The sequence below is a fragment of the Podarcis cretensis genome, assembly GCF_951804945.1.
Source record: "Podarcis cretensis genome assembly, chromosome: 10".
Classification (NCBI taxonomy): domain Eukaryota; kingdom Metazoa; phylum Chordata; class Lepidosauria; order Squamata; family Lacertidae; genus Podarcis; species Podarcis cretensis.
Window position 1 is genome coordinate 40,209,135 of NC_137179.1, and position 144,179 is coordinate 40,353,313.

The following is a 144,179-nucleotide window of genomic DNA, read 5'->3' on the forward strand; positions in this document are numbered from 1 at the left end:
CCGTAACCAGGGTGCTACAACTGAAAAGGATCTCCTCTCCCTGGTGGTTCAAACATAATATGACTTCTTAATCCAAAAGGTTTTTCTTGCAGAAACCCTCTGCTGAATCTCTGGCATAATATTGCCCCAATAGCAATATCCTTGGCTAGTGGAGCGGTATATTCAACAGGCAGTCCTGTTTAGGGAAGTTTTTAATGACTGATATTTTAATGTATTTTTAACCTTTTGTTGGAAGCCGTCCAGAGTGGCTGGGGAAACCCAGCCAGATGAGAGGGGTAGAAATAAATTATTATTATTATTATTATTATTATTATTATTATTATTATTACTACTACTACTATTACTATTATTATTAGTTCTGCTCATAGTAGACCAAGAGCCACTGCAATTTGCTAAATGAGCTGTCACATTTTCAGGCTGCAATGATTTGTTCCTCTCTACATGTGCTTTGCAAAACGGAAGCATGACATGCATTTTTGGAGGTCAAAGGGCAAGACATTAAGGCAGGTACCAGGCCTGAGGTGCCCAAGTTGCAATGATACCGTTAGTTGTGTTGAAAATCAGAGAGAAGGAAGACTGAATGGCATGTCTGGCAGATCAGAAGTCCCTTTCCCTCTACTGATGGCTTCTGAGCCCAGTCTCTGAGCTTAGTGACTCTTTGGAACCAGGGGCTCAGAAAGTATACAAAGTTATGAGGAAGATGTGAGAGGCTGTAGCTTGCTCAGGATGTATTTAAAAAGCAAGCTCTTTGTGCTTACTTTTTAAAAAAAATAAAAATAAAAAGCTGTTCTTAAAATAATGCCAGGCACATTTCAAATAATCCAACTCTGCAAGCTTTCAATTTGCCATTTCCTGATTCCCCTCCCCCTGCCCCACATGTTTTGAAATAGAGTTTAATAAATAATCTATTTAAATGTGTGTGTCTCTTTCCCAAGGGGATGAAAAGCCTTTCTGAAGTTTAAGTAGATACTTTCAGTAGTAATTAGTAACATTTTCCCAGCAATTATCTTCTCCTTCTCTTACAGTAGTACTGTTAATTGAAATCTGTGGGACTCCACGCAGACTGAAGTACCACTTCCTGGGAGTTACGGCAGCACATTCTGACTCTGGGGAAATAGGAACTCACTGTGTTCTCCTGCACTTCGTGGCAGAGGTTTCATGCTTCTGCTTTGTTGCTTAGATTTAACGCGAGGAGGCATGACACATACTACTTGGCACTGTACATTCAAGCAGAGAAAGTCTGCACCAAGGAAACCCAAATTCTTTGAAATTATGCATGGCAGCACAGCAAGCCCCTTTCAGATAATCAATTTGGGTTTAGCAAATGCACGTTGTGTGGTCAGGGATTGAGGGAGGAGGTTCTGTTACACGTGCCCACTAGAATGTGTGGGGGAAAACCTGTGTGTTTATGTCTTGTACATACATAGGCCCTGTAGGCAGCTGTAAAGCCTGCAAAAGACACCAGTTCACCACAAAATCAGATTTGCTTCTTCCTGGCTTAGCTGAATAGGTTGATCTCAGTCAATTAGGGATCATTCCATGAATAGAACCAGATGGCTATGCTATGTAGCCAATCAGTTTTAACTGTGTGGTGACTTCACTGAGGGCAACATTAATTGCAGTGGTACCTCGGGTTACATACGCTTCAGGTTACATACGCTTCAGGTTACACACTCTGCTAAACCAGAAATAGTGCTTCAGGTTAAGAACTTTGCTTCAGGATAAGAACAGAAATCGGTCTCTGGCGGCGAAGTGGCAGCAGGAGGCCCCATTAGCTGAAGTGGTGCTTCAGGTTAAGAACAGTTTCAGGTTAAGAATGGACCTCCAGAACGAATTAAATACTTAACCCGAGGTACCACTGTACTTGAGCGACAGAACAAGGCAGCATAATGTGAATGAGCAGGTCAATTTTATTTATTTATTTACCGGTATTTATTGCAGAAATTGCCTAACCACAACAACAATGTTGATAAAGGAAAGTGTTGTTGTTTTTGTTTCTGCATTGTTAGAAGTGTTTCCAAAAACAGTGACTAGGTTTATGCCTAAATAAATTGACAGTGTTAATGTAATGTGTAATTAGGCCCAGGACCAGTTCTAGACGTTTTGTTGCCTGAGATGAAGGCTCGGAAGGTGTTTCCCCCACCCCATTCCCCATGCATGGAGTCTGGCTAGAGTAGCAGTTGACTCTTACTTCAACACTGGTGATGGGACAACATCTCCATCATACCTGAGGCTTAGGAGACTCTGGTTGGTACCTCCTTCCATCTCCACCACCTGTTAGATGTGTGGCTTTAAAGGAGATAGGGCAAATAAAGGTTTCGGTTTCAGAGGCACTATGCCTCTCTGCATACCAGCCACCAAGAGATGATAGCAGAATAGTTCTACTGCCTTCCTATTCTATGGGTGGACTTTGTAGGAGCAATTGGCTGGCACTGTGAGAACAGCATTCTGGAGTAGATGGACTGTTGATCTGGTCCAACAGAGCTCTCTTATCTTCTTAAGTTGTCACACTGAATTTAACAGGCGTTAAGTGCAACTAACTTTCTTTGGATTATGGCTTTTTACTAAGGAAAATCACCAAGGATATTTGATCTTTCTTCAAGAAACTGACAATATAAATTGGTCAGTTTAAGTCCTTTGTGCCATACAATTTCCTTTACCATCACCATTGGAAAATCTGTCTTGTCTTAAAATTGTCTTACCCTTTATGTTCCATACAAGAAGGGATAAGTTATAAAGTAGCCACAGGATTAAACTTGTAAAATTGTACCTTTGCTGGGAACATAAATTAGAGGCCTGAATTTACTAGATCATGGTATTCTTTTTAAACATACAGTTTGCAGTTCGTTTCACTCCTCCTTCTGTTGCCCAGAAGCCTTTGGCAATAACATAAAAATAATAATACATGTCTAATTATTATCATCTGAAACTATCCAGAATTACAGTTGCCCCCATAAATAAAAATTACTGTAGGACTTAATTATTTTGGCCAGAATGTTAAGATTCCTATGTTATGAGAAATATAAACAAATTTTATATTTTATGTCTGGGCATGCCGAGCTAACAGTAAGTCTTTTCATTATGATTATTATTTCACAACAATAAAACTCAACATGTGAACTTTTAATAATAACTTTAGTTCCACTTTCAACAATCTGAGGTGTTGTTTCTTTGTTTGTGACTTATTTGAGCTGCTTCTCAGTAATATATATATTTATTTGGGCAACTAGCTGAATAGCTACGAACAAAAGGTGGTTCTAGACTGACACCGTTTAGGGTGGGATTCAGTCACACATCAGCAAACTCAGGCTGTGCAACTAAAGTAGTTTGCCACTTTTGTGCACCAAACCTGTCCTCCCAATTGACTTTTCATGATAAGGAGAGTGTAGCAAAAATGCACTAGAAACTGTAGGATGACAATTAATGCAACATCAAATAACTTCCCCGCAAACAAATCAAAATGAATTCTGAATAAAGAACCAACATCATCTAACTTTCCAGCAAAGTTTTGGGCAAACAAATCAGAATGAGTGCCCAATAAACAGATTGGCTGGGAGTGACCAAATCCCCATGTTATTTTAAATTTATGCTTATCTGGAGAATTTATGTTTCTCACTCACCTGGCATTTGTGGGCAGGGGATTTCATTGCTTTATGTAATTACTGTGTGCCCAAACCTCTGACAGCTGTTTTTTCCTAAATAATAGTAATAATAATAATAATAATAATAATAATAATAATAATAATAATAATTTATTTATACCCTGCCCATCTGGCTGAGTTTCCCCAGCCACTCTGGGTGGCTCCCAATCAAGTGTTAAAAACAATACAGCATTAAATATTAAAAAACTTCCCCAAACATTCCCTAAATGGAAATGGAAGGCACATTTCACTCTTTTAGGGTGTTCAAGAATAAGAACTACTCACCCCCAGAGAAGCCCATCAGTTCTATTTCTGTGTGAATCGGTGATCTGATTAAAACGAAGCAAGATCTGAGCAGTGGCTCTTGAAGATGCACAAGAGGCAGCCCCCCCCCCCCCCGGTTGTAGGGGAAGGGGGCATTACCACCAAGCTATGCTTTGGATGAAGAAGATCACTTGTTCATTTCTCAGTGTCTCCAGTTAAAAGCTTCAAGGGGTAGGTGATGAGAAAGCCACTGCTAAACTAGATCAGGGTGGGGAACTTTTTCAGACTCAGGGTCTCATCCCCTTCTGTGGAACCATCTGAGGACCAGGGCTGGGCAGAGGCCAAAGTGGGCAGGGCAATGAGTGCAAAATTTACCTTTGTATAGCAGCCTAGTTTTACACATGTTCACATGCTCTGTGACCCATTCAGGCAAGTAAGAAGGATTATCAGAATTAAATGGCACATTCTAGTCAGGCCAAGATGCTCAAGGGGAGTCCCAAAGGCCAGGGGAAAATGTGCACAATTCAACTCCCATAAACAGAATATGTATGCATTCTCCATGAGGTCTGGTGAATGTGCAGTAGCTGGTTGTTATGCACATGAAACCTTCAGCACAAATCATGTAATATAGCAGAATGTGTGTAAGTATGTCACCTAATATGCATGCTATCTCTTCTCTTTGTTAGGTTGTTAAATGATATGCCTAGACTATGTTTCTGACACTACTTGAATGTGTGGAAGCACTCAGTTTGCTACCTCTCTAGGCACCTCACACTTTCCTAGTCAGCTGTTTCACGGGGAAATGCTTCTTACTAAAAAAGTGATAATAATTAATTCTTTTTTAAAAAAACAACACCAAAAACACTGAATCAGCTAAACAAAACTTAGAAACACCCAGATTGCAGGTGTAGGGTTAAAGCTCAAAGCTAGGATTCTGTTCTGGGTTATATGTCTCTAGAGGCCCCTCTACACTGGTATGTGGTTTTTTGGAGGGTGGGCAGCTTGCATTTAAGTGCAACCTGTTTGTTGAGCATTCATCCTGATTTGTTTGCTCCACATTTGTAGGGAGGATATACACCATCCAGTGTTGATGGAACATCTATTTTGATTTGCTTAAAGTGTCACATCAATCATTATCCCACCCTTTCCAAAGCATTACCCCCCACTCACATTTCCTTGCGGCAAGATGTCTAGGTTTTTGTTTTTGGGAATTCCTTAAAAAACAAAAACAAAAAACAGGTTTGTTGCACAAGGACACAAAATCCACTTCCATTACACAACTTAAATGTGTTGTATCTAACCAAATCCCAATTGCAAAATAGTGACTGTCTTGAAGTGGCCTGCATGATAAATAAACAAATAAAAAGGTAAATGACCCCTGGATGGTTAGGTCCAGTCAAAGGCGACTATGGGGTGTGGTGCTTGTCTCGCTTCAGGCTGAGGGAGCTGGTGTTGTCCACAGACAGCTTTCCGGGTCATGTGGCCAGCATGACTAAACCACTTCTGGTGCAACAGAACACCGTGATGGAAGCCAGAGCACACGGAAATGCCATTTACCTTCCTGCCGCAGCAGTACCGCATGCACTGGTATTCTTTTGAACCGCATGATAAATATCACATGTAATTTAGGCTCAAAAATGAGGCTGCGTTGGGCTGCAAATTTCATTGGAGCAGCAGGTGTGTGTGTGTGTGTGTGTGTGTGTGTGTGTGTGTGTAAAAGTGTAAGTATTTTCCCCAGATTGAAATAGCCTCTCACATCCTGTACTACCCTCAAGGGGAAAAATATAGACAATGTCTCATCAGACTGGTTGAAACTGAATGAAGATACAGTATTCTTCTCCACTGACATTATTCCTTCCTTCTGAAAACAAAGTAGCATTTCAGTTAGCTATACCACTTGGCATGGATCCCATCTCAACAGAAACATACTGCTTGCTACATTATTGCCAGACTTATTTCCAACTGTAATGCAACCTACCGGTATGTAAATGTAACTTGGAGCTGTCTTGGGTGATTGGGGTGTGTGTGTGTTAAGAAATGCTACATCACAATCTGAACCGATGGTATGGCATAAATAAACCAACCTTCTCCAACCTGATGTCCTCCAGATATTTGGAATTATGACCCCCATCAGCCCCAGACAACACAGACAGCGGTCCAGGACTATGGGAGTTGTAGTCCCAAACATATGATTGGCATCAGCTTAGAGCTTCTATCCTCCAACCCAAAGTTCATGTCTTCCATGATACGGACATGTTCTGCTACTGTATATACTAATTTTAAGGGCTTCTCTTTACCACAAATGCAAGTTTCATCAGTCAGCTCTGTTGCATTCCCAATTTGTGCTTTTTTGCTAAGGCTGTGTGCACCCTAAATTGTTTGTGGCACAAAAATGTCGAGGTTGGTTGTTGTTTTTTCAATCTGGGATCATTCATACTCATCCTAAACATGTAGCTTTCAATCTAGATTGATTCTAGAAGCTGCCATCCACAAGTGTGGGTGTGATTACTTGATAAGTGTTTGAAAACTATCCAATTGGTTAGGTTATGCATGCCTTTTCCTCCCTCCTCTAGATGAGTAAAGAAGGAAGTGGTGATTGTGATCCTGGTATACACCCACCCGCAGCATCGTTGGGCAGGTGTGTCTTCTCCCCCCTCCCTCAACACACACATTCGCTGGGACTGCTTGTATCTGTTTTCAAATGGGCACATTGTGGGGTAATGCAGAATTGCAATGGGCTTTTATATTTTTGGAATAAAACCAGTTTCTCCAGAAGCACTTTTCACCGGCAGAAAATATGCAACACATCTAGACTGTGTGTTAGCTATATAGGAAAAAGCAGCTGCCACCTCTCTTTTGATTCTAGAATGAAATGTTTTGTGTATGCAGTCTAAGTCACAAGTGTGCAGTTTTCATGATGCAGTGAATGGATGACATGATACCTTTTTGTTGCTTAATGCATGCTGCCATGAACCACTAACAGAAGCAGGCTACTCTCAACCCATCCTATGTAGTCATTTACTTCTCTCTTGAACTCTCAAGCTGCATTATTTCTTATTGCAGAGTCTCATCTTTTGTCCATACATTGGCACAGAAGCCATATTCCCCTGGCAATATGGGCAACTATTTTCTAATTTTTATTTTTGTCTTGGAAGGATAATTAAGGACCCGAATCACCCATGCACTGCACAGGGAAATTCCAAGAACTCTAATCAATATTTCTCTCCATTTCATTGTGCTTAAAGCTTTGCGCAGCCGATCGCATGGCACCTAGACCACATAAGGAGCATCACATGCTTTTCTGTTGCTAGGGGTAACTGAGAAGAGAGTGAGAACTGGCTACCGCCTGTCACATGACATCCTGCAAAATGTAATGCATTCGGTCAGCTTGTCCTTAGATTGTTTAAGCCTAGTTATGATCACATGATTACATCACTCAAGTAATATATGACTGCCAGTTAGAAATAAAGTGATTTACTCCATGTTACTGGAACCAAACTGACTAACGTTGTTGCAAATGTAACCATGCCTGAATGCCCATCTCTATTAAACAGAATTGCCAAAGTCAAGGAATTGTCTCCATACTATTTATTCCTAATAGATTCAACACCTGCTTTATTTTGTAGATTTTTTTAGAAGCAGTATTTTTTCAAATAAATAAATAAATAAGAAAGAAAGAAAGATCCACCAGCTTGAATACAAAGCCAGGACATATTAGGATTTAGGCAAGCTAGCAAGTCATTATCACTTTCTTCTCAGCCACCTTCTTCAGAGAACAAGTGGAAATGACACTGATAACCTTATTCTAGCTTCTGATAAATTTGAGTCCCCATTTCTGTCATTCAGTTTGTGTCTCTGCATGTGCATGACAGAGTTTGCTTAAAAGAGGCTTAGGGGCTAATATAGCAGGGCCATTGCAGGTCAAGCTTCACAGGCATTGGCAGAAATACAGAATACCTCTGGCCTCAAATGAACTTGGGAAGCTCCTATTGAAGTAATGGGATCAGGGGGGAAATGAATTTAATGAGACTTTAAGAACATAGGAATTGCCATGCTACAGAAGTCCTTGGTGGTTCTTATCTAGTCTCCCCCCCCCCCCAACCCAGTTCCCTGCAGATAGTTTTGGGCTATGATTCCCATCAGTCTCCACAAGCATGGCTAATGGTCAGGTTTCATGGTCCAAGAACATCTTGGGGACATTAGGTGGTGGTGGTGGTTATAGGTTGTATACTGCCTATCCCTTCTACACATCCCTGCAGCTATTCATACACCTCCCTCCCCATATGTTGAAGGCTGAACTTAAAGTGGACTCTGCACATGATTTAGACCCTGGAAGATCAGGATTCTAAATTGCAGAGGGAACTTGAATACAACAGTTCAGAAGCTCAGTCCACAATATATGGAGTGTGGTGGAAATGACATTAGTTATCTGCAGGGGGATGAAGACAACAGGCCACCCCTACCTCCTCTGTTGCATGGTGGCAATTGTGCGTGTGTGTGTGTGTGTGTAAGAGAGAGAGAGAGAGAGAGAGAGAGAGAGAGAGAGAGAGAGAAGACAGAGAGAGAGAAGACAGAGAGAGACAGAGATGAGGACACAAATGAGCAATACAAGTGCATATAGAAGATCCTAGATTTGATCCTTGGTGTCTTCAGGTAGGGTTGGGAAAGATTGTCTGCCTGAAAGCCTGGAAAGCCACTGCTGGCCAGTGTGGAGTACTGAGCTAGGTGGGCTAACTGCACCTAGGCAGTTTCCCATGTTTCTGTAGTTCCCAAGTTTGGAAACAGATATGTGGATTAATTGCTAAAGGAACCGGCAGTAGACCTTATACCCCCTCTTATGTGAATAAATTAAAGGGGCAGCTCTGTTATAAGAATGGCCTAGAGTGTCTGAGTGTGACACTGCTAGCCCATCTGCACTTCTAAAAATTTCACCTTGCCAGGCTTATGAACATCCATTAAAAAAGAGTTGATGAAGATAGACGTAATTATGGTTCATGCTCTCAGAAGCCTGAGCTAATGAGATCATGGGGAAATGTGGCCAAGGTCCAGTTGGCAATGCTGCCAGTGTCGAGGGCAGGGCTGTAGATCAAAAGAAACAGGCTCGGTTTCTAGTCTCAGCATCAAAGGATCATGAAATGTGAGCATACTGGCAGTTTCTGCTTAGATGTATCATTTATTTTATTTAGGCTCCTGATGCTTGCTGAAACATAAATACTGATAGATACATATGCACAATTTTGGAGCAGACTATGGATTTCAGCAACTGCAAATGAGTCTTTATATGAAGACAATTGGCTATAATATCGGCAAACATACCACATACATATTTCTGAAGGGGACATGTGTATTCTCCAGGGATAGGCTGGCAGACTTTGGAAAGGTCCGCCTGCAAGTAGTGAGGATAATTATCCTCCACTTCAACTAAAACATAGTGCAATTAGTGTGTGAACGCTAGTTTCAAGGCAGCCACAATAACAGTTCTGGCTATCATGGCTAGTCTACATATATGGGGAAGGCTCAGAGTTCAGTGGTAGAGCATTGCCTTTGCATGCAGAAGATCTCCAGGTAGCACTGGGAATGAACCCTGCCTGAAGCCCTGGAAAGCTGCTGCCAGTCAGTGTAGACCAGGGTTTCCCAAACTTGGGTCTCCAACTATTTTTGGACTACAGTTCCCATTATCCCTGACCACTGGTCCTGCGAGCTCAGGATGGTGGGAGTTGTAGTCCAAAAACAGCTGAAGACCTAAGTTTGGGAAACTGTGGTGTAGACAATACTGAGTTAGATGAACCAATGATCTCAGTATAAGATTGCTCACTATGTTCCTAATGGAATTTATTGGTTTAGTTTTACATTTTAAAAAAATCACGGTTGTTGCAATGAGCCCTTTTGACACTGAACAGGCACATCAGGGAAAGCACGATCCTAACAGAAGGACAGGTTCTCCAACTACAAATTCTCTTTTCAAGGCTGGGAAGGAGCCTCTATGGCAGGCATAGGCAAACTCCAGCCCTCCAGATATTTGGGACTACAGTTCCCTTCATCCCTGACCACTGGTCCTGTTAGCTAGGGATGGTGGGAACTGTAGTCCCAAACATCTGAAGGGCCAGAGTTTGCCTATGCCTGCTCTATGGCTACACTTGCCTACATAACACCACTATCACAGCATGCACTATCTCCATTGCAGATTCTAGGCACATTCAGCTGAACATGGTGAGACTCTTCCTTCTGACTTTTGCACCCAATGCAGGAAGGACAGAAGTGGAGCTAAAACTATGCATGAATTCTGGGGTGGAGGCATGGCGCTTCCATGTGCTTCCTTGCCCACCCCCACCCCCCACATGTTCCCCTGAATGCACAGACAGGGCTTTACGATGCATTTTTTATTTATTTATTGCATTTATAACCCACCTTTCCCCCCAAGGAGTTCAAGGTGGAGGACATGTTTCTCCCTCTCCTCAGTTAATCCCCACCACAACTCCATGAGGTAAGTTAGGTTGGGGAGCAGTGACTGGCCCCAGAGGCATCCCATGAACTTTATAGCTGGGTGGGGATTTGAACCCTGAACTCTCAGGTGCTAGTCCAGCACTCTAACCACTGCACCACAAGGGCTTTCATTCTTACAGTCATCAAATGAGGGATATATATATGTACCAACCTATAGTCAAGTGGCAAAGATGTGACAGTGACAAATAATATTAAATTCTAATAGAAAATAATAAAATAAGACTTTATCGGGACATACCTGTAACTACAGAAAGCATGCTAACTGTGTATCATAGACTAGACATCAGAGCTATTAATAAGTAAGATGGATAATGCTAGCCTATTGACAAACATAAATGGAAAAAATAGTATTTTAGCATAGCAGTAAAGCAAGTGAAAGTACTAATATAAAGGAATAGTTATGGAGCACTGTCTCTATCTTCAGGGACTGTTCCTAAATCAAAGTTCAAAGCATCCACAGCAATTGGGAACACACCAGAGCATCATTATGACAAAGACACTGAGAATTCTAAGCATGCCATTCCCCCCTTCTCAGTTAGCAGTAGCAAGCCGAAGAAAGAAAGACTGCCCATTAACTGAAGCACCTGCTTTGTCTAGCTGCTTCATAATCCTTGATTAATAATGCAAGAACAGAAAGGCAATGAATGGGTCCAACCCAAAGATGCTTATGTACATCCTCTCCTATCACTGCACACTTGAATCAGCTCTCACCATGCTGATGATCTGTTTGGGGAGTGGGGGAAGAAAGGGGTGCACTCATATTCCATCCACTGATCAATGGTACTAGAGATGCCAGTGTCAAATTCTTGTATGCAGTGAAGAAGATTGTATTGCTTCCTGCTGTCCCCTACTTCAGGCAGCTGATTTTGAATGCTGTGCAAGGGCAGCAAATTATTAGTTATTTACAGTGCAATCCTATGCATGTCTACTCAGAGATGAACCCCAGATAAGTGTGTAAGGGGATCCAGCTTTCATTTATTATGAAGATAATAAGAATCTATATTGTAGTTCTAAGGTCAATGTGATCACAGCACATCTGAATTAGTGGTATTCCTGTGCAGTGTCTGGATACAATGTTGTGATTAGTGGAGAAGTTGTGGTCTCTGCATGCAAAATTTGTGTTCTGTATCCCTAAGATTACACTGGCTGTGCACTGGATTTTACTACTTTGTACAAGAGGGCAAGGGTGGCTGTCATAGGGGGACCTACATACAGGGCTACCTGGTGAGTAATAAAGCAATACATTTCCCCTTCCTCCAACAATTTCTCTTAATCCTTTCATTGTGTGCCTCCTTGATTACAGCTTTGCGCATTTGTAAAAATTTACCTGGCAAGCCAACCTTCCATTATAAGAAAAAAGAAATCCCATTGTGCGCTAGATGCCTAAGCTCAAGGCAGAACTTAATTAAAGTTCAAACGAGCATGTAAGGTGTTTAAAATGTGTGGCATACTTTTTTTAAAAAAAATGCATAAAGAAAATGTTGCTCATTCATCCCCTCACATAATTTCTCTTCAGTCAAATGATGTCCCTCCACTTCTAGGTAGTTTCCCCCCAATATGCTCCAAGTAGATTAGCACCGGCACACATAATTACATTTAATTTTTGCACTTATTGTGCAGTTTTCTTTGCATGTGACAATTATGCTTGCTGATTAGGAAATTAATTCATGACTGACTTGCATGTTGTTTCAAATAGTGTTTGCAGCTGCTAAAGAATCTGGCAGGAGGTACATAAAACAAGCTCCTTTATTTTTTTTTTAAAAAATGCCTATGCTAAACTCCTCACATTTTGTGTCGCTTCAGCTATGTCTTTTTGCTGCTTGCTGAGTTAATTCATGATGCAGTAGCTGCCCACTCAACCTGTGCCTTCCATCTGGGTTACTAGGTTACTTTCTCTGCCTGCTGCTACCCCATCTCTGCTGCCTAGTTCCTACACTGATACAGTGGTACCTCGGGTTACATACACTTCAGGTTACAGACGCTTCATGTTACAGACTCCGCTAACCCAGAAATAGTACCTCGGGTTAAGAACTTTGCTTCAGGATGAGAACAGAAATCATGCAGCGGCGGCGCAGTGGCAGCGGGAGGCCCCATTAGCTAAAGTGGTGCTTCAGGTTAAGAACAGTTTCAGGTTAAGAACGGACCTCCAGAACAATTAACTTCTTAACCTGAGGTACCACTGTACACCTTTCCTTTAACAACTTTAACAAAGAGTACTATTTTAAAACTGGCAACATGGGGACCAGACCCACATATACTTAAAAGAGTTTAAACATAGAGAACACCCATTTAAATCAAGTCCACTGGTTTCAGTTGGTTTCTACATGGAGTATGATTTAGTCGGCTATCACTCATAGTCTTACAGATGTCGGGATTTCTGCAATCAAGCTACCCATGTGTTAATCTGTTTTCTGGCAGATTATCTCCTGGTGATAGATGGCACCTGTGGAATCTAAAGGAGGCCGAGATTTGCTGGGAGTCTCTTGTGTGAGACAGTGTGAGAGCCAGTGTGGTGTAGTGGTTAAGAGCGGTAGTCTCGTAATCTGGGGAACCGGGTTCGTGTCTCCGCTCCTCCACCTGCAGCTGCTGGGTGACCTTGGGCCAGTCACACTTCTCTGAAGTCTCTCAGCCCCACTCACCTCACAGAGTGTTTGTTGTGGGGGAGGAAGGGAAAGGAGAATGTTAGCCACTTTGAGACTCCTTAAAGGGAGTGAAAGGCGGGATATCAAATCCAAACTCTTCTTCTTCTTCTTCTTGTTCACTTGGGCAAGATAATCTGGGCTCGCTCCAGTTCATGGGTATAGCAAGGGGACAGAGAGGGGCTGCTGCTCTCCCAAATCAAGTGAATCAATACAAAATACTTAACTAACTGAGGTTCTGTCCCCCTAACACAAAGCCTGCCCCCCACATAAATCCTAGCTACATCCGTGCTCCAGTCTGAGGATGAGCTATGGCATCTTCTCTCTCCTGAAGTTGGCTCCCTGCAGCTGAGTTTCCTGAGTGTGCAATGGAAGGCTGCTGCTGCACAGGTTCCTTTGATTCTTTCTCATGGCTTGTTCTCTCCTTGGATCAGTGTATGTTCACATGGCTTTGGACGTCAGCTTTCCTCTACTCTTTATTCTGTAATTCTCTTTGCTGTATCCAAACTTGCTCACCCATATCCCACTTAGTTTGGGTAGGTGCCTTAATTTGTGTTCTGCTATAAATTCAACTTATCCGTTGTGTCCTTGTTGGCTGTTGAAAGTTGACTCACGTGGGCACCAAAGTGTTGACCCATCAGTCCCTGTGCTTGACTACAAACTTTGCGAAGGTGCATCCAGGATGGCTAGATATAGATCAGGTGTGTCCATGATATGCTGGTTCATGGGATGACTTAGATATGGACCACTCCTTCCTCTCCTGGCTTTCTTCAAAATTTTCTTAGCCATATATTGTTGCACATATGTGAAGATGTTTCTGTGTCAGAGTGTGCTGCATGTTCATTACAGTTTTCTAATTCATATAACAACAATTGTGTAGTAGATCAAGCTGGAGGAGCGAATCAGAATGAAAAGTGTACTCATCCATGAAACTCACTGGACATTCTAAATACTGTAAGACTATAAAGCCTTGTTGGATCAGATCAAAGGCATGTCTAGTTCAGAATCTTGTTTTCACAGTGGCCAACCAGATGCACATGGGAAGCCTGCAAGTAGCACTTGAGTGCAATAGCACTCTCCCTACTTGTGATTCCCAGCAACTGGTATATAAAGACATACTGTACTGCTTTCAACGGGGGAGACAGAACATAGCCATCATGGATAGTAGCCATTGACAGCCTTATTACCCATGATTTCGTCTAATTCCATTTCAGAACCATCCAACTTGGTGGTTCTGGAAGAACATTCCACAATTTACCCATGTGGTGTGTGAAGAAGTATTTCCTTTCATCTTTCAACATTCAGGATGGCCTTGACTTCTAATAGTATGAGAACTATGGTTATCCCCACAACCATTATTTGAGGAAAACAATGTAAGCCCCTTGCTTTGCCAGGACGCCCCGTCTAACTTAGAGAAAATTTGATGAAGCTTCTAAATTGGCCAAGTCATGTATATAAATACCAGGAAACTGGTTTCATCTCTTGCCTGATCAATAGCACAGTATCCTCTACCTGTTGCACTTCAGTTCTGAGTTTGAGTTATAGGTTGTAGAAATAACCTGGACTGAAAATACCCATCCCATATTGGGATTTGGATATGATTGTCATCCAAATCCCAAACCTGGCCCCAACACCACTAAACAAATCTGCACTGATTTTAAAATACTGATTCACACACACTGAGAGGTGTAATAGCAGGGTTATTCAATGGATGATAAGTCCATATAGCAACCAGTGGTCAAATCCACAGTGTTTTCCATCTGTAAGATTTTCTGAAATATATTCACACATTTGCCTATGACTAATTGATTTACTTGTGCTGGTGAAAAAGGGCCGGTAAATTATTTCAAATAATTTTCAATTAGGAAGCCTTGGGAAATCTAAACAATATTTTTGACCATCACTTTGTTTTGCTACAACAAACCCTCTTCCTTTCATTAAGCCTGCTTTTAAAACCAAGTGTACACTTATAAAGCAGATAAGGTTTTATGATGGCAATTTACCATATCCACATAGAGGGTTGCATTTGGTAGATAAGGTGCCAGAAAATCAACAGATGTTCACACTAATTGAACTGCCTTCCTGCTGGTGATCTCAGTCGAATCCCATACTAATTATCTCTTTATACATATTCTAAATAGGATCTATTCTTCTGCATGTGAAATGGCTTCAGAACACAATAGGGATTTACAGTCTAGTGTTGCCTGGTTTCTCAGTTTTTGCCTTGCTAAGTGATAAGACTGGTTCTGCCAGAAGGGGATGGGAGGCCACTAGCCTCTAGGTAGGGATGGATCCTCCACAAATCAGCCTCTCCAGACCAATGTATTATTGATATCATTCCTATATGCTGTATACTTCCCTGACATATTTGCATGGAAGTGTGGATTACAGTGGTACCTCGGGTTAAGTACTTAATTTGTTCTGGAGGTCCATTCTTAACCTGAAACTGTTCTTAACCTGAAGCACCACTTTAGCTAATGGGGCATCCAGCTGCTGCCGTGCAGCTGGAGCACAATTTCTGTTATCATCCTGAATCAAATTTCTTGACCCAAGGTACTATTTCTGGGTTAGCGGAGTCTGTAACCTGAAGCATCTGTAACCTGAAGTGTATGTAACTCGAGGTACCACTGTATATACTACTTGGAATGAAGGACAAGATGGCAACTTCACCATGTCCTAAAGCCAACAGAACTAGTAGTTGACTCATACATGCCAACACCTTCCACCACCCTTGAGCAGCAGTTCAGATTGGAGGCTACAGAGCAGGCTGAGCAGCACACACAGTGTGTTCTCCAACAGCTCACCACCGCTGCCTCAGTCATCAGCTGCCTCAGTCTCCCCAGTGGAAGAGCTGGTCCTGACCTAGCTCAAGGAAAGTTCTCAAAGGTGATAGCTGCACAAGAGCAAATTCATTCATGCAGATGCAGCACTTTTCAGTGACTCCCTACAAATTTGCTACACTTTCTTGCTATTAATTCCACAGCGCCCCTTCTGTTGAATCAACACTTAATGCCCGCTCTGGTTTGTTGTGTTCATTTCTCCCCATCAAGAAACAGGCATTCGAGAACTGACCAACGATGACCTGCCATTATCAGATCTATTGTTCCTGAATATTAAGGGATGAAACACATTCCGGTACACACACTCCACTTGGGAGAATCGGGAAACGAAGAAGCGCCAGCAATGGGCCGATAGGCGTAAAAGGCCCTTCCGAGGAAACCCTGAATGTCAACCTTCCGTTTATCTTCCTCGGCTCCTATCCCCTTTGCGCGCAGGGCTGCCTTCACACACACACGGCTCTCCAGTCTCTCTCTCGTCCAAAGCCCGAGAGCCGGCCTGGGCGCGCATGCGCACTGTGAGGGAGCAGCGGCCGCCGCATCTCCTCCACGAGCACATGGCCCTCTTGGAAAGGCTGAATGTGCCGCAACGTCCCGCTGGAAGATCTACCTACGAGGGTGGGGTGCGGCTGAGGGAACCGGCGGCCGGGAAGTCTTGGCGGCGGGGCGGGAAGGCGCTGCGCTTTGTTCTGGAACAAAAGCCTCCGGGCTGGGTTGCGCGCTACCGGGGGGTGGGGGGCACCTCCGAGCGGCGGCGGCGGCGGAGAGCCTCCCTCCGGCGGGAGAGAAGGCGCGCGCTCCGCACAGGCTGAGGGAAGAGCGGGAGGGGGAGGAGATGCCCGCCGCGCTCTGGCGTGCTGCTGCTGCTGCTGCTGCTGCAGACTGCGCTGCGCCAAGGGAGGGGCGGCTCTTCTCGCCCTGCCTTTCCCGCCCCTCCCCCCTCCGAGTCTTTAAACGCCCCTGCATAGGAAGAGCCGCGCACATGTCCGTTCTCCCTCGCGCAGAAATAGATATTGAAATAGCTCGATACCATACACACACAAGCGCGCGCGCGCGCGTCCGACCACCTGCCGGCTCAGCCAGTCGCTGATTCCTCTCGCCGACGTTGCAGGGGCTGCCGCTTGTCGAGTCGCCGAAGCAGGCGGGGCACCCCGGGCGCGGAAGGAGGTAAGGCGAGGCGGGGGTGCTGTCAGGGGAGCCCCCGGCCCTGGGTGAGAGGGGCAAAGGGGGGGGGGCAGAAATGGCTGGGCTGGAGAGCCTCGTGGTCGCCGAGGAAAAGCTGAGCCGCGCGCGCATAGCGCCACAGACCGCTTTCTTTGATGGGAAGGAGGAGGGATCTTTGCCATCCGTTGACTCTGGATCGAGCGAATGGGGAATAATAATCTTCACCCCCCCCCCAAAGGAAATCTCGTTGGTTTCTGAAGAAGGGGCATGGTGTATATTGAGCTAGAGAGATTCGTGGTTTGACTCGGTCGATGGCAGTTTCCTCAATGGGTAGTGGCCGGTGCCACGCGCCATCATATGCAGAAGAAGCCCCCGTGTGTCTGCCTGCAAGGCCGGGCTAAGTAAGGCAACAGGGATGGCGGGATGAATCCCTGACCAGGCAATAGTCTGGATCCATGCCTGTCGCCCTCGCTTCTTCCAGCACCGTCTCGTACAAGGGATTCTAGGCATGAGATTCCCCCCCCCCCCCTCCCTTGTCTCGATCCCTAGTGGCATAGAAAGGCGCAATGATGGCCTCGGCGAAGACGCTATGGGGAAGTAGACGCGCAGGCTACGTAGCTGGACCCTGGGACCATCACCAGCAGACAGAAAGATGAGCAGCGCATCCTGGGCTCCGGGTACCCAGCATGAACTGAGCATCCTTCTTGGGCGAGGCGTGGCGAGGCAGCGGGCTGGAAGCTGGCCAGAGGGAAAGAGGAAAAGAAGAGCCATGTAGGTTAGTAGGATTTTGAGGTAGCGCTGCTGTCTGTGTTGTGCCCCCCCCCCGCCCTCAATATATCCATCTGCCCAATGCAAATCGATTTCGTTCCTATCTGGCGATCCCGCTGTAAGAAAGTAGCATCTCCATATCCTCTCACCCTCTTGGCAGTCTTGCCAAGCGTGGCCCGAAATCCTCGTGCTCGTTTATTTTCCTTTTGTGGGAGGAGGTGAAGGTGTGTGTTTGGATCGCCCGTAGAAGGAATCCGGCATTTTACGCAATGACGCGTGGCGGGCATTTTACTTCCTTTCATTGCCATCGGGTGGGAAAGCGGGCCATTTCAAGCCCCCCCCCCATCAGGCTGAACTTAATGCCTGATGAACTTGCGCCCCCCCCCACCCCCAATCCACACCGCCTGTGGATCTGTGATGGTTAAGGAGAGGTGCACCCCCGCGCTTGGCTCGCTCGGAGGAACGGGCTCGCACGCAGAGCTATTTGGGTGTCTCCGGAGCTTATTACGAGGAAACGGGTGTGAATTGGACAGGCGATCCTTGTCGATCCCAGAAGATGAGGCACGCCTCTCCAAGGACGCCTGCATCGCTTCCCAGAGCTTTCATTTAATAGCAGGTGGAAAGTGGGAGAGGGAGGATAACTAGGCACAAAGGGACGGGGTTTGCTTTGTTTTTGTTTTTTTTCTGGAATCGGGAAGAGGAAGAGGAATAAAGACCAACCCTTTCCGAGGTGTCTGAAGGGGAAGAGCTCCAGTGGCTGATGCTCTGCTCTCCATGACATGTAACCGGTGACAATTCGCTACAAGGACACGCTCTGCTTTCCTAGTGCGTCCCTAATCCCAGCCTGCTTGGAGTAATTGTGGGCGGGCGCAAGCCTGGCACGGGGTGACGTCACCATGTTTGGGTGGGTATGTTAATGAGGAGCCCTGCTCGCTGTCTACAGAGCTTGCTTTTTCCTTTTTTGCGGTATTGTGAACCTCACCCCTTTTATAGTTCCCAAATAAAGGGAATATATTTTTCTTTCTTTCTGCAATTACCATGTTGCTATAGACCCCGTTTCTTTACAGTGATGCCTGTTGTCTACTTAGGGGTATTCCAAAACAGGCTTGTGTTGCTATTGTTTGGCATGACTTGTAAGCCTTCAGAACGACCCAGTATGTATTTGCTACGAGCTGTGCCTGTCTAGGAATTATATATATATATAATTTATATATATTTATTACTGAAGGAAATTTACAATACAAAACCACACACATATGCATTATCTTATGTTAGAATGCAATTATATAAATCAATTTAATATATAACCACACAATATATATTATTTCTCGCTTTCTCTTTCTCTCTCTCTGCATACATATTTGCCACCAATAAGATGGGAAAGACTTGACTTGAATCCTTACTGTGCAGTCCTGTGAATGTTAGAAGTTCCATTGTGCTCAATGAACCTTACTTCCTAGTAAATACATTTACCTGTAAGTCTCAATAAGGTCAGCTGGGCTTACTGTTGAGTAGAGGTGTGCAGGACTGTGTTGTTAGTTGTTTCTCCATTCACACAAGGAAGGGGGCAATTTCTGCTCAACAGCTGCACTATATCATACACCATTCCGAAGGGCTCCCCAGTCTGCAGGAGCAGATTTTCAGGGAACACAGGTTGCTCCAGGGGGGATGTGGGCAATAAGAAAGCCACATCCTTGGTGGTGAACTGTGTACCATTCACAGAAGGGAGGCTACAATTAAAGCTGTTATAAACAGACCCACCTCTCACTGATAAGATGTAAAATGGTTCAGTTTATTAAAGAGTTTTGATTTTCCTGGGCAACATTAATGTCTTGTTTTTAAGTTATTGCATTCAATGGCAGTCAGTGAGGGACAAATGAGCCATTTTAGATAGTATTTAGCATTGATAAATACTTATCATAGTGGGTATATTTAGATGGGGTTATAAGATGTATATGTTGAAGAAAATTGACTTGAAATTAAGAAGGTACTTGCTATGTCCATCTGAAGACACGGAAGTTAAATTTTGCCTCTCTTGTGAGGTGTTTAAAGTAGAAAATTGATGACATGAGTCTAAGATATTTCATCAGATCTTATGCTATGCTGTGACAATGCACTAAGATTTGTTGGGGATTTCCCTTACTCTGTAATGGAAGGAAATTGAAAGAGAAAGATTTTACTTCCTATGAAAAAGCAGATTATTCTGCAAACATAGCATGAAATTGCATCAGCAGTTTGCTTTCATCAGCTTATATACTTGCTTTTGCAGATCTGTTCACTAGAATTATAGCATCAATATTCTTGGTATCAGCAAGAATATATGGTTACTAATTGTTAAGCGTGATCCTGCCAAAATCTGTCACTTTGCTCTTCCCTTGTAATTACAGGTAATTCAGATAATAGTTGTTAGGCACTATTATTATCTGGAATACCAGGAAGCGTTGTGGTTTTTTTTTTAAATACACACCCACATTCCTTTGAGCCTGAACAGTTGCAAATTCAGGAAGCAATTTCAACTGATTTTAACCTAGGAGACAAAACTGCAAGCTACTGTATGCATGAACTAGTGAGCAACTGATGCAACATCACATCTCCTCTCCACCTCAAAGTTACCGTATTTTTCGCTCTATGAAATGCACCAGACCACAAGACGCACCTAGTTTTTGGAGGAGGAAAACAAGAAAAAAAATAATTCTGAATCTCAGAAGCCAGAACAGCAAGAGGGATCGCTGCGCAGTGAGAGCAGCAATCCCTCTTGCTGTTCTGGCTTCTGTGATAGCTGTGCAGCCTGCATTCGCTCCATAAGACGCACACATTTCCACTTACTTTTTAGGAGGGAAAAAGTGAGTCTTATAGAGCAAAAAATACGGTATCTGTCTTCTTTTCTTATACAGAATCTAAACTGTTCCTTTCAGATTTCTTTTCCCCCAAACTTTTAAAAGTTAGAAACATACCAAGAAAGATGAATATGGCCTGGTATAAGTAGTGATTTGAGTTGGACCCTTCTACAATGCTTTTGCAAATGTTAGTTTTATTAAAATACAGTGGCTCAATAATTCCCTCTCCCCCTGCAAAAAGGAAGAGAAGAACAGAAGCTAAGAGGATCTAGGGGAGACTTGACCCTTGTGATAGGTGTGTTCTCCATCCTATTGGATCACTGAACCACTGCCTCTCTGGCAGAAGCCAAGTCACCTAAGCTGATTCTTTTCTAACTCCATCATCAAATTGATATGATGGAGTATCTCAAATTACTACCATGCGCTTCCAGGCACCTTTCTCAGCAGGCTTCTGGAACAGGGGCAGGGAACCATTTTCAACCTGAGGGCTGTGTTACCTATTGGGCAACCTTCAGGGCATGGGTGAGGCAAACCATGACAGTGGAAGGCTCCAGATGCAGAAAATGGGTGGTGACATCGGTTAAATGTGGGCAGGACCAGAAGCAAAAAGTGGGTGGAGCAACAGATATAACTCTTAACTATGTGTTGTAAGCTACATTCCAGCCATGCAGAAGTCATACATTTCTACACACACCACCACCACCCATCTCTCCACCCATCCAAGCAAGAAGCATTATCCTAGTTCAAGGATGCATCCCAGCCAGGCCAAAGCTGTTGAGTGTTGACCAGTGCCTTTAAGGGGCATGGCTTGGGAAGAGTTTGAAGGTCATTTGACCTCTGAGCCTGGGAATCCCTTCCTCTTCCCTAGAGTATAGGCATGAATATCAACTTTTTTTAAGAACTAAAAATGGGCACTTTTAATCAGGAAATAGGTTTTTTTATCCTGTAAAAATACATATTTCACAATAAAGCAATGCTGTGGTAATAGTTTATTCTTATACTCAAATAATGTCAGTTATGGGTTGTTGTTTTTTTAAGTTTAGGCATTACTTGTCTCCTTTTTCATTGATTGCTTCTTTCTTTTGTTTCATTCTCTGATGATTGGATTCTAATTGTCATGGGAACTGTGTTTTGTCCACATTTTGATTAGGTCGTCTTTGCTTTGTTGGTGTTGTACTTCTCACCCCAATTTTATAATACCTGAATTCTTTCCCCTGAAACAGCAGGTATAGCAACAGTATGCTTGGGGGAGAGGCACAACATGCTTCTTAATTAAATATATTTTGCAGCAGTGTCTTTATGATCTAATTTTAGAATTTGGTATTGTGTGCACCACTCACATGAGCTGCTTTGCTGCAGACTTGATATCTTGACTCAGATTTAAAGCTGGCCTCTGACTCTACCCTATGCCTTCCCACCTCTCACATGCAGCAAAAGCGGGCATAGAGTGGCTTGCTTGCACTCTGATTGGCTCTCCCAAGTTCTTCTGTATTGGACTTTGAGTTACCAGTGTATTCCAGGATATGGGGCAAGACCAATTTGTGGAGGGAGGGGAGTTATGTACATATCGGACCACTCCATAATCTGTAGACTAGGAGGAAAGGGGTATTGGTAAATGGTGCAATATATTAGCATCCCTATAGTAGATGAAAACATGCAGACTCCCTCTTTTCCACTTGACCTCCAAGATAACATCTATAAATAATGTACAGTCATACCTTGGTTTTCAAATGCCTTGTGAGTTGAACGTTTTGGCTCCTGAACGCCACAAACCCGGAAGTGACTGTTCCAGTTTGCGAACTATTTTTGGAAGCTGAACGTCTGACGGTGCTTCCGCGGTTTCTGGTTGGCTGCAGGAGCTTCCACTTTGGTTTTCAAACTTTTTGGAAGTCGAACGGACTTCCGGAACGGATTCCATTCAACTTCCAAAGTACGACTGTATCACAGAAGAAATCTTCAGCAAGGCACCCTTTAGCACCAGGGTAGAAAAGCCTGATTGCCTGAGGGAATTGGGGAGCCATTTAGCTGCTGCCATCCCAGACTCTTTTCTGTCCACTTCCTAGTCTAAGATAGTTATTCAAGTAGGCAGTTAGCATCGCATCTAGTTCCCATCACATCTAGCGTTCAAGAATCAAGACAGGGCAAAGGAGCAAAGGGGCCTTGCTCAGAACTAGGAAAGATGCAATGGAAACTAGAACAGCAGCTTAATTTCTATCCATCTCCCCAGTTATCATGGCCTTTGGAGGAGACAGAGTTAGAGTTCCCTGAGAAAAGGCACTGGATGGGACCCAAATGATGGGCAGGGGACCCATGTTCTCAAAGGCACTTTGCTGCTGGGGAATTCCGATGATGGATGTGGATGATGGGATGGAATTTCCTTATTATTTTATATGTGCTTTTTAAAATGCCTTCACAGAATTGGCTGCATTTGCTTTACTCTGCTTAGATTTGTGGGTATGGAGACCCTTCTTGGCTGCTGTGCTGCTGCCATGCTTTTGAAAGGAGGAGGCAATAGCTCCTAACGGTGCTGGCAGCAGTTTTGTGGAGCTGTTGTTGGCTGTGGTATCCATGTTCTTCATTGTCCTTCAGAAGAAAAAAAAACTAATTCAGAAGTCTCCAGAGAACCTCAAGCTGCATTCAAAGCTAAATTACAGAACCACAACCCATGATGCTGAAATCAACATATGTGTGCCTTTTTGCATGCAAATGTTGTGGGCATCTGTCAGAACTGTTACATTCACCCAGCTTCGTGCCAGAGGCAATTTTGAAACTACACTTACTGAAATTATTAACTATGTGATAGCTACCTATGTACTCATAGAAGTGTTCACAAAGCATGTAAGAAGAAAACAAAACAGTATGAGACTACTTTTCTTTCTCACCGTTCAAGAAAAGGTTTCTTTCTTTGTTTCTCCTAGAACTGAAACTGACATAGATTAGAAGCTGTGTATGGGATTAGTCACTAGGGGGGCTGGCAACCTTTTTAGGGCCCTGTGGTACATTTGCAAACCAGCAAATCTTTCATGTGCAGCTTGCGCACACCACCACACCACACACCTGCATGTGCAGATACCACCACACTCACTCTCCCCACCATAAATGAAGCTTGAAAAATGTGTTTTCACTTTTTTCAAAGCATCATGGGGCCAAACTATCTGGAGGCTGCTGCAGCAGTTAACCTTCTCTTCCCAGCTGTAATCTTCAGGAAGTTTGCCCCACACTGCAACAAATAGGCTCACTGGAAAGCTTTCTCTTGGGATGAATAGAAGGCTTTTCCAAGTCTCATTAAAGCAGGGGAGGGGTGATTTGGTCACAGCTGGGGACATAAGGGCTCCCTGTCCCCTCCCATGCCACAATTGGGTCTGAAGGCCTCTTTCAGTCCCCATTTCAGCAGGTGGTGGGCTGGGAGCAGGATCCTGCAGGCACTAGGGCAGGCTGATGTGAAAGCTAATGCAAGAGAGTCACCAAGTTTCTTCGCAGTTGTGAGGCAGCTATGACCGGTGCTATTAGGAGAGGAATCAGTAGCATGAGCAATGGGGATTATTCTTAGCCAAGGTTGTCTCACTTCCCCTTGCGTTAGACCAAAAGAAAAAAACAAAAACGTTCGTCCTGGACCTAAAGAATCGTGCCCACACACTGAGAGAAACGTGGGAAGCACCAGATCCAGCAATTTCATCCAAGTGCTGGATGAAGTGAATGAGTGCTGATGACAGAAGGAACTCTGCTCTTCCAAACTGGAATGATGGGCATGGAATTTGTATGCTTGCTGTCTCATTCCCAAGGAAAACCCTTGTAAGTGGAGATCCTGCAGCCTCTTAAGAAACCAGCTTGATTTGCTTCCTGTCTTGACAGTTTCTTTTTTAAAAAAATATAATTTTTATTAACAGGCCAATCAAATCACATTATTTCCAAATCACATTAGTTCCAAATTATACAGCCAGATTTTAAATTTTTTGTTGGGGGTACCCATACTTCAAGCTCCGAACAGGGGTCCAAACATCACTTATATTGCTGCTTTAATTAGACAGTTCTATCCAGTTCTGGCCAGATAGTCTCTTTGTTACTTTCCTCATCTTCTTGTTGTTATCATATATTCCTTTCTTTGCGATCTCTGATAATCTTCACAAGCCGGTGGAAAACAAACATCCTCAGTGTGCGTTTTACACTCTCCAAAAATCGTATCACATAAGGACAGACACCATTTCCACACCTCCGTAAAAAACTTTCCCTCAGTCTGTCCGTTGATTTTCCAAGGCTTGCCAAGCATATCTCAGAGGGCTCTGCCAGGTCTAGGTCACATTCTGATCACCATTAACATTCCGATGACCCTGGTCCTCCTCTCCCTGTCCTTCTTAGGCAAGCCCGTCTTGGCGAGACGCCATTTAAAACTGCGTCATAAAACTTTCCTCCGTTCTCCGATGTTTACCAATCCTCTCTTTGATCAATAATTCACTCCACACAGTTCTTGAATTCCTGCTTGTGATTAATAAATTGCAACGGTTCTTCCCTCTGGGGTGGAGGGTTATTAATACTCACATAAGGCAAAAAAAGAAAAGTTTTTTCCTCCACCCCCTTTCTGTTACACTCCAAACATACCAGTCTTTTAATGGTGATTCATCACTTGATTTACTTGTCCCGCCCGTCGCTCCGCTCACAGAGATCCATTAATCAGCAGTCTTAACTCCCAATCTTCGCTTGATGTATGTGCTTTAGCTTCTTTCCAATTATATATTTCCAATTAGATATTTCGAGCTAAAGCAAACCAGTGTGCTGATTGGAGACAGTGTCAGGAAGAGCCGACTTCACCCGAGGGCTTGTGCCAAGTGTCCACACCCCCTTCTTTCGAATCCGGGGGTGAATTATGGACACCGCTGGCAAGGAAGTCCCCCCCATCTCCTTGGGAGGGCCGGGAAGGCTGCATACTTCCCATAGCAGCCTCTTAATTACCGTATTTTTCGCCCAATAGGACGCACTTTTTCCCCTCCAAAAATGAAGGGGAAATGTGTGTGCGTCCTATGGGGCGAATGCAGGCTTTCGCTGAAGCTTAGAGAGCGAGAGCGGTCGGTGCGCACCGACCCCTCTCACTCTCCAGGCTTCAGGAGAGCCCCGCCACCAGCCCCACAAGCTCGGGGGACAGCGGGGAGGTGCAGCGCGCCTTTCCCGCTGTCCCCCGACTTGGTTAGAAGGCTGGCGGGGGGGGGGGGAGAAGCCTGCTCCTCCCCGTCGCCAGCCCTGCAAACTCAGGGGACAGCGGGAGGCGCAGCGCGCCTTTCCCGCTATCCCCCGACTTGGTTAGAAGGCTGGCGGAGGGCTTCCCCCTCCCCCAGCCCCGCAAGCTCCCAGAGCGATGCCAAAGCTGCACGCAGCTTCGGCATCGCTCTGGGTCCCGTTCTGGGGGCTGGCGTCGGGGGAAGCTCGGGCTTCCCCCGCCCCAGCCCCGCGCCTGGAGGGGGGAAAATATTTTTTCCCCTTTATTCCCCCCCCCAAATCTAGGTGCGTCCTATGGGCTGGTGCGTCCTATAGGGTGAAAAATACGCTACCTTGTGTGGGTCGGAGAGATGTTATTGTCGGCCATCTTCCAATGCGCCACCAGGTGCCCCCCCATCTTGACAGTTTCATGGGTTTATGCTCTCGTCTGAGTGTCCTAACCTGGTTCTGACAAGGGTCCATGATCTATGATGGAATAACCCTGGTGGTTTCAGCACCACAGAGAGCTCTGAGTGAGCAACTTGCTCTGGCAATGGCTGGAGCCAGGGTGAGGTCTTGAGCCTGTTTCCCAGTTTATTGCCCAAAGGTTTGCTTTCCTTGCAGAAACACTGGAGCTTCTTAAAGGGTCAAATGTTTGACCTGGAGAAGTGTGCTGCTTTTGTGCTCTGTGGCCTGCTACCTGTACCACTACCTGCACAACTGTCAAGTGCAGGCATTTGGTTTCTCAGGCTAAGAGAAGGATGTTTGGTGACTTCGATTCAGTGGGCTCTGGTTCAGTAGGCTGAGGTTCAATGTCAGGAGCTTGCGCTAGCTCTTTAGCCAGTGGCACTGCAGCCATAGACTTGGCTGGCTCTATCTCCTCTGCCTCTGAGGACAAAACCATGATACCTAAAGGCTTGACAGGGTTGATGGAGACCATTGTTGCTCAAGCTGCAAATGCAATGGCTGGTATTCCTCAAAACATACCAAACCCCTGTTTGCTTTTGAGAGGTCTGAGACTGGGGCCAGGATCTGGCTGAGTAGGATCCCTCACATAAGCCTCCAGTGATGCAATTCTGTTATATATGGAAACATCAAAATTCTGTGTGGAGCAGAAATGAACAGCTGCAGTTTAAACAAATAATTAGTGCGCGCACACACTATGGTTTTCGTTTTCTGATTAAAAGTTTTGATACTTTGATTTGTTTTTGCCATAAAAGTATTGGGATAAAATTACTATTAGTAGGAGCAGGTTTCTTTTCTTTTCTTTTCTTTTCTTTTCTTTTCTTTTCTTGCAAATGCACTGGCAGTTATGTAGCTCCCTGGAGGTCTTTCATGTGACTAAACTATTTATGGTTATTAATGTAGAGTGATTTGACTTTGCCTACTGCATTTTCCATTTTAATCTCTTTTAAAGTATGAGAACATAAACTGTTCCTTTAAAAAAATAGAATACTATAGTTGATTCTGTACATTTTTTAAAAAAAACTTGAGTATTAATGTGTATGAAAGTTACTAGGACATTGGCTACATGTGAGACTATTAAGATGACTGTCAACTGAAGCACATCAACCTTCCATTGATGATAGAAGGCTATTTTTTTAAAAAGGGGTCTATTTAATATATTTTGATCTTTCCTCCCACCTAACAAAATCTGTTATACTTTATTAAAATTTTCATATGATCTTTGTAAGGTCTTGACACACTTGTAAGGTGATTGGGGGGAAAGAAGAAACCCTTCTGAATTATCATGGCAGTAAAGTAGGAAACTTGATTCAAAACCATTTCACATTCATCAATACTTCTTAATATCTGGTTCAGTTACTAACTTTTAAAAGCGTCTGAGAACACATGAAACAATAAATGAGACGGTTCAGACATGTTTCATGAAGATGAATGTCATGATGTGTCCAGGTTCTTGATAGAAATATTTTCAGAAAATTCCCATTTCTTAAAAATGCATTGCTTAATAAAAATTATATTCACAAATGAGTAAAACAAACAGGGTTTTCAAATAATTCCATTCACATTCACACAAGGCAGGTAATTTAAACAAGCAGGCCAATTAAATTAAAACAAAATAACATATTCAGACATGCTAAACCACATTTAAACTAATTTAGGACCTTTCCAAAGTTTTCCAGAAAACTCACGTTGAAAGGGTTGATGGTTTAGTTTAATTGTATTTATGATAACAGTTTTGATGCACTAATATAAAGGGGTTAATTTTGCTTCAAAGTAGAAGCATGTCAGAGTGAGGTTATATAAGAAATAGACTTTTATCTGGATCATTTGCCATCTTTCATTAGTCAAAGTTCACATCACTTGCAGCTTGAGTCTTCATCTGTTTCTAGCAGATTGGGGGACAATATGTTTTGGAGCGTAGCCTTGGAGACACTATGATACGACTATATCAGGTTTCCATAGCAGATTTTAGATAGTAGTGTAAGTGGAAATTTTAATACAATGAAGAAAAGGTCTACAACATTCTGTGCTTCAGAAAAAGAATATTCTAGAGCAGTCGCACTCCAGAACTGCATTAAAGTTTGTTTGAGGTATCCGCATACAAACATAATTCAGAAGACAAACTGAAAGTTTGGAGCTGACATAAGTGGACTATGTATTATTCCTTAACAGTGTGAACATATCCAGAAGAAATACTCATTGCCTAGGTAATAATTTCTCCTAAATCCTCTAGCACTGGTAGAACACGATTCTACATTGGTGGAAATACTGACAGCTGGTGAAGTGTAGTGGCTAAAGTCTTGGGCAAGGACCAGGGAGACTAAGATGCAAACCTTCCCTCAACCATAAAGCTCATTGGGTGACCTTGGGCCAGTCGTTGGTAGGAGGCTATCTCCTGCGTAGCCTCGATGCTGGAGGAACAACACTGGTATTGGGGGGGGGGGAGGACTTGGTAGATTCTTGTATTTCTGCAGGACATTATTTCAACCACCAATGATGGCTAAAAATTTCACTCTCTATGCAGTTATTGGAGAGCCCAAGATGACAGTCACAACAGAAGATAAGATTCTGACTAACACTGCAGCCAGTTCCTGTACATGACCAGGACAATATAAGACCCCCCCCCCCCAAGAAAACAAAGATCTCATATATCAGGATAAGTGGCATGGGCCTACATTATTCTGCTTGCACGCCTAAAGAATTATGTGTTCATGCATAAGGTGATGGGGCACTTTCCCCAAAGAGCACTTTGACCAAAAACAAACACTCAGCAGACACTGTCAGACAGATAAAAAAGAAATGAATGGCAGTTGGATAACATGTGTCATCTAAGAAACTTAACAGGTACCTTGGCTCTGGGAGCAAACACACATTGGGAAACTTAACTGCTACAGCTGAGTTGCAAAGACAAAGTATACTACACAGGTAAGCCATATAGGAGGGCTCAATCCAGAAAGGGATAATCAATACTGCAAGGCAGGAACTTTCCCTAGTTGTCACTACTGCTGGAGAAACACCATAATTATTTCCTTACAGAACGTTAGCCAGGATGCAGGGGGCAAACAGTGCAATTCCTTACAGTGGGTGGGTGGTTGCATTGATCAATGCTTTCCATTGTTATTGCAATGACAAGATTGTCCTCTCCAAGTGGTGAACCTCCAGATGTAGACACCAGGAGAATTAATGGTGGAGGAATTGTAAGCTAGATTGAGGCATGTTTAATGAAAGCGCTTCCAGGCGATAGTACCCTTTTTCTCACACTTTCTCATGAAGACTGAAACCACTAGTGACTGTTGCAGCTTCTACCAATTACTAATCACCAGCCCCATATTTCTGTCGTCTTTTCACAGGCAGCTAGTCAGCCATTCAGTATGCACAGAGGAGACAATGTTCACTCACCACCATTTTGTCATGCAGACCATAAGTGAAGCTCACAGCAGCACCAGCAGTGATCAACAGAAAGCCAACTATTCCTATCTGGAGCATGAATCTTTTCACTCTATCACAGTTTTTTTGTTTTTCCATAATGCAGAATAGACAGTAGCATAGCTCTGAGAGAGGCAGTGATGGGAACAGCTATACCTGTTGTTGTTGTTGTTGTTGTTGTTGTTGTTGTTGTTGTTCTAGTTGTTCTACCTGCAATGCATTTTTGGAATGGCTCAGAGCCTTTCTGAAACAAAATAAAACAAAAAATTTGGCAAGCCCATTCTTTTGTGATGCTGTCAAAATTTACTCAAAATGCTCTTAAATAACAAGCTGTGAGTGTTCCACTCTTCTGATTGTTAGCAGGTAGGGAATGTCTGTACTGCAGAACTCAGCTCAGCTGCCTCTGTGATGTGGCACACCCACAGAGAAAGTGTCAGATTGTGGGTTCTCCATCACAGACTGCAAAATGCTGTTCGCTAGACTATTGAAGCAGACAAATGCATGGCTGGTAACTTCTCAAAGTTGTACATTCAGTCTCATGGGCTCAAGTCTGTGGAATTCATTCCCAGCCGAGGTTAGTCATATACCTTCCTGCTAAATTTCAGGTGCATGACCAAGACTTTCTTGCTCCAGCAGGCATATACAAGTAGTTTTCAGTCTTATAATAAATATTTATTATTTTATTGTCCCATTTTCTGTGGATCGTTTTTATGTACACTGCTTAGAAATGCAAATGATTAAGCAGGATACACATGTCTTAAATAAATAAACAAACCATCATGTTGTAATAAGTAGCTTATTTTATTGTAAAATAGCTTATTTAATGGATGTCTGCTCCATTAAAATATCAGAACTAGATCTTGGGATAGGGATATTCAAGTGGGAGGGGGCCTGATTCTCACTGCCCAGTGTCATGGGGTAGAAAGGAGGTTTAGCTTCCATGCTAACAATATCCTTTACTTTCTTCCATAGCTGAATGATTGCCATTTCCTTTTACAGGGAAAAAGTAAAGAGCTCCAACTGGAGATGCTGCAGTGATAAAGAAAAACAAATAAACCCACCCCTACAACCCTGACGTGGGGAGAACACACTTTAAAAAATGTATCACCAGCATCAAATAGCAGGTTTCTATAGAAACATAGAACACTGCCTTATTCTGAGTCAAACCATTGGCCTATTTAGTTTAGTATTGTTTACACTGACTGGCAGCAGCTCTCCAAAGTTTTCCCCCAGGTCCTACATGGAGATGATGTGAACTGAACCTGGTACCTGTTGCAATCAAAGCAGGTGCTTTACCAGTGATCTACAGCTTCTCCCCTAAATTATTAGCATACCAATTGACATTAAATAATTTATATTTATATAATTTATATTTAATTGACATTAAATAATTTATATTAAAATGGTACTTTCTGTGCTTTTATTTATTTATTTATTTTCATGATTATTTTACACTTGTGTTGTTATAATTACTCCTTGTGTAATGTGTGTTTTTACAATCCTGAGTCACTGGAGAAGGTAGTGTTCGGTTTTCACTTTCTTTTTCTTTTCTTTTGAATAGATGGGCAAATTGACCGAGGAAACTATTTTACCGTTCCTATAGAGAGGCATGCTAATTCTGTTTTGGCAGCAGAGTGCAAATCAGCTCTGCTCCAAGTGTGGGCAACTGGGATTAGCATGCCTTTGACTTGCCTGTGTGAGAGAGAAAAATAGTTGATCCCCTGTATAGCTATCTATTAATATTTATTTAAATAAGCTACTTCTGTTTCCTTGCCATATAGTAAATTGCGAAATATCTATGCTCTTCTAATATTTCATCATGCACATGACATGCCTTTACCTCCCATCTCAGAACAGACATTTTAAAAAGAAAAGGTATGCATATTCAGCTTGGGGAGGGGAAGGAAGGGAAAGGAGATTGTTAGCCGCTTTGAGACTCCTTAGGGTAGTGATAAAGTGGGATATCAAATCCAAAATTCTTATTCCCTTCTCTTGGCAAAGCTGCTCTATAGAAGTTGGCTGGTAAATAGCTCTACTTTCTATTATTTTTCCATTATTAGGCTTTATTGCCAGCTTTTAGTTGGTTCATCCAAGTTATCTTGAGACCACATTGATCTAAATGTACCAGGATCTAGCATTTATCAGTGTTTCTGAAATGAGATCTTGTTTTCATCCTTGTTTTTGATCATCTCCCGTGTTATGAAAATGCCTGATTGGTTTGGTACATTTGGTACATTTCCCATTTATATTAATCAGGCAGGTTTTATTCATTCTCCCTTGGCTGATGTAATTCAGACTAAAAACTACTTTATCTACTATAGAGATTTATTACTTGAAATAGTCAAATAATGGAATCAGGATTTTCATTTTAGAGGGGCAGGTGCTGGTGAAATGTTGTTGCTAACCGCTTCTGAAACTTGCCAGACTTTTCAGTTATTATTAAGGTCTGGAAGCCAGAAGATAAATGGAATGACCTTGGAACAGCCTAATTTGCTTTTTCCTGTCATTATAGTAGAAATGATGAAGAAGCCTGAAAACATTCAGCTCTTCAGAAATCCAAGGAGCTAAAATTTCAAAGCCAAGATTGGGTGAATCTTATAGTTCAAAACACTTGCAAAACCATTCCTGTAGATCACATCATATGAAATAACTTCCATCGTTTCAGGACTGTATCTTGAAGGGCACGACACCTGCTTAGTAAAACTGCAAAGTTACCCTGGGAAATTTGATTACCCATATGCATTATCTTGTTCTTAATGCAAGGCAGACCTGCATTAAGAATTTAAATGAGGCAGAGTCAAGAATCTTACGACCAATTCACATGATCAAACTGATAATAGAATCATAGAATTGGAGAGTTGGCAAGGACCATGTGGGTTATCTAGTACAACTCCCTGCATTGCAGGAATCTTTTGTCCAAGATGGGGCTTGACTCCACGAGCCTGAGATTAACAGTCTCATGCTCTAGTGACTGAGCTGTTATAATGTTGTCAGCATGTAAGTTGGATTCAGCTGAGCGGATTCAGGTAGCTTTCTTCCTCAGTCCCTTTGCAAGCTGACCCACATTCTCTACAATACACTCTGTGAACTACTTCAAATCTACTCAAAGTGGGTTAAACTATGCCATTATTCATTTGGACTGTTTTGATTTCTTTGTAGCACATGCTGAAGCAGTTATTTGAGTATACCTCTTCTTGCCAAACACAGACCTCTGAATCTACTCCGGCCACTGGTGGAGGAAGGGGTGTGTGTGGCTTGCCTGGGGGTTATCCTTGAGGTGGGGTGACATCGCCGCCCTGACCCCCAGGATGCTTGCCATGGGCGGCGCCCCCTGGAATACTTGCCACGGGTGGCTCCTCCCCGGGATGCTCTCCATGGGTGGCTTGCCCCTTGGACGCTCGCTGCAGGCAGTGCCCCTGGGATACTTGCTCTGTCCCCATAGGCAGCTAGCCCCACCCCCAGGTGCACGGCATGTGTGCCGCTCCGGGTGCCGTAGCAGCTAGCTCCGCCTCTGACACGGACAACATATAAACATTGCCAATTTGGTTTTTTGCAAAGTACCATTTCTGAACAGTGAAAGATAATAATAATAAAAAAGTCAGATCCTTCATAAAGGATGGGATGCGGGTGGCGCTGTGGGTTAAACCACAGAGCCTAGGATTTGCCGATCAGAAGGCTGACGGTTCGAATCCCCGCGATGGGGTGAGCTGCTGTTGCTTGGTCCCTGCTCCTGCCAACCTAGCAGTTCGAAAGCACGTCCAAGTGCAAGTAGATAAATAGGTACTGCTCCGGCGGGAAGGTAAACGGCATTTCCGTGTGCTGCTCTGGTTCACCAGAAGCGGCTTAGTCACGCTGGCCACATGAACCGGAAGCTGTATGCCGGCTCCCACGGCCAGTAAAGCGAGATGAGTGCCGCAACCCCAGAGTCGTCGGCGACTGGACCTAACGGTCAGGGGTCCCTTTACCTTTACTCATGAAGGGTGATAAAGCTATAACCAGTCAATTCTACCATGGGTTTTGAATGCCTCTATGCCTGCAGGAATATACTTGTAGTAAAGATGCAGTTTCTCACGACATGACATATAGTAAATAATTTTGCTAAAGCACATTACATATACGACCTATCTAAAAAATGGGGCATTTGCACAATTGACATCAAATATTCACACATTTCCCATTCTGTCACAGAAATGTAAATCTTACATTGTCTTGTGATTAAAAATTATTCATGTACACGTTAATAATATTCACACATGGTACAAATGCCAGGAGAGATACATTAAAGGTATACCAAATATGGTCTTACTTGTGACACATTTCAATTAACATTCATATAGGAATCACCATATGGCTTTCTAGAAGTTGAAAGCAATATGTTTCAACTTTAAATGACATTTCCACGGTTAAGAATGCTCCATTAAAATGCATTTATCCGAACATGCAAGGCCCCACCATAAGCCCCCTCACATGCAAGAGCTCTTCTTGCACACATCGTAGGACAATTATGTGATCACACAATCTAGTTGGCTCATTTGTTTCTCAGATTTATCACAGAATGTTTTATTTTTTTAAATATATTTTTATTAATTTTTAGTGATGAGTAGCAATAGAATATATATATATAGAGAGAGAGAGAAAGAGAGTCAATGTTTTAATCATAGAACCATTCAAACAAATCAGTCATATTCAGAGTGAGACATTACTGTTGTAGGAAATATAGAGTTGAGGGGAAGAAAGAGGGAAGGAACTGGGGAACAATGAAATTTCATTCTTTTACATGTTTTGTTTTGCAGTCTTGGGAGATTTTCATGGAATAATGCAGCCAAGAAATATTAGCAATGGGTATTTTAGCCATCATTTGGGTAAAGAAAAGGACTAAAAAGAGAACTATAATTTTTTTAACAGAATGAGATAAGTACCCTTTTCTACTGTCATCTGATTACTTGTTTTTTCACAGGTATTTATGTTAACAACAAGCAATTACAAACATCTTGATTACATTTCACAAGGGACATTGTTGACACTTCCTTCACTCAACCAGTTCAAGCAAACATTCAGATATTTTTGACTTGGCAGAACAGAGATAGTCACTGAGGCTGGATAGCCTGTCTGAAGAGAACGTGATCTGACATTATTCCTTATTGCAAATGCCTAAGAACAGCAAAGTGGTTAAACGAGAAATAGATGATGATGTCATCGAGTCAGTTAAGGATCTCCTATCAAACGAAGACTCTGTGGAAGACGCTTTCAAGAAAAGCGAGCTGTCGGTTAATGACTCGGACGACAAAGATGTAGATGTGGAAGAGGGATCTGACGTGGAAGATGAGAGACCAGCTTGGAACAGCAAACTTCAGTATATTCTGGCACAAGTTGGATTTTCTGTAGGTTTGGGGAATGTGTGGCGATTTCCTTATCTGTGCCAAAAAAATGGCGGAGGTAAGGCTCTATATTTGCTCGTTGACTTTGGTTATGTAAAGATTGTGACTGTTGGTCCCTGTAGTCTGTGAATCCCATTTTTACTCTTATAGTAATCTATGCTGTCTCCCAGACACAAACCAGGTGTAACATCAGCAGAACAATCCTTCTGGACATATATGGTGGGGGTAAAGTTACTACCACCACTGTTGCCCTACAGGTTTGCTATGAGCAGGGCAGGAATGGGGGAGCTTATTCCTTTCCATTGGCTATAATTGGAGGGCATTAACTATGCCAGCGCCAGATAGAGGGTTGGGCTATTTCTGTGGGCCAAGGGACTTACCCATTGGCATACATACTTTTTTTGCTGGTGGGGAACCACTAATTTCACTTCCAATGGCTCCTCAATGGGTTTTCTAGTGGAACTTGGATTATATGCTAACCTCATATTTGAAGCTTGTTTTTTTAAAATCCGCACTCTAAATATTTGCATTTAGGGCACACTTAAAAAAAAAAAAGCAAATAGCAGCAATGGGGGGCTGATAAATATCAGGATCACAGCAGGTATCATGTAAGTATCAGGATCTCTTTCTAGACACTGGATACATCTCTTTCAAGGAAAAATCTTTTCTGTTCTTGTTTAAATTATTCCTAAAAGTAATAATTCATTTGATAACTTTTTTCTAGACCACAGATTGGCACTGTTAACATGCTTTTTGCGTCAGTTAAGTAAAATAATCAATTCATCAGCTGAGGGCAAAGGATTGATCACAGGTTGAGCCTTCCAAGTTTCTTGAATTAAGTGATTTTATACTGGAGCACACAAATCTATCATTCTGGATTATGACTAGATTAAAGGGTGTCCCCGTTGCCATGTGGGATCTGGAGTAAAAGAGCTAACAGCAACTGCTACAAATCCATAGCACAAGTAAAGAACGGACAAAGTTACTTATTGAACAAATTCAGCACTAATCAGAATTGCATTTATTCAGAAACAAGCTGCATTGCAGGATTGCAGCCTTAATTTTAGTGCTGCTGCCATGGATATGCTACAATTGATTCTAAATCTGCACACTGTCCACAACAATTTGTGGCCACCAAAGAACAAATTGGGGTTGCCCCCAGCCCTGAATTAGCTCCCAGAGTTGTAGGGTGGGGAGAGAAAGTTAAAAACACACACGTTAGGATATGCCGCTAAAATTATTTCAATAATTGATTCTCCCCCCCAGTGTATTTCCAAAGCTTTACAATTGATTTGGCATTTCTTTTCTTTGCCAATATATGAACTTCAGTTTGTCCTGCAAATTACTGGCAATTATTCTTCCTGTAGCTGCAAAACAGGCCTCCGAAACTTCCTGTTTCTCTTCAGAGTTATTGGATTTCTCATAATTACTGGCTTGCCCTGTCATTTCTTCAAATGGGGACATTTGCAGATCATGTTGCTTGGTTTGCAATGTGAATATGTGGAAAAAAATAAATGTGCCTGGATATCGGAGCAATGCATGCAGGCATGTAGAAAGAAAGCACATTTATTTTTACACTACAAATACTGGAATATAGCAACTAAATATCTAATCCATAGGAAGTATTGTGTCAATTCCAGCTTTAGAGTAGATCCATTGAAATTAATCAACATGACTAACTTAGGTCCATTAATTTTAGTGAGTATGGCTAGGATTGGGTACAACCAACCACGTTTTTATTAGAGAGTTGATCCTAGAACATTTTGATCATTCTCACTTCATGTTTGAAGCAGTCCATTTTCAGCAGCAGAAGAAAGGACAAGCTCTCTTAAGTTTGACCCTGCTTACTTCTGTTACTCTGGCACATGCTGCAGTTCAGCAGCACAGGAACTGTAATGAAACAGCACAGGAATTGCGAGCAAATGCATCACAGCGTTACTTACTCACAAGAAGATCCAGGAAAGGCTATGCTGCTGCTTGAGTTAACAAACTGCAATGATTCCTCAATATAAGACTGATATGGGAGTCTGAAAATCGAAAGCAAAAGCTTCAAATTAGTGTATTTTACTCCATGGTGGTAGGGAAGGTGGCAGACTACTACAATCAGCCTTCCACTGAGGAAGCATCACAGCTTTTTATGTAATGCAACATGAAGTCCTTTACTGCCAAAGTGATTTCCCCTACATTATCTCAGCAAGCAGGTTGGCACCATTATTTCCATACGATGCAGTTGTCAAAGGGTGAGTGCATGTGCATGCACAAGATAGTCACTTGTCAAAACATCCACAGCTAAGCTTGTCTCCCCAGCAGTGATTGCTTTGCATGGTTAGCAGTGAACAGCGGCTAAAACTACATAAAAAGCAAGATCTATTGAAACAACAGCAATCAAGAGTTCCATATGAAAAGCAGTATCTGAAAATAACAGCTGAAATAGATAACTGTCGGCTACCTACCAAAGGAAGCAGTGATGGTGCCTGGTGCATTTCCATTTAGCAGGGAATCCCATAAAATCAACACCGTGACAAAAATAGCTGTGTGCCCTATACTCAACATATTTGGGATCAACCTTCCCTAATTTAGTGCCCTGCAGATGTTGGAATCCCAACTTCCATCAGATGCAGCCACCATGGCCATTGGTCAAAGATGATGGAAGGTGTAGACTAGTGATGGCCAAACTTGGCCCTCCAGCTGTTTTGGGACTACAATTCCCATCATCCCTGACCACTGGTCCTGTTAGCTAGGGATAATGGGAGTTGTAGTCCCAAAATAGCTGGAGGGCCAAGTTTGGCCATGACTGGTGTAGACCAGCAACCTCTGGAGGGCACCAGGGTTGCAGACCTTTGCTTTAGGTAGTCAGGGATATGGAACAAGAAGATATAGAATGTTGGGGGAGCTGATTAAATAATCACTTCCCTTTCAGATTCTGAATTCACATGGAAAATGTAGCACCATCAGGCTTTCTTTGGCAAAATTTAGACAAAGGTCACATGCACACACAACAGAGTGCTTTAAAATACACGAATTTGTGGCTTAATTTCCAAATATCTCCAAACTGTGCGGTTGTTAATCAAAAATGAATCTTGAGTCTTTGAGTGGAAATAAAATCTTGAAAGCGTAAGATATAGATTGACATGAAAAGAGTTGCTTTCCCATATAAAAAGTGGGTAGATTATGGGTAAGGTGGCATCTTCTTGTCCTGCAGACCCAGAGCAGTAGCTATTCTTGATCAGAGTCCATACAGACAATATTATAGCCAGGCATGTCTCTGGAGTGCTGATTGGTCACCTGGACAAGGATGCACCTGATCCTGAAAGGATACACGACGGTCTGCTTTGAGGAACTCAAGATGAAGATTATACTGCAGGGCCTTGTTTACAAGCCTTTTCCATCAGTAATTTGTCCACATACCTCACTCATTAATTATATGTACTTCTTTCTATGCCAAGTCCACCACACTACAATATTCTACATATTTCCTCGATATCTCTGAGCTACACTGACTCCTAAAGTGATTTTGATTTTCAGGCCTTGATACTGGAGATAGCTTATTGCATCCACCTATTAGTTTGTACAGCCTTTGTTCCAGCCTTTGCAACTCTGCTTGATGGTTATACGCAAACACCACCATAACAGATATTTATGCAAATTGTTCTGCACTCCTTTCTAAAATACATTTCTGTATTCTCAATATTTCTCAACATCTTCTTGGTTTGACAGGTGCCTATCTTGTGCCATATTTAATTTTGCTGCTGGTCATCGGCATACCGCTTTTCTTCTTGGAGCTTTCAGTGGGTCAGAGAATTCGGCGTGGAAGCATTGGAGTATGGAATTATATCAGCCCCAAGCTTGGTGGAATTGGATTTGCAAGCTGTGTAGTAAGTACTGCTTGCGTAGTAGGTAACGTGACCTGTTTCCCAAGCCTTAGTGCATACCGTGAGCTTTCCAAATACCTTTTTATTTTAAAAAGGAGCTAATATGCTGAAGGATTAACTTTGTGATTTGCAGAGTTCCTAAGATTTATATATTAAAACTAAGGAAGGGATCTGTCTCAGTGCCCACATACGGTAACTATGAAACTAATTAGCTGGCATGCCACTTGTTTAGACTGCAGAAGCCTCCCTGAATTTGTGCCCTTCAGATGTTTTAGGCTATGACTCTCATAATTCTTGGACATTGTCAAAGTTGCATGTGGTTGATGGGAAAGGTAGTCCAAAACAAATGGAAGCAACAGGTTGGGGAAGGCTGGGTTAAGCAGGTAAGGTGCTAAAGAATTTATCTATTTATATACCGCTTACATGCCCAAATGGCTTCTAAAGTGGTTTACAAGTATAACACCAATTATAAATTCCATACATAACTAAAATACACAGTAAAAAAAGCCAGTTAAAAAGAATACCATTAAAACAGTTTTAAAAATACTAAAACAGTTAGATCAGGAAGCTCAAGTTCAGGGGAAGGCTTGCCTAAACGTGTGTGTTTTCAGGAGCTGGTGGAATGCCAATGCTGATGGCATCTCTCAGCAAGAAGGGAATATAACTTTAAAACAGAGGAAATGCACATAAAATGTTTGGAATCTGCAGATGCCGTCTATCTTTTAAAGTGTATTACCTGGTCATATAGATTGAAAATCTCTTTTAGCTCCTTGGTTTGTGCTGAGGCAAAAAGCCAGTGGCAGAGTGGAGACAAAGGCAGAGTAACAACTGTAATTTTACTTTTGTATCATAGGCTAGTATGTATACATTTCCATGTACCCCTTCCTGTCCTCAATCTAGGCAAGCAAGGATATCCAGCTATGAAGGGGGGGGGGGACACTTAGGGTTTGAAGCAGGGCCAGTGAGGTTCATTGTTGGGGGAGTTTGTTTTGTCATGAGGAGAGTTCTGACTGCCAGACAGAGTGGTTTGGAGGCTACATTTAGCTCCTGGGCCTGCGGCTTCCCACCCTTGTGGTACACTGTAAGCTCATGACTTAGGCCTGGTCCTGCCGCAAGATGTGATGAAGCGACTTGCTTCAGGCATCACCATAGCAGGAGAGTGTGTTTAAATCAGTCACCCCCAAACTCAGCCCTCCAGATGTTTTGGGCCTACAACTCCCATCATCCCTAGCTAACAGGACCAGTGGTCAGGGATGATGGGAATTGTAGTCCCAAAACAGCTGGAGGGCTGAGTTTGGGGATGCCTGGTCTAAATGATGCATCAAGACTTCAACATGTTTTTTCCGAAGCTGGTGTTTGTTTTTGCATCAGATAATAGAACTTGGCCATTAGAGAGCCATGTTAAAAATGTTATTTTCTATGCTAATATTAGGAAAATTGCTTCTGAAAATATTTTACTTTCCCCACAGGTATGCTTTTTTGTGGCCCTATACTACAATGTCATCATTGGATGGAGTTTGTTTTACTTTTCTCAGTCCTTTCAGCACCCGTTGCCATGGGACCAATGTCCTTTGGTGAAAAATTCTTCACATACTTGTAAGCATCCAGTGTATTAACCAACCTTCCTTCCTTCCTTCCTTCCTTCCTTCCTTCCTTCCTTCTACCCTCTGTTAGAAAACATTTTAGAAGTATTAAAAATGCTACAGAGTACAAAAACCAAGCAAACTAAAGAGGAAATATTTCGGTCCAAAACCCAGTGAATTGTTTGCTGACTCTCTAGCATTTAGATTAAGAATATTTGAGCACCGTAGCACTTATGTTTTGTATAACCATGCTGAACTGGAATGTTTCATATTGTTAAATTAAGTTATTGATCCTTCCCCAAAATACTGCTTTTCCAGTATGATTCTTAGCAATAACACTTGATAGCTAGAATAAACAATGTTCTAATTTAGAAAGGGGGGAAAATCCATAATATTTCCAGAGTTTTTTTTAGTTGGTGGTCTAACTCTTTATTTTGACATATCGACACTTTAATTGATTTCCTTGTGCATTTAGTTGCTCCTTGATTCAATTTCCCCTTATTGGGAGTTTTAAAACTCATAGTACTGGAAATGAAACATTTCCATTTGTTTAGTTTGGCAGAGATACTTATGGTAGATTTTGTATGTTATTGTAACACAGTATTGTGCCATATATATATATATATATATATATATATATACATACATACATACATACATATATATATATATTATTAGTATCTGGCATGCCAGAAAAGCAAAATCAAAGAATTACGATATAGTAGAGTTTGTCTTAAAGATGACACTTTCTGAACATCCACAATGGTCTCTTTTGACTTGGCCTGACACCAGCATCTTGACTGCCCATACTTGGTAACCACCTTCAAATGCCACTTTGAACTAAATCCAGGGAATGTTATCACACATTTATGAATGTTGTAAGAACATGACAGTTTTGATCTGAGAAAAGTACTGTGGATCTTGAAGGTGACAGTCCCAGATCTTGCCTCTGGCAGGTCACATCAACCAATTATGTTGACAGGAATCAAATGACGTGGAAAGATATAAACTTTTCTTAGTATTATACAGAAGTCTGTTTGACTTCCGAAAACGTTTGAAAACCAAGGCACGGCTTCCGATCGGCTGCAGGAGCTTCCTGCACTCAATCGGAAGCCACAGAAGCCGAGTTGGACGTTCGGCTTCCAAAAAACATTCGCAAACCAGAACACTCACTTCTGGGTTTGCAGTGCTTGGGAGCCAAAACGTTCGAGTTACAAGGCATTCGAGAACCAAGGTACGACTGTACTTGTGATTATGTTTTTCATATTTTAAACATTATTAAAATTGTTTTAAATATGGAAAGATGCTATGGATTTTGAATTGTGGCTAAAAGGGAGGATTCAACTAGTGAATTCTATTAGTGGCAGCCCTGAGCAAGAGCTTCTGCTTTTGCAATGGGGCTTCCACTGCACCCCCAAAATCGGCTTGGGGGGCAGGAGAACCCCAAAACATAATGTGAGGGGGAAAGAGGAGGATCATTCCATCTGACAAGCCAAAACGCTTGTCCTTATCACCTTATTGTGACATTGAATTCCAGCCAATGATTTTATTAAGTAAGTAAATAAATAAAAATATGGATCTGACTCAGAAATACAGTACATGTTTTGCAAAACATGATTTTAACTCAGGGGTCACTTGATAGCCCACCACTGATCAGGGGATGACCCAACTGCCACATGTCCCGGTTACATAGGCCTGCATCATTGGTTTACAGAATGATGAGCCTGAGATACCTGTCAGTCTCAGCTACATTATCCCAGCATATAGGCTGGGATTTTGATCTCAGGCTTCCTGAGGACTGGTTTCTTTTACCTATGTTACACCAAATGTTAAGAGCTGTAACACTCAAGCATCTCTTCTCGGCTCTTGGTCATCTGCTGCATCAACATTTATTGCTCACGCTAATGGTTTGTTTGTTTTTAAGGTTTTAGTGCAGTAAACAGGAATAGAGATAGTCACATCTGTTCAGAATAGTCTCTACATAAATCCACTATGAATGTAAGCCCATGCAGAAACCTAACAGGAATTTCCAAGCTGGAGTCAAAGTCCTTAAAAGTTCAAAATTCTGAAAGCAGAAACAGATGAATTGATTAATTTTTTATTTAAAGTTTCTCCAGGGGCAGGGTTAAAAGATACATTCTAAATTTACTTAGCTAATTTTAATAGTAGCATTTGCATTGTTTTTGCTCAAAACAGAAAGGTGCAGGTTCTGAAACGTTTTTGTGTAATGTGCTACACATTTCCTGTTGCTCTATCAACATTTACACTAAACACATAAATAAGGGTAATTGAATGTCACACTAATTATTTCCTTATTCTATTTTTTCAATTTTCCTAAACATTAAGCAAAAAACAAAACACACAAAAACACACACAAAAACCCCAAGAGGACAATTGAAATACCTGTGAATAATCAGACTATATTATGTCTACTTTTATATCTACGGGAATTAGGCAATAACTCATGACCATAATGAAATAATTCCATTCTGGCATATCATGAAGCATAATAGAATGCAATCTATCTCTAGGCTTTAATTATCTCCTGGTGACCACATGCCTTGATCTCCAAATAATAAGAGAAACAAATCTTAATTGCATTTCTAATAATATTTTTTCCTTTGCCTGAAGCCAGTATACCAGCAACCTTGAAAGTTGCCTTGACAGTTTGTTGCACAAATTTTCGTTAAGAGATACATGATACTTGCTAGCTTGGTGTTATGTCTCAGTACTCAAATGTTCCCAGTGCAAACAGAGATTATAGTTACGGTAAAGTAACAGACTTTCCTTCTCTAAATAACTTGACATTCAATACATAGTTTCAGGAAGAGGTTTTAAAAATTGGCTGCACTCTCCCCTCTGCTTAATTCAGTGGCAAAGCTCACATTTATGTGATCATAGCAGGATCACAGCCCTTGGCTAAGTTCCTTATTCCAGAGGATCTCAACTGAGGTCTCGCTGAATGGGAATTCCCTGCAGGAACAGAGTTCAAGAATATAGTACTAAAAGAATAAATACATTTTAAGAACCATTTACATTTATATAAACACTGTATCAAGTTTCCGATGTACAGGATTTTCATATTCTTGACAAAAGTTGCATTGTGGAATTTTTAAGTCTGCAGTATCTATGCACAGTTGCTTGGGACACAGTCTCATTGAACCCAATTGAACTTATTCCTAAATAAACATTTATAGGGTTGGACTTTGACAATGTCTGATATAGTTCTTGTTCTAGTTCATGCATCATTTGTAAAGCACTCTATATATGGATGATGCTACATTGCTGTTGCTAATAGTTGTAGTGGTGGTGTAATTGAAAGGAAGTCCGATGGAGTGTACATGTCTTGCTGTTCAAGAAGTAAATGGATGTAGAAACTCTTCTCAAGGTCTTGTTTTAGTAGCAAGGTTTTAAAAAAGCACTTATTAGAGAATTACAGTAATACCTGTTTGTCGTGATCACAGACCCATAGTAGGAAGACATTGCTTTGGAGAACAGGGCTCTTGGATTGATTGATTGATTGATTGACTGCATTTCAATCTTGCTCTTCCCCTCAACTAAGGGTGGAAAACAGCAGAATAGCAAAGTAATGCAATTTCCCCCCAAAAAAACTTCTAAAAATTAAATTATTTAAAAACATTAAGAACTTCTAGAGCTATTTAAAAAATTCTGCAGAAGAGGGAATTATAGCAGCTGCAGCTTTCCTCATTCCTACATTACAAACTGTATGTGCTAATCCCATTTTTTTATAGATCCCTTAAAAGTACTAATTCCAGATATGAGGCAGGGCCCAGTCAAACTATCCTCCGGTGGGCTCCCTTCTTCTGTCAATGGGCCCTCACACGTTTGTCTGCGCAACACTGAGCAGCTGACTGACGACACCTTTTTCATTTCCCTCAATGCTTCAGAATAATGCATTGTCAGGTTCAACATGGAAACTTACAAGTGTCTAGATCTTTTTAATCAACACTGCTCAGGTTTGGACCAAGAAAAAATAAAGGGGAGGTGGCAGAGCAGATATTGGGGGTGGGCCCCGGCAGCTCCCCTCAAAACTCTAGGTGTTGATATTGGTCCTGGGCACCAGTGATCTCTTCTCCTGTGTGCCTTGTCAGTTTACAATATGGACATATTCCATGAAGGCTAGAAATTAAAAACACACACAATTCCCACCCGGCCAAGATAGCATACCTGCAGATGTACTGATTCAAAACAATGGGAAAAAAATCAAAGCACTTGACCTGCATTTTCCAATGTGTGTGTCTGAATAAGCCACAAGTGGCAGTACCATGATGACAAATTATAGGAAGTAGAATGCTTTGTAGAACTGTCTACATGTTGCTTTCTATTTAGGATCCAATTAATATTTTAGATTGCCTTTTCCTTTTCTGATCAGTTGTGGAGCCAGAGTGTGAAAAAAGCTCTGCAACAACGTATTACTGGTACAGAGAAGCACTCAATATTTCGAGCTCTATCTCAGAGAGTGGAGGTCTAAACTGGAAAATGACGATCTGCTTGCTGGCTGCTTGGGTTATGGTCTGCCTAGCAATGATTAAAGGGATCCAGTCTTCAGGCAAAGTGAGTAGTTCCTTTTTTGTTTTCTTTAAAACTGATTTAAGTCTTCTTCACATTTGCCACCTGAATTCTTCTCCACCACACCCCTTTGTCTATCCTCCCATAAAGTTTGCATGGAAAGGCTGGCAGCTATGAGTCACCATGCTTTTCTGTAATCTCTCCAGTGGAGAAATGTTGGCACATCAACATTAAGATCGTAGTCTATTAAATACAGAAACCATAGTTGGATAAAAAGAGAGGGAGTGTTGCGGTATGAGAACCTTTGTTTTGTTTTCATTTGCCATAGATAATTCTTATAATTGCATCTTGGTGTGTAATTAAAAAAGAAAAAGGAAGAAAACACAACAAAGAAATGGGATTTGTAGTTGGCTTTCTCAGGATGGATTTCTGTTTCTGGATCTGGACTGCATCCATGAAACAAATTGCCAAGCCAAGTGTCAAAGATTAAGTGTTCAGGATGTCAATGCCCAAAGGAGACACCTAAAAGGAAGACAGGGAACCACATGCTAGACTGTGATTCTTCATGTGGTCTGCAAGTGGAGAAATGGACATTAAAAAGCATTTGATCATACCAGTTGTGTATGGGAGGCTTGTGAGAAATGAGAGCCCAGAGCAGCAGAGGCACTGGATGAGGTAAGGATAGCGGCCTGGTTTTCAGAGGCATGGTTGCTCTGGAAGAAAAGCAGAAGCAGTGGAGATGTGAGTTCAGCATTGGAGCCAGAGCTAACCACATAGGGCATAAGGGGAAGCAGAGGGTCAAGATGAGTAGAATCTCCAGCAGCATTTGCACACAAAAATGTCCAGCCCTATTGCACCTTTCTCATTGCACATTCCATGCAACCATAATTTTCTGGGGATCAAGGTAAGAATGATAAAATTGATCTGAAGATAATTTCATACAGAGTGAGCCTCCACAGTCTCTGCACCTACTTTTCCTTTGCCATTTGCCAGTTTCTAAATTGCTAATACACATGCCCGATGTTTGATCCATCTATGACTGTTTTGGACCATGTGACAGTTTACTTAAAGCTTAGGATTGGCTTTTTTGTTTGTTTGTTTCTATTGCAATAGGAGATGCAGAGGGAGGGGGTGCTCTTTATGGAATGTGCAGATACTATACTTTCTTTGATGTACTTTTGCTGTGACATGTCCCAGATTGAAGATAGGAGTTTGCCAGGGAATTCATACATACCCTGCCCTGATTCTTCTTTCTGCAAGTGGTCCTGACTCACCAGTCAAATGAGTGATGTCTTCACAGAATGAGTTGGGTGAAAATACTCACATGGGAACTCTTGTCATGGCCACCTTCCCTTAGGGCTAGAGGACTGAGTCATGCCAGAATGTGGCATAATAAAACTAGTGGCAAATAAAAGCAGATTATTATTATTATTATTTTTCACAGGGTGCTTCAGATAAGCACAATTCACTGGGAAATTCTCTTTTACAAGCTTCATTTTTAGTGGAACTTACACATTATGAGTCCCTCACAGATTATTCCATTAGATCCAAGACTCGTGACTGTACAATGCAATCTAACTTTCATGGAACTAAATCCCCATGTGGGGATGTATACTATTTCACATCCCTACAAATTCAGCTTCTCAATTTCATCTTCCCAGATTATTAGGTTATATAAGAGATTGTGGTGGAACAGTTGCTAAACTCTTATTTCAGCAGTAATATAACTTCTAGTACAGAAATGGTTTCCTATTATTACTGTTATTATTTTATTTTCTTAACTAAAATATAGCCAGTACAAAATTGTTGTTGTTGTTTTATGATGATGATAAGACTCAAAAGGCAGACTTTTTAAATATCTTTTTTACCAGGTGGTGATTATAATATCAAGTTTCTTCCCACTCCTTCCATCCTCAGAGTCACAAGAGCCTTAACTCCTAAATTCCCTGTTTGTAACACAAAGCAGAGTTAAAGGACTTCAGCTCAGAACAAAATCCTTAGCCACAGTCTTGGACCCAAAGCTTCCTTCTCCTGACAGAAGGCATCCTACTGTTGGAACAAGAGTCCCTCCATTAAACAAGGGGAAATTGGGGCCACATTTGCAATGTACATTTAAAGCACCATGATATCACATTAAACAGCCACAGCCGTCTCCCCCCCCCCCCCCAGTCCTGGGAAGTGCAGTTTGTTAAGTGTTGCTAGGAAACCCTCTATTCCCCTCACAAAACTATAATTTCCAAAGTGGTTCATTAAACCCTTTCTCCAGGGAACTCTGGGAATAATAAAAAAATATTACTATTTAATGTTTGACGGACTATTGTATTTTAATATTTTGTTGGAAGCTGCACAGAGTGGCTGGAGAAACCCAGCCAGATGGGCAGGGTATAAATAATAAATTATTATTATAATTGTAGCTCTGAGGGAAATAGGGGCCTCCTTACAATTATCAGCATCCTTAACACGCTATCATTCCCAGGATTCTTAGGGGGAACCCATTACTGTTAAAATGTTATAATAGTGTTTTAAAGGTATGGTGTGGATGTGGCCTTAGATTTAACCCAGAGGCTCCTGTGTGCCACCCTTTGGATGTGTATTGCTTTCCCATCTCAGCAACAATTACCTTTCCCTTCCTTGTATTAACTGTCACTACAATTTACATGTGCACTGAAGTAAACCATAGTAAAAAGCAAACATTGTTCCCTCATAACTACAATGTCCCACTTTGAACCATGATTCCAACCCCTCAGGGAGCGATGGTTTATTTTAGCCCTGGTTTTTATCCATCTAGCATGAAACAACTCTAGAAAGGTAGGAATGGGAAGGAAAAGGGGTCAAGGGGCACATTCCTGGTGTTCACTCCCAATGTTCAAATTGTGCTTTACATGTATGTTGATGTGGTGAATACAACGCAAGGATCCTCCTTTTCCTGTCGAGTATTTGAATAAAGTTGGAGCCTTGGTCAGAAAACAAGGAGTTGTTGCAAATAATGCATTGGTCAAATACATGGCCAAATCACTAAAATGCATTCATATCCTTTCACGTTGAAGTCCCTTTTTTAATAGCACCGCAAGTGGCACGGTATACTTCAAAGTGTTTCAAAATATTTCTTACTTCACATGATTTGTTTCTTCTGATAAACAAGAGCAATGGATCCACAAGCTATAATTCTGCAATTCTTCAGATCTCTGAAGCAAGCACACAATGCCATGACGGGCTTTGGGAATGTCAGATGACCTTAGGTTTCTGAATGCACTGCAGATGTGGTTAGACTGTGGAAGACAAGGGCCATTAATGGGTTTTATTTTAACATTCCTTTCGTATTTTTCAGATAATGTACTTTAGCTCCCTTTTCCCTTATGTGGTACTTATATGCTTTCTAATCAGAGGGCTGCTCTTAAATGGATCACTGGATGGCATTCGTCACATGTTTACACCTAAGGTATGTACTTGGTTTCTGCCTATTATGTTTGATTGCTTTTGACATTCGTTTCATGCCTGAATAGTTTGCATGAACTCTTGTTTCAAGATCAGATTATATTGCAGTTAGGTGGAACAAGTCAACTGAGTTGGTGTGTATCTGCTGTACAACATAAGCTCCATTAACAAAAAAGTAAATAAAAATCTCATCCTTTTTACACCATTCAAACCAAGGCTGTGTACATACTACCATTTACTCTGCATCAAATACACTCCCATCACTGGTTTGGGAAGCAGTGTACACAGGTTGTTAGCCACAATCTATATCTATCCAGTTATATGTCCTTTTTTAAAAAAATGAGGTACTGCATTTTGATGCATTTCCCACTTAAGAGTTTAGATCTGAATTGAGAAAAGGAACAGCCTAGTTGTGTTTTAAGCTGGTAATGTCTACACTGCCAAAGTCTCAGCCCACAGGGAATAGGGACTTTTCTACCCAGTTAGCACTGTCTGCACAGTGACTTTATTCACACCCATTCCAGTGGTGCGGGATCACACAACAGGAAAGCTGCTTTGTGTGTGTGTGTGTGTGTGTGTGTGTGTGTGTGTGTGTTTGTAGGAAACCTACTTCAGATTACAACCTCCACTTCTTCCATAAACATATCCAGTCAATCTGATTGGGATTACATAGTAGGGTAGCATGGGGTAACTAATTCAACATTCAACAGTCTTGAATATGGTTCTACAGACAGTTGCTTATGCCAGGCAGAGTCATTCACCTCTGGTGCTAAGTCCTTCCTGTGCTAGTGCTGGACAAAGATTCTAAGAGGGGCATATCAAAAGTGACCCACAGCATGATTCATAAAACACAAAGCCTCTGCCTCCATGGAAAATTCCCATCCAACAGTTCTTCCTTTTCTCAGCATTCATCTCATAATTTCACTCTCCACAATGGCTGCCCCACCTCATCTTGGCCAAAAAGGATGTGATGTTTTATTTATTATATTTCAATACCCAAGAAGTTCAAGGTAGTTTTCATGGATCTGCTCCCCATATCATTTTATTCTCATAACAATCTGTGAGGTAGGCTGAAAGGTAGTGACTTGGCCATGTTCACCTCGTGACCAATGACTGATTGAACTCCCCTGACCATAGCATGAGTGGTTTCATATTTAGTTTAGAATATGGAGGCTTCCTGCATCATTCATGAAACAGGTTTAGCATGTCAAAATCCACCCAAACAACAATCTCATTGACTTTGCCAAAGGGGAAGGGTCAAGTTATGCTCCCACATTACATACATTCTAGAAACATTTTCTCTTAATTTACTGCATTTACTGAAGAAATCAGGATTTTCAGTTGCACTGTTTAGAAGCCACATGCGCCTCACAACTCAGTTTCGTGCTTATTCACCTACGTGCACACACTCCTGCATACGCAAAGGCTTATGTGTTCTCTGTCCTGTAACAAAATGGGTTAATGTGAAAGCATCAGGTAGGATCATAGAATTGGAAGGGACCCCAAGGATCATCTACTCCAACCCTCTGTAATGCAGGAATCTCAACTAAAGTATCCCTGGCAGATGGCCATCCAACCTCTGCTTAAAAACCTCCAAGGAAGGAGAGTCCACAACCTCTCCAGGGAGACCATTCCACTTCCACAGTCCAGAAGAGGACAACACGATAAAATGATGGCAAGACTCTAGAGCAGGGAACCTGTAGCCCTCCAGATGTTGCTGGCCTACAGTCTTCCTCATTCCTGAGCATTGGTCATACTGGCTGGGGCTAATATGTGCCCAACAAACTCTCGAGGGTCACAGGTTCCCCACTTGTAATCTGGGAATAAGGCCCATTGAACACAGTGGAGCTTACTTTGAGCAGACATGAATGAGGTTGCACTGGAAATCTTGTTCTGTTGGGAAGTTATAAAATCTACTTGTGTGTTCAAATGGTTGGTTTTACTCACTATCTTCTAGTTTCTGTTGCGGAAAACTCACAAGTCCTTAGTCAAGATCATTCATACAAAGTAGCCACAAGTGTCTGTTAAAAAGACACTCCCTTCCCTGTAGACAAATACATGGTAGAAGACTGGGAGCATTACTCATGTCTTAATAATGAAAAACTAAGCCAGAGAATGATTAAGAGATTTAGGAAAAGTCACACGGGAAGTCTCAAGCCGCAGCTGGATTGAACTGAGATCTTGCTAATCCCTCTGTAGATGGGAACCCCTGACAGTATGTAAGAATTTTCTTCTTTCACATTTTCTATGCACACCTTAAACAAGTAGTTTTGTGTGGACAGGTTTACAGAGAAGTAATGGTCTTTTGGCAGACAGAGCTGATCGCAAAATCCATTGGGTAAACTGCTTCCTTGACAAAATACTGCTTTTCCTTCTAGTTACTTCTAGCTACATTTAGATCCCACCTTTCCACCAAGGAGTTCAAGGTAGCTCCTTCTCCCTCTCTTCATTTTACCTCTCCATTGTCTTCAAGAAGGAGAGAAACAAAGAATGTTTCTGACCTTTTGCTGCTTGCCCCAGAAAGGGTCAAGCAAACAAAAGTTTGCAAAAGCAAGCAAGAAAAAAAAACATTGGTAAGAATTTGCAAAGCAACCTCTATCAACACCCCTTCCATTCCTCTGCCCCAGGGCCCAGAAACCTGGGGCCTAACTACATGTGACATTAAAGATGTGATTAGTGGTAATAACAACAACAAGCATGGTGTATCAAGATTGCTGGGAGGGGATATTTAAGCCTATAGTGACAATGGGAGCCTCTCCCTAATTTTAATTGCATAGGAAGCAGGAAGATTTCATGAGGACTCTAGATATGGAGGGAAGGTTTAAACCATTCCTCTAAACTTCTCATTTAGGGCAAAATTGCTAGGGAGAGCTTTTCCAATTACATGTATAATTCCCCAAGCCTTAGTTAGATTTCTTCAAAGCAGTGGGCATATAGAAGGATGACATCCCAGTTAACCTCCGGTGGAAATTCAAACAGAATGAAGTATGTATATTTAGCACCATCTAGTGAGCAAACTTTGCTATAACTGTACGGTGATGATTTGCCTCATCTGTGGCACTGTGTAGTGTTTCAGTGGAGAAAGTTTCCTGTCTAAATGTTTTTAATTATACTTTATAGTACAGAAAAATCTCGTTTTAGCTGTGGAAAAGATTTAGGAGATTATTTAGAAATTTTTGTAAAGCTGAAACATTTGCTTTTAATAGAAATCATAATGCCTAATAGAGATGTAAATAATGGAACAATGGTTTGTTTTGTTACTCTCTATTTACTATTAGAAGGCTTATCTAGAAGGAAAACCTATTAAACTCAGTAAGACTTTCTTCCAAGTGGGAGTGCATAGTACTGCATTATAGTAATACTAATGACATCTAAAATATATCTAAAAATTCACCTTAATCCTTTATCTTGCTAAAATTTTGTTCAGTTGCTTTGACCTTCATAGAAGAAATCTCACATACTCACATCAACATTAGCTGTCCTAGTTTCATTATTTATTTATTGTATTTTCATGTGCAATTTCTAAACCATCCTTCATCAGTTATGATCACATGGCAATTTACAGTCAAACACCAGTACAGTACATTAAAACAATAGCATTCCTATAATGCTTTGAAAACAGAATGATAGTTTGCCTGTTGTTTTGGCAGCGATTATATTTTGCACACTATTCAATTAACAACATAGAATTAATAATAATACATTAGTGTCTAAATATTTTTTTGCTGCTTATAAACACAGCTGCACAAAACCCTTGTTGACTGACATTGATGAAAGCTGTTTTTAAAGTGTGTGTGATTAGCAAATCTATTGATTTTTGATTGATGTATTTCTTGTGATACATTTTGACCAACCTGCAATGCAAAAGAATGAGACAATGTACAGAATGCAAATTCAGCTTGTGGATTGAACATTTGAGTGTAAAATTTAGGGTGCTGGGGGTTTTCGTCCTGGATTATTTGTTGCCTCTCCATTTAGGAGAAATACTGTATTTTGTAGCTGACATGTATTGTGTCTAATTTCAAACAGCTTGAAATAATGCTGGAGCCCAAGGTCTGGAGAGAAGCTGCTACTCAGGTGTTCTTTGCCTTAGGGCTTGGATTTGGTGGAGTCATTGCCTTTTCAAGCTACAACAAGAGAGACAACAACTGCCATTTCGATGCTGTTCTGGTGTCCTTCATCAATTTTTTCACTTCTGTGCTGGCAACTTTGGTGGTGTTTGCTGTTCTGGGCTTCAAAGCAAATATCATAAATGAGAAATGCATTATCCAGTATGAATATTCATTTCCTTATCCATTTTTATAGTATATTTCACTTAGGAATTCCCACAGCAATTCTTTGGATTGATGGTGTGTATGCCTATATTCCCTTGTGTTTTGCAGAAATTCCGAGAAGATTGTCAATCTTCTGAATGTCGGCAATCTGAGCAAGGCTATTATACCTCATCATATTAATTTATCGAGCATCACAGCAGAAGATTATAATTTGGTTTATGATATAATCCGGAAGGTCAAAGAAGAAGAGTTTCCCCTTGGTCTAAAACCTTGCCAGATTGAAGATGAACTTGACAAGGTGAGAGTAACACTTCCATCTTTGATGCAAAGATTACAGAATGTTTTAATAATCCTTATTGACTGCAGGACAATTTTGATATTTGTATATATTTTCCACTTCCTAATAGCTTTTCTGACTCCATTGTTCTGCTCCCTCTTTCCTCCTCCTTCTCTCTTCATTGATTTTGCCCACCTTATACAATATTTTGACTTGATTTGCCCCTGTTTTGCCACCCAAGTTTAATCCTTTGGCTTTCTCCTTGGCAGGCTGTTCAAGGAACTGGTCTAGCTTTCATTGCCTTTACAGAAGCCATGACCCACTTTCCTGCTTCTCCTTTCTGGTCAGTGATGTTCTTCCTTATGCTGGTTAATTTGGGGCTTGGAAGCATGTTTGGAACCATTGAAGGCATTACGACACCAATAGTTGATACTTTCAAAGTGAGAAAAGAAATTCTGACTGGTGAGTTGTTACGGATTTCTTTTCTTCAGTTCTACTTCATTCTAGGAAATGTTAACAATCAAAATGATCCGCTTGGAGACATGGTGGCATAAAATTCCATTTCTACCAACATGAAACAAGTTGCCAAAATTTTGCACCCATAATTCTTCACAAATAAAAATAAACGAGACCTAATTATATTAGGGGTTCCTATATTAAAAAGAGTAACAAGTGAGCCACATATTCTGAACTCATATATTTGACAGTGGTTTGTTCAGAAACATGGTAAAGGGTAAAGGAAACATGGATATATCATTCAAGGACATAATTTAGTACAGAGGCCTGAAATCTTTCTTTTTCAAAGCAGAGTGCTATTTTCTCCTGTTCTGATTACCATTCATCCATTCCTGAACTATTTAGTTGAAGGGTCATATTTCAATGGTAAGGCAGTTGTTTTGCATTGCATAAAGTCCTGGGTTCAAACACCAGCACCTCCAGGGAGGGCTAGGCATGCCCCTGGTCTGGAACCCTGTAGAGTCACTGCCAACCTGTGTACACAATATTGGGCTGGATGGACCAATGGTCTGACTTGGCAGCTAGGAGATATAGTAGTTTGTTTTGTTTCTGAATGCAAGAGTACTCCTCTTCACAATACTGGATACTGAAACCACTATCTCTACATTTGTTTGCTTGTTTGTTGTACTTATTTATACAGGGTAGGTCCTTTAAAAGAGGCCCAGTGGATACGGAGTACACATGTTCCACAGGGCCTATTTTAAAAGACTCACCCTGTAGTTACAGTATTTGTGTCTCTTCATACAACATGAAACCAAGCATAAGAGCAAGAATAAAATAGGAACATAAAATGCTCATCCATAAATATATATATATATAACGGCAGATCCAATCCAACCCAACTGTCAGGGAACTGCCATCGGAAGGACAGGTGGTGAGAAGGCTTCAGGAGAATAGGAGAGCCTCTTCTTCAGCAGAAGAGGGAACCAGTAGGGGGAGTGCGGGAGCTCCAAAGGAAAGGGAGTCGGAGGGGAGGCTCTGGGATACTTCCAGTGGGAACAGCGAGGAGGTATCGGAACAGCCCTTAAGGACTCCCACCCCCCGCCGGAAACTGTCACGCAGGGAATCCAGGAGGCGCATGTCTGTGAAACAGCTTTTATGTTGGAAACGCTTCCGCAAACGCCCACTGTCAGATTCTACCAGCGACTGAGGGAGCCATGCTCAAGGGCTCCTCTCAAGGCAGGGTTTCACTACACTGAGTGAGCTCTGAGGGATCGAGTTTCAACGCACAAGCAGCTCATTATCCCACCACAGCAATCTGACAGTCCCTGAAAGCAGCTTGTGCAAAGAGAGGCATCATGAGCAACCCAGCCGGAGCCGGAGATGGGGGAGCAGCTGCAGCCGGTCCTAGCCTGGAAGAAAGGTACAGGATGTTGGAGGTACAGTTAGCTCTGCAAATGGCGAGGTTGGAGGAGAGGAGGGCTCATGATGCAGAAAAGGGGAAAGCCGCCCAGCTCTCGAGGAAAGTGCCAGGACTGGTGCAGAAGTTTGGGGGTGATCCCAGGAATTATCAAGCCTTCAGGACTGAGATGCAATATGCCCTCAATCTGCAGTTTGATGATTTTCCTGATGAGGATTCGAGGGTTGCTTTTGTGATTGGGCATCTCGAAGGCCCGGCCAGAGATTGGGTGAGACCACTAATGGCAGCCAATAATGAAGCCCTAAGGGACACAAGGAAGTTTTTTCGCGCCATGGATCTGATGTTTTCCAGCGAGATTGAGCAGGAAGTGGCGCGCAGGCAGTTAATGGCGTGTAAACAAGGGAACCGATCTGTCCGTGAGTACTGGACTGAGTTCACCATGTTGATCCATAAATTAGGATGGGATTTGTCAGCGGAACCGATACAAATGCTGTTCGAAGAAGGACTATCTTCGGCAGTGAAAGACGAACTTTCCCGGGGGCCCAGGGCGGAGTCTATGGACCTTCTGACTAAATCAGCGCTGGCCATAGGCTCACGCCAGGAGGCCAGAGCCTTGGAGAAGCGGGAAGGGAAAGGGGAGCGTTGGAGGGATTTCCGCATTCCAGAGATGCCAGAGCAGCCTTCTCTGCCAGCAGAGCCGATGGAGATCGGAACAGCGCGCGCGCGCGCAATTTCAAACCCCAGTGAAGGGCGGAAGAAGGAGGGAAAAGGCGCCAAGAAATGTTTTCTCTGCCAACAGCCAGGTCATTTTGCCAGGGTTTGTCCGCAAAGAAAAGAATGGCAAGGAATGGCGGGAGCTGTTGGGGAGGAGGGAGAAGCAGCTAAGGAGCAAGTAAAAGCCAACGCCTGGCTGCCACCGACGGGGCACAGCAGCCAGGCCAAGGAACAGTAAATGTGCCCACGCCAGAACCCCCAAGACCAGCTCTTGTAATAGAGGTATTGCTGGAGCTGGCAAACGGACACCCACTAAAAGTGAAGGCGTTACTAGACTCAGGCAGCTCCTGCAACTTTATGAGTAAGGAGTTTGCAGCCGCCCATCAGATACAAACCATTCCTTTAAAAAATCCCCTGCAGGTGACCACGATTGATGGGAGGGCGCTGTTGGGGGGAGAAGTAGACCAGCAGACTGTCCCCATGACAATGAGGGTGGCAAGACACACAGAACGGATAGCGTTTAATATAGCCACGTTGGGAGGAGCGCCCATCATTTTGGGGATGAGCTGGCTAGCGCTGCATGATCCGCTTGTGGGATGGCATCAGAGAGTGGTTTCCTTTGGGTCAGCGCATTGTATGGGACACTGCACAGAAAAAGGGGGCCAAGTAGGCACTCAGGCCACGTTAGCAAAGATAGAAGCAATGGAACAAGGTAGGGTACCACGACAATATGCAGATTTTGCCGACGTCTTCAGCGAAAGGGAAGCAGATAAACTACCCCCGCACAGACCCTTTGACTGCCAAATCAACTTACTTCCAGGAGCGCAATTGCCAGTGGGCAAGGTGTATGCAATGTCTGACAGAGAGATGCAGGAGCTAAGGGAGTTTATTGACAAAAACCTGAAGCGTGGGTTCATCAGGGAGTCACGAGCGGTGGGGGGTAGTCCAGTGTTCTTTGTAGACAAAAAAAACTCGGACAAACCGAGATTAATTGTGGATTTCAGGGCCCTAAACGCAGTGTCCGAACCCGTGAGCTTCCCTATGCCCAGAATCGATGACATTCTGACCCGGGTGAGAAAAGGGAAGATTTTTACCAAGCTGGACCTGAGGGGGGCGTATAACCTGATACGTATGAGAAAGGGAGATGAGTGGAAAACCACTATGTTCACCCCCTTGGGGGCATTTGAGTACTGCGTTATGCCTTTCGGCCTCCAGGCGGGTTCAGCAGTATTTCAATCATTCATGAATCACGTACTAGGACCATTGCTGTACAAGAACTGCGCTGCGTTCTTGGACGATGTACTGGTGTACTCGGAGGATGAAGAGCAGCATGTGCGAGATGTGCGAGAAGTACTGAGCAAACTGCAAGAAAACCAGCTGTGGGTGAAACTGGAGAAGTGTCAGTTTCACACCAGGGAGGTGGAATTCCTTGGGTACCGGTTGTCGGACAAGGGGCTGGCCATGGATCCTAGCAAGGTGCAAGCGGTGCTGGAATGGAGGCCACCGAAAACTAAGAAAGATGTGCAGAGGTTTTTGGGGTTCGGAAACTTCTATCGGAAGTTCATCAAGAACTTCGCCCATTTAACAGCCCCCATCACGGATTGTCTCAGCAGTAAGAAGAAATTTGTCTGGACGGAAGAAGCGCAGCGAGCTTTCGAAAGTTTAAAGAGGGCGTTTGCTTCGGAAGAACAACTCTTACACGTGGATCTGCAGCAGCCGATGAGGGTGGAAACCGACGCGTCTGACAGAGCGGTGGGGGCCGTGCTTCTGCAGCCAGGAGCGAATACGTCGGAATGGAGGCCGTGTGCCTTCTTCTCGAGGAAATTGAACAAGTCTGAGAGGAATTATACAGTGTACGACAGAGAATTACTCGCTGTCCACGAAGCGTTCAAGAGATGGAGACACCTGTTGATTGGAGCGCAACACAAGGTTCAAGTGCGGACAGACCACAAAAATCTAGAATACTGGAGAACAGCCCGAGTGTTGAACCAGAGACAAGTAAGATGGGCGCAAGAGTTCTCCAAGTTCAATTTTGAGATTCGCTACGTGCCAGGGGCTGAGAATGTCAGGGCGGACGCTCTCTCCAGAAAACCTGAGTACTTGGAGGGGGAAGGAGGGGCGGAAGAAAGACATATCATCTCAGAGGACCACTGGGTTTGTGGGGCGGCATTGGTGGGGCAAAGAGAACTGGTAGAGGGTATTGAAAACGATGAATATGCCCAAGAGAAACTTAGGGAACTCAGGGAGACAGGTGAGAACGCAGGGGGGTTTGAGGAAAAGAACGGAAAACTATATTACAAAGGGGCGCTCTACATACCAGGTGGGGAACTAAGAGGGCGGGTGCTTAAGCAGTTGCATGACAGCCCCACGGCGGGGCACTTCGGGCAGCACAAAACCATGTGGTTGGTTACCAGGGAGTTTTGGTGGCCCAAGGTGCGGGAGGACGTGCGGGAGTATGTCAGGGGATGCGACAGGTGCCAAAGAGCAAAGGGAGAGAGGTTGGCGCCAGCGGGGTTATTAGAACCCTTACCCACCCCAGAAAGGCCATGGGAGATGGTATCCATAGACTTCATGACCGATCTACCGAGATCCAAAGGGAAAACCGCGGTCATGGTGGTGGTAGATCTACTAACTAAGATGTGCCACTTTATAGCTTGTTCACATGCAGTGACAGCGGAAGAAACCGCAAGGTTGTTTGTGGAGCACATTTTTAGGTTGCATGGCGCCCCCTTGAGGGTTTTGAGCGACAGAGGAAAACAATTTACTTCTAGGTTCTGGAGGAAACTAATGAGCATGTTGCAGGTGGAGGTAAGTTTTTCCACCGCCAGGCACCCAGAAACAAATGGGCAAGCAGAAAGGGCAAACGGGGTTTTGCAACAATATCTGAGGTGTTATGTAAAGGACAGAGAAACGGATTGGGTGGACTGGTTACCTCTGGCAGAATTTGCCTACAACAACGCGGAGAACGTGTCCACAGGGATGAGTCCTTTTCTAGCCAATTATGGGTGTCATCCTCGGGCGTTTCCAGGAGAGGGCGGGGGAAGGTGGAGTGTACCTGCAGCGGAAAATTTTGTTGAAGAGATGGAAGCGATCCACCGTCAGCTCCAACTCAACTTAGAGAAAGCCAAAGAAGAATATAAGAAGCAAGCTGACAGAAATAGGAGGGAAGGCGAAACCATAAGGGTGGGTAACCGGGTGTGGCTATCCACCCAAGGACTGCCGTTCAAGGGAGAGTGTAAGAAATTGAGACCCAAACGGTTGGGACCCTTTGAGGTCATACAGCAGGTCAACCCAGTAGCATTCAAACTCCGATTGCCCAGTCACATGAAATTGCACCCAGTATTTCACAGGTCATTACTGTCGCCATACAGAGAGGGGTGTGAGTGGGGGGAACATGAGAGGGAGGTCACCCGGACACCCGCAATAGAAGAGAGAGAACGCAACATGGATGTGGCAGGGATCATTGATTCCAGGTGGAAGGGGAATCAGGTGGAATACTTGGTAGAATGGGAGGGGGAGGAAGAGTCAGAAAACGCATGGGTACCGGCAGAGGAAGTTAAAGACGAGATTTTAATAGAAACGTTTCATCGGCGTTTCCCAAGTAAACCACAACCAGTGGCAAGGTTTAGGAGGGAACACTTCGGGACTACAGATGAGGAAGGGGAATTTGAAGGGTTCCCAGAGTCGGAAGTGGAGGTGGAAACAGATTCCGACGAAGAAGAGGAAGAGGGGGAAAGAGGCGGTAGGCCGTGGTTAGAAGTGTTTGAATCCTCAGAGGATGAGGGGAGTTCCTTCCAGGGATTTCCGTCCTCGCCGCCAGTAAGAGAAGAAGCGGGAGGGGGTGAAGGGGGCCCTGGGGGGGAGGTGGATGTCAGGGAACTGCCATCGGAAGGACAGGTGGTGAGAAGGCTTCAGGAGAATAGGAGAGCCTCTTCTTCAGCAGAAGAGGGAACCAGTAGGGGGAGTGCGGGAGCTCCAAAGGAAAGGGAGTCGGAGGGGAGGCTCTGGGATACTTCCAGTGGGAACAGCGAGGAGGTATCGGAACAGCCCTTAAGGACTCCCACCCCCCGCCGGAAACTGTCACGCAGGGAATCCAGGAGGCGCATGTCTGTGAAACAGCTTTTATGTTGGAAACGCTTCCGCAAACGCCCACTGTCAGATTCTACCAGCGACTGAGGGAGCCATGCTCAAGGGCTCCTCTCAAGGCAGGGTTTCACTACACTGAGTGAGCTCTGAGGGATCGAGTTTCAACGCACAAGCAGCTCATTATCCCACCACACCAACCCATGGCCAAGTTGAGCATGATCATTTTTATAGTTAGAGGAGGTACCACATTCACTTAATCATGAAATCTCCCGTGTTAGGTGTTCACTTCTAGCATTTTGAGAGGTGTGAGTGTCAGAGTGGGGAAAGGCTCAAGTCCATTCTCAGTCTCACCACATCTGGAGGTGAAGAGTAGGGAAGAAATGAGAGAACAATCGTCTTGTAGACCCTTACTTTACAATAGCCACTTCCATGCAAGAAGAAAAGATACTGTATCCACTAACCCAAGAAAATAATAATAATCTGAGAAGCACTGTATCTAGAATATATCAAGAATATGAGTGGATGTTTGATATCTCTTCCCTTATCTTACTTATGTGCTTTATTGCAGTTGTCTGCTGTCTTCTGGCCTTTTGCATTGGCTTAATATTTGTACAGCGATCTGGTAACTACTTTGTAACTATGTTTGATGACTATTCAGCCACATTGCCTTTGCTTATTGTCGTCATTTTGGAGAATATTGCCATGTCTTATGTTTACGGGATAGACAAGTAAGTGCACATCTTGAGTTGTTCATATAGCTAACATTGTTGGCAATTATGAGCATCACAAAACCATACATTAGCAGCAGCCCACTGGAGCTAATGATGTTTTTTTTCCTCCACTGCCTCTCCCACTCCAGATTCATGGAAGACCTAAAGGATATGCTTGGCTTTTCACCAAATTCGTACTATTACTATACATGGAAATATATCTCCCCAATTGTTTTGTTATCTTTGCTGGTAGCTAGCATTGTCCAAATGATATTAAGTCCCCCTGGTTACAATGCATGGATTGAAGATAAGGTGAGTGATTATTTTTAAAAAGGAACATGCATCATCAATGACTGTAAGTTTTAGGCATATAGAGTGCATATATGACCACATAGATTCTTTTTGCATTGTATTTTATAAATGCAAACAAAGTGCTCAGTGCTGCTAGATCACTGCAGCAACCTTGTAAATAACCCTACAAAAATAAAATAAACTCTGCAGAGAGATTAATAGCCTGTATTTTTATAGTAGCTGTTGAGAAGGGGACATTTCTCCTCCTCTGTAGCCAGCATGGAAACAGAATAGGACATCTTAACAGTCTGGAAAACAGACTCGTGAGAGAGAGATGGAGTGATCCATTCTTCCTCCACTAGCTTACTGTGTTTTAATGCTTGTTGTGAAGGAAGAGACTTATCTTCTTCTGCTACTGGCATAGAAACCAAGAGGACTTGCAAAAGAATGACAGAATGATCTAGAAGGGGGCATCCACCTGCTCTATCAGCTTCCGCACTTGCCTGCATGAATCCCTTGTTGCCAATGGCGGTCAGATGAATTGTTACATACAAGGCTATAAGGCACAAAAAGGGACTTGATCTTATCACCCTACAATTGCATGAAGGTTGTCTTTTAAGTGTTTTATTAATGCTCATATATGTGCATTGGTGGTGTGGAGGTTGTAAAAGATCTGTATTAATGGAAGGAATTGTGTGGCAGACTGTGGGCACATAGTTCACAACTGCACACAGTTTGCAACATAAAAAAGAAGAAGAACAGAAGATTCTTAATGGATTGCTTGTACTGGGGGGGGGGCAGGGGAATTTTGGAATTCCCAAAACCAGGGAGAAATTTGGATAAGGAGAATTTTGGAAACACCTCTATTTCTGCACTTACAATTTGGGGAGGAATTAATGAAACAACTTAAAAAAGAAAGGTTTCTGAGAGAGCAGTACAAGGCTAGGCTTAAGGAAGGCAGATGTGTGAATGATCTTTCTGAATTTTTTCTTGGTCTATGCAGGCGACCGAGGAATTTCAAAACTACCCAACCTGGGGGCTGATAGTCTGTGTGTCCTTGATTGTTTTTGCAATGCTCCCTGTCCCGGTAGTCTACCTGATTCGCCGCTGCAACCTTATCGACGATAGCTCTGGCAGCTTGGCAGCGGTTTCCTACAAAAGGGGGCGTATTATAAAGGAGCCTGTGAATCTCGAGGGAGATGACACCAGCCTGATCCATGGCAAGAGTCCAAGCGAGGTGCCGTCTCCAAATTTTGGGAAAAACATATACCGGAAACAGACTGGTTCTCCAACTGTGGACACTGCCCCCAATGGCCGCTATGGTATCGGTTACATAATGGCAAACATGTCGGATATGCCAGAGTCTGACTTGTAGCTGCAATGCAGTGTTGATGCCTCTGTTCTTGGAACATTTGTTTCTCTTAAGAGAAGTGGTCGGCCTCACTTACCAGAGTGCAATCTCAGGTGCCCCATGACTCTGTGCTTAAAAACATCCTGACATGTGGTACAAACAAACAGCTTGACAATTCCCTTTGGCTTGATTTTTTCTGGTTTCCATTTGTACTGAAGGGAATGCACATAAAAATATCAGTCAGTGATGGCATAGCCTTGCCAGGATTGCCAATTTTTTAAAGAATTATTTTTGCATTTAATTTGAAAGTTTTCTATCTTTAAAGTACAGGTGTTACCTCAGTTTGTAACAATTTTTTAAGTGAATTCATATTTCTCTACTGCTGTAACTGGAATTTCCTTCTTTGTTCCTGCAAGTTAACTCCCCCAGTATTGGAAGAAAAAATTAGCTCCAAAGAGTTCGCCAATCCTGTATTGACTGCACTTATTTGTACATACGTTTTGTAGATATCCTGTACTTTTTTTAAGCACTCGCAATTCCTTAGGCTATTAGCTGAGTAAAAAAAAGCAAAACAAACAAATTTTAAACCCTGCAGATTATTTTCTTACATGTAATAGCTGTATAGAGCAATAGTATTAGAAAACCAAGTATAATGATGCTGGAAACACAAAATTCCTCACACTCTGGGGAACTGCATATGACGTGGCTGTATTTTACATACTATATTTGGTTTTTTCAGTGTGAAAATTATGTAAGACTGAGTCGCTCCAAGACTCTTAAAAGATTGTGCAGATTCTGCATTTTTCTAAGCTGTGTGCCTAAAATAAAAATAAAAACCCTTCCTAATATTTATTGTGGTTACAAGATTATATATATTATATTTATATATAATATACTTGTAATGTACATATGTATAGTAATGTTGTATGTAACAGCTTCAAACCCTGAAGCAAGATGGCTTTAAACCTGTTTTTTTTCTGTTTTGCTTGTTTTATGCAAAAAAGAAATCCCCTCCTAAGTCAGTGATAATTAAAAATTGTATACCATTACATTTAATCTAGGAATAAAGAGTGTGGAAAGGTGTTTTCTTTGTACTTTCTGGAAATTTGGGGCTAGATTTGGGGCAGGTGGTCCCTAGCTCGTCCAGGTTGGTGGAGCTAAGTATTCCTATTTAAACATCCATAATTAAAATGTACAACAAACAAGCCCATTAAACCAGCACATAAATTAAAACAGCAATGAAAACAATTAAAACAAGAGGTTAAAGTTTGGAGATCAGGGAACTGCTTGTCTATACAGGCATTGTCTTCAAGAGCCAGCAGAATGCCAATACTGATAGGGCCTTTCATACTTAATACATCTACTAGGCAGTGTAGCGGATGTACCAATGTCGCTGCAGGACAGCCAGGCTGAACAAAGAAGCTGCATATTTGAAAACAGACTCAGACGAATGGAACCACCAATGTGTCTGTGTTCTTGATTGCTGGAAAAGAGGCCTGCTGAATTCTGGGCCTGTCTCCAAATAGCCAGGCTTTTGTGTAGCTGTGCAAATCCTGCTCTGATATTTAGAGGTAGAGTGAAGCTGCTTTCAGCAAAAAAGGGGCTGTGAAGGAAAGCAAACTGTGTCTGACTTCACATCAGAAGACTGCAAGATTGGATCCCGCCTGGCCTAAACTCCAGGCCACTGGCTTTTGCACAGAGGCTGTGCACAGTTTGTGGCCCTCTTTTCCGCTGGTCTCTCAGTGGAAAGTATTTAGGCAGCGGGAAGCATGGAGTATCTGCTGGGCTTGATCAGTGGCCATTGTGCTCTGTGTAGCAATAGAGGGTTGCCACTGTGCACAGCAAGGCTCAAACAAGCTTTCATCATTACACCTCCCCCCCCATTAAATGGTGGCCAGCTCTAACCCTAATCAGCCTGAGCTATGGAAGTCGTCTTCTTGTTGTTGTTTATTAAAATTGTATAAGGCCCTATACCTGTAGATCTCAGGGCAGTTCACAACATAAAATCACAATGTAAAAAAACAGAAAATACATAATAAAAACAAAAACAACCACCACCCAATAATTCCCCTTCCACAGCACATTTTAAAATGGCATCAGATGTCAAGCACCTAAAGGCCTGGTTAAAGAGGAATGTGCCAGCCAAACCTCCTTGGGGAAAGCATTCCACCAGTGGGGAACCACTGCAGAAAAGGCAGTGGCTTGTTATGCCAAGCCCAAATCCCCCACCACCTTGGTTCCAGTGTAAAACACATTAGACAGATGCTCTTACTTCATTCCGGCAAGTAACAAGGCAGGCTCTGCAGCAGGCACAGGACTCAGGAGTCAAAATACAGTTGAGGAGTAGCCAAGAAGCTTGGAACTGGATGGAAGTGACAAAGATTTCCCAATATCCCCCTCCATCCTCCTCTAAGCTTGTGTGGTGTGCTCATGTGCAATACTCTCTCACCTGGTGGGAATGTTAAGATTTTGAGAGTCTGTTCCCATCTGTGAAAGCAGTGCCTTGTTCTAGGTGAAAAGGCTGCAACCTTCTGTTCAGCTGCTGTCCAGTTGCTTCCCCCTCCTGTTTTGGCTTCCCCCTCTGCTGATCAAAGCCCATCCCAGCCTCCATTGAGACTCTGCTTTGCAAGAAGGTCACAGGGGATAGCTAGCACTCCTGCTTCCTGTCCAAAGTACAGGCACCATCTCTGAGGAGCCCTGGGTGCCCCAACATGGTGCACACATGATATCACACAGTGTGCTGAGACCTGATGGAGCCCGTTGTGCCCTCTGAAAGACCCGGGCCTTTTGGAGGGCACAACAAGCCCCATCAGGCCCATCATGTGGTGTGACATCATGTGCACATCACGGTGCACTATGTGGCGTCATGCATACAATGTGTGTGACAGCACATGTGCACACCGGGCACCCACAACATGGGGTGGAATATGGCATGCCTGCTCCAAAGTGATTGAAGTTGGGGTGGAAAGGGAAGGCCCAACCCAGGTTTTCTCAATTCATCCCCCCTCTATTTCTTCTTCCCTTTCCTCCTGCATCAGAGCTTGCCTATCCAAGTATGATCCCAACATCACTTCAAAGCTCAGGAGACTCACATCCTAATTCAATCAGGGCAATACTTTCCCATTCACTAGAGGTTCCATTGCAGCTGTTCTGTTTCATTCTGTTTCAGGCCAATTAAAATTCTAAAATCAGGTTGATGCACATGAACCAACTGGTTCAGTTCTGCTTCACTTAAGAAAAATGTAAAGATAAAGCACATTATTATGATTATTTGTGCAATGGAGCATGGTGAGTTAATAGATCTCAAACTGTTACTGCTGTCAGCAGTAAGAACTACTAAGCATGCTTTAAATGAAACAAATTTTAAGAACTACCGTACATTTGAAGAAGTGTATCTGAAGAAGTGTGCATGCACACGAAAGCTCATACCAAGAACTAACTTAGTTGGTCTTTAAGGTGCTACTGGAAGGAATTTTTTTTGTTTTTACCGTACATTTGACATTCTTCTATATTCTCATAGTTTAACAATACAGAAACATTTACACAGGTGACAAAGCAGCCAACTTGGTTAGTAAAACAATCACAGAACTGTCACCATGAACAACATTACATGCTTCAACTGATTTAACAGAACTGATGTAATAATCTGATACCAGCTCACTTCAGCCATTCAGCATCTGTGGGTACCAAATGCATAGAAGGGCTCTTTAGAGTAGCCTTGCACCCTAGATGCCAATATACATGCCGGCCACTTGCCTGGCTAATACATGCAATTGGTGCTAAAATGAAAGGGACCAAATGCATGCATGTAAGTGGGAGAGTTTAGTCTAGCCAACACCTAGAAGTAAGGAACTTCACAGAGGAGAGCAGAGGAACCAGTAACCAGAGCTGGCCCACCACTGAGACAAAGTGAAGCACCCCCCAGTGGTTTGGTGTAGGCTCCAATTTTGTTGGCACTCCATCACCTGAGTTCTGGAGATGATGTTAATGGGCATATATCCCACATGACCTGAAAAAAGACCCATACATTTGCCTAATGTAGTACTTCTGTACCAGCTCAGAAGGCTGCACTATGCTGCATTTGTGACCTGAACTGGAAGCAGCCCAATACAAACATTCAGGATATCTGGGGAATCTGGGAAGGTTGCTCCCCAATCTCATCAGGGACATTCAGCATGCTGGTAGGATCTTGTTCTGATTTTATCATCATGCTATAATACCCTTAAAAGGTAACGGTAAAGGTACCCCTGACCATTAGGTCCAGTCGTGTCTGACTCTGGGGTTGTGTGCTCATCTCACTCTATAGGCCGAGGGAGCCAGCGTTTGTCCGCAGACAGCTTCTGGGTCATGTGGCCAGCATGGCTAAGCCGCTTCTGCCGAGCCAGAGCAGCGCACGGAAACGCCGTTTACCTTCCCACCAGAGCGGTACCTACTTATCTACTTGCACTTTGACGTGCTTTCGAACTGCTAGGTTGGCAGGAATAAGAAACCCTTAGGGTTGCCATATTTCAAAAAGTAAACCCCAAAGTTGTTGAGCCTTAGAATGACAGCCCTATTCCACCTTCAAAATAGGGATAGTGGTTCATGGGAGACCATCTGCTTCCAAGCCAAATCTCAGGCATTTCCAGGAAGGTGGGGAGAATGCTGAGCTTGATGAAAGAATGGCTCAAAATATTTTTTTTAAAATAATATTTATTACTTTTAAAACTTACAAAAAAGAAAAAGAAGAAAGAAGACAAAAAAAAGAACAAAAAAGAGAAAAAACAATACAATACAATATATAAACTATACAAAACACAACCTTAACACATTAAACTAAACACAATAAACTAAACAAAACAATACAAAAACAATTTAAAAGAATACATCATACCTTTTCCATATTCTATCTTTCATTCCCTTGTTTCATCGACCTCCTCTCACCTCCCTTTTTGTATTCTACTTCTATTAGTTGTCTCAGCAATTCCTTTCCCTCTTTCTCTATTTTCTGTCATATAAATGTCTTAACATATTTTTAATCTTATTTTCCATTAAAACTAGTATACTTATTTAAGCTTAACTCCTTAAAACATTTCCACTAAGGCCATAAAATTTCATTCCAACATTTTTCTATCACTCATTAATTTTACAATATTTCTATATATAAAGTTTAAATTTTCCAATCTTCTTCCACCATCTCCTCTCCCTGGTCTCGGACTCTGCCAGTCACTTCAGTCAACTCCATACAGTCCATCAACCTGGAGATCTTATGGCCGAGGCTCTTAACTCTTTTCCACCTCCCTTCTGCAGGTCTTCTTCATATTCTTTGATGCTAAAGAGCAGATCTCGGGGAAACTCCAACCTAACGATGCTTTTATTCCTTCTCGACAGGTCAGCCAAATTTCCATGGTTAAAGCTAAGATCCATAAAGTATTTCAGGGCATGTTTCAAGATTCCTCCAAATCCAAAGGCCCCCAGAACTCCAATCTCCTCCTGACCCAAGTCCATGTCCCAAAAGTCAGTTAATCCCTGCATGGAGGGATCTTTCCAACTTTCCTTTTCCAGTCCAGGCCGGGCTCCGATCCTCAAAATCTGACTTTTTCTAGTTTCAATCATAAAAGGCCTCAACTTATAGTCCTCAATTTGCCTCTGTAAGGCTGAGGCTCCCATTTGTGTTACTTTAGGTTCGACAACAACAACTTTCTCCTTCTCCTTTTCCACAATTCGTCCTGCTAAAGTAAATTCCCGTACCAAATCCTGAATAATTTCTGTATTGGTGCTCACTTTTTGTTCCAGATTAATTACTTTTTGTCCCAAGTTATCTATTTTAGTGGTCAAAGCATCCGTCTTCTTGTGAAGTTGTTCCAACGAGTAGCTTATCTTACATAATGCAGTCACTAAGGCTTCTCCTGTCGACATTCTTAAATGGTCCAAGGTCAATCCCTGATTCTCACAGTTCTTATCATGCAGCTGGAGATTCCCCAGCTCCACTCTTGTAACAGTTTCAAAAGCTCCCTCTAGAGGGAAACAGTCTCCACTTGTATCAATCCTTTCAAGCACAGTTCAAAAAGTAAAGTTAGTTTCAATTTTCAGTTACTTTTCCTCCTTTTTAAATGCAGAAGAGGACAATGGAAACAATATATTTCTCTTATTTAACTAACTGTCAACATATGTTCTCTTCACTGTCAATGAACTCTCCCAAAACGTCAATCTACTGGCAGCCCGTTTCCAGGTTCAAACAGTGGTAATTTAATTTTTATCACTGTCTCCTGCAGGCTACACAATCCAAAATTTCCCCCCTCTTCTCCTGCTTCCAAGGAGGGTTTAATGATTTCAATCGATGGAAGTTTAATCCTTTACATAAGGCTTTCCAAGACCTTAGCTCGCAGCTTCTTTGCTTCAATCTATTTACAAAAGGGGAAGGCAGACTTCCTGTTTGAGACCTTCCCGTTTCGGTACCAAATTAAGACGTTTGTAAATCCAATTTTCCGTTCTACTCACAGGTAGTTGTTTGAAGTCAAATTGTCCACAGGAAAAAGTCAGCGCTCTCCGGCAACAGCAATGCGGCTTCACTCCGTGAAAAAAGCAATCAATTCGAAGCACCGCGCCACTCACCCCACGTCGCTCTGGATCCCCAAAACTGGGTTTCCCCGCGAGCAGGGGAGGCGCAAAGGGTGCCAGCCGAATCCCACATTCACAAGCTTCTCCCGCCTGTGATTTTAGTGGGTCTCTGCCTTCGCCATGGCGGTCAGACCCTGATTTCCATGGAGCAAATTCCTCCCGATCGGAGGAACTCCGCCATTGCTGGAGGCGCCAACCCGGAAGTCCGAATGTCTCAAAATAAGGCAACTTTTCCCATTCCTAAAATTCTGCTGTTGCCATGGGAAGTTTCTTAATGTTTAAACAACTTTGCATGCTATACTCCAGTCACTAAACAAGTTTAATAATATGCTCTGCCACAGAATCCTTTCACAGTTGTATCTATTATACATTTTAACCAGCTGCTCCTCTTCTATGTGTCAAGCGTTTTTAAAGTGCTAAATATTATTAAAACATTAACTTTGTAGCAGCAAAGTGCTTCCCCATCATTTAATAATTAAAAACTGGAGTTAGGTTTCTCCCAGCCATGGACTACCTCTTGTTAAATATTTTACAAAAGTAATTGCTTTGCCCTCACTTCATTTTCAGCACCCACTGAATGGCTTTAAAACCTCAGTCTTTTCCACATGACCCCAATGTGCTTTTTGCCAAAGAGCATGTTAAAAATTTACCCAAATCTCTTGCTCTCCATTCAATCTAAATTTGAAACATTTTGGTATTTAAAATTTTTATATCTCCTGAAAAGACTGCTTTTCCCAGCTCTCAGTTCTCTCCTAAATGTGCTCTCCAGATCTTATGTGCTCTGTAGCACATTTTGCTGATGACAAAATGTTTATGAGCAGTAACATCTAACATGGGGTGAGCGGGTGTCAGGTCTAAGCAGTCCATTTCTGTGCTTCTTATTGTGGCTGTAATTCATAGCTGTCAATTTACAGATTTGAAAATAAGGGACCAGCAGACTTGAAAATAAGGGACCAGCAGCCAAAATAAGGGACCTGAAGCATCACCTGTTCCAGGCACTTCAGTCTTCCTGTCCTTCCGCAGTCTGGTCAAACTCATGCTGGTAGCTCCGAGAACACTGTCCAACCAACTTTGTAACCAGAGGTTCAACTGAATAGAATCTGAATCACATGCACCACAAGGCCTATGCAGCCTCAGCTTAAGATGGCTCCCCGGCCTGGCTTTGCACTGCAAAGTCTGCAGCAGCACGTGCAACAAAATGGTGTCCAGCATTCCAAAAACCCCTCAGCTTGCATTAACTAGCCACACACAAGGCATGCAAGCGCCACCCCCCAGTCGTTCTTAGACTTCTTATTGGGTGAGCAACACAGCCAAGCAACACAGTTGGAGCCTCCCTCCTCCCTGGCCGGCAGGGAGGGAGGGAGAGGAGCTGCTTCCTTTGAAATTTAAGGGACATCATTTAAGGGACATTTAAGGGACATCCATCAATAAGGGACAGCAGCGGGACATGGCGCTGGAATAAGGGACTGTCCCTTCAAATAAGGGACACTTGACAGCTATGCTGCAATTTGCTCTGACCTGTCAGGCACATGGTTTTGTTGAATTCATTCTCTGAGTGTAGATCTGTATGTAGCCAAAATGCCACCACCCACACATAAGAGGGAGGTATCCATAGGTTTGGGAAAGGACAATTTTGGAGAATGACACCCTGTTTAAAAAGTGGCATTGTTTGGGTCATGAAACTCATGCCACATTATGTTGGCAGGCACTCCCATGCATACTTCATTCTATTACATAGCACTTTCAAAACAAAACAGTGTTTTGCTGACAAGATCCTGAGTATATGATTTATGGAAAATAAGATCACATAGCCTGGAGAAGAGGAGGTTAAGGGGTGATATGATAGCCATGTTCAAATATATAAAAGGATGTCACATAGAGGAGGGAGAAAGGTTGTTTTCTGCTGCTCCAGAGAAGCGGACACGGAGCAATGGTTCCAAACCACAAGAAAAAAGATTCCACCTAAACATTAGGAAGAACTTCCTGACAGTAAGAGCTGTTCGACAGTGGAATTTGCTGCCAAGGAGTGTGGTGGAGTCTCCTTCTTTGGAGGTCTTTAAGCAGAGGCTTGACAACCATATGTCAGGAGTGCTCTGATGGCGTTTCCTGCTTGGCAGGGGGTTGGACTCGATGGCCCTTGTGGTCTCTTCCAACTCTATGATTCTATGATTCTATGATTTGTGGGGTGGGAGAAAAGAAGGAGGCAACACATGTTGTAAAATGTGTAATGCAAAGAATAAGTCTATGCAATGGAATGAATGAGAATAGCAAGGCATCACTGGACAGCATGAAGTCAGGGGAAATAAAAACAAAATGAAACGGAAGAGATTATTCAGGTGAGTGCCAGGTTGAAAACTGCCGTTAATGAATTGGGATGCTTTTGCAAACGTTGATGGAATTAGTTTCCTGCCCTTAAAGCTGATGTTGCAAAGTAAAGCTTTAGTTAATTTATTAATCAAATCAATCTGTGTTATATAGAAAAAAACATTGCCTTACAATGCACTGGAAACGTTAGTTAATTTCACTGTATTGCACATCAACAGCATGATTCTGGGTGCATAATATCTTATCGCTCAGTTGGTGGCAGTAGTAAGCCATGCATTTATTGTACAGAACAGTTTAAAGTTTGAATGTGTACAGATTATCTGTTTTCTACCTTCATTGGTACCCACAAAATCACCTGAGTAGTGTCTTTGGTCAGGACGGCTGCATGTAACTGAACTCCACCTGCCCCATGCCATCATATCCAGCTGTGCACCACCCTTTTCTCCCTCCCAGCAATCTATAATATCGACTCAATTCTCTTTGCCACTCCAGGAACTCCCCCCCCCCTCACCCAGCACCTCTCTGTTATAATACTGTTTTATCAAATAGATATGTCATGGCCAAAGATTTTCCCTCAAGACTGTGAAACTCAGCTATTACGAGTGAGTAATGCCTGCCCAATAGCTTGGCAGAGAGGTGGCCTGCAGTTTGTGCATCCTTTGTTCTTCCCTCACCCTTTAACACTACTTATTTTCTACGTGCAGTTAGTGCTTCCGGGACTGAAAACTAATCAGAAATTATTGCCTTTGTGGGTATGCACATGTTGCAAATTTTCTTTATTTCATGGTAGAAAAAACATGAATTTGTGTGTAATACTCGAAGAATCTATCATCTATCTATCTATCTATCTATCTATCTATCTATCTATCTATCTATCATCTATCATCTATAGATAATACTCAAAGAATCCTGTGGCAGAGCCACACATTACTATCATCTCTATCTATCATCTATCTATCATCTATCTCTATCATCTATCATCTATCTATCTATCTATCATCTATCTATCTATCTATCATCTATCTATCTATATCTATCTATCATCTATCTATATCTATCTATCTATCTATCTATCTATCTATCTATCTATCTATCATCATCTATCTATCTATCTGCTGTTTTTATTTGTTTTCATGGTACAGACGATAAAGTCAGAGAAAACAATTATTACAACAGGAAACAACAAGTAACCTTTCCTGATAAAATTACAGACTTAAGAACATCATGGGAACTGTAGTTTGTTAAGGTGCTGGAAGCTGAAGATCTGAAAAGCCCTAGAAAAATGTGAATAGAGAATGGAGTGAAGGAATCATTCCGCTTAGCACACTAACCCTAATTCATAAATACAAAGGATGGGATACACTTACACACACAGAACAAGGACCCAGTCTAGGGAGGCTCTAACAAGCAAACATAGCAGGAAAGATGAATGCTGCTGACATGATGTATGTCCTTGGATTTCTGCTGTTTAAGTCTTCTCTGATTTGCAATCTTTTTTGTGAACTGTAATCCACTTCCCCGTTAGTCTTGGGGGGGGGCAGGGAAATGCATAGAAGTCAACCCCTAGGGGCTGGCGTCCCTTTGGCTACAGCAGTAATCACACTTGGGTATGTAAGTGATCTACAGCATAGCGAAAGCATAACCATAAATAGTAGTTTCTTATACTATAAACACATTTCATAGAATCATAGAATCATAGAGCTGGAAGAGACCACAAGGGCCATCGAGTCCAACCCCCTGCCAAGCAGGAAACACCATCAGAGCACTCCTGACATATGGTTGTCAAGCCTCTGCTTAAAGACCTCCAGAGAAGGAGACTCCACCACACTCCTTGGCAGCAAATTCCACTGTCGAACAGCTCTTACTGTCAGGAAGTTCTTCCTAATGCTTAGGTGGAATCTTCTTTCTTGGATCCATTGCTCCGTATCCGCTTCTCTGGAGCAGCAGAAAACAACCTTTCTCCCTCCTCTATGTGACATCCTTTTATATATTTGAACATGGCTATCATATCACCCCTTAACCTCCTCTTCTCCAGGCTAAACATGCCCAGCTCCCTTAGCCGTTCCTCATAAGGCATCGTTTCCAGGCCTTTGACTATTTTGGTTGCTCTCCTCTGGACACGTTCCAGTTTGTCAGTGTCCTTCTTGAACTGTGGTGCCCAGAACTGGACACAGTACTCCAGGTGAGGTCTGACCAGAGCAGAATACAGTGGCACTATTACTTCCCTTGATCTAGATGCTATACTCCTATTGATGCAGCCCAGAATTGCATTGGCTTTTTTAGCTGCCGCGTCATACTGTTGGCTCATGTCAAGTTTGTGGTCAACCAAGACTCCGAGATCTTTTTCACATGTATTGCTCTCAAGCACCCATCTTGTATTTGTGCCTCTCATTTTTTTTGCCCAAGTGCAATACTTTACATGTATCCCTGTTAAAATTCATCTTGTTTGTTTTGGCCCAGTTCTCTAATCTGTCAAGGTCGTTTTGAAGTGTGATCCTGTCCTCTGGGGTGTTAGCCACCCCTCCCAGTTTGGTGTCATCTGCAAATTTGATCAGGATGCCCTTGAGTCCATCATCCAAGTCATTGATAAAGATGTTGAATAAGACCAGGCCCAAGACAGAACCCTGTGGCACCCCACTAGTCACTCTTCTCCAGGATGATTGCACAATATCACATACTGTTCATTAAAATAAAATACATAAAGCTCCCACCCAAATTGCTACCCATCCAGGGCTGGTTAGAACAATTTAAAGCAGAACATTAAAAATAAAGCAAAGCAACTTTAAAATCACAGAAATAGCTGGGTTATAGAAATATACACCTGAAGTGTCAAAGGCCATAGTAAAGATGTTCATCTGGTCTATGGTATGTGGCTACTTTCTTGATGAAAGATGACTCCTCTAGAGGATGCTTGCCTGCCTCCAAACAATGGTAGAAGTAAGGCAGCAAAAGGAATTGAGCTGTGATCATTGTGTACATGTAGTTCTGTGCATTAATTGATAACAATTGCACCAAAGGAGGATTAATACATGATAATTTTGTCACATGCCACTTTCCTCCCTATAAATGATGCATTCTCCCCATCCCAATGTGAGGTATATATAACATATGCTAAGGCATGATAGCCACAATTATACTGTAAGAAATATAGCTTAATGGATATGTTCTTAATAAGTATCTAAATACCTGCTAGCTACCCCTCTGAAGCTTTAATTCAATATTAACATCCTCTCCCCTGCCTCCCGCCCCCAGTTCTTTGTCTTCCAGTCCAATAGGAGGGATTCTATCATTGCCACTTCAGAGAATATGGAGAGTAAGATTCAATGAGACACTATATCAAAGGGCTTACTGAAATGGTTAGCATGTGTCACACTTGGCTAGGGCTCCAGCCTTATGTGTTATTTGCACTTCATTTCTTCTGTCTAGTAGAAATTGATCGTTTAAAGGATCTGGGCATTTAATGTGTCACATTTGCAAAGATGATAGCAGCCACAGTCAGAAGGACAAGCTCCAGGGGAAAGAGAGCTGAAACATTTGGGTGCTTAGTAGCATTTCATTGCTATCGGCTAAAGCTTGAAATATGTCTCAGAAACCAACAAAGCTGGGGTAAATGCCTTGAGACCTTCCATACATCATAAATAACAACAGACAGAGGAGAAGTGGTGCATCCTTTGATAGAACACACTCCTCCGGTCACAAGGCGAGTTCAAGCATACAAACGCTGCTCATTTTTCTCCATGCAACCATGTAATTAAGGATGGGCCGATCTGTCTGCTTCTGGCCTGTGTCACACTCACATGCTTTTAACCCCAATCCCATTCTGTCTCTGCATCTAAATTCAAATGTAGGATTTTTCAAGAAAACACCTCATCGGAAAAATGCATACAGTATTTGAAATGTATTAAAATGTGTGTTTTCTCTCAAAATAACTACTGGATCCAGGGAGGGGTAAGATGCACGATATGGGCTGAACATCCCTATTTTCACCACAGGAACGTCGGAGGGTATGGTTAGTGAGCTGTGAGAGTCCGTGGTGGAGATAAGTCCATACTCAGAGGCAGAAGCTGAAGCAGGAGAATGGGGTGAGAGAGGCCAAGAGACAGAGATGAGTCAGAGTGGTGAAGAGTCACGGGTGTTTCCCCATCCTTCTGTGACAAGTTCATCTCTCTCTTCGTCTCCCAGAACCAGAAGAGGCATGAAAAGGGTGAGGGAGAGATTGGTTTCATGCAGGCATAGTCTCCTATTGCTTGGGGAAAGCCCTGGGGAGGAGGGGGCTTTGATGGCTGTGGGGAGGCAGGGATTTTGGTCTCACCAACTCATCCATGGGACAAGACTTACTAGGGATGAACTGCTGCGACACTCCGCCAAGTCTGTGCAGATTGTGTTCTTGCTAATAAAGAGTTAACTCCAGATTGAGCAGTGTGATTTACTGCCGGCTGGCTCCTGACATATAGAATCATAAAGCTGGAAGGCAGCAAGAGTCCAATCCCCTGCAATGCAGGAAACTTTTGCCTAACATGGGGCTCAAACCTTTGGCCCTGAGATTAAGAGTCTCACGCTCTACCAATTTGGCTATCCCAGTGGACATTCCCTACCCTACACCAGTGTATGCAAGTGCGTGCATGCACTCAATATCAAAAGGTGCCAGTATCCTTGCTGCCCTCCCTGGCAACCGCATTGGCTGCAGAAGGAATTGTAGGTCTATTAAACAAGAACATTCCCCATAATCTTACCCTTGGATTAAACTTCTGCAGTCAGTGCTTTGAAGCCATTTAGATTTTATCGTGGGCTAAACACATAATTCCAACCAATTAAGTGAAAAAGCTATGGAGGCGTTTGAACAGCTTTCAGGCAAAATACTTCAAACAGGGTGTGTGTGTGTGTGCGTGTGTGTGTGAAGAAACTACATGTCAGGGTTCCATAATATATTTTTGTCTTGTAAAGTGATGTAAAGGGCTATAGCCTAGAAGCCTGACACTGTTTTGGACTCTGCCTTGTTCCCAAATTTTCCATTCCCCTATCTGCCAGACAGAAAACAAAGTTTAAATCCCTTCTGTCTCTGCAAAGTATTTGAAAATTGAACAATCCTCAGAACCTTTTCCAGCATTTAGAAGTCTCTTATGTGACGCTGAATGTATACTTCTTTGACAGATAAGTTATACATCCTGTCAACTCATTGAATTAAAAGGCAAACTTACTTTAAAAACAATTGCAAAGGGGAGAGAGAGGAAGGGTTTAAAGGTCTTGTGTCAAAATATTTCAAGCTTCTCAGCTAGCTGTCTGTCAAAATGAAATGCTGCCAAGTGCAAATAAATTAAAATAAATTTACTTATATCGGCAAAAAAGGTAAGCACGCAGTAAGACTTCTGTAATCTTGCACACAGGATCCTTTTAAAAAAATAGAGGGTTATTTTAGGCTGTGATTCTCTACAACTTTACCTGGAAGCAAATCTCATTGACTTCAGTGGAACTTAACTTCTGAATTGACATGCATAGACCTGTTAGTTGTTTGCACACGAGCCATTCTAAATCATTCTTGAACTATACAATCATGTGCAACGCAATGGGAAAATGAGATTCTTACTATAGTGGTTTCTGTCTCATGTGCCAACCTGATACTACTCATGTTCCTAATTAGCAAAAATCTCCTTCAAAGTGACCATTAATTAAAAAGCATTCCTGGATCATATGTACCAATATCCATATTCAACAAATGGCTTGGGAATTTAGTTTTGCTGGGTAGCGTTGCAAGAAAAATGTATGCCCAACCTGTTTTGAATTTGCTTACAAAATACACACATATGTCCACCGCATTTAAGGAAAAATCATTTCCAGTCCAAGCTTTTCATTTTGGTATGCAAAACTAGACATACTTTAACTGTTGTTAGTAAACTATTAACTATTAATTTTCCTCTTGGTCCATATCTGATGGCATATTTTTCTTTCCCCTCCCTCTCCAAGCCTCAGTTTTGCTTAGCATTTCATGCACAAGCTCACAAGCAAGACCTGAGTACAGCAGGGCTCACCCCATTTGGGATTCCCATCAACTCAAGCTGAGCTGAGTCTTCCATGTTCAGAGTCTGCTCATAAAATACACTCCCATGCTCTTCAGATTTATAGCACTGTTTTGGTGAGCAAAAGGGACATTTTCCAGTTCTGGAAATTCCACATTTGTTTGCTTATTTATTAAATTTCCATGCTGTCCTTCATCTGAGGATCACAGGGCAATTTACAGTATAAAAAAATCTCATTGGTGGATCTCTGTATTAGCAATTTACCTTTATGCTAAGAAAACGATCGCATAATAATAAGCTTGACTCTGTCACACTTAAATTGGTATTCTCTATTTTTCTAAGGAGTAACTCTTTTTTTAACTTAGATTTTTGTTGTTGCTACACCTCTCTCTCTCTCTCTCTCTCTCTCTCTCTCTCTCTCTCTCCAACCCCCTGTATGCCATTTTTCATCTTCTATTTCTCGATTACTAGATCTGACTGCTTGTTCAAACAGCCTACAAAATTTTGTATGGGTTGGTGGGTAGATTGCAGTGGGTGAATTATGTGGGTCACCTCTATTCATATGTGCTTGTTTACATTATTAATAAAAGAAAACAAATATATTTTTAAATACAGAACATCTACCAGTGTGCAGTGTTGATATGCCACGAATATGCAACCCTTCAGTAAATCACAATGTCATGGACAATTAACTTTTAAAAACCAGCAAATATCCACTCATTTGGAATTAAAACATCTTTGATCATGGTAAAACATTTGCTCAATCATAGAAAGTACTCTCAAAATTCCTCTTCTAAGAACTGAGCTGCTGAACTGCAGAAAGTAGGTTATGCTGGCTAAAAAATTCTTTTATTTATTATTCATGCAGACTCTGTGCCATGTCCAAGACATTTCTGTAGTATGGGATTGCATGACTGAACAAACTGATTATTTTTATGCTGTGGATTGATGTGATGTCCTTGTATGGGAAAGATTTCTCAAGAGGTCTCAGTTTATAGCTGAGCCCTGGAGAGAGAGAAGAGAGAAAATGCGGCCGGGTGTTTGGGGGGGGGGGGAGAGAAAAAGCAATAAAGAGAAAGAGAATAGATGGCAAAATGGAATATTCTGACTTGTCTCTAAGAAAAATTGTGCATCCTTGCTAATTCTTCAAAAAGGACTTATTCCTGATGTACCGCCATTCTTGATATCTGCTCTGGTCTATTTCTGAACTCAATTTAAAGTGCTGTTTTTCATCTTCAGAAATCCTAAATAGCTTGAGACCAAATGAAAGGAGGTGGGTCTTTGAGGAGAGGGCCTTTGAGATAGTGCTATTTTATTGATGCTGGACCCTTAGGGAAAATGGGACTTCCCTCATCTCGCTCCCACCTCCTTTGATTCTTACTTAGAACCAGTCCAAGGGATGATGCTTGTTATATTGACCTTGAAGAAGTCATCAGGAAGGTGGAACAAAACCAGAATGAATTGGCTGTGCCCCTCATTGGCTTTGCAGTCTACCTGCCTTCTTCCCCACCAGCTGCAAAGGGGCACCAGCCCCCACTAGTAGCAACCGAGTTATGTAGCAGTCTTTCCATGAAGGCTCACCTGGCACCATCTTTGTGGTTTTCTTAGTAGCACGTGAGGACCTTTCTAGTCACCCAACCCTTGTAAATAACCGAGGAATTTATCAGTCACTTATTAAATGTGTGCTTTAGCTTTTGGAATGAAGTGAGTTTTATTTTTGTTGTATTTATGTCTTTTTTAAAATTTGATGTCAAATTTTGTATTTATATAGTTCTTCAGTTATTTACAGCCATCCAGAAAACGCTATGTGACTGGTCGACATACAAGTGATGTTAATAAATATAAGAACTATTTTTAATCTTTCCTTTTTCTTCAAAAAACGTCTTCATTGGGTGATACCCAACATTTATTTATTTAATCCTGGCAACAACCTTGTGGGGCAGGTTGAGCTGAGAGGCAGTGACAGGTCACCCAGTGAATTTCATGGCTGAGGGGATTCGAACACTGGTCTCTCAGGTCCTGGTACAACACTCTAACCACTATACCACACTAGCTCTCAAATTCTTAGTCATACTCTGCTCTGTGTACAACCATAGAAATCAATTTCAAGAAAGAAGATTCCACCTAAACATTAGGAAGAACTTCCTGACAGTAAGAGCTGTTCGACAGTGGAATTTGCTGCCAAGGAGTGTGGTGGAGTCTCCTTCTTTGGAGGTCTTTAAGCAGAGGCTTGACAACCATATGTCAGGAGTGCTCTGATGGTGTTTTCTGCTTGGCAGGGGGTTGGACTCGATGGCCCTTGTGGTCTCTTCCAACTCTATGATTCTATGATTCTAATTAGCCTAAGGAACTGAAGTCTGTTGATTCCTTGGGGTCCCTTTAAACTCTTATGATCCTATGCTCTGATTGTGACTTAGTTGGATATCACCAATAGTGAAGTGCAAATGTTGAATGCAAGGTGATTGTGAATGTAACCTTGAATATGGGCACTTGTCTTTCTGTGGAATGTATGCTTGGTTATTAAAACCTCCAGATGGCTAATCTAAAAACATAAAACAAAACCAAAGCTTGATAATGTATTTTCTACAAAGTGCAATGAGTAAAAATGATATGCTGATGAAGAAGATGGTGCTAGCGTAATTAGCAGGCTGTTTGAGCAAAATGAATATTATGTAACAGAGGAAGTAGCATTAAAATGGTACCAGAAGAGCAAAGATTAATTATAATTGCACACCAGTATGATAGAAATGAAAGACAAATTGAAAACACCACACCACCATTTCCCCAAGTTTATTCTCTTTGCAATTAGAAATATTTTTGTAAAAACAAACAAACCCTACATCGCCCATCACTCTGACAGAGCACTACAACCAACTAGACAGATGAATGCAGTTGCTTGACTTCACAGCATGCCACACAACAACTAATCCAGAGTGTTTCTGGATCAGTATAATTGACTTCAGTGGCAATATTCCAGAATAAGAAAATACATTGCAGCCAAAATGACACACCACACCATAGCGTATTGTTAGTTTGTAGCATTATTCATGGGTCAAGGCTATTTTCCAATGGTACAATAGTAATGAAAAATACTGCCCAAAGCATTTCAGTATGTTCAGCGGCAGCTTCAAGCTAAAAAAATAAACAAAGGCTGACCAATCAATTATATAAGGGATTTATTTGAATTTAGGGAGAAGCTTAGACTGATAGACTGGAATGCCAGAACATTATTGTATTAGAAGAAAGAAAGAAAAAGTCACCATTTGCCTCTTCGTGTCTCAGTCAAGCAAATAAGATTAAGGCTTTTCATACCTGTATCCTATTTCCACTCTTGGCATGTGGTCAAGTAAGTACAAATGGAAACCAGGGTAGGAGGAAGTCTGGCAAGACTTGCTGAATGGGTGTGGGGAATCAAAGCAGCATCAGAGCAGCCAGAGAGTGACACTTGCTCAGTTCCCTCATGCCACTAGGGAACGTCTCTAGGAGCAAAGGATAATAGCTATGGCCTTTCCAGCAAGCAGTTGGCTTGTCTGGAGGAAAATGAACTGCAAAACATATGCTCAAAACATAAGTCCTTTGCCTGGATTCACAAGCCATGGAATATCCCAAGGGGTTGTAGCCAACTGAGTCCTCCTCAGAGTAGACCCATTGAAATTAGTGAACCTAAGTTTATCACATCCACTAACTTCAATGGTTCTACACTGAGAAGGAGTAATGCTAAATCCCACCCTAAGTTTTTGAACAGTGGTAGCTCGGGTTATAGACGCTTCAGGTTCCAGACTCTGCTAACCCAGAAATAGTACCTCGGGTTAAAAACTTTGCTTCAGGATGAGAACAGAAATCACGCAGCGGCAGTGGGAGGCACCATTAGCTAAAGTGGTACCTCAGGTTAAGAACAGTTTCACGTTAAGAACGGACCTCCAGAACGAATTAAGTTCTTAACCCGAGGTACCACTGTATCAATTTAAGAGGCTTCTTCAAAAATGTGCAAATGTGTACAAGGCAAATCTGCAAATCTTCATGCACGTTCACACATTTGAGGAACTAGCCTTCTCTGGAGTTTCAGTCACTGTTTTGCATAGAAGAGCAATTTCTCAAACTGAAATAAGCCTTGGAGCAATTAGCTCCTCCTGATGCAAGGGGATGCTAGCCAGGCAGAGTGCTGATTGGCTGTCTTTTATGACCATGATGAAGCCACCTCCTCCCCTCCTCTCCATCCATCCATCCATCCATCCATCCAATCATACAGAAGGCTTCCTTCCTTCCTTCCTTTGTTCCTCAAGAGATTGGCTTGCTTAGCCCCTCAGAAAGGAAAGTGCCAAACAAATTTTGAAAAAGGCTTACATGCTAGGGGCTAAAATGCATGCTAGAGTAGGAGCAGGTCCATGTACCAGTTCGCTTACCCAGAATGTGGACAGTTGCTGCAGGAAAACCCATATATGTCTGTGTCTCCCAGCTGCATCAAATTGATAAATCTAAATTTCACAGGATTGTGGATTAAGTTGAAAGTTAGTGAGCATGCTTTATAAATTTCCATAATAGTTTTGATTATATGCAATGCAAACCTTGGCTACAATATACCCTGTTTGACAGTGGAGTGCTATGAAATAAACAATATTGCCAGATCTGTATTCAACCTAGTTCTTTTCAGGCATACTGTGTTACTAGAGGCATTCATCACACCCACCCACCAATAAGTGTTTAATAGAAATACATAAGAGAATGACAATGTAATTTTAGATTGCCACATATGGACCCTTTGTAGAAAGTATTTATAATCAGACAAATATGATGGAAATCAAGTTAAGACAATCCTAAATGGAAAGTGTGTTGGGATATACCTTTGCTGCTTAAGAGTAAGGCTGTTAAAAGGTCTGTTTTCTGATCCACTCTATCGAATATGTAACAGTTTTTGCATTATTGTGGAGTTGCGCTGCAATGTATGTTGCAATTATTTATCCAGTATGATTAGGAGGAAACGTACAATCCTGAAACACGTCTATTTTTCTAAGGCTTTGACAAGAAGTTTGCAATCTTTGATGTTTTATTATGTTTCTGTAGATGCTGGAAGCTGCCCAGAGTGGTTGGGGCAACCCAATCAGATGGGTGGAATACAAATAAAACAACAACAACACTGAACTCTTTAATGAGGTGATATAATTTTGGCTGTGAGTCCTGGAAGACCTGCTCCCTGCCTTGCAGGCCTTTCTGTACCTGGTCTGGGAAGGCAGTGTTCTGACTGACTCTAGCTACAGAAGCTGAGGCTGCTGAAGAGGCCAGAGATTATCTTGGCTGTCTTTTAGTGCAGACCCAGGTAATTGAGCCTGAGCTTCTACAGTTTCCACGTTCTTACCCATGTATATTAATGCTCCTGCCATGCAGTTCTGCAGATGATTGGTATTTGTGAGGGGACAATACTCTTACACCTAGAAAGATACCATTGGCCTCTTAAGAAGACCCCACATTCTGAAGAGTGCCGGTGTGTGACTGAAATGAGAGTGAGGGGAAGAGCAGGATTTTCTTGGTGCATCTCTGAAGCTAGAGGTCCATCATGACTTCTCAGGATCCCAGACCCTTATGAGGAAGAAGATTGGGACCTTATGCAGCAATCCACTCTCACTGAGGACATGGAGGGGCCTGCCCCAAATGAAGCCATAAGAGGCCCATCTCAGAGATACCTCACTTCAGCTCCCCATGACCAATCCTGAGGGCAGCCTAGATCCATAATTCTTTCCCATTGTCCCCAAGCCCTGGGAGCAAAAGTAGCAGCAGAACAGAGGGGAAGGCCAAGGTTGCAGGACTCAGGAGAATCACTTATTTGGTTACCAGACAGCTCTGTTGACAGGGTTCTACTCAGGAAGAAGAGTTTGTTTGGGAGGAAGGATCTGTTCAGGAGGGAGACAATCCTCCTGCAATTTATCACCCAGCTGTAGGCAATGGCCCAGCAGAAATGTCTTGCTGTTGTTATTCCTTCTGTTTTGATAAGCTGCCTTTATTTTTCTTAATTGTTGCAGTTTACCTTGATTTTTTTTATGTGAAAGATGGCTAGCCAAACAACCTGTGAATCACATCCCATTATACTGGAGAACAATGTACATTGTTATAATGAACACTGTTAGATTCTACTTCATATCCAGGGTTTAACGCTACGGTGAAAGAGCTGACAATGGGAGCAGAACTAGACATTATGTAGCGTTCTTCCTTATATTCCTGTCTTTAAGCTCAACCACATTTCAAAATAACATGTCATGCTGTTTGTATTGATTTCTAAAAAGAGATGTAGAAATTATGGATTCCATACTCTAAGGTTAATGTGAGGGCCTTTGACATTTGGAGTGAGAACTGGTAGATCAGAGTGGGTGTTCAATCAATCCTCTGCACATTGATTCCCCACTGAAAATGTTCTCCTGGATGTTTCTAAAGGTTCCCCAGCTCTAAAACTAGAACAAATCCTGTGAGGGTGCAACACAGGTGTAGAGAGTGCTATTGCACTCAGGTTCTGCTTGTGGGTTTCCCGTGAAACATCTGGCTGGTCACTGAGAGAGCAATAGGCTGGACTAGATAGTCCATTGGCCTGAGCCACTAGTACTCCTATGTTAAAGCAGCCACATGGTCTCTGATGGTGAGTACTGAAGAGTGCAGAAAGAGATAAGTGACTTTGCTTGAGACCCTGTCTCTTGCATTATCTCAGAAAAATAACAGCACTGCATTAGCCGCCCTTCCTTATTTGCATGGCAACAAATTTTTAATATGCCATTGCAAGGCCACACTCTGCCACCAAATTATAATGCAGAGTTTAATCTGACAATTCTGACACAGATTCAAATTTCTTCCCAAGATGTCAGGACATTCTGAAAAGAAAAAAAAGTTGTTCATTTGGGGAACAAGGTTTCTTTTCTTCTGCTCACTAGAAGAACAAGTCAGCAAAAACTAGACTAGCATTGTACTGTTTCATCGTTGTGTCATCATTATTTCTGTCTCTGTCCCTGACCTCCCACTTTCTTGCAATACTACTATTAGATTCCCCAAACTCTCCTTTGCTTTTAAATGAGTGCACCTAGATTCCTTTGCACCTTCTTATAAGAGCAATGCGGTGCTCTCTGACTTTCTTTCTTCCTATAGAAAAACCCACCTTTTCAAACAAACCTAATTCAACCCTTTAGTCCTTGCTCCCAACTAAAATAAAACCTATACATGTGTAATTCCATTGGCTCACACTTGGAACTAGGCCTGCTTTATTTTCTCCCCTACAAATGAAATGGGAATTGTAAGGTCATCAGGGCAGGGACCTGCCATGAACTTCATAAAATGACACAAATGTTGATGGTGGCAATTAAAGGATAGGAGCAAAACCAGCACCAAGAATGGGTCCCTTGCTGGGGTGTGGTCCCTCAGAAGATGCCCATCAATGCCAACGTTTGACCCTTGCCCTGAAGGTGGCATTGCAGGTACATTATTTTTGCAATTGATGTTATGAATGCGTAGGTTGGAAATAACATTTTGCACTTACATTCTCTTTTTAGAGTGATATCCCAGAAGGCATTAGGAGCTAGTATGGTGTGCCAGTTACGGGACGCAGGTGGCGCTGTGGGTTAAAGCCTCAGCGCCTAGGACTTGCCGATCGAAAGGTCGGCGGTTCGAATCCCTGCGGCGGGGTGTGCTCCCGCTGCTCGGTCCCAGCGCCTGCCAACCTAGCAGTTCGAAAGCACCTCCCGGTGCAAGTAGATAAATAGGGACCGCTTACCAGCGGGAAGGTAAACGGCGTTTCCGTGTGCGGCTCTGGCTCGCCAGAGCAGCGATGTCACGCTGGCCACGTGACCCGGAAGTGTCTCCGGACAGCGCTGGCCCCTGGCCTCTTGAGTGAGATGGGCGCACAACCCCAGAGTCTGTCAAGACTGGCCCGTACGGGCAGGGGTACCTTTACCTTTACCTTTTTATGGTGTGCCAGTTAGATTGTTGGACTAGGTCTTGGGAAACCAGGCTTCAAATCCCCACTCAGTCATGAGGGTCCCTGGATGAACCTTGGATGGTCCCTGGATGAACCATCCCTAAACTTAACCTGCCTCACAGAGTTGTTGTGAGAATACAAACGAGGGGAGAAAGAATCACATACACCATCTTGAGTTCCGTGGAAGAAAGGTGAGTTATACATGTAACAATAAATAAATATTGTGGAACAAAAGGTAAGAGACAACAAAGTGGTACCCTGAAAAAGTGGAGGGAATGCAAGAAGGTGGGTATTTGTGTCTGACTGATGCAGATTGCTGGCCTTAGTGAGTCCAGTGGATGGGGGCAGATATGGGCTATGATAGCAAAGTGTTTGGGAAGAGCACTTCATGACAAAAAAATAATTTTTCCGTAGGAAGCAAAGGTAAAATGATCAGGGCAGGATGGATTTTCCGATACAAATACAACACTTACCTCACTGCTGCATTCCCATCACTCTCTGTTTCTAAGTCTCAGCCCCAGCCATATAACAGGGCTAACTGAGTTCTCCCAGTTCTCGACATTCTTTGCAGCAGGGAAGGTAGAAAAATACATTTAGAGATTGATTTTTCAGACTAAGATGATGTGTGTGAAAACAGTAATTCACCTCATCATGCACTGAAAAATCAATCTCACCATGCAATGAAGCAATCAGATTATCAGTTAGCCACACGGCCAATTGAAATGTACATTGAACTCACTACATAGACTGGGCAAATATTCAGGTGGGTGAATTGGCCCACAATCATTTCATTAGAGGGATGATTAGCTGGGATTTGAGTTATATGAAGTGAGTGAACAGAGAGACCAATAGAACAGCACCGAAGCCAATTCATGCCATTGGTATACAATTAAAAACCCAACATGTGCATGCATGTTTATCTGTTGATGGCTGCACTATCAAGTGATGACTTGTCGGTGTGAATAAAGTTTCTATTGACAAAATATGGCAGACAGAAATTTAATACTGACTCGCATTACCTCAAAGCTTTTACGTAGCTCACACATTCCAACCATAGTCCTGTTCAGGAATCTAGTAACTGCTGTTAGCAAACACATGATGGGGCTCTCAAGAATGCATAGGATTAGCCCCACCCCTAAACACAAACTTCTCAGACATGACCCTTGGCTTACATGAGTCTATTGGGGACCAACAGACACACAGATGTCAGTTTGTGTGGCTCTCTCCCAGGTCAATCAGGGTCTCTGTCCCCATGAAGTGTATCCACCCATAGATGCATAGGGCCGCTTTCAGGCTGATAGCAATTCCACACAGGATGTGTATGTGTGGATATAGAATACATTGGATATTGGATATTGAATACATTGCCATTTGTGGGGTTAAGGCTAGTCCACTCTTTAATGAGAGCACTTTCATGTGTCCATACTGATGAGTCAAAGAAGGACAAGTTATTGATTGAGCTGAATGTTGGAAGATTAAAGACAAATGCACACCTGCCTGAAGAACTAATGCTAGGTTTGATAGGAGAGGATATTAAGAAGACGGACCAAAGACTATATATGTATGCTATGACAGCAGCCAAAGTTCTGATAGCGTCAAAGTGGAAAACACAGGAGATACCGACTGTAAAGGAATGGCAGACAAAGTCGAGTACGCGAAACTAGCAAAACTGACACATAGGATTCGCAGTCAGGAGGAGACAAAGTACCAAAAAGAATGGAGTAAATTTATGGTCTGTATAAGTGAGAACTGTAGAAATTTGAAGACGTTAGCAGGACTGAAATAAATCTTATGTCATAGTTTAGTCTTTTACTAATGAAACTGTGAATTAAAGATTGGAATAAGAAAACCTGCGGAAAGGAAGGAGGGAAGTCAGTGGCTCTATGGAGCATAAAGTAAGATAGATGTAAAAAGACCTGATATATTTGTTTGTTGGTGTTGGTGTACCTAAAATGAAAACTTAATAAAAAGCATATTATAAAAAAAAGACAAATGCACACACTCCTTTGTGCAGCACATAGCTAAACTATGGAACTCGCTCCCACAGAAATCAGGGATCATCTTGTATGGCTTTAAAAGACAATTAGATAAATTCACGGATGGCTATGGATAGCTGCTGGCCACGATGGCTGCCTCCACGGTTTTTGACACCAATGCTCTCCAATACCAGCTGCTGGCAACCACAGAAGGGAGAGTGCTCAGATCTTGCTTATGAGTTTCACACAGGCATCTGATCAACTGCGAGAACAGGATGCTGGACTAGATGGGCCTGATCCACCAGGATTTTCTTATGCAACCATGAAGTTAACAGTTCCTTTCTAGTCCTTTATATTTATCACGAATGGGGAGCCTCAGGCCCAGGGCCTATATGCTGCTTACCAAGTCTCTCTATTGGGCTCTCAGGACTCTCCCAAGGTCACCTGTTCCTGCCCCTTCTTTGTACACTCCTTGAGTATTTTTGCCTGGCTGCAGAGTGTTATCGAAGTCCCATAATGCCTGTTGTCAGCTTGGATGGAGGATAGGGAGGGGTGTGTAGAAACTAGCCTGCTGTAAAAAGTTTATATTCATTGTTCCATTCTGGATATACGCACTGCTGACATGTGGCCCCTGGTATGTTGCTCCAAAGGGAATGTGGCCCTCAGATTGAAAAACATTTCCCACTTCAAAGCCAAATGTCTCTCAAGTTCCTCAGGTCTAGCTCATAAAAATCTGAATTAAATGAAATTAAGCTGCTTTGCATTGCTTCCAAAGGTTTTAGATTCACAGCAAAAGCATTTGAAGTATCTCTCTGAAGTTTGCATTCAGAGACGTACTGCCATCCCTAACAGCCTCATAGGAGCATCTGTCAAGCTCTCTTAGTGGGATCTATAAGGAAAACTCTATGAAGAGATCCAGCTTAATCCAGGCATGATATCTACAGTAGCTGCAAAGGAAAGATAACAAGCAACTTATAGGAAAACAAAAAGGCAATAAAGTAAACCTAGGCAAAGATGGGGGTGGGTGGGAAGCAGAAATAATATGTGGGAACTCTTAAGAGAAGCATTCATTTGTAATCCCTGAGTGAGTTTTAAATTAGCTGATTCATTACTCTAAATTTAAAAGACTGCTATATATTAGCATTTCAGCTGGAGGGAATCTTAAACTCAGAATAATTTCTCAGTTATTCTAGATCTTGAAGAGAGAGCTGGTGGTGATGGTTTTAAGCAATGGTACAATCCAGTATTTGTTTAAAAAAGCATCTCATGGAATTAAACGAATATTGCACCAAGGAGACATAAGGAAAATTACTGCTATGTACCACAATGTTCCCGCTTGAAGAAATATGTTTGCATAATATATCAAAGGAAGCATGAGTATTTCTCATTCCAAGAGGAAATTAATATTTCATTTTGAATTGAATTTTTGCCATGAAATGGGAGGAGGGAATATTTGTTTTTACCTCTACTGTAACATCCTTTATATCATAATGTCAGTGGAAATGATATCAGGCACTTTGGGAATGAAGAACAATTCCAGCCATGAAAACATCCTTCGAAAAAATATGCCTCCTGTTTAGTAAAGTTTTCTGCTTTGCTGTTGAAGTAAAATGCTCACTTCAGTGACTGCAATACATACAACTGATACATTAAAACAATATGTGAATTTGTGATGTTTCTCCATACTATGACACTATGAAAAGTCTCCTAGAATGTTAGCTGTGCGTTATCATTCTGTCAGAATCTTCATTATTCTGTGATATGCTTTGTGTATTCATGCTTACGATGGGAGCAGTGGCGTAGCGTGGGTTGTCAGCACCCGGGGCAAGGCAAGTAATTTGCGCCCCCTAACCCGTGGATTTGCACCCCCTAATCCGTGGATTTGCGCCCCCTAACCCGTGGATTTGCCCTAACCCCAGATGTTGCACCCAGTGCGGCCGGCCCCCCCTGCACCCCCACGCTACACCACTGTATGGGAGGATTTGCATATAATGTTGAACTACGGTTTAAACCTTAAACCATGATTAAGCATTATGAGGATGAGTTGCAGTGAAGTTGGGCTTACAGACTCCCCTCTGCTCTGCTCCTCCAGGGTGGTCATGAGGAGTACCTATTATATTTATCTACAGTTTATCATTGGCTCCAGGCCCTAACTATGGTTCAGATGACATGTCAAGCTGTGATTAATCTAAAATGGAATCAAAAACTTCCAAACTCCTCCTTGTGGCCATTCCTGAGAAGATGTACGGTAAGTCTGTGGGTTCCCTAGGGTCATTTCTCATAACACTCAAGCGTGTGCAGAAACTTTGCCCCCCCCCCAATGTTGCCATACAACATTTCGCATCAGCCTCGGCAAGCCTGGGCAATGATCAGGAATGATGGGAGTTCTAGTTCAGCAACAGAGGAAAACCTAAAGGCAATTCATTTGTAAGAAATGGTCGTAGAATTCATCACCCCTAGGGTTGCCACCTTTGTCAGGCAAAATAAAGGACAGGTTGGGAAAAATACAGGACAGGTTGGGGGGGGGATAAGGGGGCTAAAATTACTTTACATGGTGCAGAAATGACTTCAAAGCAATTCCAGTCTTGCTCTTCAGCTGTCCACCCTTCCTCCTCACTGCCTGCACAAACGCTACACTGGATAAACCAGGCACATGCAAAATGGAATTTTAAAAAGTATGACTCTAGAGGTGAAAGAATGGCTCATTAGGTGCTATTAAATTGAAGTGCTTGTCTAAAGAAAGCAGCAGGTTTGTTTTGTTTCAAAGGGTCTTGCCAAGAAACTCCTGAGAAATAAAGCACAGCTTATTGTCATTGCAACAGACTGTTCTTAAGTGTTTGCTGCTCTTTCAGAATGAGATGTTTTCCAAAAGGCAATGCACAAGCTCAAAAATAACATAAGGTGTTAGATTCTGATACTAATTGAAGGAGAATTTACATAAGGTGCCCTTCATGGTTGTGCTATTAATTCATGCAGTTCTATAAAACTGATTGTATGCAACTCCACTTAAAAATCCCCACAAGTAACTGACTGGATCAAACCAGGATGCAAACAGTTTCGTGAGAGAGTTTTATATCAAAAATCAAGCTTGGAGTACTTCAAACCACCCACCCTCCCAGAACGTTGTTCTTGCAGGTTGTAATAATTCAGGAGACACACAGGGGAAGCTGTGGCCGTAACCATTAGAATAATCTAGGTCATAATTAATTCAGCATTTCACTTAAATATTTATATAGTGAAAGGAAAACTTGCTAACAAAATCTCTACAGACCCTAAGAGAAGATGGGCCAGTGATAAAACTGTTGAAAGCTGCCATTTTAACAGCACCAGATTAGTTCAAATCCTGGCAGTAATTTGTCTGGTGGGATTTTCAACACACAGCCTTTCATGATGAATTTACTCTGTTTAATGTACTCTTTAAATTTTTCATTTAATAATGGAAACTAGAGTTAGGCCTCTATTGAATTCATTCCCCTTTATTTTTTAAAAAAGGTCGTATTTGCATAAAATAAATAAAACAACCCCATGATATTTGGAGCTGGAAGCCATTTGCCCATCAACTTTGGAATCACCTCTCCCACCAGGGCTTCCAAAGTTTGAATGCTTATTTTCCAGTGGTTATATAAGTTTCTGATTTCACCACTGCAGGACAGAGCAGTGTTGCTTTTTGCTGGAAGCCGCCTTCCGTTACATCCTCAGCTCACCTAGGCCAGCAGGTTGGTTGGAAGGAAGCACTGAAAAGAGCCATACCTCAATGGTAGAACATATATTTTATCGCAGGATGGGCAATTTATGACCCTCCTGATGTTCCATCAACCCAACTAGCATAATTGTGGGAATTGGAAGTAATAGGAAGATAAGAAAAGCCTGCTGTATCAGGCCAAAAGTTCATCTAACCCAGCAACATCATGCATATGAGAAGAAGCCTGCAAGCAGGGCCAACAACATCTGGAGGGCCGCAGGTTGCACAATCTTACTTTGTTTATGCATCATTTCTCCTAAAATATCACAAAGCAATTTCACAGTAAGAACATCAGCAATAAAAACAATGAAAAATAATTCCCCTTGACAAAAACAATTTTAGATTTCAAATTCAATACATCCAGAAACTGGTGCAGCAACAAGCGTTTTTCTTTTTTGAGAGGGTGGGTACCAATTTCTGAATAAGTAAAAACTTGTTTGCAAGGGAATCAGTGACAATTCTTCCTCACGTTGGGCTGTCCACCCGAGAATACATCCCATTGAAAGCAATGCCGAGCAGTGGTATGACATCCCATCTCAGAAATATAGATGTTGTTTTTCTGCACTGCACAACAGGGGAAGAATTATAGTTCAGTTGTAGAGCACCTGCTTTGTATGCAGAAGATCCGAGGTTCAACCCCAGCATCTTCAGGCATGGATGGAGAGCAACCACTGCCCGAAACCTTGCAGAGTCATTGCCACTCAATATAGACATTACTGAGCTTGATGGGCCAATGGTCTAAAACAGTTTCCTACATTCCTTTGGATAAGCACCCCGATGTGGAGACTTCCTGTGGTGAAGCTCTGCTCCTTCTTAAAAAGCAGCAGTGTCAGGGAACAATATCTATGAACATTCATGAAACAGTGTGAAAGATTGCAAGGTATGTTATTTTTCCTGCAGAGATCTTCACATATCCTGAAGCTGCAATTTTCGCAGCAAAATTGAATCTCATGAAAGATTCAGCTCAGAACGTCTTGACAGTCCTCTGTAATTCACCTGTGCATAGGCTATAACATCATGCATTAAACATTGCTCTTTTTCTTGACCTATGGCCAGCCAGCATAATGCAAATACTTGAAACAGGTTGGAGACGTCAGAGGTTCATTAAGGAGCAGGGCTAGTGACTTGACATCATGGGCTCCATATAGATAACAACGATTTTACAGACAGAAATTGCTTTTAGTGGTTTCTGGTATCCAAAATGGAAGCTAATTGAGTTGAAAAAGTTCCAAAATATTCTGAACATCTGTTTAGAAATGTACCCGCAGGATATGACTCATGTTGCAATAAATGGGGATACTTCAGTTAAGAAAATTATAGCTTTTAAGTGGCAGCAAATGCCATCCTCTCCCATTGCAACTCATACATTTCCCAAGGAGTGAAGAACAGATGCAGACAATTTATAAGGCTTTTAATGAAAATTCTAGCGCAGATCACTGGAGTGATATTGTGCTCATCAGTCATTACTAAAGCTTACTAGGAATTTTATTTATTTGTATCTTCTCATAAACATGGCAAATGCAGTAATTAATTGGGGTAGCTTTTAGGCATCACAAAATTTGCATGCTTCCTGCCTTTTAAAAAAAGATGGTTGAATTGTGCTTCATAAAAGGTTGAGACACAGCCCAGCTCAAACCAACCTTATGCTTCCCTTGATTTCAATCGGATGTACTGAAGTATATGCCTAACGCTTTAAAATAGTAGGTATTGGCTTTGCCCACGTTTAGCTGAATTTTGACACAGAGCAGTTACTGCACGAGTGCTGAGTTGTTCCACATATTTTCTTAGGGGTTAGATATGGCTGATAGACTAGCCAAGGTCCATTCATAAGGTCCTCTTCAGTCATTATAAAACTCTCAACATGTAGATTTGCTGCAGCACTCTCTAATCGTGACCACTGAAAGGGGTGGTTGCCTCCCTGTTCTTAAAAAGCTTCCTGTGGTCAAAACCCCACTTACAAGCCCCCTTCAGACCCTTGTTGCATAATCCTGAAACATTGGGGTGGAGGGAACAGGACTAGCACATTGTCTCACATCTCCAAATGCTGAAAAGAAGACGAAGTGCCTGAACAGGGCTAACATCTACCTAGAAGAGATGAATGACTAACTTGGGCTGATTTTGTAATACATGGATTGACTAGCTCAAGGTCACCAAGTGAGCTTCATGGACGAGTGGGGATTTGAACCCTGGTCTTCTAGGTTCTAGCTGGCATTTGAACTACTTTTCCAATTCACCACTTGATAATTTGCCAGTGTAACACGAATGGGCCTCATAGCAAGAATGCAATGTGTCTCAGTGTCTGTTATGAAAGTCCTTAGTTCTTGCCCATGTACAAGGATTCTCATACGTCAGGCAACACTGACCGGCAAGAAACCAGCGTAGCATTCTCTTAGCTTTGGTTGGAACCCCTTTTGTATAGTAACCTAAGCTGTCCTTTTGAACAGGGCAGTTTTCTTTCCTCAACAGGTGCCACGAATGGGTCAGTGATGACTATTTGAATGCTAGCAGCAAAATTAAAAGAAGTCTCTGACCTGAAGCGCTTTTGCCCTATGAATGGTAAGGAAATTGGCTGGGCAAGCTTCTACACAGATGTTAGCTACTGTAGGGGAGAACTGGCCAAGTGAGTGTTAACACTTGCATGAATCCTAATCTTTTTCTATCTCAGAAAAAAAACCTCTCTTAAATTAATTATTTTCAATTAAATTTCAACATGTTGCTTCCCTAATGTAACAATAAAATCATATTTGGATCCAGTCCTTGCATCTACTAACTAATGTCAACTCTGCCCTTGTTCTAAACTGCAGACTTGTCATTCTGACATTTTCTTTTCTTTATATACGCTCTCTCTCTTTTGGTAAGTTTCTTCTGAATCTACTCTCCATGGTGGCAAAAAAGGAGGTCTCGATATGGACAATTCATTAGTAAATAGCGAAAAGAGAAAGTAACATGGATAGTTCATGACTTCCTGTCAAAACACATGCTATGTATAAATAAGATGACAGGTTTGATCCCAAGGAGAAATAAAAAGAGACTGTTTAATCACAAACCAGACATGGACAAAGACAGCTGGCTGCCCTGTTGCCAGGCTGGATGCACTGGACTGGACCACTGCTCTGATTCAGTATAAAGCATCACCAAAATATGCCTGGAAATCAACAGGTGAATCTCTGCTGAATCTCTGCTGAAAGAATATTCTACCACATGGGACTGGTGATGCTAAATGCTAAACTTTTAGCTGAAGTCAGACAGGCATCTGTAATGCAGGGGACAGCAAATTAATTTGAATTTTAATTAAGGTATTTCCTACCTATTTTCCCTAAGTTGAGCACAGCTTAAACTGTTATAATGATAGGCATTTAACAGCTAGGCTGTCCACTATTTTTAGAAACGTGTTGGGTAATGAGATGTTTGCTGGAATTTTTTTCAAAAGGGAGAAGCAGATTTTTTTAAAGCAATCAGTTTATGAATAAGTATATGAATACTGTATGTATTATTTTTGAATTATTGTCCCATCTAGGTCAGTACTCTGACTAAGTTTCACAAGGTCATGGGAAGGGTTCTTTATAAGTCCCGCTATCCAAATTTCTCATTAACTTAAGACACCAAAGATTGAATTTGTAGCCTGTTTGGTTTGTTACTGAGGTTTGCCCCCTGCTCCCCAAATCTCTGTCAGACTTCAGACTCCCAAACAAACAATGGAAAGTACCAGGCTGCTGAATGAAGCAATATGAAAACATAAAACATTCATTGGCAGCTGAAAATAAATAATCTGGAAAATGAGCTGGAGTCCATTGAGATGAAGGAGAAGCACACTTTGAATTCAGTGAAAACTGAACAGAGAAAAGGTTTTCATTAGTACCAGCTAGATGAATTCTCAAAAGAAATGGCAGTTTGGACTCACTTTTCTTTATAAGACATATTCATGTTGACCCCTCCCCCAGTAAAAATAGTTTCCTTTCTCTGCTGATGCTTTAGTCAATGGTGAGTCTCTTTTTTGAGATGTTAAGAGATCAGAAGACTTTGAGGTGGGGGTTGTTGCAAATTTGCACATCTAACTTTGCATTTTCCATAGAAGCAAATCTTTTCTTTGGTTCTCCTTCATTTTTTCAATGTGTTATATTTTATTTTCACTGAATAAATATTTCCTTGACTAACCCTCCCCCCCCCGACAATAGAGATTTCTTGGTTTGTGTGTCCAAACTATTCCTATCAAGGTGGTTTGAGATGATAATACATTGGTACCTCTGGTTATGAACTTGATTCGTTCCGCACGTCCATTCTTAAGCTGAAACCATTCTTATTCTGCAGCACGCTTTCGCTAATGGGGCCTCCCGTTGCATGCGTGCCTCTGGTGCATGATTTCCATTCACATCCTGGGGCAAAGTTCACAACCAGGAGCAGCTACATCCGGGTTAGCGGAGTTCATAACCTGAAACATTTGTAACCAGAAGCGTTTGTAATCAGAGGTACCACTGTAGATTATTTGGAGCCATTTCAATCTGGTTTCCATGTTGTTTATGGGATAAAGACTCCTTTGGCTGCTCTGACAAACCACCTGAACCACAGCAAAACAGGAGGTGTGTTCCTGCAGATTCTCCAGGATCTCTTTTTGCTACCATCATTCATGGTGTCCTTCAGGACTTCCTGTGTAGATTGGGGCCCTGTTTAGCAGTAGTTCCACTCCTACTTTGTGGGACGGTTGCTTTAGGGAAAGTGTCACATGGAGTCCTGTAGCAATCCATCTTGTCTCCCATACTTTTAAACATCTACATGATTCTATGATTTTGGTAGCATCATTTGACTGATAATACATTTCTTCATTTACTCTGTAACAGGTATCAAGTCCTTCTCAATGTGAATGCCTGCCAGAAGTCTATAATGTATGGGTTGGCTGGTAAACAGAAACTGAATCCAGACAAGACAAAAATGAAAATGGGTGAGTGAGTATAGATATAGGAGATACCTATTCTCAGTCAGCCATTCTGGAAGTGCTCCAGATATGGTATTGCAACTATCCAGGGGATGGTTATGACTAAGAATGTTTTCTTTCAGCTTGGACTGATTGCCAATTTCATCCATTTCTGGAGGCAAAGAATTTATCTTCTTCTGTGCATTCTGTGGTAACTTCCTGGATCCACAGTTGTAACGTGGCTTATGTGAACCTGACATTGAAGAAAATTTGAGAACTCAGTCTGGTCCAGAATGCAACAGCCCAACTCTTAGTTGGAAATAGTTGCCCAGTACATATAACAATAATTTTTAATGGTCTTCACTTTTTTTACCTGGGATAAAATCAAGGTATGCTTAAAAATACATTTTTTAATTTTAATTTTTAATTTGAGAATGCCTTATGGAATTTTCTCCTTTGTGGAAAATGCCTTTTCACTAGGGAATTAAGACATTCTGGAGAGTCACTTATTCAGATACTACTGCAACCAACTTTAATATTTCTATTGAGAGGAAGAGGTCCTTTTAAGTTATCTGAGTGGAGTTCTAGACTTTCTCTCCAATATGGGATTCAGCAGGCCTGTTCATGTGACATTCTCAAAACACTGCAAAAAGCCTTTCTTTGTTCTCAAACTTTTTGTCATGATGAGAAGAATTGCCTTTAACACATCACCATTTTAGTAATAATGAAGAAACTGTTTGATTAATGAACATTTAATAAATTTTAGGAACGCCAATTGCAGCCACTAATTTGCATTTGTCTGGTCTTGTTATATTCTCTATCATGCCATAAACTGTGATTCTTTGTACCAACATCCAAACCATAGTGTGGGGAGCACTTAAAAACAACTGCTGTGGTTATGACTAGACATCCATACAGTTCCTCATTTAAATGTGGACTGACATGATGGGAATGTAGTTCGCCATTTGCCTACAAGTCATGTGAATGGTCCATCATCTTTAAAGTCACACCTGGTCTCAGAAAGATGTGTGCGCAAAAGAATTAACAGACACAAGCCATGAAAACTAGACTATTGTTATAAGGTGATTTCCTTCTTTGATGTTATCTTTACTGATATCTTACTTTTCTCCCTCTGAGGTTACCACCTGTGATTTTTTTCTGTTTGAAATGTTCAAATTCTCTTATTCCAGAGCAAGGCACATGGAAGTTCAAGTATGGATACTATTGTTTGGGGAAAGACAGAACTGTATCTCAGCCCAGTCAGTTGCAACAACTGACAAGACTGCAGCGATGTATCAGTTTAGACAGTAAGGCAGACAATGTAGCCTAATTTAAAACAGCTTGTCTGGTCAAACTGGAAATGAAGCACTGATGAAGCTCAAACTGTAAAGTTACCCAACTGTCTGTTCCAGCTTTAGCTACATAGTATGTGACAGACCAGATCAATGCAACGGTCCATCAAACCTGCTATTCTGCATCTTTCCTATGGTGCAGTAAGTTACAGGAAAAGAGATGAAAAATCCATAATGTACCCTACTTACATATCTTGCATTTGCTTCTTCTCAAGCTCCACCTAATTATAAATAGCATATACAGTGGTACCTCAGGTTAAGTACTTAATTTGTTCTGGAGGTCCGTTCTTAACCTGAAACTGTTCTTAACCTAAAGCACCACTTTAGCTAATGGGGCCTCCTGCTGCCACCGTGCTGCTGGAGCATGATTTCTGTTCTCATCCTGAAGCAAAGTTCTCATCCTGAAGCAAAGTTCTTAACCTGAAGCACTATTTCTGGGTTAGCGTAGTCTGCAACCTGAAGCGTATGTAACCTGAAGCGTATGTAACCCGAGGTACCACTGCATAGGATAAAGTTGGTTTCAGTGAAATTCATGTACTATGTCAAAGAGAACCTAAATTTTCTTTTTTTTTAATAATATTTATTAAAGATTTTCAAATATAACAAAAAAAAGAAAAACATCCAAATTTAAGGCCTTATTTTCAATATCATCTTTCCAGGACTTCCCCCTCCCCACCCCCTCTTGTATTCCAATTCTTTCAAATAGATTCAACAAATTCTTACCCCAAATTTTAAAATTATTATCATTAACCCAATTTAGAAAATATTTTCCCATCCCCTAAAATCGACCTGTTCCCTTCCACGAGTTCCCCTCTTTAATATAAGATACAGATTAACATAAAAGAATTAAAAAAAGAATAAAATATAATTTAACACCCTTTGGATTCCAAATTTCCCTCCCCCCTTTCCCGGTTGCGTTCCCAATGTCCATCAAATCCACTGTCTCCTGGAGCTCCCACATCTGAACCATAATCTAAGCCATAATCCTTCACCAGTCCGCTTTGCCGTCTTTTTAGTAATCGTTACTGTCTTTTAATCATCTTTAATTTCAAATGTCCAATCTTAGAAAGGGTCTATCTTCCAACTTTGTCCAGTTCTTGTTTTTCTTGTTGTTCTTGATGTTCTCTCTTCTCCTCTTTTTTCTTTTCTTTTTTTCCCCCTGCTCTCCTGCACAAATGTTCTAATTCCAAAAAGCTTGTAATTCCTCTACAGAGGCTTTGTTATTCAGGAACAAAACATTACGTCAAGTCCCTTCCATTCTTCAATAGATAAATCTATTGTCTCCTTTAGTGTGTAGACCTCTGTAGACAAAATAGTGTTCCATTTCTGCAGTTTCCCAGGAGATAAAATGTCCGATTCAAATTCCATGCCAGCGATACTTGTAATAACCCACAGCTCCTCTAGAGGGATTATAGTAACTCAGTTTCATTCCCGATCTCACCCACCAGTCAAAGTAACTTATTATTCCTTGTTTTAAACAGTTTATATCCAATTTATAACAAATGTAACCAGCAAAGTCCTCGTAACAAAGTTCTCTTTTTGTTCTTCAGTTTTGGCAGCTCCTTTGACAGCTGTCAAAACCTCTATTTCTCCTCTCCAGGCGCTCTCACGGATCGCTTCCGGGGCTTCCGGGGGGGGTGGGTTGTATTTTAATTCACATTCCACTCTTCTCCTCCAGCCCAGCTTATAATTTTCCATCGCGAAATTAATATCTTTATCAAAAGAAAAGGTTGCGCTCGATCTTAGTTGTCAGGTCCTTTGCTTTAGCTCCTCTACAACAGGGGGGAGGTTGACTTCCTTTTTATACCTCCCCCGCTCGCTCCGAATTTAAGAAAAAATTTATTCCCCTTTTTAATCCAAGTTCCAATTACTCACGGGTTGTTCTTTTAAGTCCAGATTTTCAATGGAAGAAGTCAGCGCTCTCCGCCAAATGGCATGCGGCTTCGCTCGGCAGGGGAAGCGGAGGACTCACAGCACCACCCCCCCTGTCACCCACTCCGCAGCCTTTAAAAAGGCTCCTTCGCGTGGTCGGGGGGGGGGCGCAAACGGTGCCAGCCGAGTCACCATGCCCATGGGTTTCAGCGCCCATGGTTTTTGAGGGTCCCCGCGTCGCCGGCGCGGTAGAACCCAGCCCCTGCCGAGCAGACTCCCTCCGGAGCTCGGAGGGAGTCCGCCATTCGGCGATGGCGCCAACCCGGAACGAGAACCTAAATTTTCAACACTGTATGAAAAATGTAGGGACAGCTGCATTCTCTCTGTGCCTTGGCTGCACTGTGTGGGGTCACTCTGTCGGACAATTCATTCATTCTCAATTTGCTTTAACTAGCAGAATTGCTACAATTAATTAGGAAACTGAAGCTTCTATGGTTTGCTGTGATTTGAATCATTTTCCTCCTACAGTGTACACATGAACAACACTGCAAGCAAGCAAGCAAGCAAAGTTTTCATGAGACGATTGTATATCTGGCTGTGTCAAGATTCTTTTGGTGCAGTATTTTGCTGATGTGCGCAACAGTAAAATATTTCAGAAAAAGGCTTTAGATACATCCTTTGTACTATTACATTGGAAGTGAATGTTGTTTTTATAAAGACCCTTATTGTGGAACACACACCTCGTACTTCCAATGTAGCACTAAAGGTAGTTGTTATCTATATGCTTCAAACAATAATACTAGGCTGTGTACTTACCAAACATTTAAAGCACATTGGAGCATAGAATCCTGGGAACTTTAGTTTACATCTTACAAAACTATGGTTCTCAGCACTTTTAATAACTATAGTTCTCAGTATTCTTTGGGGAGGGGAGCATGGTTTAAGTGTGCTTTAAATGTATGGTGCGCAGTCACAGGAAAAAAATCATGTGAAGGCTGCAAATCTGGAATCTTATTAGGGTCCGAATAAGATTCTCATGCAGCCTTCCCCTTTCTCAAGAGGCTGTGAGGAAAGCTTTTCACTTTCAGTTTAGATTAACTATAGATTGCTGTGTCACTGAAACCAACAAACTGCATTTTATTTGATACAAGCAAATATCAAACTTTAAGTAATGAAGCTGGGTTTTTTTTTTGTTAAAACATGGTTAATATAGTGAATTGTGTTTAATAGACATTTAAGCAAAACCTAGTTGCCACCTCCTTGTAGTCAGATCAGAGAAAGAGATCACAAGAGCACAATTATTGTTGCAACTTGTTCTTGTTATGGTTCATCTTGACTTACAAATGTAGCCACTATCTTTTACATAAAAAGTTAAATAACCCAAAAGCAGTTTCTGATCAGCCCGACTTATTTCTGAGTAGATACATAGAGAATCCCACCTTGAATAATATAACCAACTTCCAAATGTCTGGAAGAGGACTTCCTCATAGGCCTGACTTTCAAAATTTATTTTAGAAATGAAGCTCTGCATTGATGACATTTAAAATGACATCATTAGTTCAAGGCAGCTCTGACCTGTTGTGTGAAAGTAATCTTAGAAAAAGTTGCAGGCCAGAATATTTCTGAACTGAAATTTTGCCTAAACCACAAGGCAACATACTGTAAATCCTATTTGAAATGCTCCCAATATTGAATAATACACGCTTTGCAGAACATCTAAAGGCTTATTTCAGATTTATTTCAGATTTATTGAGTAAAATGTCAAACCACCCATAGACTTGGACAGGGCTGAAATGTCAGATGTGTTCTTATTACAAATCATTTATCATTTATTATGATGTATATGAATAGAGATTCAAAATCTGGGTATTCTTAAAAGTATAATTAAACTGGTAGCATTGGTAAATACATATCGGCAATTTCTATTTTAAGAATGAGTTGCTTACTTGCAGCACATCTAAGATTAGTTAATAATCCTATTTTGTCCCTGGTAGTAACCATGTCGTTTTCCATTTCTGTTTAAATATTTGGAATGAGTTGTGGGTTTGGAATGAAGCTGGAAAGTTCCAGATGGGCCCTTATTTACAGACACAAACTCTTGTTAATTGAAAAGTCAATCTTCTTTGGTCCTAATCCAGTGAAGTGTGATCTGCATGCACAATCAGGGGTTTCTGTGAGGATGTGGAATGAGGTAATGTAGGGCTGAAAAAGTCCCCTGAAACTAGTAATGGTGTGTAGGGGACCCAGATCACATTTCTCTATTCATGTGCATCTATTGCCCCTACAGGAGAAGGAATGTATTAGTTCTTGCCAAGTCTGATTCAGGATGGGTAAAGGGATGTTTATGGTTCCCACTTATCACAGGTGTGGTTTTTATTATTTTATTATACACTAACACACATGCACACAGCTTTTAAACTGAGTATTAATCACCCACCAGAGTTTTTGTTGTAGCTACTGAGGCACCTCGCCAGGCTACAGCATACCGATACAGGCCAGAGACAGTAGTGAAGATGGGGAGATGTTCACGTTAGAACCCTGCAAGTGCACAGTTGTTGACCAGATGGCCACCCCAGTGTGGATATGGGCTGTTGGTATCATAAGGGGCAACAATCCAGTCCATGCCATGAAGATGCTGGGAGTGACTGTGTAAATACCCTGGTTGTCAGGCTGCAGGGAACCCAATCCCAGCCAATAATTAGGTAAACAAGAAGAGTTCTTACCAAGTCTTTTATCCACTATTCACAGATAGAGGCTTAGAAAAGGTGCCCCTATTGCAGTAATGACGTGGCTCCGAGTAAAGCCCCCTCACCTTTGTCTTTCCTATTATACATCATCCCTGTGTTGGCTGAACTGTGCTTTCTGCCTCTGAGCTTTCTGTTCTCCTACTTTCAATGCCTGACGAGTTCTGAAAGGGGGCAGGTCTGAAAAGTTTTCTTAAGACACTTAGTCTGTCAGGTGTCTCTCCCCTGGTGCTTCTTCTTCCTCCTGCTCCTCTCCCAGTATTTCCCAGCTTCTCACCTCTGCAGCCTCTGAGTTGTGATGTTCCACAAACCCCTGTTGTAAATCTATACTGTCTCCCTCCTCTCTGACAGGTTCAGGCTGAGGAGGTGGTATCCATCATTCCTCCCCCTCCTCTGCCCAGTCCCTGACACACTGGTGCAGATTCTTCTTCTTCTTCTAATTTATATACTACCCTATACCTGTAGATCTCAGGGCAGTTCACAACATAAACCACAACCTAAAAAAATATCTGCCCAGCGCCCCCAAATTACCACGGATGGGGGGGGGAGCTGCGCACTGCCAGCCATGGTGTGTGTGTGTGTGTGCAACTCTCTCCCATGCCACTGCAGGACAGCGATCCCAGCAGAGGCTTGGGAGGAAACTTGTGCCCCTCCCAAGCCTCCTTGGGAGGAGAGTGATCCTCGCAGAGGCTTGAGAAGGAAGCTGCACACTTCCTTCTCAAGGATGTGCCCCGCCATATATGCGCCCCGCCATATAGTTGGTGGGGTGCAGCTTCCATTCTAAGCCTCTGCAGGGATCACTCTCCTCCCAAGGAGGCTTGGGAGGAAAGCTGCATGCCCGCCAGCCATGTGGTTGGCAGGGCGCAGCTGGTGGGCATCCAGGGAAAGGGGAGGCTGCCGGCAAAGCCGCACAGCTCCCCTACTTGCTGGGGTGCCCCTGAGAGGCCTACGCCCTGGCGCAATGCACCAGTAAGCCCTATGGGAAAAACAGCTCTGTAAAAAACACAAAATACATAATAAAAACAAGAACAAAGACAACCCAGTAATTCCCCCTGCTGGCATCAGTCCAGTCAGTATCAGGCAAGCATCAGGATGACCATCTGATTAGAAACTATGCACATGCTTCAGTTTTTACCTCCACTAATGCATCCAAGCACAGAAAGGCGAAGGCATGAAGGCCTCTGCTCCTCTTTCACCCCTCTTTAACCACCATGGACTTCAACCTAGCAGAGCACCTCTGCAGCCACCACTGACAAGAACTCCATTGTATTTGAGTAATAGGGGAGTTTTTAATGTTTGAAGGTTCATTCTGTTTTTAGACCTTTGTTGGGAGCTACCCAGAGTGGCTGTGGAAACCCAGTCAGATGGGTGGGGTTCCGTTTTAAAGGCATATAACATGGCACATAAATATCCCTCCACCAAATAGCATAGGAAACCTGTTTTATACTGAATCAAACTATTGGTCAAGCAAGAAGTAAATCCCATGGCAATTCACTGACATTTACTAAGCCAGGCACCCCCAAACTCGGCCCTCCAGCTTTTTTGGGACTATAATTCACATCATCCCTGACCACTGGTCCTGTTAGCTAGGGATGGTGGGAACTGTTGTCCCAAAACAGCTGGAGGGCCGAGTTTGGGGATGCCTGTACTAAGCTATTGTATAAAACCACTTTCTTAAAAATGATTTCAGTACACACCCCAAACTTCTTCCTTCCCTTTCCCTTTCTTTCACCTCTTTAATTCCCTCCAAACAATGGTCCCTTCTAAGTCTGCAATTCTATGATTCTATGAAAATGGAGATAAATATCTAAAGCTCCATAAAAGAAGGAATCACATGCCTCACATCCAAAGTATCTCTGAGGGATCAATTAGTGTGGCCCCAAACAGGAAACACAAAGGAAGGATCTCATTGAAGAAGCACTTTCTGTTGCAAGAACTTTATGTCAGGAATTGAATATTTTCTTTGGTCGGGTGGTGGGATTTAAGCTAAATAAACAGAAAACTAAGGTGCTGGGAAAAAATCTGACAGATACAGAGTCGGAACGGTTTCAGAGAGAAACAGAATTAACTGTGGTTAAAAAAGTAAAGTACCTAGGGGTAAATATAACAGCAAAGAATCTGAGTCTATTTAAGGATAACTATGAAAAATGCTGGTCAGAAATTAAGAGAGACTTGGATAGCTGGACAAAATTGAAGCTTTCCTTGTTAGGCCGAATTGCTGCTGTTAAGATGAATGTATTGCCAAGAATGTTGTTTTTGTTTCAAACATTGCAGATTGTGGACAAGACGGAGTGCTTCCGGAAGTGGCAGAGAGATATATCTAAGTTTGTCTGGCAGGGCAAAAAGCCCAGAATTAAGTTTAAGATACTAACTGACGCGAAAGAAAGAGGGGGCTTCGCCCTGCCAGACTTAAAGCTGTACTATGAAGCCGCAGCTTTCTGCTGGCTAAAAGACTGGCTACTTCTCGAAGACACTGATATATTGGACTTGGAAGGTTTCAACAATGCTTTTGGTTGGCATGCATATCTATGGTATGACAAGGTTAAGATCAATAAGGTTTTTAAGAACCATATTGTCAGGAAAGCAGTATTCAATGTCTGGACAAAATACAAAGACTTATTGGAAAACAAAACTCCGAGGTGGCTTTCACCTCTGGAAGCTAAGGCCCGAAAAAGACCCAATATGGAGGCCAAATGGCCAAAATATTGGGAAATATTAGAAAAAGACGGAGACAATTGGAAATTGCGGAGTTTGGAGAAAATGAAGGATAAAGTGCGAGACTGGTTACATTACGCTCAGATTAAAGAAGTTTTTAAAAATGATAAAAAGGTAGGGTTCCAGGTGGAGAAATCGAAGTTGGAAACAGAATTGTTAGAGCCAAAGACTAAGGTATTGTCAAGAATGTATAACTTGCTGTTAAAATGGAATACACAAGATGAAATGGTTAAATCGGTCATGATAAAGTGGGCTCAGGACATTGGGTATAATATTATGTTTGAGGACTGGGAAAGGTTGTGGACCACTGGGTTGAACTTCACTGCATGTAATGCTCTGAAGGAAAATGTAATGAAAATGATATATAGATGGTACATGACCCCAGTTAAGCTTGCCAAAATATACCATTTGTCTGATAATAAATGTTGGAAATGTAAAGAACATGAAGGAACATTCTTTCACCTCTGGTGGACCTGCCCTAAAGTGAAGGCCTTCTGGGAAATGATATATAATGAGCTGAAGAAGGTATTTAGGTATACCTTTACTAAGAAACCAGAGGCCTTCCTTCTGGGTATTGTCGGCCAGAAGGTGTTAAAGAAGGACTAAACATTTTTTTATGTATGCAACAACGGCAGCAAGGATACTCATCGCTAAGAATTGGAAAACTCAAGATCTACCCACACTGGAAGAGTGGCAGATGCAGCTGATGGACTATATGCAACTGGCCGAGATGACTGGCAGGATCCGAGACCTGGGAGAAGAGAGGGTTGAGGAGGACTGGGGGAAATTTAAGACTTATTTACAGAAATACTGTAATTTGGTTGAATGCTAAGAAGGATGCTAGATCATAAATAACTGCCTACCATTGAATTAGATTTGATCTTGATGATAAGTGAGAAATAAGGAAAATATAAATTTTTTTTTGGGAGAATTGTTAGATTCTATCTAAATGAGCGGAGATAAATATTGTAAACAAGTGGGTAATTTGCATGGAAAAAATTTTCTGCAACGATGTAAGTGGGAGCGGGAGATGTGAGGGAGTCCAAAGAAGAGACGAAACTATGTTATGATATAAGTAATTTTTATTTATGCATTTGTATTTAAAAATCTTAATAAATATGAAATTAAAAAATAATAATATTTGCAGCAATTATTTGTCACAAAGTAGCCTAAAGGCACAGTGAAAGGTGAAATCCTATGGTCCCTGTCCCAGGGCTCACAGAATGCATTGGATCTCCCTCTCCGAGGATAGAGATCCACCTTGGAGAGGAGGATCCAAAGTGAAATATATCATCTACAAGGTTGTGGAAAGGTCTACAGAAGGTTATTTTCTGATGTTAGAACTCCAGAGAGAGTAAAGAAGATGCATTGATTTCAGTGGGAGGTGAATTGTTTTAAGAAAGGAAACCAAAAGAAAAACATACCCACCATACCATCCACTCTATTAGCATGAGCCTGGCAAGGCATAGGAAAAGATGACTCAAATGCCTTTGCTTCTCCGTTGCCTGCCATTTTGGATTGCTTGGTAACTGTGTTAGTTGCCACAGAGTGGTAAGCAATATTATCACAATTATCCTGTGAACTGCCCTGAGACCTGCGGATATAGGGTGGTATACACATGTAATTGAAGACAGGAGTGCCTGGAGTGCTCTGGTCCCTGGGGTCACGAAGAGTCGGACATGACTAAATGACTAACAACAACACACATGTAATAATAATAATAATAATAATAATAATAATAATAATAATAATAATTCAGGATGTAAACTCACAGGGACTGGTTATATGTGTAACTTAAAGAAGAAAAGTTAAATGCTGCTGGGAAACAAAACAGTATTCTGACCTAAACTGTATTTTTCTTTGCTATGAAAAGTTAGCATGCTAATTCTGCAAAATTTAGAGTTATTATCCCAAATATCATACTATTTCTCAGATATGCAGGAGGGATCCTACTATTTGGAAGAAACGAAAACTGAACCGTTTACTTTTCATTTGTAGCATTAACATTTATATTGAAATGAACAAGCAATATACAGTTATTTGGAAAGAATTGGAATTTTTTATGTTGTTCAGAATTATTCTGGTTCCTATTTGCTAAAAGATTATTTGTCCTGATTTCATTAAAATGGAAATATTTTATAGCACTAAGAAGAAGATTAAATTTCAGAGCTGTCCACACACCCATAAAATATTAATAGAAAGGTATTGCTGAATATGCAAACACACAAGAATAGAGATATATCTATTTTTAACAATAGTTTGTCAAATCTCACTTCTGTCATGGGTTATTGGATGGCTGCTCACACACCAGTGTTTTGGCTTACTGGTCTGATGATAGCTCATGTGGTGATGAACACTCCAATTCTATCTGCTGTGCCTATTTGCAGTGTTTATATTGCTTTGTTTTATATTTCTGTTTCATTATTGGAATGTTGCATTTTTTGTGTTCTAAAGTTGTTTTGAGTAGTGTGGAAACACTAAAAGGGTGGGATACAAATGTCTTGAATGAAGGGATTCTCTTCTGTCTGAGCTTTCTATCAATAAAGTGAGGGGGGCATGCAGTTATAATTTTTTTGTTTATTGTTTGCTAAAAATATTATAAACTACTGAACATTCAAACACCCCCCCTCTCAAAGCAGTGTATAAGAAAGGAGACTAAGAGGCATACAGTGCCAAAACCCAAAATAAAATAGCAGATAAAACTTTGCAGTGACCAGTAAGATAGAACAAAATGCAAGAGTAATTCCAGGGATCCTTGGGTGAAAAGTGTTTTGCATGCGCTGAAAACACAAGATTGTTGAGGCATTGCTTATTTAGGAGCAATAGGGTCCCACATGGCAGTGGTAGTCTATTTTATATACATAAGTGGTAGAGTGTCTAAGGTTCCAGGTTCAATTCCCAACCTTACCTTCTGGGGTTGGGAGGGAATCCATATCTTAAATGCTGGACAGTTGATGCCAGTCAGTGTCAGCAATGCTGAGGCAGATAATCTACTGGTCTGACTCATCAGCATCCCAAGTTCCTGTGCTGTCCCACCTTACCCTGGATATTTATGACCTGAAAGTTCTCTTCCTCTGGTGTACAACTATGACTGGGGGTAAATTTACACTTTGTACAGCACTGAGTCCATGTATAGTCTTCAGAGCATTGCTTATTCCGGGAGCTGATGGGTTTGTGTTTCTGTTTTATGACTGCAGATTGAGCTAGAGGATTTTGGTCCCTTCAACTCACTGAACCTCTCTCTTTTTGTCTTGCATGCTCCCGAGTCCAAATTGTTCAGATTGCTGTCTGCAAAAGTTCCTCTTTTCTCCCTTGAAATATTACTCCATAAAATTGTACGGCAAGGGACGTTATGTGACTGACACCTATTCAAGGCAGCTTGCAAGGTGTCACATAAAAAAGTCTAAACTTCCTGTTCCATTACCAGGCAACTCATCATTCTTATCTGGCTTATTTATTATCTTGGTTTTCCACTGCTTTTCTCAAATCTCTATTGAGGGCAACAGAAGATGCTATTGAACCATGCAGTCAAACAAATTCAGACAAAAGCATCAGCTTTAATGAATTAAGAATTGTAAATATTCTTTGGGTGTCCCAACACAACAGTGATGTTTAATGCATCCCATTTACTAAGTGCATCTTTGTCCTAGTGAAGACAGATGTGAGTCTGTTATTAACTGTTTATCGCAGTCTCTTTTTTTCCTCATGCTTATTAGGACCACCCCCTGATTTCATTTTTTGCATGTGTTTTTAAAAAGCCACTCACTATATCAGCCATTGTCCTCAGCTTTTAAATTGAAGTGCTTGTTCCCTGATTTAATTATTTTATCCCAGATGCCAGAGCCTCATTAAGGAGTGTAGAATGCCTTTTTGCCCTTAGACACAAAGCCATTTCTGCTAGAGATGAACAACAGGAAAAAAGACCGCTCAGCAGGGGATGCTGAAATATATCGCATCTCCAATAAGCATTCAGAATTAGTTTGGTCTCCAATGTTTCATACCCATGCAATAAAGATAGGCAGCACTGTATATAGAGCAGGGTTGGGGAACCTCAGGTCCAGGGGTCAAAGCAGTCCTCTAGGCATCTCTACCAGGCCACAGCCACTCTTCCCAGGCCTCACTCCTCACCAGCCCTACTCCACAGCCTCCTTAAGTGCTTTTGCCTGGGTGAATTGTGTCCTTGAAATGTGATGCTTGCCTGGATGCGGAGATTGTGTGTGTGTCTGTGTACCTCCTATATCTGCTTGGCTAGTATATAGCTGGTCAGGAAGAAGACAGTTGCCTAGCAAGTAACAAGTAATCCTTTTTTGGAGTACCTGGGTTGAAACAGTTCTTACTCCTGCCATAGGTAAAGGTAAAGGGACCCCTGACCGTTAGGTCCAGTCGCAGACAACTCTGGGGTTGTGGCGCTCATCTCGTTTTACTGGCCAAGGGAGCCGGCGTATAGCTTCCGGGTCATGTGGCCAGCATGACAAAGCCACTTCTGGCAAACCAGAGCAGCACACGGAAACACCATTTACCTTCCCGCCGGAGCGGTACCTATTTATCTACTTGCACTTTGATGTGCTTTCAAACTGCTAGGTTGGCAGGAGCAGGGACCGAGCAACGGGAGCTCACTCTGTCGCGGGGATTTGAATCGTCGACCTTCTGATCAGCAAGTCCTAGGCTCTGGTTTAACCCACAGCGCCACCCGCGTCCCTCTTGGCTAGTATGTACCTACCATCAATGGAAATGATGAGTCATTTCCATTATTCTCTCCTCTTTTGTCTCCGCTACTAGCATGTGACCCACTGGAAGCTTGTTTGCGAGGGAGGCCCTCAGGCTAAAATGGTTTCTCCACCCTACTATAGAATTTCCTATGTCAAACATTCTTAACATAAACAAATGGTGTTCTGTTTTGGGGTTCACTCCTCTGAGCACTTCAAAGGCAACATATGTCATTTTTACATTGCCTGTTTTCTATTCACTTTTACTATCTTGTCCCTTTCCTTCTTTCAATCAAAAGATAAAGTGTCTAAAGTTTGAAGAACAAGTGTGGAAGAAGTTGTGAAAAGTGACATGCATGAATCAGCATGCCCAGAGTTCATGCTCACTTTATTGTTCCTCATCTAGATCATGGGTCTGATCATGCCCAGTCTCTCTGGACTCAGATGTTATGGAGAAATAGAGCTCTAAATTAATCATGACCACCTCCGATGGCATCATATAGTCTGGAATCTCTGGATTTAATGTCCTCTCTGTTTCCCTCTCTTTGGCCTATGATGCCATTTTCTCCAGACAACACCCACCTGCCCTACAGATGACAACATGTTTGATGTCAGGTGTAGTGCAAGTAAGGGCGTGGCTTGGACAAAAGGGTCTTTGCAGACATGGCCAATCAACTCATCCACAGTGCCTACAAAGCCCCTTTCAAAGCACAGTGGACCCTCTCAACATGCTATTTCCCACAGTGTTTTGATCCAGCAGCAAGGACCCAAAAACCTAAAAGACTTCCGGAGGCGGCGCGAACGGCAATGGCTGCCCTCTTCTAATCAGGAGAGGGAAGCTCCACTGAGAACGGGTCGTCCGCTGCGGCGAAGCGGAGACCCATTTTGGGAAACCACAGGTGGCAGAAGCCTGTGGTCTTGGGACCCGGCGGGCGCCAGGAGCAGCCCCCAAAACGTTGAAGGAACCCCGTAAGGCTTTCTGGGAAACGATATATAATGAGCTGAAAAAGGTATTTAAGTATACCTTCACTAAGAAACCAGAGGCCTTCCTTTTGGGTATTGTCAGCCAGAAGGTGTTAAGGAAGGACCAAACATTTTTTATGTATGCAACAACAGCAGCAAGGATACTTATTGCTAAGCACTGGAAAACCGAAGATCTACCCACACTGGAAGAATGGCAGATGCAGCTGATCGACTATATGGAACTAGCCGAGATGACTGGCAGAATCCGAGACCTGGGAGAAGAGAAGGTTGAAGAAGACTGGAAGAAATTTAAGATTTATTTAAAAAAGCATTGTAATTTGGTTGAATGTTAAGAAGGATGCTAGATCATAAATAATTGACCACCATTAAATTAGATGGAATTAGGACAACACGTAGATTGAGGGAAATATAAATCATTTGGAGAATGAGTAGACCAGGTTTAAAAGAATGGGACCTAGTAATATAAATAAGATGATAATTTGCTGGTTAAAATTTAAGAAGATGTAAATGGGAGCGGGAGATGTGAGGGAGTCCAAAGAGGTTTTGAAAATTTGTCATGATATCTATATTGTTGATTACATTTGTATTTGTATTCAAAAACTTTTAATAAATATTTTAAAAAAAAAAACCTAAAAGATGCTACAGTAACAAGTCCAACCAGTGAGGACTCACAGAAGCAGGATAAATTTCAAAAGTTATAAAAGACCTCTCCTCACAGTCCTGTCTTCCTTACTGGCAGCTGGCAGCATACCTGAATACAGATATGTGAATATCTTGCTGCTGGAAACTCGGAGCTGAACAAAGAGAATTCACACAGGGGAAAGGTAAGGTGAATTAGAAGACAAGTGTTGAATAAGAATAATTTGTGAAAGTGAACCTTGTAAAGGAAGGAGAACTAACCCCCCCACAAAAACCCTCAGTTGTTACAGAACAGAACTCTCATCTAGAAATGGATGGAGCTGTCAGTTTTGGTTCTCTAAGTTTCTATTTTTTTCAATCTTAAATTCAGTTCTTCACATTTCCATAGCAATTTGTGATGACTCCCCCCCCCCGCCAAAAAGACCTCCTGAAAATTTTTCAATTTCTATCCTAATAACCACATTCTTTGTATGCAGTTTTGACTAATGCACACATTTCTTGCAATCAGTTCCCCCTAACATATGCATTTTTATACATATGGTTCGGTTGGAGGACAGCATTACGAAAATTTGGAAATTTAAAAGGATAGCTGTGTTTTCGTTTCCATATCATTTGGAGAAGTGTGGATTTAGTAGTGTCTCATGAAATGCAAACAAATTCCAATTTCTCCTTTATCCCTATTCTCATAAGCCCCAGCCAGCCTGGTTAGTGATCAGGTGTAAGGGAGTTGTGGTTTGGTAACTTCCAAAGGGCACCGGGTTAGGGAAAACCAGTGCTATTTTTCTAGAAAAAGAGGTGCCGGAACTAATCATGTTCTCTTATAATGGCAATGGCGACCACCTGAACGGTGTCGGAACTATGTTCCAGGAAGTTCTGGCTGAAAAAAAGCCCTGGGAAAAATTGTGTTAAAGTAATACAGTATACATATTGTCACATATTCATTTTACACTTTCAGAAACTAGAAATACCACAAGACAGATGGTTTGGTGTAAAAGCTTAAAATTCCAGAAGAAAGCCAATATTGTGAGAATACCCAACAATGGATGATTCCTAAGTGAATTTGCTGAAAGCATGGAATGTTAATCAGAATTCTTGGATTAGTAGTAAAACAATATTCAACTCAAATTCTAGGTTTTTGCAATTTTGGCAGCAACTCATGGCATATTGGTTTTATTTCCTATTGGAAATGCTCCTCTGTACCCCTGGGTTTTTCAGGATATTATTCAGGAGATCCAGTCTAGTAACCCCAATTCAGAATTTTATACCACAAGCACTTCAGTAATATAATGAAAGAAGCAACTCTTTGGTTGCTATTTTATACACAGTTACAATGCCATATCTTACTTCTAAGTACACACTTGCCCAGGCAGGCGCATTATGTGACCCACAAGAGCAGCAAAATAACCAGACTGTACAATGGTGATGGGATAAAATCAGGCCAATTCTTTCTTGGCATGGCATTGGGTCCCAGGATCAGTTAATCATTCCACAAGCCCCATGTTGATGGAATGGATCTGCTGGATCACTCCAAACCTGTATGGCGGGAGTCAGTCAGTGTTGAACCTTGTCGTGGTGCAAGCAAGCAAGCAAGTTCTGACTGGGGGACCAGGGTGCAGATTCCAACCAGGCAGATACCAAACCCACGCTTGGGTTTGCCATGGTCAATCCTCCCCTCAGGCCCCTTATGGACCCCCCCATACTATGTTGATCCTGACCAATGCCATTTCCACCCTCATACAAGCAATGTTCTTCTGCCTAACAAAGGAAAGCCATAATTTCACTGAGGGAAAGGTGAAAAAACCCCAATCAAGTGCCAGTCAGGCAGAAAACAAATTCCTTTCTGACCCTGTCAATCAATGACCCCAAAAGGCTCTAACCCAAGGGTGGCAGGCAGAAAGCTCTCAAAGCAAAATGGCTCTGAGTTCCAGTGGAAGTAGCCTTATATGGGCTTCCCCTGCCCTTTTCCATAAGGGCTCATGGGACAGCTTTTTTCCATGAGCCCATCACCCAGAGAAGATACTGGGCAAAACCTTGCCCAGTACTTTGCTGTAATCTATGGGCTACAGTGCTGCTGGGCAAAGGTGTCCTGTGCTTATTGGGCGCGGAACAGGGCACACTGGATTGTGCTGGTAATTTTTGATTACAAGTAAGGGTCCCATTGAATACTATACTGTTAAGCCAGACACAATGAAAACCTGAGCAGATCAGGTAAAATAATATATTTGAGAGAGCACACGCCTCCAGAAACTGTACTTCACCCATGCTTACACAACGCAACACAGTCATCTGTAAGGAACCATAATTGATTTTTAAAAGAAAGCAAATGTCTAACTGTTGATATTCTGATTTCTTGAGCCTTAGTACTGGACTGGATCATTACTGGTTAGTTCAGTTTGTCCATAACTAAAATGCCTACAAATCAATGAAGCTTCCCTTCACTCTAGTTGAACTAGCACGTCAGTTTTCATTCACTGTGTCATCTGGAAAAGTCATATTACAGACGTGCTTTCCTTATCTCCTATCAATCTGCAGAACAGGAGGATATAAGCACAGTCACCCTGAACATAACACTATCAATCTGAAAAGCAAAAAAGCAAGTTACAAATAAGATGTCTTTGAAGAATGGTAGAAACTGAAGAGGACTGTCAGAAGGACTGCATGATTTTTACTGAATGAGGATTGTTTCCTGGGTGAGCTCTCATCTTTCTTTCTCTCTTTGCAGAGTGATAAACCGCTTGGAGAGGATATATGTGCCAAGAGGGGCATGTGCCTACATAGGTACTATTTAAGTAATAGACTTCCTGGTAAAGTGCCATGAAAAAGAAAAAGAAAAGGTCCCAGAGCTATTTTTCACTAGCATTTTATATGCAGAAAGTTATTATCCACGTGGGAAGAAGTCTATACATTAATTGGGAACCTGAAGAGTGGTAAGGCCCCGGGAAATGACTTTATCTCAGCTGAATTGATCATATCAAATCAGCATTGCTGGGCACCTCTTCTGATGGCACTTTTTACTATAGTAAATAACTCAGGCAAAGTACCGTCTAGCTGGAAACATGCAATAGCAGTCCCAATCTTCAAGAGAGGCCAGCCTAATGTGCCTTCTAATTATAGACCAATCAGTCTGCTTTCAATTATAGGAAAGCTGTATGCCCGCTTTCTCTGTAATAAACTGACAACTTTTCTAAATGACTATAATATACTATCTGAAGCTCAGGCAGATTTCTATGAGAACCATTCAACATCAGACCACTGTCTAATGCTGTCCTTTGTAGCCAAGGAGTACACCTGACTTCTACAGGAAAAACTCTTTGTGGCCTTTATGGACCTGAAATCTGCCTTTGATTCCATCCCCAGACTCCGACTATGGTCCAAATTACATCTAGTACTGAAGGATAAACATCTCCTATATTTTATTAAAGCCCTGTACAGTGGTGCCTCAGGTTACAGGCACTTCAGGTTATAGGCGCTTCAGGTTACAGACTCCACTAACCCAGAAATAGTACCTCGGGTTAAGAACTTTGCTTCAGGATGAGAACAGAAATTGGGCAGTGGCGGCGCGGCAACAGCAGGAGGCCCCATTAGCTAAAGTGGTGCTTCAGGTTAAGAACAGTTTCAGGTTAAGAATGGACCTCTGGAACAAAATAAGTTCTTAATCCGAGGTACCACTGTACTGTGGAAGCAATTTGCAGGTTAGGTGTGGGTTGCAGGGCCAGCTCTCGGACTGTATTGAGATGGACAGGGGAGTGAGACAGGGATGCATTTTAGCCCCTGCTTTGTTCAGTTTGTTTCTGAATGACTTAGAGGCAAGTTTAATGGACCCTGATGGCAATCTTCCAAAAATAGGGACGAGAAAGACCCCTCTCTTGTTGTATGTGGATGACGCGGCCATCCTCTCCTGAACCAGACCTGGCCTGAACTACCAACTAGGGAAATTCTCAGACTATTGCTCTAGTAATGGATCCATAAATTATGAAAAATCAAAAGTCCTGGTGTTTGAGAAGAGATTCTCCCTGAGTAAATGGGTACACAAACTAGAACAGACCAAATTCTTCTGGTACCTAGGGCTTAACTACAGGCGAAAAAATTAGTCAAGTGTGCCCTTTACTGCTGAGAGAAAAATAAAGAATTTGAAAGTAATGCATAATTTTTCAGATTTTCAACATGTGTGAGGTTGACATGAATTAATCCTATGGACACCACTGCTCCTTTTTTGTCCCTTTGTTAGACTGCTGAATGATAAAAAGCAGAGTTTTAAAAGGTTTTACAGCACATTTTGAAGCATGCACCTAACAGGCACATATAGATTTTCAGCCTGATGATCTTAGGCTGATTTAAAAATACAGTATGCATAAATATAGCTCTCACACTGATTGGTCATACAGATGCCCCTGGATTATGTGGCATTATATTTGCATGTCTGTTGCAGGCTCTGTATACCAGATGTAGATTTTACTGGTCTCATTCTTGAGATTCGTTTGAAAATGCGAAGCTTTTGAATTTCCAAGCCATCTAAGAATACGCTGTTCTCGCTGCAGAATGCGTCTTTTCAGCAGCTGTGTACCTGAGTAGTTTTATATTTGGAAAGGCATCTGAGAAGTGAGAAGGGGATCCTATTTATAATGCTAATTATAAGGTTCGCAAACTGAGGGGCTTCTGCTCTATAATCATTTGACACAGCTTTAATCTACAGTAACAAAGCAGAGCTGTCAGTTGATTGACTTCACTTCCAGATGGTTGAACCAGGTTTATTTCACTGTCGCGTGTGTCAGCATTAACAAATATACATCAAACATAGCTGGAAGAGGCAGAGAGTTTTACCATTGTGAACTAAATTATAAATACTAGGGCAGCAACCCCAAGATACGCCTTACATCTGTCTCATATGGTAGCAGCCAAATCCTATTCAATTTGATATTTGGGACTGAATTAATCCTCCTTGATTCACTGTGTTTACTGACTTGGAAACCTGAGACTGTTCTACATCACCCTTGTTATTTGGAGTACGCACATTCATTCGTTAAGAAATAAATAATAAAACAACAACAGCCATAGATTTAAAAAAATAGTTCCCTGTTGATGACTCTGAGTTTAAATTTTTTTCTAGTAGGATCAGTAATGTTCAATCTGACTGAAATTTATCAAATAGCCCATACCTCATTTTGTCTATTACATTTTTATCTCTTGCATGCCGTGAGAGAGATATGTGAGAATGACAAAATGAAGTGGGGCATGACAGCCTTGGCCTATATTGCACATATTAAGGCTAAGTGTGGAGTGGGGAAATGGGTGATAAAAATGCCAATGTGTAAATAAGAAAAAGATGCCCCACAGAATCATCTGCCCACCGATATGCCCAGCAAGGAGTACAGTACAGCCCATATGAAATGCAGCTGCACGGTCATTGATGACATGCATTACTGTAGAGCAGTAATTGGTTAAATGGGCAAGAAAACAAAACCAATTAAAGGTAACTGCAATGAAGAAATACATGACAAAGTCATTTTTCACCTTCTCACCCCTTGCTTTTTCCTGTAAGACCTATTGCAGTCGTTAAGAGTCGTCAACAGGCTCATCACAGCTATCTGCCTATCACCCATTCCCACCACCCTTCTGAGTAATACCCCTCCCCACCTTCTCACTATATAGAAGGGTCTGGTGACTTCTGTTTCAGTGTATCTGAAGAAGTGTGCATGCACACGAAAGCTCATACCTAGAACTAACTTAGTTGGTCTTTAAGGTGCTACTGGAAGGAATTTTTTTATTTTGTTTTGACTATGGCAGACCAACATGGCTACCTATCTGTAACTGCAATGAAGAAGAATTAGAGAGATTAATCTCTTTAAAACTGTTGTTGGCTTAAAATAAGTGTTGAACTTCCACTTCAGCAAAATTGGTGTGTTTTAGTAAAGAGGCACAGAGAAAGTGGGTTGTGTGAGAGAGAAAACATTTATTGTAATCCCAAACCTACCGTACATGCATAGAAATGAGCCCGCAGACTCAATGGGACTTAATTCTGAATAGATGTGCCCAGTGCTTTTTTTCGGGGGGGGGGGGACATTTTGTGAATCTAAGTTTGGCCTCATTGAGGGACAGTATTTCAATATGAATAGGAAAATGAGAGTACCCCTAAACATTTTTTTAAGAAAATAATCACTGGATGTGTCTAAGGTTGCCAAAAGAAACTGTGTTAAGGAAATCTCTCTTTCTCTCCTTCTCCCACCTCTGTGTTGTGTTGTGTTGCAACACAGTGTTCTTCATGACAATTAAATAAAGATGACTATAATTTCTTTAGAGGTAATTCTGTCATGCTGTGTTACAGTTTTAGCCAAGCACATTTCTTCAGCAATGACCTAGCATATTGTGGAAAATATAGCAGTTCTGCAAGAATAAACCATTTAAAGACGAGCACTTCTGAAATGGAAAACAACTGATTTCAAAGACAATGAAGTTATCCTAACCTACTGGCTTTGACTCCCTATATATACCCTTAAAGAAGGAGAACAAAGCAGTACACATCAAGCCTCCATTATAGACAGAGGTTGTTAATAATCTAACAATATTAAAGTTACCCAGTCTAGTATCTGAGACAGCTGACATACAAGATTTGACATTTGATGCTTGGCAGCCTTTGTTATCCAATGTTTGATAGCTGATCATTGACACCTGATATTTGTCAGCTGAACTTATTTGACAATACCTGACCTTTGATGTCCAGATTAATTTCATATTTTTGACTTTCAGTATTTAATTGTTTCTATGATCAAGAGTATTTGTGAAGTTCTATACAAAATGTGTTAAATAAAAAACTCAAGACTATTGTGAACTAAGGGCTATAGTTTGTTGCGCTAACCTGAGCTCCTTGTCCCACCTGCTGTCTTTATGTCATCTTACCCTACACCAGGCTCCAATAAATAAAAATAATCTTTAAATGAAACAATGATCTAGGACTGCTTACACCACATTCAGTTAAAATAACATCCTAAGAATACACCCCACCTTACAATGAAAAATAAAATAGCAGACAATCCAAACTATATCCCACATTTCTTCTGAGGAACTCCAGCTGGCTTTCCCCATTTTGTGGAACAGCAGTCCTGCTGAAATATGACAACTACCCATGAATTCTACTTTCCAGGAAGTCTCAGGGACACAGGTGGCACTGTGGGTTAAACCACAGAGCCTAGGACTTGCCAATCAGAAGGTTCGCAGTTCGAATCCCTGCAACGGGGTGAGCTCCCGTTGCTCGGTCCCAGCTCCTACCAACCTAGCAGTTTGAAAGCACTCCAAAGTGCAAGTAGATAAATAGGTGCCGCTCCGGCGGGAAGATAAGCGGCATTTCCGTGCGCTGCTCTTGTTAGTCATGCTGGCCACATGACCCAGAAGCTGTATGCTGGCTCCCTCGGCCAATAAAGCGAGATGAGCGCCACAACCCCAGAGTCGGCCACGACTGGACCTAATGGTCAGGGGCCCCTTTACCTTTACCTTTAATAAGCAGTCTAATAAGCAGCAAGGACTCTCCATCAGTTTTGTGTAAGTTTATTTACAAGAAAAACACATCCAAAGCCTGGCGTTCTGCCTGCTTTCATTAACCTTAACCTGCTCAGTCTGACTAATCATCCTTCCTCCAACAGGAAGGACACCAAAATCCCGTCTTTCTTCTCCTTCTCTTCCATTGTTCTCTGAGCTTCTCTAACCTCCTCGTCTAGGGACTGCACAGCTGGCCTGTCTCTTTCCCAGAAGACACAGCCTTCGATTCTGGCTTATCTGCTGGTTGCCTGGCAATGCTTTGGCTAACTTCCCGCTCTTCCTCTCTTTGGGAAATAACAGTGTCTTGCCTGGGAAGGAGGGGGGCTGGGCTGTCTTCTCTAAACTCAGACAGATAGCTCCCAGCTGCAGAGTTGGCTTCTTGCTTGCTTAGCTCAATTTCTGAGGCCAGTTCTTCTGCTGTGCTCTGGGGGGGGGGGATGTTCCTGACAGCTACCTTCCCTGGTTGATGAGCCCCATCTTCCTGTCACTTCTCTCTGCAAGCATGTGCAGAAATCACATTCTTGACCACTGGACTCACTATGGGCCTTGTCTGCTCAATCTGCCAGAGCCTGTCATTGCATGCAGGGGGAAGTCCCTAATTCACTGAGGGTTTCTTACCCATTGGGTACCCTCACTTAGTTCAGCTGGCCAGTTTAAGCCATTTCTGGGGTGTGGGCGCTATCACATGCTGACAGCTTCTATGAGCCACAAGTGAGAGCTGAGTGCATAGTGGGGACCAAGGGTAGACAAACTACCCCAGAAGGAGCACAATGTGTCCCCCACCAGAGGTACTCCCCTCCTCTAATACCCCATATGTAAAAGGTGATTCATAAATATAACTACAGTAACTACAATAATAATAGGCTGCTCCTATTTTTATCTTCACAATGACCCTAGCCCAAGGTCACCTAATAAGCTTCATAGCTGAACTGGGATTTCAGTTGTGTTTTCCCAAGTCCTAGCCCATCATTTTAGCCAGCCCACTGCACTAGCTCTCCCCCAAGGCTCCTTTCCCTTCTTTGACATTTTCTCTGATTCTGCCTCCAATTATACTTGCATATTTCTTCCTGAAATTTGCTTTCAGTTTTCCCTTTTCTCTCAGGACACCATGAGTAACACTCATAAGCTGTGTTTACAAAAAGCTTTTACAAGCAAGAGGGATAATTAATGTCCTTAAATTTGCATTGAAATCAGGGCCTTCTCTCTTTTCCTGTTGTCACCTTCCACCCCCAGATTTGTCAGGATCTCAGATGTGAACAGCTGCAATGAAACATTGATTCCTTACTATATTACATTTACATTAAAACAATACTGTAAAAAATAAATAAAAATGAAATGAAAGTATATAATTCTGCTGTTTACAGTACACTCACCCGTAGTGGCTTACAGGCCTAAGATAAATCCTTTTAGGAATCAAAATCATGTGCTGATGGACTGGGTTGGGCATTGGGGCAATCCTTTGTCTTGGATGGAGGGGAGGTTGTAGTCTCTGCCTGCCCCTCCAAACACTGGGGTATCCCCTTAAATGGATCTAGGGGGAGTGGTCATGTCCAGGGGCCCAGGCTGCGCCAGGACCGAGAACTCTCCCCCAGATGGCGGCCCTGGGGTGTGTGTGTCATCCTATTTGCTGTAAGTCTTAGGAACACCCCTGTCTGGTGGGTGGGCCAGAAATATTTTGATTGCTCCATGCCCAAGCCAAACATCTTTCATCTGTATTCAATAAAGTTGTGACCTGTTTTGATCTAAATCAGTCTATGTGGTCCTTTATTTGTCTGCAGGTTGGGGTCTGGGGATCATGATGCCTGGACCCGCAAGTAGGATTTATGCATTGGTAAAACAAGCAATAATCAGACTAGATTAAGACTGGTGCTGCACTATGTTTCAGGGTTGGCATACCAAGAAAAACATAGACTTTTATGGTACAGAGATGCATCAATCTGGTTAATGCTATTTTTGTTTGCTAGTTTAATGAGGTAGCTTGTTTTAATTTTGCCAAGAGTTATTAAACTGCACATGCTCACTGTATTCTTTGTAGTCAATGAAAGTTTATGTATTCATACATGTGTCAGTCTTGAAGATACTTCCAGGCATATTTTCTGATAGCCTATTTTATGCATTCATTTTTGGCAAAAAAGGGGGGGGGCTATTTTGAAGAATGTACCAGGACCCCCAGCCCCTTAATCTGCCTTTGCTGATGTCATACCTACAGAAGGAAACCTAGTTATGTCTTCTATTAGAACAGTTAGGACCCCTCCCATCATTCCCAGTTTTAAGTTCAATGGTATCTTAAATTAAGGAGTCTTTCATTCTGTATTTTAAGAGGGTTTTATCAATTTGGTGAAAGTAAAGATTGCTTGGTGAACCACCTGAGATACCTCTATCTACCTGAGATACCTCTATCTAAATTTTAAAGTGGGCATCTCATTGTCCACCTTGGCCTTTGAAGATGGTTCATCTCCCTCACTGATCCCCTGCCAGCCACAAGTTTAACTAGCACCTGTAACCTCCAGGCAAGCGAAGGCACAAACCAGCTGGTAGGCTTATTTGCACAGTAATGAGTCCTGTCTACTTGCCTGCAGTGGACTGATCGAGGGAAAGAGATTTCCTCCAGTACTGCTGGTTAAATGTGATTGACAAAGCAGTGTGATACATGCTTCAATTTCCAAGCTTCTCCACCACTCCCATATCTCCAGAAGATCTATATTCTAAAAAAAGAAGGGGGGAAGATATTTTTCTGAGAATAGGTGGAATTTATAGAACAAGTGGGAAATCAGCTGTTGTGCATGGTTTTTGCATGACTTCTACTGCAAAATATAAAAGATTGATGTTAGGCAATTGCCTTCACTGTATGGTTTTCAGTACCTGCCAAAAACTTTTTGTTTAAGCAATTCTATCCAGACATGCACATTTGACACACATTTTAATATGCTATTTTATTTTGTAATGTATATCTGTAGAATGGCTGGTTTTATTTTGAAAAAGAATTAAGCTAACTTGTTCTTAATATTGAATCTTATTAATGGTTTTTCTGCATACATTTTATGTAAATCACATAGAAGTTTTGATGATTAATCCAGTCTATCACTTGGTATCCAGAGTCTTTTTTCCCAGCACGAGAGACAGTGGAAAAGGATACCACATCTGACTTCAGACTGGCTGGCTTGAGCCTTTAGCTCCTCTATTTCTCTCTGATTCAAGGCTTCACAGCCACCTATGAGTCTACATCTCAACTTGGAAAGGGGACAGAAAAAGTCAGAATGCTGACCCTGGTGTGATTTGAACACACAACCTTCTGATCTGGAGTCAGACGCGCTGCCATTGCGCCACAGGGTCACTGACAGTTTTAAACTCTTGTGGAAGTACTCATAGGACTGTCTGCTACCATCAGTTGCAGGGCCAGAAAAGACACTGCCTTGAGTGGGTTGGCAGCAGGGGACCGTGAGGTGCAGTGGAGATTGAACTCGATTTCTAGGCTGCGAGGCATTGAGTAACTGCAAGTCTGGGTTCTGCTACAGTAACATATCCTACTCCAAAAGAGTCAAATTTCCCAAGTTTTTGTGTGCTTGCATGAACTAGGCATGTCCTGCTTCTGGGGCATAGAGGTCAACACACAGGATGTAGGCTTCCAGTGAGAGGGGCACTAAAGTAGTGGCGGGCCTTGAGGTCTCAAATTTCAGTGGTGCCCTGTGCAATTCCTCTCATCTTTCATTCTACATCATAACTGTGACACCCCCTGCTGTGCCCCTGATGCTCTGTGTCCAGTGCGACCAAACCAGTTGCACTTCCTTAAATTTGCCTCTGACCAAAGGTTCCTCATCTGGCTTTGGAACAGAGAGTTGCATGTAAGTATGGACAGATGTGTCCATCTCAGTTCCCCTGTTTTCTCCCCTTTCCAATCTTAGTTCAATTGTCCCCATTTCTGCATTAGTTTGTGTTATATTTTTTTCAAAAGGATCTGGATGAAAACCCATATAATTTTTGAGAATCATTTTTCTATGCCATTTTACCTAAAATATGTATCTTTGCAAGCACATTTCCATAATACTATGCATTCTTACAAACTTAAAAAACAAATAAACTTGGAGAGTTGCATCACAACATTCAGAGAAGTGCAAGTTTCAAATGATAGCTTTGTTATGGTTTTCATATTCATTTGGATATTGCTTATTTTTAAAATGTGAATGGAATTATTATTTTTATCCCATCTCCATTTGCAAGTTTTGGTCCTACCTGGCCCATAATATGTGTTGCTGTCCTTTGCAATATGCTAAAGCGCTGTGGGGCCATGCCCTTACCTGCATCTCATCAGAGACCTCACAGTGGGTAGGCAGAAAAAATAGAAGTGCTGACCGTGGTGTGATTCGAACACACAACCTTCTTATCTGGAGTCAGATGCGCTACCACTGTGCCACAAGGTCAGTTGTGCCAGTTTTAGACTGTTCCTTTGAGGCACTGGATGCCTCCAGTCAGAGGAAGTAAAAGCTTTCACATCTGGCTTTAGATCAGAAGATTGTGAGTAAGGATAAACATATTTTTCAATTTCAGTGCCCTTGTTTTCTCATGTTAAGTTCAGTTGACCCCCTTTCTGCAACAGATTGTGTATTCTCTCCATCATCTGCATTTCAACTGGCCCTGGATGGGTGGAGGAAGAAAAAGTAAGAACGCTTATCCGGTGTGATTCAAACATGCAGCCTTCTGAACTGGAGTCAGACACACTATTGTTGTGCCACAAGGTCACTGCTTATGCACCTAATGACAGTTGTAGACTGAATGCATGACGAGAGATAGTTGGGGGGCTGTCTTCTTGCAGGCGAGAAAAGACAGTGTTGTGGCAAGTTTGAGGCAGGGATCTGTAACGCAATCAAAAGCACTTTAGATCAATAGCTGGCAGCAGACAGAGTTGTAGAGTGGCTAAAAACAGCAAAAATAATATTAATTAAAAAGGCAGAAGCACAATTATACTCCATCCACTCACAAACAAACAAGCCCTAGCTCAGCAAATGGAGTCAAACACACATAGCCACAAAAGGTCCCTTTTTCCTGAAACAGGCAACAAATATCTGCTGAATTGTGCACCAATTGACCAGTCTTTGCTGTGCTTGAGCATACAATGCAAGGCTCATTTCCACTGTGCTGATGTCATGGCAGATGGGTGACTCCTCTCGCAAGAGAGGCTGTAGTACAAAGGATCCTGCATTAGGAGGCTGTGGGTTTGAGTCCTGCTCTGCCTTGAGTTGTGGGCTGTTGTCTTTATGCACTGAGCCAAGAAATGGTGTGAGATAAATTTATTAAGTTTTCCTTTTAATGAGAACCTGTTTAATTTGGGCACCTCAGACTAGTATATGAAGTGAAACACAGCTATCATTGAAAATGCAGACTTTGAATTTTGTGCCGCAGTTCTTTAACCTAAACACGTATACAAAAAAACCTTGTATTAGAGGAAAGTGTACACAAAAATATTGATGAAACTAATGAACATAAGTGCATTAAATAAGGGAAGATTGCTAGCAAAAATGCAAATCTGAGGGGAAATGTACACACAAAAATTGATACAGATTTTCACATTATTATTTTTTAAGTTCACAAACCAAGGGGGAAATGGAGTGACTTGAACTTAAGTTGAGGTAATAAAGCCCAAAGAGAAAACAAAATGGATAGATTCATCCTTTCCTAGAGCTGAGGCCACATGACTATTCCTTTCCCTTCCTCTTAACTGGCAATAGGGGAAGACAAGAACAAAAGTCAGAATCCTGACCCTGGTGTGATTTGAACACACAGCCTTCTGATCTGGAGTCAGACACGCTACCATTGCGCCACAAGGTCGGAGACACTTTTAGGCTGTACCCTTGGTGGAAGGTACTTATGGGGATGTCCACAACCATTAATCATCAAGCCATAAAAGGCTCTGGTTTGAGGGAATTAACAGTAGGGAAGGGTAGTGAGCTATTTAAATAATACAGGTTTGCATTCTGCTGGAGCTATCCCCCCCCATTTTCCTTTTTGGTCACTTGCAGGGCTGCTAACTTCAATAAAATATGGGGGGGGCAGGTAAGCCCCACCCTGCAAAATTGATCACATGACGTAGTACATGCACACCATTTGAATGGCAATGCCCATTAACTTGGGGGGAGCCCAGCCCTTCAAATATTTTATTGGGTTGGCTCCTATGGTCTCTTGAGACTGAAAAAATGCCAAACCAGCAAAAATTCCCAAAGGGTATATCTCTGCATCATAAGAAGAACCCTACTTGGCCTACTAGGTCAAGACCACATTCAGACCAGCATCTTGTTTTTACAGATGCTTATGGCAGGAGTTTTCTGATATCAAGGGATGCAGGTGGCACTGTGGGTTAAACCACAGAGTCTAGGACTTGCCGATCAGAAGGTCGGCGGTTCGAATCCCTGCGATGGGGTGAGCTCCCGTTGCTCGGTCCCTGCTCCTGCCAACCTAGCAGTTTGAAAGCACGTCAAAGTGCAAGTAGATAAATAGGTACCGCTCCGGCGGGAAGGTAAACGGTATTTCCGTGCGCTGCTCTGGTTTGCGAGAAGCGGCTTAGTCATGCTGGCCACATGACCTGGAAGCTGTACGCCGGCTCCCTCGGCCAATAAAGTGAGATGAGCGCCGCAACCCCAGAGTAGGCCACGACTGGGCCTAATGGTCAGGGGTCCCTTTACCTTTACCTATGGCAGGAGTAAGAACTGTTTCAACCCAAGTACTCCAAAAAAGGATTACTTGTTACTTGCTAGGCAACTGTCTTCTTCCTGACCAGCTATATTTGCTCATCAGTTTAAATGCCTTGTGAACACTATAAATACTTTAGTAGAATTTCCCAATTCCTATTGGAGATGTCACGATATCTTTCCTAAGTCCAGTTAATCACTTCACGCTTAACAGTGCCTCATTATTTAAATGACTGTATCTGACTGGCAGCTGCATGCCTAGTGGAGCACAGCTTGTCAGATAGGGATTGGTTCAGTTCTGGCAGGGAACATTGTCCAAATCTTCTTCCTACCAGACTGCCTGGCTTGATTAAAGGGCAGAACCTGGGGAATCTGAAGGAGATTCCCGAGGGAGATTTTTGCAATAAAAAATAAGCCCTGTCATAGTGGCAGACATTCAGGCAAGTTATGGGCAGTGCTCACGGATGTTCCCTCTCGATATCAGAAAATGAACCAGAGATGGTGTCCTGCGCTAAAGAGCATCTGTAAGTGGTGTGACAAAAAACAGAAACAATCAAGCAATCCTGGTCAGTGATACTCGGCTTTAGGAAAAACTGTCCTCCTCAGGCTCCATGAAGGTGATCACTTTCTACAGAGTTTATTAACGCTGTCCTTCTGTGACAGTCAGGTCAAATGCCAGTTTTAACTGGGGTGGTGACAATGTCAGGTTTAAGGAGTTCATGTGTGAGAAATTCGATTTGCAAGATAAAATCTACAGTTCTAATTGAAATTCTATTTTCAGTGAAGTGTGACACACTTTTTTTTATATAAAAAAGCTGGATGATTCAGTGACATTCCTGTTTTTAATGACTGAAGATACCAGCATGGCAAGGACAGATAACCTCTGAATTTTCATCCAATGTTTAAGGACAATTCATGGATTGCATAAGTAATAGGATTACCAAAAGACTAGCAATTAAAAAATGACTTACTGTGGAACAATTGCCACCCAGGGATAGCTAAAGTTGTGCCCTCCAGATGTTTTGAACTACAACTCCCACCAGGCCAAGACCGCATAGTCTGTGGTGGAAATTACTAGAGATACTCCTAACTAGTTCTTTAGAACATTTTTTTTCTGCCATGAATAGAGTCTCTCAGTGTCCTTTGTAGCTCAACTTCCTCAAGGAGCTAAAGGCAGCATATATTATCTCTACTCTCAGTTTTATCCCAAGAACAGATAAATGGTACAGGAACATAGGAAATTACCTTATACTGAACCAGACCATTAGTTCTATTCAGTATTGTCTGCACTGACGGGCAGTGGCTGTCCAGGGTTTCAGGCAGGACTCTCGGTCCTACAAGGAGGCCCTGCACTGAACCTGGGACCTTTGGCATAGAAGGCTGATGGTCTGAGCCACAGCCCTTCCGTAAATCTGCGAGATAGTTTCAGCTCAGATATTGAAAAATTGAAAGCACCAACAAAGAAGAATGAACATTTTATAGAAAATGGGAAGGTATGAGCTGGCATAGAATGCTAAAACATAAGCCATCATATTTATTTACAACCAAGTATTTTTTAAGTTTTGTTAAATAAAACTAAATATTACACACACAAATGGAGGGCTTGAATGACAAAAAAAAAGAAGACTCATTAGAAGAGTGAAATAAGTTTATTCAGTACTGGAAGCAAATTATACAAATAGGTACAAGGATGAATTAAAAGAGACGCAAGAAGTTGTACAACAAAAATGGACAGAAAAACTATGTTCTTCACAAAATGCAGCAGCAGTTATTATTTGTTGTTGATTCATTTGTGACTGATAATTCCAGTTTAACCAGGACTTGTTGTTTAGTCCTGTGGAACTAGATATCCTTCTTTTTATTTTAATGGGAATATATTGTAGCAATAAAACATTAAAAATAAAACATTAAAAATCTGTGATAGCTTGTGAGAGAATGACCAGCCCAAATTTGCTCAGGAACAAACAACACATGATGATAACCATGCAAGTGGCAGTTGATTTTTAAATTAAAGCTGCAGACATGTACAGTGGAACCTCAGGTTACAGACGCTTCAGGTTACAGATGCTTCAGGTTACAGACTCCGCTAACCCAGAAATAGTACCTGGGGTTAAGAACTTTGCTTCAGGATGAGAATAGAAGTTGCGTAGCAGCAGGAGGCCCCATTAGCTAAAGTAGTATCTCAGGTTAAGAACAGTTTCAGGTTAAGAAAGGACCTCCAGAATGAATTAAGTTCTTAACTCGAGGTACCACTGTATATAAAAAGCAATAATGTAGCAAAGGAAAGAGTGTAATAAAAGAAGTTCTCCTACAGTTAAACATCTGCTAAGAAGGAATATACAATTACATATGTAGTCAGCGTTCAAGACTTCCATTGTGTTCTAATGAAAATATGTTGGCCTTTGTAATAATCTGGTACATGTAACTCTATGAATGTCACATATGAAATTCAAGTGATTATCTCACATTAAAAATCCTGGTTTTACTCTTTATTAAGATCCTTTATTATTTAAACCAAGATTTCCCTACTTTTCGGTCTCCTTAAATATCCACTCACAAAAGTGAATATTTCCCATGAAATTAAAAAAAAAGGTAAAGGACCCCTAACAGTTAAGTCCAGTTCATGAACCACTCTGGGGGTGCGGTGCTCATCTCGCTTTACTGGCCGAGGAAGCCGACATTTGTCCACAGACAGTTTTTCCGGGTCATGTGGCCAGCATGACTAAGCCACTTCTGGCGAAACCAGAGCAGGGCACGGGAAATGCCATTCACCTTCCCGCCAGAGCAGTACCTGTTTATCTACTTGCACTTTGACATACTTTTGAACTGCTAGGTTGGCAGGAGCTGGGACCCAGCAACGGGAGCTCACCCCATTGCGGGGAATCGAACGGCCAACCTTCTGACCAAACCTCCTCTCCCAAGATTAGAGAAATAGGCTTGTACTGGAAAAAGGCCAGCCTTGCCATCAGGCACACTCAGCTTCTTGCCCATAGGTGCCGAGTCCCCATGGCAATGGGTGCCCTGGCTCCCAACACATTTTAAATGAGGGGGCGAAACACCCACAAAGTGCAGTGTGGCCATGGGTACAAACTGCAGGGTGCACATGTGCTACTTCATCATGCCCCCGGTGAATACGCACTTTTTCTGCCTTCCGCACCACGTATGAGAGTGACATCAGCATGCCAGGGGGCCTGATAATGTAGCACATGCACACGGGGGTCTTTTTGATTACATAGTGCACAAGCCACATGGCATACACATATGCCCCAGTGATGGCACCTCAGGTGGTGAATTGGGAGGGCAGTGAATTGATCAATAGTTTCCAGCTTGGACCTCCACTATAACAATGCTGAAATCTCCACTACATTGACAACCACTCATATCTCTGCCACCAACATCTATATCTGGCTAGGCACTTCAGGTGGGTCCTTTTCATTTTTATTGGAAGCGTAGCAGTCACCACACTTGAAGCAAAAGAGAAAGATGAATGACAGCAGTTGTCCAAGCAGGCTCTCCATGCCCACATTTCCAGGAAAACCCATGATGTCCTTAACTGGGCATTGCCATAAGCAGGTGACTGCTTACTGTGTGACTGATGGCTATGTACTGTTACTTATTTATTTTAAATACTGATTTCTTTAAAAAGTAAATAATTGGCACATATTTCCTTTAAAGATAAAAGATAAAAGGAAGAACTTTCCTTAAAACTAAATCAGAAAGCATATCCATCTCAGGCACTTGGCAACCAGTCACCTTGACCTCCAATGCCCCAGTTCAAGCACAAGGAAAGAGATCATGAGATAACTCCACCCTTGGAACTTTTTCAGATCTGTGCAGGGAGGCTGCAGAGCACTGCAGAAATATGTAGAGGGAAGAAGAACAATGATAAGGAAAACCCAACCCTGTACCCACTGAAATTCTTATGAAATTCTAAAGCGTCTTGCAAATGAGGCAGAAAAATGGGAGCATCTTTAGAGGAAGAAAATGTTTAAGAAACTGGAGAACAGGTTTTAGCACATCGCTAGCATAAGGTGCATGAAGAGCAAGTATAGACATATATGCTACCTTTCCAATACATGTTTTATGCTTTTTATGCTGTCATCATAACCCAGGGCTCTGACTTCACCATCCTCAGTGGAAGAGACTGTGGATTCAGAGGATATCTTGCTCTTGGTACAGCAAACTAAATATGACATAATAGGCATCACTGAAACCTGGTGGGATAAGTCCCACGACTGGAATGTAATAATGGAGGGATAAATCAGAGAAACAGACCAGACAAGAAAGGAGGAGGAGTGGCATTATACGTCAGGGATGTGTATACCTGTGAAGAGATCCAAGATTTAGAACCTCAAAGCCAAAGTGAGAGCATTTGGGTCAAAATTAAGGGAGAGAAGAATAACAGAGACCTCATTGTGGGAGTTTACTATAGATCCCCAAGCCAAATGGAGGACATAGATGATGCCTTCCTGGAACAGATGGCCAAGCATGCAAAAGGAAGGGAGATAGTAGTAATGGGGGACTTCAATTACCCGGATATTTGCTGGATGTCAAACTCAGCCAAGAGCATAAGGTCAAACAGATTCCTCACTGGCCTTGCAGACAACTTTGTTGTCCAGAAAGTGGGAGAAGCAACAAGAGGAACAGCCATTTTAGATCTGGTCCTAACCAATGTTGATGACCTGGTTAGTGGGTTAGAAGTGGAAGGATCATTAGGCGCGAGTGATCATGCTCTTCTGAAGTTTACTATACAGCGGAAAGGAGCAGCCAAGCATACTAGGACTCAATTTCTTGACTTTAAGAAAGCTGACTTCATAAAACTTAGGGAAGTGCTGGGTGAGATCCCATGGACAGTAATACTAAAAGGAAAGGGAGTTCATGATGGCTGGGAGTTTGTTAAGAGGGAGATAGTAAAAGCACAACTTCAGGCAATACCAATGAGACGGAAACATGGAAGGTGCCTAAAGAAGCCAGGGTGGCTATCTAAAGAACTTTTAACTGAGTTAAGATTAAAAAAGGATGTGTACAAAAAATGGAAAAGGGGGGAAACCACCAAAGAGGAATTCAAACAAATAGCCAGCACGTGTAGACACAAAGTCAGAAAAGCTAAAGCACAGAATGAACTCAGGCTTGCTAGAGAGGTTAAAAGCAACAAAAAAGGTTTTTATGGGTATGTTCGTAGCAAAAGGAAGAACAAAGAAACAGTGGGGTCACTCAGAGGAGAAGATGGTGAAATGCAAACAGGGGACACAGAAAGGGCTGAACTCCTCAATGCCTTCTTTGCCTCAGTCTTCTCCGATAAAGAAAACAATGCCCGACCTGAAGAATTTGGAGCAAATGATTCAGCAGAGGAAACACAGCCTAGAATAACTAAGGAGATAGTACAAGAATACTTGGCTAGTTTATATGTATTCAAGTCTCCAGGGCCAGATGAACTGCATCCAAGAGTATTAAAAGAACTGGCAGAACCACTGGCAGTCATCCAAGAGTATTAAAAGAACTGATCTCAGAACCACTGGCAGTCATCTTTGAGAATTCCTGGAGAACAGGCGAAGTCCCGGCAGACTGGAGGAGGGCAAATGTTGTCCCTATTTTCAAAAAGGGGGAAAGAGAGGACCCAAATAATTACCGCCCAGTCAGTCTGACATCAATACCAGGGAAGATTCTGGAGCAGATCATTAAGCAAACAGTCTGTGAGCACCTAGAAAGGAATACTGTGATCACCAATAGTCAGCATGGATTTCTGAAAAATAAGTCATGTCAGACTAACTTGATCTCGTTTTTTGACAGAATTACAAGCCTGGTAGATGAAGGGAACGCAGTGGATGTAGCCTACCTTGATTTCAGCAAGGCATTTGACAAGGTGCCCCATGATATTCTTGTAAAGAAGCTGGTAAAATGCGGACTTGACTATGCTACCACTCAGTGGATTTGTAACTGGCTGACTGACTGAACCCAAAGGGTGCTCATCAATGGTTCCTCTTCATCCTGGAGAAGAGTGACTAGTGGGGTGCCACAGGGTTCTGTCTTGGGCCCGGTCTTATTCAACATCTTTATCAACGACTTGGATGATGGACTCAAGGGCATCCTGATCAAATTTGCAGATGACACCAAACTGGGAGGGGTGGCTAACACCCCAGAGGACAGGATCACACTTCAAAACGACCTTGACAGATTAGAGAACTGGGCCAAAACAAAAAAGATGAATTTTAATAGGGAGAAATGTAAAGTATTGCACTTGGGCAAAAAAAATGAGAGGCACAAATACAAGATGGGTGACACCTGGCTTGAGAGCAGTACATGTGAAAAGGATCTAGGAGTCTTGGTTGACCACAAACTTGACATGAGCCAACAGTGTGACGCGGCAGCTAAAAAAGCCAATGCAATTCTGGGCTGCATCAATAGGAGTATTGCATCTAGATCAAGGGAAGTAATAGTGCCACTGTATTCTGCTCTGGTCAGACCTCACCTGGAGTACTGTGTCCAGTTCTGGGCACCACAGTTCAAGAAGGACACTGACAAACTAGAACGTGTCCAGAGGAGGGCAACCAAAATGGTCAAAGGCCTGGAAGCGATGCCTTATGAAGAACGGCTAAGGAAGCTGGGCATGTTTAGCCTGGAGAAGAGGAGGTTAAGGGGTGATATGATAGCCATGTTCAAATATATAAAAGGATGTCACATAGAGGAGGGAGAAAGGTTGTTTTCTGCTGCTCCAGAGAAGCGGACACGGAGCAATGGTTCCAAACTACAAGAAAGAAGATTCCACCTAAACATTAGGAAGAACTTCCTGACAGTAAGAGCTGTTCGACAGTGGAATTTGCTGCCAAGGAGTGTGGTGGAGTCTCCTTCTTTGGAGGTCTTTAAGCAGATGCTTGACAGCCATATGTCAGGAGTGCTCTGATGGTGTTTCCTGCTTGGCAGGGGGTTGGACTCGATGGCCCTTGTGGTCTCTTCCAACTCTATGATTCTTTGATTCTATTCTATGATTCTTAAAATAGGAGAAGAATTTATCTTCAGAAGCAGCCTTTTGATATCTCTAATTCCTTGAGAGTTTCAGTGTCAGAGAGGTCCATGATGTCAGCACCTCTGCAGTTTGAGAGATTTGCATTTCCTTCTTCCACCTCTGAGGACTCCAGCTTTGAAGTAGACCACAGCCTTGTTGGTACTGCTAGGGTCAATGTCTCTTAAACTAGGTTGGATCCCTTCAAGAGTAAAGTCTTCACTCATCAAGGACAAGATTAGCTGCAGAGGAAGCTGCAATCTGATGCTCACTTCAGGTATTCTAATTATGGCCATACTGAAGTCTGTCTTATCCGATTCTTGCCTAGAGACTGCAGGAGCTGTCCAGGGTGCTACACATGTTGCTTGTTGGCCCTTTGGACCTTGAACTCTGCTTTGCCTGACTTTGTTTATCTGGACTTCCCTCTGCTTTGTCTTACTTTCCCTACTGATATCCTTGAACTGACTTTGGCTATTGGATGCTGAAGAGTGGTTTGTGACCTTGTGTCCCTGGAATCTATGAAGAGAGCATGACTGTCCTAGAGCTAGAACCATATTCTCCTACTGGGACCACTCCTTGGGACCAAAATGGTTGTTTTATGCTCTTTGTGTGCTGTTCCAGCTGTTAATGCTCTTTTATGCTGCCATTCTTTAGTGAGAGCTAAGATGAAAGCATTTCATTGTGATTTAAGCAGAACTTTCCTACCTGTACTAGGAATTCAAATCATTTAATTATAAAGTGGGGGTGTTCAATTCCCCATTATCAAAGTACTTATGGAAAACTGACATCAGATGTCCTCTGTAAGAATATATATACATGCACATCTCAGAGACTAAACATGTTTGCTTTCAAATGCTCTGTCTGGTGTTTGGCTAATAATAAGATTCACATCTAATTGGTGAGTCATAATATCTTTGAAGATTTTTATACCTGAATAAGTAATTGCCATTTGAACTTCTTTTGAAACAGCATTCATAACAATCCTAATGCAGTTGCATGAACTTCTACACACTGTGTTTAGACTAAGGCTTCCAGACAGTTGATTCTCTGTGTCCATCTTTTCTGTTTAGCAATACAGCTGACTTTGACCGAAAACATTTCAGATGTTTGTTGATGAATGTTGCCAATCACAAAGTTATATTAATAGCTCTTATTAACGAATTGGGAACTTTGCAAGGTTGACTGCTTTGCTGATTAAATCAGAGGAGCTTTCCCCCTTTTGAAATGTAGCATTCCTAGCAAAGAGCCAAAAAGGTAATGAGAGTTCTGAAGTCCAACATCTGTTTTGTTGAAAGAGACGTGTCACGCGTTTCTCCAGTTTAGTTGCCAAGGTGTTGATATTATTACTGACATCATACACTGCAGCGGTGTTCATGCTTCCTATCTCTCTGTCTCTCATCATTATCTGATAGTGCCGTTGGAAGGACAGCCAATTAATCCCAGACATAGTGAAAACAGGAAATAGAAAGATGTCAGATTTGCCTTTTTGATGTATTTGATGCAAAGGTGAATGGCGGGAATGTACACTAGCCAGAGCTTGAATTGTTGTGTGTGTATGTGTGTGTTGGGAAAGTAGGGTGACCTTTTAATGAAACCCACCAGCTGCACCCCTGGCTACTCATGATTTTAAACAAATCACGCTGCTGTAGTCTTTACAAGATCCTTTTATGGGGACTCCCACAAAGGGTAAGTGGGCCAGCCTCCTCCTTTCCTCCCTTGAATTCACAGATTAGACATGAGTGGATCTGGATCAACATCCATAATAAACAAAGCAGTGTAAAACTTGAGACCAGAGTGCCTTCCGTAGCCAGGCACACAGCTACAGAGAGACCTTGGTTAGAGATCCAGGCAGGAGGGCCATGTAGAGACTCTTGAATAGAAAGGTGAACAAATCATTCTGAAAAGGAGCTCAGGAGGTCATCCAAAAAGATGGGAAGCATAACCTGCCCCTTTTGCAAACAGAGCACTGGGCACTATGGTGAGATCAGTAACATCTTCCTTTAATTAATAAAATAATCCTTGCTTCTTTTTTGTTTGAAGTCAAGCAGCATATAAAGGCCTATTGATGTGTAGGGCACTCGTGGATTCAAGCCAAAGTGGGATCATGCTCCTCTCCTCATGCTTATTAAATTTTATATCCTTCCCTTCCTCCCAAAGGAGCTATGGGCAGCAAACACACAACTGATGAAACAATGTAAACATGTAAATACATGTAAAAACAACCCCAGTACAGGGAAATACCACTATTTAAAAGGGTTATTGGAAGAGGAAGGTCTTTTTGGCATATCTCTGCATTGCAACAAAAGATATGCCCAATGACAGCTACACAGTGAGTGTGGTTGTGGTTGCCTGCAAGGAAACTTCTAGGAGGCAGCTGCTGCTCATGAGCAAGATTTGTCTTGCATACAACCACACTAAGTCATCAAAGGGTGGAGCTAGCACAGTGACATAGCATAGCTCAACTTGAGTTTCAAGCCATGAATGCTGCACACTTGAGTGAGACATGAACAGGGCTTATGTGTGTGCTGCATTTGATGCTTTTGTCTCCTAGTATGAACCACACTTCACTGCAGATGGTGACAGCAGTCATGGTGACAGCAGTCACAAAATTAAAAAAGGCCTGCTTCTTGGGAGAAAAGCAATGACAAACCTAGATAGCATCTTAAAAAGCAGAGACATCACCTTGCCAACAAAGGTCCGTATAGTTAAAGCTATGGTTTTCCCAGTAGTGATGTATGGAAGGGAGAGCTGGACCATAAAGAAGGCTGATCGCCGAAGAATTGATGCTTTTGAATTATGGTGCTGGAGGAGACTCTTGAGAGTCCCATGGACTGCAAGAAAATTAAACCTATCCATTCTGAAGGAAATCAGCCCTGAGTGCTCACTGGAAGGACAGATCCTGAAGCTGAGGCTCCAATAATTTGGCCACCTCATGAGAAGAGAAGCCTCCCTGGAAAAGACCCTGATGTTGGGAAAGATTGAGGGCACAAGGAGAAGGGGACGACAGAGGACGAGATGGTTGGACAGTGTTCTCGAAGCTACCAGCATGAGTCTGACCAAACTGCGGGAGGCAGTGGAAGACAGGAGTGCCTGGCGTGCTCTGGCCAATGGGGTCACAAAGAGTCAGACACGACTAAACGACTAAACAACAACAACAACAACATGAACCACACTCTAATCAGTATGTCATTTAGCTGTATGTAACATAGCCTAAAATTTGAAGGTAACTTATGGGTAGGGTACATAATGGATGGAACACATATTCAGCAGGCTCATGCCATTAATCTGCTGCTGGATTGTATCACCAAATGTGCTACGGCAGGTGGAATGCTGGATGCTTCATGTGCATACCAAACTAGGGTGTTGGGGAGCAGCCTCTAGCCTTGGTTTACCATTCCCTTGCTAACTAGGAATGATAACTTTACAGATTAGTCAGTCCCTCCACACATAGTCTGAAGTGGCACAGTCCAACAACATCTGCACTGCCTGAGACTTTTTAGCATGTGAGCACTGGGAAGAGATAGAATGTGACACTCAGCCAACATTTGATGGATGGCGCGAGTCACTCTACTCAGTACTGCCTTGTTTCCAGTCACAATGTATAAATGGAGAGTGAAAGGAGAGAGAATGATTGAGAGAATGATCAGCTGAGTGAATAAGAGAGGCTAGTTTGCTTCATGACTTCCAAGCCACCAAGCCCTGGGCTAGAATCCACCCCTCAGTATTGTTGGCATCTGTCTGTCTCAAGAGGTAATGGAGTGCACCTCCAGGGGTGAAGTCAAAGTGCTGGAGAATCACAGAGCCTGCTGGTGTTGTAAAAACCTGTAACTCGTAACTGCTGCCTAGCGCATTGTTTTTGCTGCGTTAGCAGCACCAATTTGATCTCCCCAGGGGGCAAGCCTGGGCAGTGTGTATGGAGGTCCTGATCTGCCCAGATGGCATGACCCCTCTCTTGTGCTTGCTTTTTTTTTTTTTTAAAAAAAGATTTTTATTAAAATTTTAAAAGTTACATAAGTAATAAAAAAGATAACAACAGAAAAACACCCAATTAAACCAAAAAAGAAAGCAATACATAAAAACAAGTCACATCAAAGGAAAAAGGTAAAAAAAGGAAAACAGACAAAAAGCAAAAAAAAAAAAAATGCATAGAATCAAGAAAGAAAAAAAAGAAAAGAACAAATCAAACCTTTACATAACTTTCCTTCTTTAACTTATTTCCTTGACCTCCTCACACCTCCCCTCTTTGTATTCTGGTTCAGTTAGATATTCCAGCAAATCCTTCATCTTTGCTTTTATCCTAATAATTTATCTTAATATACTGTAATTTAAAATTCTCTTCTTTCACCAATTAGTCATCCATTTTTACTTTATTTAATCTTGTTTCTCATTGAAACTAATATATTGAACTTAATCTCTTAAGACATTTCCCCTAGGGTCATAAAAATTTCATTCCACGATTTTTCCATTTCTCAATAATTTTTTTTAAAAGAGATCTCCTTATATACACTTTAAATTCCCAATTTCTTTCCTCCGTCTCCCCTCCCTGGTCCCGGCCCCTGCTGTCAGTTCCATCAACCTCCCAGCATCCATCAACCTGGAGATCTGATATCCGAGGCTCTTAACTCTTCTTCATTTCCCTTCTGCCGATCTTCATGATAATCTTTGGTGCTAAAAAGCAGATCTCGGAGGAGCTCCAACCCAACGATGCTGATATTCCTTCTTGACAAGTCTGCCAGGTTTCCATAATTAAATCTAGGGCCCATAAAGTATTCCAAACCTTGTTTCACAGTTCTTCCAAGTCCAAAGGCCCCCGAAGCTCCAATCTCCTCCTGGCTCAAATTCATATTCCAAAAGTCATTTGATCCCTGCATAAAGGGATCTCTCCACTTTTCCTTTTCCAAATCAGGCCAGGCACCCATCTTCAAAAACTGGCTTCTCCTAATTGCAGTCATATAAGGCCTCAAGTTGTAATCCTCCATTTGCCTCTTTAGGGTTAAAGCTCCCCCATATTTTGCTTTATATTCAACAACAGCAACTTTCTCTTTCTCTAATTCATCAATTTGTTCAGTTAAGAAAGATTCTTGTGCCGGGTTCTTCTATGCTGATGCCCACTTTTGTTCCCAAGATATCAATATTAGTAACCATGACATCTATCTGTTTATGCAGCTTTCCCAGCAGATAAATTGTCCTATTCAGAGCAGACGCTACTTCTTCCTTTACCGACATTCTTAAGATATTCAAGGTCAAAACTAGTTTCTCACAGTCCTTATCTTCAGAGCAATTTCGCAGCTTCACACTTGTAACAATGTCCCAAAACTCCCTTTAGAGGGAAGCAGTCTCAATTTGTATCAATCCTTTCCAGCACAATTCCAAAAGTAAATTAATAACAGTTCCCAGTTACTTTTTCTTCTTTTCAAGTGCAGAAGCAGACAATAGAAACAATGTCTTTCTTTAAAAGCTAGCTGTCAAATTAATGCCAGCTGTCAAATTAAAGCTAGCTGTCAAGTTAAAGCTAGCTGTCAAATTTGTCCTGTTTACCGTCGATGGACTTTTTGCAAACCGTTCCCAGGTTCAGAGACGTGATGCTTCAATCTTTCATTTTCTACCTTCTCCTGCAAGTTCACTTGGTCAGAATTGATGGTTTCAATCAGTGGAGTTTTAATCCTTTACGTGAGACTTTCCAAAACCTTAGTTAGTAACTACTTTGCTTCAGTCTATTTACAGAAAGGGAAGGTGGGCTTCCTGTTTAGACCTTCCCCGTTCGGTGCCAAATTAAATTATTTAAAAGCTCAATTTCCCGTTCTACTCACAGGTTGTTGTTTAGAATCCAATTGTCCACAGGAAAAAAGTCAGCACTCTCCGACAGCGGCAATGCGGCTTCGCTCCGTGAAATAAGCGGTCGATTCAAAGCACCGCGCCTCTCACCCCACGTCACTCCGGATTCCCGATACTGGGTCTCCCCCTGAGTAGGTGGGCGCTGAAGGTGCCGGCCGAATCCCAGGTTCACAGACTTCTCCCGTCTGTGATTTCTAAGGGTCTCCGCCGTCGCCGTGGCGGTCAGACCCTGTTTTTCACGGAGCCGGTTCCTCCCAATCGGAGGAGCTCCGCCATTGCCAGAGGCGCTAACCCGGAAGAACCCCCTCTCTTGTACTTGCTGATGTGGTCTAAAGGAAAGCAGAGGAATACATTTTGGACCAGATGGGCTGCAGGAGTTGCCAGGAGGAGGCATATAAGATGCCATCCAACAGTCTTAGGGACTCCACTCTGGATTTGTGTAAGCTTTACTCCATAGCCTTTTCTTTTCCCAAAGATGTCCTGGGTATGGATATTTTTTCCTCAGGGTTTATTCTCGAAGCCTTTCTTATGCAGCGGAGGTTTAGGATCTGAGTTTTCCTTCTCCTAGATTGGCCACCTTCCCAGTATTAGCTCATTTAATATGTTTTATGCTTAGCAACATTGTGTGTGTGTGTGTGTGGAGAGAGAGAGAGAGAGAGAGAGAGAGACAGACAGACAGACAGAGAGATCTGAAGCTGCCTTAAACGGAGGCCATCAGTAGCTCTCCAGGGTTTCAGATAGGCATGTTTCTCATCTAGACTAGAAATGTTGCCAATATAATCCATAGGTCCTTCCTGAGGCTTCTAAGGCTGTGATTTTATGCACACTGTCAACAAGGTCCATTGAACATGGCGAGACCTATTTCAGAGTGGAAATGGTCAAAATGGTCTTCTTTCTTTCTTTCTTTCTTTCTTTCTTTCTTTCTTTCTGCCTTAAGTTCAGTTTCCTCCACTTCTGCATCAGTTCACTTAAAAAACAACAAAGATTTTGCATGAAAAATTGTATGCCTTTTCAAGTGCTTTTCTTCTAATATATACATTTTGATGCATATGTTTGCCTGATATACAAGCAATTTCCCCTAATATAATGCATTTTATACATTATTTTCATATATATATTTGTGTGCACCTTTCCCTAATGGAACATTTTGGTATGCATCTTTGGATTGAATTCTGCATTACAAAATGTAAGTAAGTGCAGGTTTTGAAGGACAACTGCCTTCATAGGATGTGTGAATTGGGGGTCTTCACTTTAAAATGCAAATCACCAATTCCCCCTCCTCAATTGCTGCTTCTGAGTAAAGTGCATTAGATTACTGTAAAGATCTTTTTAATACACACAAAACTAGTTTGGCTCAGGTTACTGAGTTGCATTATAATGAATTCAGATCAATATCTAAAAAATACATTTGTTGTTATTGTTATTTATTGTTGCTTCGGATGGTCCTATAGCCACAAAGCTGACAGCTTCCAGGTTCCTTTCAAATTTCAGTAGAGGAGTGTTTGTTTAGCAGTTGGTAATAATAATAATAAAAATTTAGCAAGCAGATGTGATGGGAAAATTACAGAGAAACAATAAACATGGCACCCCTTGATGCCTTTTAAACATATAAAGTTACTATGCAGAAAAGATCCATGCTTTGAAGGCTTTTTATCATCATATTTGAACTTACCCTACTGACCCCACACAAGCAAATAAAATCCCCATAAAACAGACTTTGGACTTCCAAGGAAAATAAAAGTCCTTTCAAGTACACATCAAATAATACTTCAAAACTGGAAGTTGACTCTTTCTTTACCCCTTTTGCAGTGTATTTTTGGAGCTAAGCTCATGATTTTTTAAGTTGTAGGCAGTGCTAAAAGAAAAGAAAAGAAAAAGGTGTTGCTACTCACCAATATTTTATTACAGTAAGTTCCACATTTTTAATATGGGGAGGTGGGGCAGAAAAGGTGCCGGTACTGCGTACCCTTGAGTAACCCCAGGGAAAAAAGCACTGGTCGTAGGTTTCTCTAAAGTGGGATCAGTTACATGTGGAATTCCAGTTCTACAGAGAGTGGGTTGTGCAGTACGATGAGGCAGAGAATTGCTGAGTGCCAGTGACACTCTGGGATGTGATGAAAGGATAAGTTTGCTATCCTCTGTAAACTTTAGATCATGACTGCACACTGCAGTGTAGCTAATGTTCAGCCAGCCATAATGTACCCATCTTACCACCCATCACCATTATTGTACACACAGCCACATTCATATGTTTAATTAGTCCTAATTAACTGGACCTTTTAAATATAACAGTTGAGCTGGTTCCTCTCTGATAATAATTTAAAAAGCTGAGGTTGTGGGAGCATTCCTTCATATGTGGTGGACTTGTAAAAGGGTAAAAGAATATTGGGAAATGATCCATAATGAATTGAAAAAAAATGTTTAAAAATACTTTCCAAACAAACCTAGAGTCCTTTCCATTGGGCATAATTCAGACTGAAATTCCCAGGTGTCAAAAAAGGTTATTTATGCATGCCACTACTGTGGCCCGTGTTTTGTTAGCCCCAAAATGGAAAACAAGCGAGGTCCCAGCCAAAGAAGAGTGGCAACTTCAGTTGATAGAATATGCACAGCTTGCAGAGTTATCACATAGAATAAGAGAACAAGAAGGACATATGTTTAGAGAAGATTGGAAAACATTTATTGAATATATGGGAAATAACTGTGTACAACTGAAAATGCTGACAGCATTAAACAGTGTAAATAAGTTATGATGGATGTAATAATGGAATACTGAACGGTATAGTTTCTGTAAAATTTGCAGGGATTTATGATATGTAAAATGAACCATGGAAAGAGAAGAATGGAAGTCATTGATGCCTTAAGGACGTATAATGAGTACTTTAAATTGTAAAACAGAAAATTTAATAAATATTAAAGGTACCCCTGCCCGTACGGGCCAGTCGTGTCCGACTCTAGGGTTGTGCGCTCATCTCACTTAAGAGGCCGGGAGCCAGCGCTGTCCGAAGACACTTCCGGGTCACGTGGCCAGCGTGACGAAGCTGCTCTGGCGAGCCAGCACCAGCGCAGCACACGGAAACGCCGTTTACCTTCCCGCTATAAAGTGGTACCTATTTATTTACTTGCACTTAGGGGTGCTTTCGAACTGCTAGGTGGGCAGGAGCTGGGACCGAAAGACGGGAGCTCACCCCGCCGCGGGGATTCGAACCGCCGACCATACGATCGGCAAGTCCTAGGCACTGAGGTTTTACTCACTGCGCCACCCGCGTCCTGTCAATAAAAATTATATACAGATAATAATTTAAAAAGCTATTTTGTGTGCTGGATATGGTGACTAGATGTTAATACTACCATCGTGACATTGCTACTTTAGTTATGTGTTATGCACTGAGAAACATTTCTAGCATCACTTTAAAAGACTTAATGTATTTTTAAAATAAAAAAAATAAGTTACATATTTTAAATATTGATAAATCAACTTTCCAACAACAAGGGTTCCCAAGTGATTTATAAATGATAATTCAAAACATTGGGTTGTATCCAATGCTATGCTAGTGGGGTTCCGCTGGTGCTACAAGACTCCATTCTCAAACTATTCACTGTGTAGCAGTTCCTTTGATGTTACTAAAGCTTCTCTGGAGCTCATGGTTTGGGAATGGGCCTGTGATGCATTTTGCAGTAGTTATTTGAATGAATTTTTATTGTTGATTTCAATTTTATTTATTTTTAATGAAAATATTTATATATATTTTTGGGGCGGAAACCCAATTGCAACAATTATACATGCAACAATAATAATGTAATAATGTAAAAATCAGAAATCAGCAAACTATCATGAAAAAATGTCTTCTTAATTGCATGTATATGACTGAAACAGAAGGCTTTTCTCTAACATGGTAGCTTTCCACTTAATTTTTTTTTGTGTGTGTGTTTGTGTGTGTATATGAAAATACAAATAAAAAATATGTAAGTATATGAAATAGTTACTTGTTGTTAAATATAGGATTTGGTGTTTTAACGATCACCGGACTCCTGCTTCAATCTCTGACTGAAATAAATGGGAATGAAAGGGTTGCATCCAAGTCAGTTATACTTTGAGTAGATTCAATGAAATTAATGGTCCTTAGTTAACTTATATCCAAAGACTTCAGTGGGTCCACCCTGAGGCAAGCTAACATGCAACCCAAACTCTGCCTGAGAATGTCATGTCTTGTCTTGTAATTAGCTCCTCTTTACAATTGGCTTTGTATTCTATAAACATGATTTCAGTATAGTCCAACACAGCTGAATATACTGCAGTGAAATGCCATAAAGTATGAGATGGATATCTTTGGAACATGCCAATTGCTTTGTGCAGATGCTGACACTCTGCCAACATACTGAATATGGAAGCCTGTTTTATGGAACAAAGAGGTCTTAAAAGGGGTCACTCTGCTTATCACATTACAATAATATGCTAAGTGGGGTTGTTAAAGCATTTGTGTTACATAAACAAACATTGCATATAAGCTGTTTATGGCCTAATGCAGTCTTTAATGGACTCCGCTCAATGGGGGGAATATGTTTCACAACAAAACATATTCAGTGGTGAGCTTTCACTTTTGGCTTCAAGGCACAGTGCAGTTTTACTTGGTGCTGTAATTCAGGATTGCGTTTTGGCATTTTGCTCCCCAGCATCTGAAAAAGATCGAATTTAACCCTTGTCTCAAAGCCTAACATGTTGCTGGAAGTCTGCAGCTATGTGTTTTGAGTAGTCGCCTGCTTAGTGCCAGCAGACATGGCTGATAATATGGCACATATTAAGTAGTAGATGGTAATAGTAATACTGTACCAAAACCTGAGTGCTATTTTTGCAAAAAAACACTTTCTCTTGGGTGTCTGGGGTGCCATAGGAACAAATGAAGCTGCATTATACCAAGACAGACCATGGTCCATCTAGCTCAATAAAGGCAGCAGGTCTCCAGGGTTTCAGACAAGAATCTCTTCCAGCTCTGTGAAGATGCTGCAGATTTAACCAGATTCTCTACAACTGAGCACTCCCTGCATTGTCTATATAAGAAGTATAATGCTAATTCTGCATTCAAGACAAAACAATACTACTATTGCTAATAAGAAGAATTCTACTTTTTAATGAACATAACTAAATAAAAAACTCTAAACAATACACATAAGTAAGATAACTAAGAACCACAGTAACTAAATGTGTGCAAAACCTCAAAACAGATCAAGATAAACCAAAATGCAATATACAGTGGTACCTTGGGTTGCATACGCTTCGGGTCACATACACTTCAGGTTACAGACTCCGCTGACCCAGAAATAGTGCTTCAGGTTAAGAACTTTGCTTCAGGATGAGAACAGAAATTGTGCTCTGGCGGCGCAGCAGCAGTAGGAGGCCCCATTAGCTAAAGTGGTGCTTGAGGTTAAGAACAGTTTCAGGTTAAGTATGGACCTCCAGAACGAATTAAATACTTAACCCGAGGTACCACTGTAAATGGCAATATATTTAAAATGTGTAAATATTATTAAAACACACACAAACCACAATACAGGCACCAAAACCATCTACTCACACATTTGTACTTCGTGAAACTATTCTAAACACACAACCCCCACATACACAATCATATACAAAATGAACAGTAAAATTCCAGTCACGGTAGACTGTTTCCATCATACTTTGGCTCTGTAAATATTCCTTCATGAAACAGCTCCAAATAAAGTTTACTCTGATTCAGACAGTGATATAGCAATGTAGCTGAGGTGCTGAGATGATCTTTTTTCCTAAGGGCACTGTGGAGCCATGTTGGCGGGATAGAAATCTCCAAATAAATTAAAAAATAAATAAAATCTGTTTCTTCCCTTGGCACAAAACTTCTGGTTGTAATACAGCCATTGGGAATATACACCTATGATTAACCCAGACCACACTGCCCTAAGTTCATATTACCCCAGCTGTAAAACATTTACTTGGCAAATCAAACTGAATACTGCAGGAGGGTCTTTATGTGAATCAATGTACTATATGTATTTCTTGACATTTCTTATTGGTATTGCTATCCATCTTTGCCAAAATCGCTCAGTGTGTATACTTTTGGAATCCTGAATGACCAATAAAATCAAAGCAATAGGCACACAAATAATATTTTTTTAGAAGGAAGCAAAGCAATGAAAAGTATATTCAAAGATGGAAGTGCTCCTATTTCCTCTCGAAGACTTGGCAATATTTTGCCAGCCTAGCTAGCATTACATTTCCTGACACTTTTCTGTTGCTGAAAAATTAGTATGGTTTCATACAATTTCTACTACACAGTCACTTGCAGGGTTCTTTCTTATGGCTCTGTAGACACCATACATTTAACACCCCCCCATAAAAAACCCTCAAGGAACTGTAGTTTACTCACCACAGAGCTACAGTTCCCAGCACCCTTAAAAATGACAGTTCCCAGTATTATTTGGGAGGGACCTGTAATTTTAATGTATGGCGTACACACAGCTT

The 144,179-nt window shown here is 42.0% G+C and overlaps 1 protein-coding gene across 3 annotated transcripts; it reads left to right on the top strand.

Annotated features, from left to right (window-relative positions):
* The first annotated feature begins 16,777 nt into the window (after nucleotides 1-16,777).
* SLC6A15 (solute carrier family 6 member 15) lies at nucleotides 16,778-63,192 on the top strand. 3 transcript variants are annotated; one of them, XM_079991823.1, is made up of 12 exons: nucleotides 16,778-17,052; nucleotides 34,690-35,168; nucleotides 38,828-38,985; nucleotides 40,452-40,578; nucleotides 44,959-45,140; nucleotides 48,424-48,534; nucleotides 52,560-52,801; nucleotides 52,913-53,102; nucleotides 53,351-53,543; nucleotides 60,326-60,485; nucleotides 60,617-60,779; nucleotides 61,762-63,192. In XM_079991823.1, the coding sequence occupies exons 2-12, from the start codon at nucleotides 34,880-34,882 to the stop codon at nucleotides 62,131-62,133; spliced, it is 2,187 nt and encodes a 728-aa protein (XP_079847949.1). In that variant the 5' UTR covers nucleotides 16,778-17,052; nucleotides 34,690-34,879; the 3' UTR covers nucleotides 62,134-63,192. The 3 variants fall into 3 exon arrangements, with proteins under 3 accessions (XP_079847949.1, XP_079847950.1, XP_079847951.1); XM_079991824.1 differs by lacking the exon at nucleotides 16,778-17,052 and adding an exon at nucleotides 17,632-17,824; XM_079991825.1 differs by lacking the exon at nucleotides 16,778-17,052 and adding an exon at nucleotides 18,479-18,721.
* Nucleotides 63,193-144,179: the final 80,987 nt, after the last annotated feature.

What these genes read in the sequence shown, in the direction of transcription:
- SLC6A15 (XM_079991823.1), top strand. Translation starts at nt 34,880, where the DNA reads ATGCCTAAGAACAGCAAAGTGGTTAAACGAGAAATAGATGATGATGTC. An exon ending in AATGAGAAATGCATTATCCA is followed by an intron (nt 52,802 to 52,912) that starts GTATGAATATTC and finishes TGTGTTTTGCAG; the next exon opens with AAATTCCGAGAAGATTGTCA. An exon ending in TATGTTTACGGGATAGACAA is followed by an intron (nt 60,486 to 60,616) that starts GTAAGTGCACAT and finishes CTCCCACTCCAG; the next exon opens with ATTCATGGAAGACCTAAAGG.